Here is a 121,896-nt window from a genome sequence, read left to right as displayed (position 1 = left end):
TCTTTTGAAATGGCCGTGCGGCCACATACAGACACACACACACCGAAAAACTTCGTGGCTTGCGCTGTCGGCAACTTCGTTATTCACTTCAAACGACACGAACTTCGCGACTCTCCGGTTCGGCCAGACGATGCCATCAAACGAAAAGTAACGAAGCGCAGCGTCTGCCACTTGGTGTAATCAGTGCGTGCTGCTAAGTAAATTAGTTTAGTATGATTTTAGTGCGCAACGTTGACGGACGCGACGCTACGCGAAGCTAAGCCAAGACAAGCCAAGCGCATTTACAACAATAACGATAAACGACAATATCGCGCTCGTTGCCCACTTGTGTGTGTTCCGTACACATAATTGTGTTAGTGATTGTGTTAAGCGCGTAACGGTACTTGCATTCAATTTCAGATGTGCGTGCGAAACATTTAGACAGTGCACGCCTTAAAGTATGCAACACCAAGTAAAATGTAAGAAAATGTTGAAGAAAAAAATAAATGTTATTAAATAAATGATGTTAGTAAATAAAAAATATTAAATATTGCTAAGGAGAAGTTGAGAAATGTATTTTGTATTTTAATGATTTTTTAATACTCAAATCTTGCTAAAGCTACACTTTTACTTTAAATACTAAAGCAGCATTCTTTGCTCCTGATCTTTTCGACACTGTTTACTTTTCCAACTGCCAGACATGATTGCATTTTCTGAGCGCCCAGCGAAGCGTGCTTCATTATGGAAAAAAAAGATGATGAAGCAAAAAGCTAGAGACAATAACGAATAGAATATAGAAAAAACAAGTAAGAAAACTCTAGTCGAGAGTGCTCGACTAGATACTACCCTGAACCCAACAAATAAAAATGCCCATTTAGTATGGCTGAAATTTCAATTTCGATGTATTTAAAAATATAAATAAAATACCAAACTCATTTAATAAAATATAAAAATATTTTGAAACAATTAAAAAAAATTAACATCAGTTGCATCGATCGGGATTCGAACCGCGACTTCTCGATCGAGCGTCATGCATCTAACACACTAGGCCACCCCACTCATGCCATTGGCGCTGGCAAAACTCAAATACATTCACTGCTGCTGCGCCATCTACGAAAACTAAACGAAACTAATAGCTGATTTGATTCAACGAATGTTTCTAGAAGAAGTTTGAATGTATGTGTGCACACGCATACGATGCTGTTGTAGCTGCTGCACGTGCGTTTGTTAATTGGCCAAATATTTGATTATTTTTTATTAATTTTTGACTGAACGGAATGTAATGAAACTTTCAGCATATGATCTACATATTATATTGAATATTTGAGAAATTTAAAAAAAAGAAAAATCATTCACAATTAACTATAGTGGCACCTGATTTGAACTTGAATGTTTTTACTCGATAAAAACATAACGGGATGATTTATCGAATTATAAAAGCAAACTCGACGTCCGCGCTGTATATACGGTCATTTAAAAAAAAAAATCAAGTCTCTAGCTCTTATATCTTCGGAAATCGACGCGTTCAAACATACGGACAGACGGACAGACGGACGGACGGACAGACGGACAGACGGACAGACAGACAGACGGACAGGGCCAAATCGACTCAGCTCGTCGCCCTGATCAAGAATATATATACTTTGTGGGGTCTGCCACGCCTCCTTCTGCCTGTTACATACATTTCAACAAAACCATTATACCCTGATTTCCCATTTTCAATGGGTTCAGGGTATAAAAACGAGCATAATTTAATTGCGTTTCTATTCACCGAATGCCTTTGATAAAAACATGAATATGTTTAAATATATATGTTTTATTTATTTATTTATGTTTGTTTTGATACAATTGAGTGTAAAAGTAATATTACTTTTATATGTGATAGAAAATGAAATGTTTATTGAAAATGAAGGCATATTGAAAAACGGGAGACATTTTACGATTTAACTACAGAAATAAATTGAAAGCATACAGTTTCCAATCAAAATAGGCCAAGTTTGGGCCGTATATGTCATTTGTTTTTATTAAATTATACATATATATTTATAAGATCTGGGAGATCAGACAATATGTCTACGGAAGTGCCGATGTACTGTTGCGCTCTGCTCGGGGCTCCCGAATCGGGCAAGACGAGCTTTGCCAAGCGCCACCTAACGGGCGAGTTTGTCAAGAGCTACAGTGCCAATAAGATATATCAGACTTATTTGCTGGAATTCCACACAAGTCAGGGGGATATACGCTACACTCTTTGGAATTCCAATCAAATCGATGATTTCGACTGTCTGCATATACAGTGCGCCATCATTATGACGGATTTCAGCTGTACCCGTACATTCCAGCGTGTGCCCGTACTGCAAACAGCTATACATATACGCTATGGCAACATTCCAGTCGCCCTGTGCGCAAATAAAATGGATCTGGCCCGGAGTAACGGAATAGCATATCGCCTGATCCCGGATCAACCGAAACAGTTTGAATATTTTGAAATGTCCGTGAAGAAGAATGTGAACTGTGAGCAGCCCTTTCTATGGCTGAGTCGTCGGCTGCTCGGAAATGATCAATTGGAGTTCGTTGCCAAGCCGGCCGTCCAGCCCCCCGACATACCCCCGGCACACTGGAAGGCGGCCTTCAAGGGCCTCGCGTTGAACCAGTTGCCGCCCATTGGGGATGACGAATGGTAGTCCTCGGTGCTCCCTGCTGACTAGTGCTGCATGCTCGTGTTCTCTCACCTCACATACAAACGTACAATATATATATTTCTTTTAGTGCAACAATATAATTTAGGAGATACCTTCATTTAACACCTGTGCACACCTTTATTTTACGGTGGTTTTACTACGGTGATATATCTATTGTACTTTGAGGGTAATTTGGTGTGCTCCTACGAAGCCCATTCTGGGAATTAAATATTGGATTAGAATGGGATAAGTTTAGAGTGTTTCGCTGTTAATTTGATGTAATTGAACGGTTGACTAAAGACTGCCGATAGATACAGACGGATTACCTTGAACATCTATAGAGACTTCCTCAGTACGGATATATTATTTTATATATTATATATTATTATTTTATATATTTATGTATTATTTTATATATTATCTATACAAGAAGGATTTGCCATCATTTTTAAAAATGTTCTCTGCTTTACTTTTTGTTCTCAATTTTAGACTTTAAAATGAATATATTGCTCCGCCTTTATTATTTTATCCCTTATCAAGAATCCAGGCTGTTTTTTATTTTTATCATCGAGCATTGATCATCTCAAGAATTAACCAAGCAGCTGTCATTAATCCCCTTCCAACTATGAAATATATGGTCTTCGATATTCCGTTCTATTTATTTAATAATTTCCCAGAAATAATCATAGAAATTTCGTCGAATCATTTTTCAGTGTTTGTTGGACCTTGGCAGACAATTGAACTTGTTTCAAGTTTAATTTGAAATTGAACAAATTGTTCGATAAATATAATTAGAAATCAAATATACAATATATTAAATTATATAAAATTTATTCATTAAAATAGCATCAAATGGTTCAATAAATAATAATTAATTATTAATATATTGAATATTTGAACTAATTCTAAATTTTTGAAAATTGTGTAAGGAATATTAAAAATTAAATATTAACTATAGTTAATATTAAATTATTTAAATAACTGCTTCATCTTCACGCAGTATTTTGGGAATCCAAAAAGTTTACATAAATATAGCTAAGATAATTAATTGTTAATTGCACAACCAATGTGAAAATGTATATATTTGTATGTTTTTGAAAAAATAAAGCAAAGCATTCCGCCAATTGCCAGGTACAGTGCTGACCAGTTGAATATTACAGTTCGTTGGAATTTATAAAATTATAAAGAATTAAAATAGATTTTCTTCTTCTAAATTTTTAAAATATTTAAATGCCTTTGCTGCATCGATCTCTGGCAATAATACATGCTTGTTAATTTCATTAGAAACTATTTAAACTGCATTAAATATGGAACGTTAATTATGGGCAGCACTGTAAACAAGGCTAATGAAAAGCCGAAGCGTTTTTGCCAAAACTAACAAATAGCAGCAGTTTGTTTTAACCATATTGCACACACTCACACACATACACATACGTGCCACTGCCAGCGCCACAGGCAGCAGCGCGATGCACACGCACTTGCAATAAAACCAACATGAAATTTGGATGCATCCACTGAACGCCTCTCTCTTGTGGCACGGCCATTCAATAACCAAGCCAAAATATACGCGTCCCAGTGGCATCTGCAAAGGGGCGCAATCATTTGGCTGGTTTAGCTGCGTAGCTTGGGGAGAAAACAAAAGAGAGAGAACCTTAATGTTTATTTAATTTATTTCGAATATTTATCAAAATATTTACTCAGCATTTATACAATTTTTTCAAAATCATCAAATAAAGCCCTTAAAAAAACCCATAAACTAAGCTGAAAGGAGAAAAGAATTTTTCATATACTGAATTGCCTGCAGCTGAAGGTTTTTTAACTGAATATATTAAATACTAGATTATTAAATGAAAGCAAATAAAGCGGGATTCGATCCCATACAGAAATTATTATTTTTTTTTTTTTTATATATATTTTCAGCTGAGATTTTCCCCTATAAGAACTAAAACTTTTATTGTTATATTTAGTTGTATACCATTAAAAGTTTCAGTTATAGCTAGTATAATATTAATTTAATTAATTATGTAATAAATTTATAAATTCTTTTTAAAATACTTTTAATGAAATTATACAGTTTATAAATAATAAATTTTAGGTTTTCATTTAAAAAATTAAAATACATGTTTCAATCTAAAGAATTAACAATGATTTAAAAAATACCATTTTATATTTTTTATTATTTAAAATATTTTGTATTATTATTTGCTTAAAATGCCATTAATAGTATATAATACAATACTAAAACGAATGTTTTTTGATATTTTGTTTTTATATATATATATTTTTTTTATAATTAGTTTCGTAAAAAATATATAAATTTATATGTGTATATAAAATTCTGCTGTGTTAGTAAACTTTACTCTATATTATACGAAACTATTTCCTTCATTTACAATTTGACTAAAAATTATTTGAAAATATTTAGAAGAATATTCCTTATTGGTCAGCAGCGCAAATGTTAAAAAAAAAATATTAAAAAAAAAAACATTAAAACTTATATTCAATTATTTATTTTTTTTGTTCTAATATTTATTTATTTATTATATTAAAAACTAATTTATTGCACTATTTTAATTTAATATTGTTAAAACTCATTTATTTTTAAATTTTTTTTTTTTTTAATATTTTCTTTATTATTAAATATTAAAGTCAAATATAAATTTGGCTAAATTTATTGAAATTTAAATATAATAGAAATAGTTGCAAAACGTTAAACCACATCAAACTCTTGTGCACGCCACTGGACCACGCACACACATACACACGCAGAGAGAGTGAGAGGGAGAGAGAGAGAGAGAGCAAAAAGCCTTGGGCGTCTGTGCCTCGATGTGCGTATGCTGCAAATATGTATTTTATGCTCTTTATGTGGCTCGGCCGGCATTTTGGGTCCGGGCGCTGCTGTCCGCTAATTAGGCAATATGCACTCGATTGTGTTATAATCATTAAAACCGGAAAATGCATGGTTTTCACGCACACACACACACAGAGAGGCACACTCGCTTAGGTTTGGGGCTATTTCAGAAATATTTCACCTAAATAAAGACGATCGCTATTCGAGCAGCAATTAAAAACCGCCAACAATTTTGGTAGCTTTGCAATGGGAATTCGGCTATTGCTCATTTCCGAAATTTTTGGAGTTTTATTAAAAATTTGCATGTTACGCATGCTGAAAATAGCAGCTAACGTTTGTTGAATACTTTGTCTTGGCTAACTTTATAAGGCTAGGAACAAAAATAATAAACTCTTAATTCAATCAAATAAAATATTTTAATGATTACTTATTGAAATGTTTAGAATACTTGTATAAATTTTATTCTTATTATTATTATTATTATTCTTATATTTTGTTTTTCTGCATTTTAATTGTTTAAGTAATGTCATAAAAAAAAAGTTTTTGCTTAAACTAAATTCATTGGAGGAAATTAATAAAGAATTTATCTTTTTAACTTAACTATTAATAATTTTAGTTAAATCACAATAACACAAAAAATAATAAATTAATTAAATATTTAAAAATTTATTATTTATTACTTTTGAAAAACTCGCAAAAAATAAACTCTTTTATTAAAAAAATAGAAGAAATAAAATTGAATTAATATTTTTTTTTTTTTTTTTAATTTACATCATATTGATTATTTCAATAGATATAATTTATATATTTGCATCTTTTCAATTTGAAATAAATTCAAAACATAGACGATATTTTCGAGAGATATTTTTTTTATTACGCAAATTTTTTTTTTTTTTTTTATCTATATATATTTTTTGCTAAAATCCAAAAATATCCCTCTCAGAGCTATTTTTTTGTTTCTCCTTAATGAGAATAAATGTATGTATATATATTCATAAATTTATTCACTCTGAGTTCGTTCCATAAGCTGTGCTGTAGCTTCAAAATTAATGGATGTGATGTTTTATGTTTTATGAAAGTGTTTATAATAATCATTATGAAGATGATTGAAAAACAATCAATATAATATATGATAATTTTATTCCTTGGTGACGGAAGTGAAAAGAGAATTTGAAAGTTTTGTTGTTGTCCATAGGATCGGCAGCTTTTTCATCAGTCAACATTTTCGATTTGGAATATTTTGCATAGTCATAGTTGTTTTTTCAAAGTGATTGAAACATTGCTATTTCAAATCAAATCAATGTCCAATTAATGCTAATCTCCACAAAAATGGAAAATTTATCAAAAATCTCTGCTACTTTATGCACTACTCTTTCTCTTTACTTAAAATCTTTACTAAATTGCCAATGACTGATAAAAATTTAATAGAATTTAATTTACAGTTTAAAATTTAAAGTACAAATGTCTGCTTATACACAAAAATTACAAATATTTATATATTTTGTACATATCTGTAATATAAATTTTGAGTATATATTTTGGACATTTATCAACTTCATCATTATCAAATATATTTCTTTTGAAAGTTTTACATTTTATTAAAGTTTCATAAGCTCAGTTTCATTTGGTTTTTATACTTGTTATACTTGGCAACTAGTGCGATGGCAGATTCGCTCAAGTTATTCAGTTTTTGATTCAATTTAATATGTGTCTGGCATTTGCGAAAGTATTTCTGGTCCGTCACGTAGGCGAACTTAAAGTCAAAACTTTCGAGATGGCGAACCAAAGGCAAGGGAAAACCAACAGGAAGCGGATGTGAGCGAAAGCAAACACGTGTTGGCAAAATCTTTGCTGCAACAATGTAAACACTCGCCCACTCAAATACACACACACACACACACACACACCGAGACACACGCACACACAGAACGTCACACATACACTCCCCCTCACACAGACATACACTCAGCCTCATTGCATATGTAAACCGGCTTGTAAGCTGGCCAATTTTTTATGTATTTATGCATTTCTTGCAGCAACATTTTCACCCACTTTCTTCTGCTCTTGCTCCCGCTCCTGATCCTGCGTCGGCTTCTTCTTGGTTTCCCTGCTTTTTCTGCGTATTAAAGTTGTCGGTTGAGCCAATGCAACAACAATAACGCCCACCTACCCATAGTAGGTTAATCAAATGCAAGGCAAGAAAAAGAAATTGCAATGCGCGCATCGGCGGAAGGAGGGCAACGGGAATCGGGGGCCGCAGGCGAGTGGAGGGGCCATTGGCATGCGGCATGGGTCCGGCCCGACGGCTAGTTAGTGTGCGCGGGTGTCAGACCTCGTTGGCGTCGCTTTGTGCGTCTGTGTGCGTGTTATATTAAAACATTTTCCAGCCGAGAGGAGACCCACAGCAGCAGCAACAGCAACGGCAGCAACAGCAACAGCAACAGCAGCTGTAGCAATAGCAACTGCAACAGCAACTGCCACAGCGTCAGCAACAGCAGCAGCAGCTGAGTGCAAAGGAAATCTGACAGCTGACGCAAGGACGTGGCCAGGACGACGTGCAGATATGCAGAAGGACACGAATCCGTACACGGATCCCCGATCCCGGTCTTGATTCATCTCAGCTCGATATGCAGCGAACGAACTGCCGTCACATCACGAAATTACCAAACACATTCAGCTCGACTACAACAAATTAGCCAGTCAAGTGCATCGGGCTTTAATCAGTCAGGGATATGCCAGAATATGGAATGCAGTTTACATGCAATCAGAGCGATGTTGCCAATAGAGCCAATCGAACTAATATAATCCTCTTTGACTTATGATACTAAGGCTAGCTAAACTAGCAGGAGGAGTAGGAGGAATCATTGCAGGTTAAATCATATAACTGTATAGTTATAGATGTATAGACAAGCCCATCGATTTGTGCCATAATGCGTAACGTTCTTAAAAGTTAATTTTATTTTTATTTATTTATTTTTATTATTATTATTATTATTTTTTTTTATATGGTTCACTTCATTTCTAATCAAATTTCTGCATTCTTAAGACTTCTGCACATATAAGACTTGGTATTAAAAATTCCATATATACGTAAATATTATTTTATTATTAATATTAATTTATTATTATAATATTAATATTATTATAATATAGTCAACCTATGGTTTTTACCCTAGCTTCTTATCTATCGAATAACAAACAAAAATTGCTATAAACAAATTACAATAGACACATTTAACTGATAATCTTTCGAAATATATAAAAATGGAACAATCCAAATTATATCATTTTTATGTAGAATCCATTTCAGTTGCTTTAATTCATTCTGATTCCAAGCACATGATGAGAGGAGGAATTCCATTTAATTTGCTCCACATCGACTCCGACACCTGCAAACTTCAAGTTGGGGACAGATTTAAACTTTCGAAACGACACATTGATTTCGTAAACAATTATTGAAGTTTACAAGTTGTGAGTGAAAACGAAGCGGCAGCTGTCGCGAAAGGTTTCGCTTTAGACAGCGATTTCCGCTGGGTGTCAACTGTTTCGCTTCCTTCTCATTTCAGTTTTGTTTTTTTTTTTGGCAACAGCAAAATATTTAAGTTGCCAGACAATTTTGATGGCCAGCTGGAATTTGGGCATAATTTCTGACGCTTTATGCACATAATGAGCGACAGCGCTGCAGAGGAGAGTCTGAAATACCTGAACGATGCCAGCAGGTGACATAAAACAAGCCCTTTATGCGACAAGCAGCTGCTGCCTGCAGTTGCCGACACGCAAAGGTAGCCCAAATATATACGTATATATATTACGTTGAGGAATGCGAGTGGGAATGGGATATCGCGTGAGTCGTGTGAAATATAGTTAGAAAACAAAGCGATGTTGGAGTGGGGTGGCATTGGCTCTGGCCATAGGGATAAGAGTCAGAGTACGGACAAGTTTCGTGGTGGGAGGGGGGTAGATATAATCATTTGTTATTTTGTTGCCCAGCTAAATAAGCGAAAGGCATGCAGGATTAGCGGCTCGAAATGACAGTTGGAATCATTTAACGAAACGATCCGCGCGCGCTGTTGCCGCATTTCAGTGTTTGTCATTTAACGATTGACAGTTGTTGATAAAAGGCCAAATGAAATGGAAACGTTGAGAACAAAGCAAGGCAAAGCAAAGCAAAGCAAGGCAAAGTGAATGCAAACAATAAGCAAACAAACAGTTGAGACAACGGCCACAACACTAAACCCAACACTAAACACCTCCGGCTGCCAGTGTTGACAGTCGCCATGAAAATGTTAATGATGCGCCGGCCCTAAAAAGGTGTCAACTGCCTTAGCCAGAGTTGCCCAAAGAAGTTGTTGCACTTTCTCACACAAACTCTCTCTCTCTATCTCTCTCTCACTGCTTCGCTACCTCGTTTGCCTTGCCTCCCCATCTCTTTGTAGCTCTGTGAGCTATTTATCATTATGACATTGTTTGGCTTTTCGAGCTGATTTGCCTTGGGAGCGCCATCTGCGTCGCCTCAGGTCTCCAAGCTGTTAATCAAAGCGAGCACAAAAGTTGCCAGCAACATTCAGCTGGGGAATATTTTTGATTCAAATATGAGTGAAGCTCTTTGCACTCGGTTTATCTTGAGAGCAAGAGGAGCAGCAAGAGAAGCGGCAGGAGCAGCAGGAAGTCTGCTTAGTTCTTTGCGACTTTTGAATCGATAGAAAATATTTTAATTGCTGCAGTTGAGTTGCCTAAGCAACCCAAGGGCGCAGTTGCATCACTAAGCAGCTCAGATTTCATTTATATTTTACCCCATTCAGTATTATCTAACTCAAGCTGAAGGAAATTGCTGGCCAGAGCTCAATATTTAAGTTTATTTAAATTTGACATGAATTCTAATTTCTATTAAAAAAATAGGTAAATTATATAAAAAATGTGTATATTAGCTGGGAATACAAAAATAAATAAATAATAAAAATAATAAATAAATTATAAAAATAAAATTAAAATAAATAAAAATATAAATAAAATCCATTCTTAACAGAAATTCAATTTAACCTTATCTTTTATGTTAAATATTTTTGATAAACTCTTATATATATAAATTTTATTCATACATATACTTGAAATTAAATTTAATAAAAATCATCTATAATAGTAGTTCGATTTAATTATGAGCTTTTTAATTAAATTAAATCTCTAATTAAATCTCTCTCTCTCTCTCTATGTATATGTATATATGAATAAAATATTATATAATATACTACGTATTTATTAAAGAATAACTATTATTATTTAACTAAATTTGCTTTATAAATATATACATATGTATGTATATAAATTTAGTAAATAAATTTTTCAATACAATTTTCATATGATTCTGATATATAATTATTATGTAAGTATATACATGAATATATTTTTACATGAATACATTATTATTAATATATTTATATATTATAAAAAAAAATTAATTCTGATTTTTTTTATTTATATGAATATAGTATAAATATATATATATAATATTATTTCCCTGCCTATGAATTTGAATAAAATATATTTATTATAAAATAATTAAATTTTTTATTTTTTATAGACACATATGGATGTAATATAATTATTTTACATATCTTTATTGCAAATGATTTTATTATTTTATAATGCTAATTTTATCTGTTAAGCATAGGAAATATTTTTTGTAAATATTTTACATATAATTATATTTTTTTTTATTATTCTTATTTACTTTAAAGAAGTATTTTTAATTAATATTTGAAAATACTTCTGTGAGCTCAAGTGAGAAATATTAACTATGTATATTTATCATAAATACCTTAATACCTTTAGATTCCTAATAAATGAATACAATAAGTTTAAAAAATTAAATTCAACTCATAATATTATTATGTAATACATCGAAGGCTTTTATAACATATCAATAAATGTAAATATAAAATATATAACATATATATATATATATATATATATATATATATATATATATTATTTTGGCGCTTATCAGAGTGCACAAAGAATCTGCCAGATCTGGTTCGCCTCGCCTATGCCCGCCTCGCCTGATTCATAATCATTTCACATTTACTCAATTACGTTCATAAATGTCAGATTGGGGCCACGTTGGGTAGCGCTGGGTATGCCTGGTTCTATGGGCCGCAACCCGACAACCGGTTAAGCCAATTTATTAAATAAAAAACCATTTGTCACATTTTATTCAAGTTTTCAACGCCTTTTTGGCGTTGCGTGGCCCGTTGCTATCTTTATGACATTTTCGGCGCTCAATGGCGGCTGAAAAGCCCCTAAAAAGCCATAAAGCCAGCGACGACCTGGCCGAAAACGGTCACAAAAGGGCGCTGCGGTTCAAACAGGCTGGACAAAAGGTCATCCCAGCATTTCGCTTCATTAATTTCACCTGGTCAACTGATAAAAAAAAAAAAAAAAAAAAAAAAAAAAAAAAAAAAAAAACAGCCGTCGTTGATCATAATAAATATAATATGTAATAACCAGATAATAACAATACCAACGAGCCCTTCAAATTTAGTTACTTTTTGTGGGCTTTTCTTTTTTAAATTAAATATATATTATATATACTTTATTTTCTTTATACTATATTTTGACCAATTTTTTGACCTCGCCTCGTTGTCAGAACTTGAAAGCATTCGAAAGACTCGCTGAGACAATGCCGCATGCTCACCGCAATTAGTTGATTGCTGAGCGGGCTCAACTCCATCAAAGATTGTAAGTGCTTTCAATTTCATAGCCAAGCAGACTCGGTCTCGCTCTCAGCATATTTCCCTCTTACACACTCTCTTTCTCTCTCTCTCTCTCTTTCATTTAGTTGGGGCGCTCTCAACGGAAATTAAACTTGTCCAAAAGTTTAAATGCCTTTCAGCCGCTTCCCGTTGTGTTTTGCTTGACTTTTGTTCTCAAGTTGTCGTTGCCACGCCCCCGCTCTGGCCGCCCCCCGGCTGGCTGGCTGGTTGGCTGGCCATGTCTCCCACTTTATGTACATTTATTGTATGTACCCACTCGACGAGTTTTCTAATTTGCGCGCGGCAAGCAATTAAAGGCTGCATCCGTTTTGATGCTGTAAGGCATCCTTTCTACTCTCTCCCCTCTCTCTCCCCATTATCCCTCCCTCCCATCTTCGCTTTATACTATTAAGCGCAGCATCCAGCTCACTCTAGCTGCTTATGCTACAAATTAAGCATGTCAAGTTACTCATACGCCTCGTTATCACATCCAGCCTCTCTCAAGCGCAGCTAATGAGCAATGAATTACCACCTTGACTGTGCTGCAAGCGCGCATTATGCGGATCTTTTGACTGTCAGTGGCATAACTGTAAGGGCTTAGTATGGCCTTTGCATAGACAAAAGGACAAAATACAAGTCTGTAAACTTTATTTATACATATATAATATACATGAATTATGCATTAGGGTGTAGTTTAAATGTTTATCAGCTGGAAAAGTGTCTTATTTGGAAATAGTCGAAATATTTATATTATTATTATTCATAATAGTGGGCTACAAGCAAATCTAGTTGATGTGACTTAGCTGGGCAGTTCTAGTGGCAATCTGAATAATTTCAGTAATTGTAATTTAGATATATGTATAAGTGTTTTTCACTTACACTCTGAGAAATCAAAACAGTTAACTTTTATTGGCTAGCTATGCAGATGAGTTAAAAAATAATAAATTTAGTTATAAATGCAATTTAGTGTAATGTGATGATATACAAATGTCAATGAATATGCTTATTTTAATTCTTTATAATTTACTTTATTTATTTCAAATAAATAAATAAAATTTAAATAAATTAAATTATTTTAATAGTAAATAATACTTTTATATAGTATCAGTGACAGAAGTAGTTGAGCCTGCTGCCTGGACTCTGTCCACTGTGCCCGCCCGCATTTGCCATTGCTGGCCATTGCTAGGCGACGGAACAACTTAATCTCCCTTGGGCTGCCTTTCACCTTGAAATTGAGTTTATAAGGCTTTAAAGACTGTTTAAAGAACTTATTGGTTCATTCATCAGCAGACTCTTATTCGCCTTGATACCCCTGCTAAGCTGTAGCCATGCGAGAACTCGTTGCTTGCTCTCGCTAAGAGAGCCAAAGCAAGTGAAGCCAGCGTACACATTTTGTGTGTGTGTGTTTACCCAATGCATTGCAATGGCCTGTAGCTGTGACTTGAGAAAGTGGGAGAGAGAGAGAGAGAGTAGCAGTTATCTTATGTAGTAGTAGTAGTAGTAGAATCAGAACCTCTAAACTAAAACCAAACATTCTTGTGTGCAAACTGTGTGTGTTTTTTGTTGGTGCTTAAACTTTTTTATACAAATATTTATTGTATTATTTGTGCTTAGCGTCCTTTTGTGTATTTTAAATCCTGCACATTTTGCAGTCTTTAGGGCAAAATAAAAAATAATAAAAAAAAGAGGAAAGAATTCCATACAAATTTGCATTAAAAAATAAAAATATAATTTTTAAAAAATCAATATATAATTTCAATGAACGACAACTTAACTTAAGTAGACGGACTGTAAAAAAATTAAAATATTAATTGTAATCTGCAAATAAGCAAATTAGCAGGTATTCATATAGTCAGCATTAGGAGAGTTAAATAGATTTAAATATTCAATCAGATGTGAGATATTGATAAACATCAAATTTAACAATGATAAAGTTAAAAAAATAAAAATAAAAAATTAAAATGATCCAATACACTCATTTTATTTTCGTGAATGAGTAGATTTATATATTAATTTATTTCCATAAGTAAAGTAAGTAAAAATACATTTTGAATGTGTATGAATATTTTGAAGAATACATATATATATATGTATATATAGCTTGAAAAATATTTCTCGTAAGTGAAATCGTGTGCAATTGTTGTCTACGGCTTGGACACTTACAGCTGAAAGGAAGTAAATATCTGCGAGACTTTTAAATACAATAAGCCCCATCTCTCTCATACAGTGCTTCTATCTCTTTCCCTCTTTCCCCCATATCAGTGATAAGCGATGCTCTTGCAACCATAATTAAGCCACAAAGTTGGCAACTATTAATGCCGGCTATGCATGCTGTTAGCACATAATTTATAACCACTCAGACAAAGGGTAAACAGAGAGAGAGAGAGAGAGAGAGAGAGGTAGAGTCGAGACAGACACTGAGAGGGAGTGAGGCAAATTGTTAAACGCTGCGTTATGCAAATGAATAAATAATGAAATATTTAATAATGCCATGATGAAAACTTATACCAAAAGCAAAAAAGAGAAAAAATATATATATATGTTATAATGGTAATAATAAATGTGCGCATTAAAAAAGATGTTTATTAAAACATGTCATGCATTTTGATACAATAATTTTAACATGTATTTATTTTTGTATTTCTTTTTTTTTTTTTTTTTTTTTTTTTTTTTGCTATTTGCAGTTGTGGACATCGTCGTAGTCCATGGGGAGGCGAGTGCAGCCAGCGCTGCAATGGAAAATGCATTTTGCCACTCAGCCGAGGGCTGAACAAATTGTTGCGCGTAAATATTTAAGAGACGCAATGAATTGCCATTGAAACAAAGATAAAGAGCGCATTTTCGCACACAGATAAAGAATATGCGTGGCGCCCCTACGCTGCCCCGCCCCATTCCGCAGAAAGAACAAACTACTATGCAACTGCAACTAGCGCGCGCGTAAACATTGACAAAAGCAAACCAAACAGCATTCCAACAAAGTATAAAAAATAATAATAGCGCAAATATTAAACAGTCAAGGAGAAGCAAGAGCGAGTGAGAGAACAGAAGGAAAGAAATAAAAACGAATGCATAAACAAATAAAAATGAAAATTAAAATATTTCCGCTGACAGCGGATGCAACAGCAGCAGCAGCAACAGCAGCAACAGCAATGAAACAGCAACGGAAACATAAAATGCCGGAAATATGCTCATGGCTAATTGTTGCCGCTGCCGCCGTCTCGGCCAGTTGGTTGACCCTTTCGCGGTCTCTGGTCGCCGCACAGGACGCCCACGATGTGGACAGCGAGATGCATCAGCATCATTTGGATCTGTTGCACCATCAGCAGCAGCAGCAGCATTCCGATTTCATTATCGGCGAGTCCGAGGAGCGGGATCACATAGCCCATCATCTGGGTAAGTGCAAACAGACAGATAATACACGGATATATATTCAAGAGAAAACCAATATGATTGAAATGATGCGCAAATATTATTGATACAGATTGGGGGAAAATATTTACTTAAATTGTTTGCTTTGTTTCATGTGCTTAATATGAATACTTAATAATGAACAATTCAATGAATCAGAGTAATATAATAATAGTTAGATTGTGCAAATATTTACTTAGCTTGTTAAATAAGCTTAATAGTATATAAACTGTTAACAGTTAATCAGCTTGTGGGAAATGAATAATATTATAAAAATTTATTAAAAAAAAAAAAAAAAATACTAAAATTTAAATATAAACATAATAACTATTATAATAGAATAAAATAAATTAAATATAAAATAAAAATAAAATAATTAAATAAAAATAATTAATTATTATGCATTATTTAAAAATCCTTAAAAAAATGAAGCAATCCACGAATAAATATAAAATATAATAGATATTTAGTATTATTATTATTTACTTAAATAAAAATAAATACTTATATATAGAGTTTGCCTTCAATAAGAAAAATATTACAATAACATTAAAATATATAATTAAAATATATAAATATATAAATCGAATTTAATAGTTAAAAAAAAAAAATACAATTTAAGTTTTTATTATTCATTTTTGTGGCTATATATTTACAAAAATATTTTTTATATAACTTTACATTATATAATCTGCTTAATATGCTTAACTGAAACGAACCAATAAAATTCTATTTCAGCCCAAATCTTCATGGGAAAATACACAATTTTATAATTTTGTTCTACAAAATTTTATAATTTTATAATTAGTAATTAGTAATATTATACAATAATTTAATTTTATTTTTATATTATATTATATATTACAAAATAATTTAAACAAAAGCTTTTGGTTGTCTTTGTGGTATATTTAAAAGATACTTAAATCTATCAAAGAAGATATAAAACTTGCACTGAAAATATTTTCATTACAGTAAATCTTTTAAATATATAATATAAATTGAAAATCTATAAAATAAGAAAGCAATTTCAACAGCTTTGTGGATTATGTTACTTAGTACCTGCCCGACTGGGATAGAGCTGCGAATCGAAGTTTTAAGCTTGAGCACAATAATAAGAGCTACTCGTGCAAGTCCTTTGACAAATTAAAGTGTCCAGAGGAGAAACTCTCTTATGGTAGTCGAGATGAATTCCAGCCACGTCACTTTGTTCGATTTTTGTAGCTGACAGCGAGTCCCAGAGGGTGAGGAAGGGTGAGGGAGAGAGTGCGGGAGGGAAAACCCCTAAATGGGATAGCCGGGGCTGTTAGCACGCTCTATTTGCGTTTGCTTTTGCTTAGCACAAGGTCAACTTGGCGTGTGGCTGCCAAGTGCCAACAAACTTTTGAGTGTCGCCCGGCCGTAGCCACTCCGTGTCACTTGAGCGGAATTATGTGAGTGACAAGCCGGAGCTGAGGACGGCCGCCTCTCCCCGCCGAACGCCAGTTTGGCTCATTTCACACGCCGGCGCCGGTTGCGGGCGAGGGCGTGCTCTTCGGTCGCCTGGCTTTAGTGGCCGTTTAAGTTGGCCCTAAGACCTAAGCCGTTCACAGAATAATTAAAGTGACCCACAGTACCCACAGTACCCAGGGTACCCACAGCACCCAGCCCCTGCCCGCCCACATGGCGTATGCGTATTCTCCCTCACATTCGCATTCGCATTCGAATTGCGGCTGCCTGACATAAACTGTGGTCTGTCTCTGCCCCAAATGTCTAAGCACATACACACACGCACACACACACACACGCACACAGTACAGAGCCGTGTTTTGTGGCCACTTAAGTTTTCTTTGTGCCTGACTTGTGGGCTGCTATTGCTCTGCTGTGGGTGCTCAACAAGTGGGCAACAGTTGACATTGTCCAACAATGTTTCTCCCTCTCTCATACACAAATGTACATATAGGCTTGTATGTGTGTGTGTGTGTTTTGTTAAATATGAAAGCACATCTGCTTAGGCCGCTGGCTTCTGGCTGGACACAAAAAGTGATTGACACTCTGATTGATGGCGCTTTGGGTCGTCGAGCACTTTCCTTCGGTTTTTTCTCTCTCTTTTTGGGCTTATGACTTGACAATGTTGAGCAAGTTTTTCATTGTGCATTGCACTGAATTTAAAGCATGCTCTTTATGATTAAACACACTCATGTGTGCTCAGAGGGGTTTTTTTTTTTTTTTTTTTTTTTAAGCATTATCAACAAGTTTACGACAAATTTGCCAAATTTATGAGGCTATGAAAAGGGTTATTTCATTTGGATTAGGCGATTTCTGTGCAGGATATATAAAGTATTTTGTTGTATTATGATATAAAATATTAAATTTCACTATTTTCTATTAATTTAATTTTTTTATTATTTGGTTTGATAAATCTTGATCCTGAGTTTATATTTTAAAGTTCTTTTTGCTGGGACCTTCTTAAGGTATTTTTGTGTTTTATTTCTTCAATATTATTTTCACCAGACAGACTTAATGAAAGTGCTAACATAGAGAGAGAGAGAGGGAGAGAGGGAGAGAGAGAGAGAGAGAGAGGAATATAGAAGGAGATAGAGAGAAATAGGATGAGAAAGGGATTAAAAAGGAATAAAGGAGAGTTACTGGAAAGAGCGCGTGAGAGGCAGAGGAGTAAAGATAAAGAAAGTGGATCAGAGAAACAAAGACAAAAAAAAAACAAAAAAAAAAATATGAAATGAAATTAAACAAGCAATATTATTATTATATTATTTGTTATACATATATTATATTTATTTTATTATTAAAATTATTAAATTTTATTGTAACATACATATATATAATATTTTTATAATATAAATAATAATATATTTATTAATTAATTATTTTTACTTTAATTATATTTATTTTGTAGCATTATTATTTAATATAATTTTTTATTTTTAATCTGAGTGAAAACTGCAAGCAATTTGACAACTTTAAAATATTTTATTTATATTTTTTTAATACTATAAACAATGCCTATTATATTATAGTTCTACTATTTAATATATTTATCATTTTTAGAAGAGTGTAGAAACAAAATATAAAAATATGTATTGTAAATATATGTATTAAGATTTATATCATAAGAATATATAATATATATACATATATAGGTTTTATCGAACTACTCATTCGATGAAATCTTACAATCGTAAATGTTATAATTATAGTCGACTGCTATATATGGGCTATATAATGAGATTTTAATTTAGATTTAATTAATTTGACGTTATATAATGCATAATACAAGCAATATGAAGAAGAAAATACAAAAAATAAGAAATAAACATAAACTCTATTTTCATTGAACTTTTGACTTTCAATTCAAAAGCGCTTCGAAGCGAAAATCTAATAGTTAATAGTTATTGCAATTAAAAGTTGCGCTAGGAATAAATAAATATTGAAATTGGGAACTCGCACAATTCAATAAAAATTTATGTACAAACTGTGAAACTTTTGGCATTTAGCTATCAAAAACTTTATGCCGCTGATTATAGACCTGCGTGTGTGTCTATGTGTGTGTCAGAGATAGTTGCAGATAGTTTTGCTTTGCTCATCTCTTAATAGGATTTTAATCACGTAGTCTAAACTTTAGCGCTATATCAATTTTGTCCGTCTTCGCTGGCACGTTTGGCTCTGTCAGATGAAATTTCTGCAGCTCGGTCTCTGATTGCGCTTAACTGTTCTCGCGATGTGCATTTCGTGATGTTTGTGTGCCAGCCACGCCCAATTCCCTGCACAGTTAAACATCGACCCAGCCCCCATCCTTTGGCGTCGCAATTGTTTGACAATTTTTCAACAATTTCACCCAGTTCGCAAAAAATTGGATAGCCGAAAAAAAAGAACGTCGAAACTCTTGCCATTCACAGCTTTCCATTGCTATTCATGTATGTATGTGTGTGAGTGTTTGTGGTTGTTTGTGTTGTTGTGTGCATCTTTCACACGCTTTTGCGTTGCTGCTAAAAGTATGCAACACTTTTTGCGCTTTGCATTGTTTAGCGCTTCGTCTGGCCAACGGGGCGGATGAGCAACATAAAAAAGAAAAAGAGAGAGGGAGAGGGAGAAAAAAGAAAAAGCCGAGAGCAAAGCACCGACCGAGGCAGAAGCCAACTACAATCACGGCTGCTGTTAGCCTTTGAGGCGTTTTGTTGCTTTATTGTGTGGAGTGTGCGTGCTCGTGTTGTTGTCAAAGCTGTTGTTGTTGGTGCTGTTGTTGTTGTCGCAGCAGTCGCAGTAGTTGCTGTAATTTGTATTTCATTTTGCATACTTGTGTCGTGACAGTAGTTGCAGGGTATATATGCAGCCGACAGAGAGTTGAAACTGCTGGCATTTTTGTATACCCTAGCAAAACATTGATGTTCACGACGATGTCGTTATCGAAAGCTAAACATCGATGCCCAGTATTTATCGAAAACTGAACATAGTGTTTGATGAAGTGATGATACAGTTGAGTCCCGATAATTCGAAATGGCAAGGGAATCAATTTTTTTTATTTTTTTTTATTTGCACAGAATTTTAAATTATTGAGAACAAATTTTTTCAAGGGGATAGAATTTTTCCGATTAATCGCGATTTAGGATCTAGCGGGTTATAAATGATCGCGACTCGACTGTATTTTCATTACAACGTTGATATTGCTGTGCTCAACATCGATAGTCATCGAAAAGCGATCAGTATAGAGGATGCATATGCATTGCCAGCGGGAAATTAGGTATAATGGAAATGTATGTAACAAGCTGAAGCAAGCATGGTAGATTCCAAGTATATATATATGTCGAAGCAAGTAGTATTAATATGTTGGCGAGCACTATAATTGCGCTTACTACCTACTCGCATATTTTTCCTTTTCTGTATGCCTTCGCACTTATGCGTGTAGTTGTAGTGTCGGTGTGTAATGAGGTTGTATGTGTGTGGTTGTAGTTTTCGGCTATTTTCCAAGAATGGATTTCATCATATTGCATCAGCCAATATTTGTATTTTGTCGCTTAAGAAGTACCGTTTTAGCGAGGCGACAGCGTTGTGTCGCTGTCGCCGAGTGAGGTTCGATGGTAGGCACAAAGAATAATTGAGAGACACAAGTTAGTTGCGTCCAGAATTCAAGTGCGGTCGAAACTCGCTGCGCGAAACGATGACTGATAAAAATACTGTTCCGACATCAGAAGTGGGATCTGGCTCGCGACTCAGTATGAGAAATGAAACAATAAAATTAAAATTTGTTAATTTGATTAACTTGTAAAAGCCGGCATCTGACGAGCAATTTGAATTGGTGCAACTTCACAACAATTAATAGCGCATGTTCGTGCATGTTCATGTGGCTTGCGGTGTGTTTTTTTCTTGCTTGGCAATGAGTAAGCGAGACATAGAGTGAAAAGTGGCACAAAAATTACAAAAGACAAAAAAATAAAAAAGTGCGTAGAGCAGTGGAGCGCCGCCGCCATGTGTAATGTGCGGATGCTTGCATGCGGCAAATGAGATTCCAGGAGGTTCCCGAATGTTCATTGAGAGAAAAGCTAAGTACAAAATTTGTTTGTAATTCATTTAATACGTTGAAGGCCAGTCGTCAGGCCCAAAAAAAAAAAAAAAAAAAAAAAAAAAAAAAAAATTATATCTCGAGTTTCTTTGTTGAGTTTCATTTTGGTGTCATTGGTGTCATTAGTGTCATTTTGCCAACTACAATTACTGTCGGTGCTGCTATACAGCATTTTCATTATTATTATTGGACGGACACAAATATTGTCGTTTTTATTGATTGTTAATTAGGCATCAAGAACTAAACGTAACATATTTTACAGGACAGAAAGATGGTGTGCTAATTTATAGATGTTTTCATTTGATTTGCAGTACATAGAGGGAAGAAGAATGGGTAATGTTGACTTATTTTCTAGAAATCTCTCATGCATTAGTAAGTATCATATGGCTGAACAGCGCAGAGATTCTGACGGAATTCATTTTGTGAATAAGTTGCAATTCTTTGGCCGAGGCTCGATCCTTGCTTTGATTCCCAGGGGTTAAATGTTGATGTCAATCAGCTTTTTGTATTTCACTTGTAATTTATTTTGGTAAATGAGTAAAGATAGTCTTAAAGGGTGAGGACAGTTGAGAAGAAAGAAATGAAGGCGTTGAAAGAGACGTCAGTAGTGAGTAGGAAGAGTAGTGGAACGTAACATGTGAGACACACTGTGGACATCAGACACTATACCTCAGAGTCTTAATGATAAACATGTCATTGGTTTGCTAGCGCTGTTAGGAACATGAGTTAATGTGTTACCCTATCGACTCGCTGGTAGTCACTGACAGTAGGATTTTAGGTAAGCTGTTGTCCTGAAGATCTAAGTAATCTTCATGTAAGAGTAGTCAGCTAGTAAAATGCCTTTGCTATAATTATTTTATGTTGGAAACTCTGTCAATGGAATGACTTAGTTTGCCTTGTTCATTTATACTTTGTACTCACGAGGACGTGTAAATGTCAGAATGGCCGTAGTGAGACTTGTTTCAAAAAAATAAATAAACAAACAATAAAAAAAAAAAAAAAAGGTTTTTAAAGCAAATGTACAAGTTAAAAGTATTATGCTCTTTTGTTTTGAAAGATCTCTCTGTGTTTTTAAAAAATTAAGAAAGCTTTCGAACAAAGTTAAATTTAAAGTTTAGAGGACAGTTGTAAGCATCTGAATTGTTAGAAAATTAATAATAGGAACAAATAGTTAAATAATAGAAAATACAATCATACTCATGATGATATGAGGAAGTTGCCAGATGGAGTGGAAGTATGTCGTTGAATCCGGAATGTTGTGATGATCATATGAATGATATTGAAAGTGAAACTGTTGGAAGAGATAGTAATGTTCTGAGAAACTGTTGGAAGAAACAGTAATGTATTGAGAAACTGTTGCAAGAGACAGTAAGGTATTGAGAAACTGTTGAAAAAGACAGTGAGAATAAAAAGGTTGAGAATGTTGAAGTCACTAAAGAAAGTGAAGGAGAGTGAAGTCACTAAAGAGAGTGAAGAGTACGGCTGGCCAAAGAAAATGGCAGAGTACTGGATTATATAATAATGCAAGCACAAGTGCAAAACGTACTGATGTAGTTTTGATCATGGCGTGTGGGGCATTTGATTATATAATGTTGATTATATAATAATGCAAGCACAAGTGCAAAACGTACTGATGTAGTTTTGATCATGGCGTGTGGGGCATTTGATTATATAATGTTGAATGAAATGGAGTAAATAATGCTTAAAGAAGAATGCTAACAAAACTACTCATCAAAGAAATATAAATGGTGATAATGAATGGAGATTATAATTGTGTTAAGGTGTTTTGGTAATACATGGAGGCTGATGCTTTGTATGAATTGTATGGAAGTGTATTGTTGTAATGATGGGTTGATACGAGTTGACAGGTTACATGAAGGGAGGATCGATTTTGTAAGGAATGATGTATATCGTTTGGTTAAAAAAGGAAATATGAAGAAACAAGAAAAGAAAAGAAAGACTTAAATGTTATTATTTCACACACGAGGGCGTGTTAGAGTCAGGATGGCCGTGTCGAAGCAAGTAGTATTAATATGTTGGCGAGCACTATAATTGCGCTTACTACCTACTCGCATATTTTCCCTTTTCTGTATGCCTTCGCACTTATGCGTGTAGTTGTAGTGTCGGTGTGTAATGAGGTTGTATGTGTGTGGTTGTAGTTTTCGGCTATTTTCCAAGAATGGATTTCATCATATTGCATCAGCCAATATTTGTATTTTGTCGCTTAAGAAGTACCGTTTTAGCGAGGCGACAGCGTTGTGTCGCTGTCGCCGAGTGAGGTTCGATGGTAGGCACAAAGAATAATTGAGAGACACAAGTTAGTTGCGTCCAGAATTCAAGTGCGGTCGAAACTCGCTGCGCGAAACGATGACTGATAAAAATACTGTTCCGACATATATATGTTTTTAATCAGGTCGACGATCTGAGTCGATTAAAACCTGTCCATCTGTCCGACTGTCTAACCTTATGAACACCGAAATGTCGCAACTTAAATTTTTCACTAATATTCTTGTGTACCTTTTGAAGTACAAGTTAATAATTAATTTTTTTCGATAATAGTCGTTAGTTTCCCTTCGTTTTAGGGCGTAATGTGAGTATAGTTAGAGCTAGAGAGTTTTTAACAATACATTGATATATGAAGATATTAATCTGATCTCTAACTGCATACAGTTGGAGTTTATATACGTAATATGTGTATCGATAATAATCGATAGACTTAGCTTTTTTAAGCATATGCAGTATGGGGAATTTAATCCTCTCTTCAACTGTATTCAGCTTGCGTTCATATATTTTATATGTATATTTTCTTTTCAATTTTTATCAAATAAATTATATTCTAGTCTGTATTTGTTATTCATATCTTTTGCCATTGTATTGTATTTTCTTGCTTTATAGGGCATTTAAGTGTCGGCTATTTCCTATGCTGCTCTTTTGCATCTTGTTGCGCTTTTTGGTTCTTGCCTCTTGGCGATGTTTGTTTTTCAGCATCATTTTACGTTAGCTTCGTTTGTTTGTACCTTGTTTGAAGTCGCCTTTGTAGTTCTCCGTTACAGAGACAGAAGTAGATAGAGAGAGAGAGAGAGAGACAGAAAAAGAGAGATAGAGAGAGAGAAATTTAATTTAGCTCGAGACCTAGCACTTTGCATTTGACCTATGCCCTGGACAGCTGGCAAAAGGCAAATGGCAACTGGCAGCTCGCAGCTGGCAGCGGGTGCCACAAATTTCGGTTTTGGTAATGGAAACTCTAGCATTGGTAAATAACCGAAAAATAAATGCGACAGGCAACCACACATATACACATACGCACATACACGCAACTCAATTGGCAAGAGTCTTATGGGCCGCACTTTGACTTCCGGCTGAATGCGATATGTATTGGCAACAGCTTCAGCTGCACTGAATTCGAATTTCAGCATTAAATTTGACTCGGCTAATTTGGAAACTCGCCTTTGGCCATTTGGTTGAGCGGAGTCTTGGGATTCTTTTCGTACACGCAACAAAGTTGAGAGTTAAGTTTGCCCCCCTTCACTCGCCCCCCCCCCCCAACTATCTCTCACACTCCAACAATCTCTGCTCACGTACGCAACTCGAAGTTTTATAATCATCAGCCAAGTTTGCTGACCAAGTTGCATGCGCAAAGTTGGCCAAAATGCACCTTGAGGTGTGCAGCCAATGCTTAAACTGCCAAAGAAACCAAAATTCCCTACAGATCAAATGAAAAAGATTCGCTAGAGTTGATGGATATGAACGAAGTCAATTATAAACTAAAATCCATTATTACATTATGAAGGTAAAGGGGGAAAGTAAAGCTGATACTATTTCCGACAGTTAGCGAGTAATGTTAACGATAACTAACAGTAGTTAAAGTTTTATTGAAAAGCATCTGACGAGATGGCTTGTATAAGCTATAAATAACTTTTAGCTCTTCAATCAATAATCAAGATACAACTATATAAATCAAACTACATAGTATTACTATTTTGTAGGCTATCAAGAAAATAGGTTAGTTCAGAAGGTATAGTACTAAGATTAAGTATCGATAGACTTAACTGACCAGAGTGCCATCGATAATTAAACGAGCAAAGGAGTAAAGGCGAGAAAACAATTTTAAGTAGAGTCTAATGAAGGCTAAAAGCATAGCTATTTTAACATCTAAAGCGAATATTAACATAAAGCCTACTACGGTATATATATTAGTAGGTGTGTAGCAGTCCAGACATGGGTGTTGGTCTAGCGCTTGTCTACAGAATGGAAATGGAACAGTCTTAAGTATGTTCAAATAGTTTAAAGTCCGATAAAGCTGCAAGTTTTTAAGCAGACTTACATGTTTTAACAGACTTAAGACAGCGCAGTCGCCTTAACATAACTGTTAATTTTTTTTTCACGCACCGTTAAAAGACTATCAGTCAATCGTGCTCTGTTGGCGAACTTAACCGAAAATATAAAATTCCAGAGCGCTCGCTCTGGGCAAAAGCTCTTTTTTTTAAGGTTCTGTTGAGCGGCTTGAGTTGAACTATTCGTGCGACGCTATTTTGACGAATATCGTTTGGAGAGAGATAAGATTGACGCTCGCACAATGAGACTTAATAATGCAGCTCAAATAGTCTATGCAAACGGTTTTCACATTCACACACACATGCACACTCACTGAGTGTTGACTGTGAGTGAAATACACTTATTTGCTGCTATCGAGTCTGTTAGTCCCTGACTAAAACTAACCTAAACTAAACTAAACTAAGAGATCGGTCAAATTTGTTTTTTATCCTTGACATTTATTTACTACTAATGTTATTATATTCACATACACATATATATTACATATGCATATTCGATTATTTTACAACTTAAGTATTTAAATTACCACCTGCAAGTTTATTTTTAAGTCCTTCTGACAAAAATTTGTTGTGGAAAACTCACCTTTTTTTTTACTTCTATGTAAAAAGGTTGAAGGTTTCTTTACATTGAAGGACACTCATTGGGTAAACTTAAACATTTGTAAATATATTATTAACTCCCTCTAAAAAAAAAAGGATCCTTTCATTTGCCTTCCAAAAATAATGATACCCCTTTTCATTTATTTCATTTATTTGTGCTTTATATTTTATAAACGAGTGTCAAGAATGTATTTACCGCCTCCAGAAAATGTGTCTCTTACTCCTGTTTATTTATTTTTTTTCTGTACATTTTAAGGACTTTGAAAATTGATTTAGTACGAAAGACAATTTGTTTCAACTAATTACGAAACCTCCAGTTTCTATAAATCGATAAATAAAAGAATGGAAGCCAAACAAAGAAGCACAAAGGAAATAATATTAGCCACGCAGGGGCGAGGCGTGACAGCAGGAAAATGCATAAAACACATCTCAAATATCATTTGGAGTGAGTTGAAGCAGGAAATTCCCAGAAGCGTTTTACTTGATTAAAAAGAATAATATAAAAATTAAGCTGCCGCTGTCTATGCAATTCTTCTCATGCGATGAAAGCTTTTAAGAATGACAGATATAGTAGAGACATAGGACAGTAGAGGTTTCTCTTTATTTATTTATATCTACAAAATCTTTTTTTTTTAAATTAATTTAGATTTTTTTTTTCTATAATCTACAGACGGCGTTCTATGTAATTTTCTTTCGTTATTTCTGTAAAATAAGAATATTTTAAAAATATTTTCGTAACGCATATAAGAGGAAGAAAAAACTTTGAGCTTTATATCAATGTAATTCTCCAATTATCGTTATTTATTTTATTTTATTTATTTATTTTTTTTTTTCATTTTATACAATTTTTTTATGTTTCTATCCGACGCCTCTCTATGGAATTCTCACATATTTGATATATATATTTTATATATTATACAACTCAGGGCTCTTTTATATATGCTATCTCTTATCACGCTTCTAGCTTCTCTAGCTTACATATTTATTGTTTTGCTGTGCAATTGTTGATTTCTAAGCAGTGCTGTCATAATTTTTCGAGTAAATAGAGCCAGATTTGCAAAAAAAAAGAAGCTAAAAGAAGCTAAATTTAAGAAAAATTAAGCCAAAATAAAAGCTAAGCTTAAAAACATAATTTTCTTAGTTAAATTAATTTATTTTTATTCATTTGTTTTAAATTGATATTCAATGACTTGACAATGATTCTTTTAAACATAATAATAAAATTAAAAATTATTTTAAATTCACGTTAATGTTAAATTTGATTACTCCTGCAGCTCATTTATGAGTTCATCCAAACTCACTGCCTCTTCGTCTGGATAATAAGCTCGATTGCTTACTGCTTGCATCCATTTAGGAGGCAATGTGTACTCGTAGCAGCATTTGTTGTTACGACTTAGTCCGTATCTAAAATTGAAAAAAAAAAAAATTAGTATTATTTTCAATATATTTTCTTTTGTTAAATAAAAAACATACCTTACGCTTAAAATAGAGTTAAGAGTATCTAAATTCATTCCATTTCTTAATTTAGATTTAACTAAATTGACTTGGCTGAAGACCCGCTCTACATCTGCGTTTGACCATGGCAATGACAGAATCTGTACCGCAACGCTTGCCAATTCATAAAACCGTTGGTTTCCGGCTGAGTCACGGTACGCTAGTACTTCCAGCCAAAATGCCAGCGTATTTTCTGTGTTTTGCCAAGAACACAGTCGTACATCAGCATATTGTCTTTCAATATCAGCAATTTTTGAAATTTTAAAAAATTCGAGAACGGCAACGATATTGGGCTGCTTAAAATTCAAAACATTTTCCACAGCGAATACATCGCTTTGTCTTAGTATCTCAAAATTATCGGGCAGCCTGAAAAATAAGCAAAATTGATTATTTGTTATGCATTTTAAACATAATTAATTAGACCTACCTTTGCTTCAACTGCTTTACAAGCTCAATTACAAAATTCGCGCAGCACTCCCTAATGACTGATTCTGCAGGCATGTCCATTTTAATATTTTTAATCAGTTTTTCAAATTCATAGCCAAGATATAGGTCTTTGGCTACAAATTCTTCAAAATCGTTTTCAAATAATATGTCGATTTTTTGTTCTTCTGGAATAATTTTCTTTTGCAGAGACCTTATTGCTAGTATCAAGTCATTCAGCAATTTTGATGAGTCTGTATTTTGACTCTGGAAGCATTTATTAACATGTTGCATTTCTTGCAAAACTGGTTTCAAAAACTGAAGATATAACAGATTTTGCACGTCCTTAAATAATTCGCTGAGGTGTTGAGCTTGTAAACATTTTTCTTGCGTACCAGCAATACCAAAATGAAGTGTTAGCTCATGCCACTGCTCCAAAATTCGAGTTACTGCCAATTCAATTGAGAGCCATCGTGTATCCGACACTCGTGGAATTTTAAGGGGAGCCTTTTAGAAAACAAATTGATATGTAAATAAACTATTTTCCCAAGAAAACACACAGTAACTTAGACCACAAATAATTACACGATAACAATAACTGCAGCGATTTAAAAGTGATAATACAAATGGGGAATCAAGAACTACAGACAAACACGACGGGGTTTTTATATTTAGATATACCTTCTCATCATTTATACATTGATAAATTTTTTTATAAGCAATTTGACGGCTTGCGCTTTTAGCGAACCAATTATATGTCCCATATACGAGGTATTCCAGTCCCTCTGGGAAACATTGCTTGCAGGCATGGTTCACTGCTAGCTGCACGGAGTGGCAGACACATTTAATTAAAAGGAGTGAAGGCGCTACCTTCTTCATCTCCGTATATACACTTTGATTTGAGCCAATCATGACATTGGCATTGTCTGTGCCGATGCCTACCAAATTGGCTAAATCCAAATTCCAGTTTCTAAGTTCTTTTTTAATGCCATCAACAATTGACAACGAATCTCCACTTTCTAATGAAATTAAGCTGAGAAACGTTGATACCATCACTGCACGCTTAACCGAAACGTATTTAATAACGACACCTAAACAACATCAACGTACAAATTATAAATATACATGCATACAAATTAGAAAATATTCAAACTTTTAAAAAGAGGGCAGGTGATTAAAAAAAGAATTTTTATTTACCGAGCAGCTTAGTGCAACTTATATCAGTTGATTCATCCAGAATTAGACTAAATTTAGCACTTCCAATGTCATCTCTAAGATCCTCTCGAAAATGAGGAGCCAACGCATTTTTTATAATATATGTACATTTCGTACGGTGCAGCTTTATGCGAGACGCAGTAATACTGTCACAAAATTTTTTTTGGCAGAGACTGCCCAGGTGGTTTATTGGAGCAACTGAACTGTGCTTTGCCACAAAGAGGCAAAGTGCTACCTCTTGCTCCGTGGTTTTCGATGGAGTTTGCCTAAAATCAATTTTTTCTTTTTGTGTAAATCCACTTAGTGCACCTTTGTGTTTTTTTGTTGAGGCGTGGGCACGCAAGTCGCAAAGCTTTGCAGTAAGACCGCACTTGCAGTAGCTGCAGTACGCCCTGGTGGAATCTGTTAGGTCTTTCCGTAGCCAATCTTTAAACTCGTCAGCCTGTAGCCACACATCGCGAACACTTTGCTTGTATACCTTCGACATTTCTCAACTAATGTTCTCAACGCAGTAAAACTTAAAACACAAACGCTGTTACTCAAACCACGAAAAGATATCGATAGATTGTATGATACAAAATCATGTATCGATACTTGTATTCATGATTTTTAGTGTTGAGAAAGATAAAAAGCAAAATAAATCGTGAAAATTAAATAAAGCTAAAATAGAGCTAAATTAATTTTTTTAAAGCCAGAATTCCCGCAACCCGCCGTTTTCAAATTTTTCCCGCATTGGGACTTCAAATAAAGCCAGATCTGACGGGAATAAAGCTAAAATGACACCCCTGTTTCTAAGATATTCAGCACCTCCCTCTGCGCTTCTCATGTTATTCAATGGCCAAAAAGTTAACTTCCGCCGTTTCAAACCAGACAAAACTTTCACTGCGGAATGTAAAATGGCGAAGCGGGCATAATTCAGGCTCATTTTAAGCAGCTGTCGTAGGGCGGGCCAATCGCTATCATTAGCCAAGTAAACAAACAGAGCAAAGTAACAACAAAACTCAAGACAAATTGTCGACAAATTTGAGCAACTTTTAGGCAATTGTTGACACCGTTAAGGCTCGCCTCTATATCCGCGCGCTAAGCAGCAGTGTCTCTCTGTCTCTCCGTCCGTCCGTCTGGCTAATAAATCATTGAGACTTGACACGAAAATTGGCTTAAATGCGTTAGCATTATGGCCAAAATCAACAGTCCAGACTAGAGCAGCCCTAAGCTGAGCCTGTGGGAGTGAGTGAGATCTGCGGATGTCTGTCGCAGCAGGTGCGTCGCTTCTCAAAGCTGGCGCCACAGGATGTGCGTAAATTAATATGCTCGTGTACTTAGAAAAAGAAAAAAAAAAAAAAAAAAAAAACAGTAAAGAAGAAGAGCGAAAGAAGTAGAAGCAGATAGCAGAAGGAAATTCACAGCTTCACAGTTTTTCCCAGGAATTCTTTATTGTTTTTGTTGCATATTTTCTGCCCAGCGTCGTATATATTCATTTGTGTTTCAGCTCACTTACTCTCTCTCACCCTGTCTCTCTCTCTCTCTCTCTCTCTCTCTCTCTCTCTCTCTCTCTCTTAAAGTTTTTGGTAAATTCAATGGGCTACGAATGAGAATTTAAAGCATCTTTCTTGGCGCATTGCCGCGGGAAAAATAGCATAATAAATAAATCTACTTTGAATTAGCGCCATTTACTTTACATTTATTTTTGCCGCCGTGCAATTTATGACGCCCAACTTTTCGAAGATACTTTTTTATTTTTATTTTTATTTTTATTTTTATTATTTACTGTTCGCGCTTTGTTGTTGTTGCCACAATTTCGGCGCGTGCTTTTTGGCTAATGAAGTTTTGAGGTTTCGGCCCACTGAGCCTGTCCCCGAAAGGTGAGTGCAATCAAGTGGTAAACAGAAATAGCTCAATTTGAAATATGTTCATATGCTTTTGTGGGCTTAATGATAGGGAAATGACAGATGAGCAGCGGGGAGGAGGAGCAGCAGTAGCAGCTCGCCGAACACACCGACATGAGGCAAATTGTTATTGAACTTGTAACCTAAAAGCATTTGCTTTTAATTATTTATGAATCTCAATTTTCTTACTCAAATTGAGTAACAATTCGTGTATCCGTTTCATAAAATCTTTCAGGTGTTTATGTATCAAGGACTAAGATTGAGGGGCGTGAATGAGCGTAATGCTTTTAAATTTAAAATTAATTTCTGTATATTGCTCTGTAGCTCTCTTTATAATATTTATGTGTAAAGAGAGATCGATTAGATCAAACGATACAAAGAGAGAGAGAGAGAGAGAACTGAAGTTCTCTTTGTTATTTTAAGTAATGCAAATTAAGGCATTACTCTCTTATATGCTCTCTTTGCTGGAGAAATACGTAGTATTTTAATAGTGTTCTTCAGTTTTATTAAACTTTCCATTTTTTTTTTTTTTTTTTTTTTTTAGGAAGTACCAGAGCATCACAGGTTTAGCTTATGTACAAAACTTAAACATATATTAAGAGTAAATTAATTACTATTTGAGGAGAGCAGGTTTTTGAACGGACGTCTTCTTAACCTACTAATGGATCAAGAATTTGACAGCTTTTATACGTAGCATGTCTTCTATAAAAAAAAAACAAAAAAAAAAAACTTTCATGGGAAGAGCGTCAATTGCTGCTGTATAATGAGCTGTTTGACTTTCTCATAAATATTCCAATATGCGAGCATCAATCACTCCTACATATATACTCCGTAGTTTATACATGCCAAATGAGATCAAACTAGGAGGTGTGCTAATATTGACAAGCTACCCAAGCTCCCACTCCCAGACGTAATTGCTAAGCAGGTCAAGCCCACGATTGAGTGTTAGTGTCTGTGTCTTTTAACAGTGGATCAAGCCTATAACATGCGACGAAGAGTGAACGAATGTAATATTATAATATTATAACAAAGTCGGGCAAGCTTAAATGCCGATAAGCCACTTGCACTCTCACTCTCAACATCAATAACAGAGCAACTGCATAAAGAGAACAAGAGTGTAAATGACAGCTACCGCAAAATCATTAGCACTAAAATGAGATCAAACTAGCGAGAGTATAACATAGTGTTAAACTGTTAACAGCAGTTGCTCTGCAGCTCCAAGAGCGAGATGGACTATATATGGTGGTCAAAAGTCAAAAAGTTACTCACACTGTTACACTCTCTCAATTTCAAGAACATTCGCTCTCTTGTTATGCCGATCTACCACTACACTCACTCAACAGCAAATGCATAGGCAAGTTGGAGTTTACCAAAATGTAGCTCAATTAGCTCTGATCTTCTGTCGTTTTATTAGCATACGCATAGTCAGTTGCTTTTGAGCTTTCCCTGTGATCGGACTTGTTACGCGTTAACCACTTTTCGTTGCGTAAGTAATACTCACAAAGAGTTAGTTGCATAAATATATATGTCATTCACTTATATTTGCAAGTGTGGCGTGTATATATTTTAATATTATCCACTTTCGAATGCCGTTGATTTTCTTATTGCTCTTTTTTGTGCTGCTTAGCTTATTTTTTCATCTTCGCATTTTACGTCTGGCACAGCCAAAAAAAAAGTGTTTGATGTTTGTGGCGGCAATTGCCTGGGGTGCAAATACATCTTGACGGGCTTATGAGCTGTTATAAGGAGCAGAGAAAGGAAAATTCACATCAAATGTGAAAAAATATTTCTGTGATAACGTTAAAATATTATTCATTTCCATATATATAATAGAATATTTGTATTTTGCCACTCATTGTCGAAGAGAAGTAAGAGAGTAAGAGAAGAGTAAATTGATTTGCCGCTTACTTAATTTTGTTGTATGTCTGCGTATTTGCCTCACTTACTTATATGTATATATATATATGTATATACAAATATATACATATGTGTATATAGTAAGTGAGGCAAATCAGTAAAAGCTTTGCATTCAGCTTAGAACTTAAAATTTATCTTTACTGCTATGCAAAAATATATTTAAAAAATATAAAAAATATGTAAATAAATAATAAAACCATGGAAAGATAAATCACAGACTATTTTAGTTTAATATAGAAAGCTATAAAATGTTTAAGTTTTAATATATTTAAAAATATATAACGAGAACTTTTTAGTTATTTTTTATTTCAAATATAATTTACGTTGCCTTAATTTAGTTCCAGCCTATATTATCTACATAGTGCTTACAAATATAGATTATGAAATCAACAATAAATTTAAAATATTTTATTGAAGAATATTTCCACCAAAAACAATTGTAAATATTTTATACATATTTCCAGTTTTATTAATTTCCTTCAAATTTCTTCCAGCTAAATTCATTATTGCCGCAGCTGTTTAATTTTTTGTAGCTGGTAAACTTTGAATAAATGCATATATATTTCGAATGCGCTTTAATATATTACTTTATAGTCTAAGCACAACATTGACTTGCTCACCGTTTTTTTTAGTTGTATAAATTTAATGTAATTCGACTTTTGAAAGGCACAGAAACTACCAGCAAAAGTTTACTTTGCTACATTTATATACCAAACTCGCTCTGTCCCTTTCTCGCTCACTCTTGCTTTATCTCCTTCGTCCGTCTCGCTCTGTGGGTGCCACATGCCTCGTCTATCCAAAGCGATTGCTATTGATTTTTAGCGGCATTTACTTAGCCACCTTGGCACATATTTCGCCTAGTTTTTCGGCACGATGACAGCCAGCAAAAAAAAAAAAAAAAAAAAAAAAGGAAGTAGTAGAAAAAAAAAAAAAAAAAAAAAAATTATTTATTTATAAGCGCAAAGACCTTGGACTCTAAACGATGCGTGCAGACACACTGTCAATAGAGCAAATGAATTGGAATTTGCCTAAAAAAAGAAATTGTCATAAAAATATATATATTTAATGAAAAGGCAAGGACACAAATAATGCGAAATGCGCAATGAATGAATGAAGGAAAAGCCAGTGAAATGAAGCAAATTTTCAATTAATTTTCACGCTCAACAATTTGGCACTCTTGGCGTTTTAATAAACGCCAAACACATGCTAACTGCGAGTTGTTGTTGCAGTTATAGTTGTAATTGTTGTTGTTGCAGCGAAGCTGGCGAAATGACTTTGTGCAAATGTCACAGCTGGCTGACAAAAGGCAAATACAGTTTGTGGCTCTTGCCGCAACGCACAAAACTACGCAATAAATTCGATTTCAGTGCAGAGTTAGGGGTGGCGGAGGCGGCAGGGTTGGAGTAGAGGATAAGGCCTTTCAGATTCGGGCTGCCAAACATCAAAGGCAACGGCTGCAGCAGCAACAACAACAACAATTCGCGTCGCTGCCTCAACTCCAGCCGGTTTGTAATATTTTGTATCGCATAGTTGCACCGGCCACACATACATATACATATATACATATGTATGCCTGTGTGTGTGTGTGTGCCAAAAATGTTGCAAGTGAATTGTACGTGCCACCTCACAGAGCGACTCGCTGCTCCTTGCAGCAACTTTTCTTCAAAAAGTTTCCATTTTCTTTGTGTTTTCTTTCGTACGCTCACATTCTGCGCTCTGCTTGGCATGACGTGATTTAGCAGCCGAGCAGAGTCGACGTGACCGTGAAATGGGGCAGCAGCTCATCAAATAAATATAGATCCACCCTAGAGTAGTTGCCAGAGACATAGCCACTTCAGATGCTGAATAGACATCTCTGACAGTCCTGAGCTCAGACTGGAGAGATTATGTAGAGGTAGTGGTAGATTCGGCAGGACCTGCCCAGAATTTAGTGGCCGCAAATTTGGTCAAAAGTTAGAAAGTGGCTCATTGAATACAATTATTTTGAAAAGCTTTTTGAAACTGTAAATTCTCTGCAAAATTTGAAATTTTATGTCCGTAATATATTATGATATACGCAGCTCATCCGCAGGATAACTATCTTTTTACCTTCTCACCTTGTCTATCATTTGACTTTTACTTCTCCAACAAATTTTCTATTGGTCTCTCTTTTATTTATTATATGCAAAGCTTCAAATGAAACAGAGAATCCCCCTTACAGGGTATATTTGACCTTCACTGCTACAGTCAATTTTCGATTAATTTCAATGAGAGGCCCACTTACAGGGTATACTCTGGTTGTACCAGTTTTTACTTTGAATTTCCAATTACTTTACCACATATTTATCAACTATTAATTATTGCATACAAACTCTTTGAGCCAGGGACGTTAATGGATATCTGTTAGTCATGAATTCAGCCTCTATTATTCTCATTTAATAACTCTATGTAAAATTATTTAAAAGTCATTAATCATATAATTATATTATTAGAACAGGATATTTCATGGTCGTATATGCATTCACTTATCTAACAATTATGATTTAGAAACACAAAAATATATATAAAGTCAATGCAAAAAGTTTCGTACAGGGTATTTGCTAGTCAGGCATTCACCTGTAGTATGTTGTATGTTAAATAAACATATTCCCAACATAAGTAAGGGTATCATACTTATAGCAACACTTTGTTGCTTTGTTTATATTATAACAGCTATACATAAGGGCCGTAATATGATCGGTCACTTATGTATGTATGGACTGGCCTGCAGCGTGGGATCTGCAACGTAAGCATTGTTACGTTCTCGTCCACGCCGTAGCCTTCTGCATGTACATACAAACATATATACATATATACATACAAACATACAAACATATATATCCCGTTCTGCCGCTGCTTTTAGAGACAGAACTCTATATGTAAACTCGATGTATTAGGCTAAGACTTTTAATAAATAACTTTTAATAAATAAAATACGCTTCGTGCATTTATCATTTTACCATATTACAAACCATTATTAATTAATACGTATTTTGATTATTTATAATATTGATTATCAGTAATTATTGAAGTCATTTGATTATTGTATATGCATTGACAAAACACAGGTATAGGCTATCATCTATGTTAAATTTTATAAATATTATTTACTCAATAACAAACAATTTATTAAAATTTTATGCTTAAATATAAAGCACTTGCTGAGATGCCCCCGTACAGGGTGTCTGTCAGTCGCACATACCCACCTGCTATCAACCATCAAATCCGTTTTGCAATTATCAATAAATCTTATTCAATCGACATAATCGTGATGTTGTATATCCAGTTAATATCGATAAATTTCCCTTACCTTATGTATACAATTAGCTTTGTTCAATGTACAGTTAGCGTAATGCCATTACAGTAATAATAATGGCTAATAAAAACACTAATCATTTAACGCAAATCCAAATTCAAATCCAATTGGCAGCGCGTGAGCGTAAATCCATTTGCACATTTCGCCATTTCGCAGCATTTACTAAATATTTGATGAGGCATCGTTGCCAGTACCTGTTAGCTGCCACGCCCCTCTGGAGCCTCCCCCTATGGGACTGGCAGCTGCTGCACAAAAGTCAAATTGTGCAGTTGGTGCAGAACTTCATTTTGCGGTTACTGAAAATTACAGCAAGCTGCTCGTAAAGAAGGCGCCGAGCCAAATGCGCTAAAATATTGGAAAAATGTACGAAACGAACAGCCACGCCCACTACCTAACTATGTGGCTGGCTGTGTGCATGTGTGTGTGTGTGTATGGGTTGTTTTTTGGCGGTTGCTGTGCAACCTGTTTATCCGCGCATATTGATGGCTTAAACCACAATGCTTAAACCACAAATTGAATTTCCGCCAGAGCAAAGCGAGCTCAAATTAACTACGTAATATCTGTAAAATGTGAAATGTAAAACGTAACTCTTTAACACTCACTCACTTACTTATACTCTATCTATCTCACTCTCTCTTTCTCTCTCTCTCTCTCTGTCTGTTTCTCTCTTAAAGCGGAAATGCAAAATCATGAGGAGCTGCTGGAAGATATACGCGAGGACACCGTTGTCAACGTGATACCCGAGAAAGGTAAGATAACATTCCTGCAATCCACATTCCTCTTGGCAAGCTCAGTCCTCCTCCCCAACACTCCCCTCATGTCAGACTGCCAATTCAATTGCAGTTATTTCAATTTCCCTATATGTAAACGATGGCAGGAAATTGATTCGAGTATTTGCTTAAGTTAGTGTAACATTTTCAGGAATTTTACAAGAAATATAAAAAAATAAAAATAAAATCATAATAATAATAAAAATAAAAATAAAGAAATAAATGTAAGGCTCAATATTTTCGAATATCCAAATTAATTGTTAAATATATATAAATAAACATATTAAATATGTGAAACTAATTTGAATTCAGATTTAGAGATATGCACATATATGCTATATATATTATTTAAATATGAATTAAATTATATTTATGTATTAATATTTATTAAATTGTATAATATATAAAAACATACATACAATATATATACATCAGATATTAGAAATCTTAAAGCATTCAGTTTTGATAATACGTCAATTACATATGTATATACAGTAACAGAAACTAAATAAACTAGAATGGAAACTGTTACCAGAAAAAATGTTAATAAGCTAAAAAATGCTAAGTACTCTCATTACTTTTTTCTACAAGTCACTGTCTCTTAGGCACATACACTTTTTTTTTATTATTCTACGGAATTACCCAAAACTTATTCTTCATCTTGATTCGTTAAACGCATCCGCCAGCCTCCACGTCAACATTTTTACTATAATTTTCTTGTTAAATCATCAATAATTATTTTAACAAGCTAAGAGGTCCCAGAACTTTGTTATTAATTTATATTTTATATTAATTATTTTCAATTATTTTTCTCTGTATCTCTTTCAGTTTTCTCGTTAGAGCATACACTATTCGGTATACTTAAGCTCATCCTGCAGTCGCGTGTTTTGCGTTTCTTGCGCCAAGCATCACGTGCTCACTTCCCATTTCTGGCCTTCACTTTCCATTCACCGTTAGGCGGCATTAAGTCCGACGCGATTCGGTGTCTGTCTTCAGTTGCTGCGCTGCCGCTGCCGCTGCTGCTGCTGCTGCTGCCGCTGCTGCCGCTGCTGCTGCTGTTGTCGCAGCATTTTTTCTCGCTTTTAAATTTTATTTATTGTAAATTGTATTTGAAACGTGCTGAGGTTCCATTTCTGCCTAAACACCCCAGCCCCAGCCTCAGCCCCAGTTCCAGTTCAAGCGCTAAACTTCGACTGAAAAAAAAAAAGAAATGCTGAAGCTTAATCTGTCCTTGGTTGGTAAATGTATTTGTGTATGTGTGTTGCGTGTGTGTATGTGTGTGTGTCGTGCAACTTAATAGAGTTGTTTAGCATTTAAATAGCGCCATTTGCCGCCTGTTCCTTTTGTTGTTGTTGTTGTTCCTGTGCTTATTAAGTTGAAATGCCGAGCCAAGCTGAGTCAAGTCGAGTCGAGTCGAGTCGCGTTGAGTTGACTTAATAAAGTGAGCTTAAAGTTGAACGAGAGTGTGCGAGCGGAAATGCGCCTAGTTGGCTTATAAATGCCTTGAGAATGCGGCCTAAAATCCACTCAGCGATAAGCCAAAGTGGTTGCATAATTGTGTTTTATAACAAACGAAAATAATAATAATATGAGCTGTGTGTGAGGCGAGTAGCTAAAAGAAAACGAAACAGGAAGATTAGCATTAAATATTATTTAACATTTGAAATAAATTGTTTCTTATAGATTAACAGAAGCAAGCAAGCATCTGTACAAAGAATGGAGTAATGAACACAAATCACAATTTTTATTTTTATTTTTATTGTTTTTTTTTTTTGATTATATTATTATTCTTATTTGAATTTTTACATTCACATATATAGGTAAAGTATATATTTATTCTAATTTAAAAAATATAAATATTAAAGCTATATATATGAACAATTAAAAAATATTTTATTATAATTTTTATTTTTTTATTCTAATGCATACACACATATACTTATTAATATCTCTTTATATATATATGCGTATATGATTTTTTTATGTTTTTAAACAAATTCTTATTGAACTGTCTATTACCATTAAAATAATATATATACATATATATGCAAAAGTATGAGAGCTTAATGCCGTTTAATATAGATTACAACTAAATTTATAACTATTTATTATATTTACACTTAATTGACTTTAAATTTAAATGTGTTATAGTTAATTATTTATTTATTAAAAGCTCAATTAGCTTCAGCAAATTGACTAAAATCTACTTTGCTGAGCTTGTCCCATATTTCAATTAGCTCAAACTAATTAATATTGTTATTAATGAATGTATATCAATATATATATTATAAAGCATTTCATTCACAGAATTTAAAGCAAAGCTTGATAAGCAGTCTTCTCTGCTTTATGAAATTTTCGTATTCATGTTGAAATATTGAAGTATTTGGCTGAATAATAAAATTCTTGCAATGATAAATATCTAAACATTCATTAAATGAATAGAATTAAATTTAACTTAAATTATTTTTTGAAATATGAATGCTCATGAATAAATATTTTGCTGAATACGTCAAATGCGTGCAGTGTTACCCAAGTGTTTATTAATTAACTGAATACAAAATTAATTTAACACAAATTATATTCGAATAGTTTTTGAGCAAACAGAATTTTAATATTATTTTAATTTTATGGCAGTTTTCATTTTTGGGAAATTCTAATTTTTCTGCTGTGCATATAACTTACTTACTTGACTTTATTAAATCCATTTTCAGTTAAATATATTCTTTTTATTAATGTTTTATATTCAAAAAAAAAAAAAAAAAATATTTATAAATACATGTATATACATGTATTTTCTTCCGTAATATTGTAATAATTGGAAGGAAGAGCATAAAATTGGTATGCCTCATTTATTATTTATTCATTCTTATGCTAATCAATAAATATCTTTTTTATTTTCATTGATCATCAAATCGAAACAATTTGTATACATACATATAATTTTTATTACATTACCTTTACATTACTTTAATCCAGCTTAATCCCAGCACGTTATTATCGACATAATGTGCTCTTCTGACAGACAAGATTACAATTACCAATATTCAAAAAAAAAAAAAATAAATAAAAATAAATAAATAAGACCAGGCCTCGCAAAGCTTAACCCAAATGCTTTGCTATTTACTTCGAAGGACTTAGCAGTTAAGCCACTTCACAATACACACACATATACACCTACACATAAACTGAGTTTACTCATAGGATGAACACAAAGAACCACAACAAATAGGCGCACCCTTGGGTTAGCTTAAAAACGATTTGCTTTATTCGCATATATCATAAGCATTATGTTAAGCACAGAGGGGCAGAGTGAAGAGTGTGAGGAGAGGGGGACGTGTGCATGAGGATGTGCAATAAATCCACTCAACGCACAAGACATATGCACATTAAATCCTAATTTCATGTGCCCATAAATCCACTAAACAATCACACCCAAAGCTGCCCGGAATGATGTGCCAGAGCAAAATATGTAACGAATTTGGCGAATTTGCACATATTTACACACGAACGCGCCGAAAAGTATGCCATAAAAATACACGCAACGGGTGGGAGTGAACGAGAGGGAGAGCAAGAGCGAGAGAGTGGAGAAGCCAGAGGCAGAGACTGAGGCGACCGGGCTGGCACATATCAATATAAACGAAGCCAAATCAAATGAGTTGGCAAAAGGCAACAACAGAAAACCCAAAACGAAAGAGGAGAAGGAAGACACACACACTGAGTTTGAGTGCAAGCGAGACAGTGATATAATAAGCCAGTTGGGACAGAAACACACACACACACACACACATATTCGCAGGACAGTCTGTGGCAAATTTTTATTGACGCGACAGTAGCTGGATATTCAAGCCTTATTAACAGTCACCGTGTAGAGCGCAGCCATTCGTGGCACTTGCTGTGTCCCCCCTTTTGTGCCATTATTATTATCTAGTGGAGCATACTTGAGCGCAACGATTAGCAAACAGAATAGCCGAAGCTTGAATGCTCTTGCTCCTTTGTGACTACAATGGCTTTACAAACATTTCGCCTACTTTCAATGGCGACAAGTTTATAAAACCGATTTCGAGGCTGCTTTTTTATCAGCTCTTTAACTGTCGAGTCACAATTTTGATGGAGATTGGTTTGAAGCCTTTGTCGCATTAGTACATTAAAAAGTTACGCAATGCTTTTAGAGAGTTTCGCACAGTGTTGCTTAACATATTTGCAAAATGTTAAAATTGTGGCAGGGCAGCTCTACATTCTTACTTTCTCAGTAAATGATCTCTTGCATTAACAGCCTATTAACAGTGGTAGTTAATTTAGAATTGTATATGGAATTTATTTTTGTTATTCTTTTTCTTTTTTTCTATTGTTTTAAGAAATGTTTCTTTATGTTATTTAGTTAACCTTGTGTCTAATTTAAATCTAAAGAAGGCTAGCTAATGTTTAGCCCTCTGAAATGCAACTATCTCGCGAGCAGGTTAACATAGTTGGCTGATTAAGGCTTATGCCATTAATGTAAATTATTTTATAAAGAAAAAGTCTGATTGGTTTTTCATGTAACATTTATATTCATTTTTGCTCTAATTATTTTCAGTTTCAATACAATTGTATCTTATAAAATCTTTTCAAATTATATAATTATGTTTATTTAAATTACAATTTTATATAAAATATTTTCAATTTTTTCCTTCGCTACCTTTATATGACAATGGAAGTACCTGAATCACAGATTAGTGTATACTAAATGATGCTGAACGTGATATTTAGACAGAGATTAGTCGGCAATCCGCAACATGACAAGACGCAAAACACATATACAAACAGACAAACAACTTAACAACACATAAAGTTGCTGTTGCTGCTTGTGTTGCTTGTGTTGCTGGCATTGCTGTTGTTCTCAGTGTCGGGCACACTTTCATACTTTTGCACTGTTTACCCCTTGCAAGTGAGATTTAAAGCCACATCAATACACAAAAAAAAATAAAAATAAAAATAATAAAAAAATGGAAAACCAAAATTCTCACACTGCTCGCCTCGTCTCGTCTCATTTCGTCTCATCTCCAACGACTGTGATGTGGCTCTCTCTTTGCTTATCACATTGTTTACGCATTTTGAGTACAAGATTGTTATGTGTTGATTTGCTTTAACTGACGCGTGCCCCGCATATAAGAAAACATTCCCCAGCCGACGCGACGGCTCCTTTGCGCTTCCTTTGTTTTTTTGTTTGTCGTTCTTGTTTTCATAACATTCACGGGGGCGTATACGTAACGCCAACATTGTTGAGGTCCTCTTGGCATGTCAACGACACGAAAACACACACAAAAACCAGCCGACAATTGAGTAAGTAGTGTGTGTGTGTGTGTGTGTGTGTGGGCTCACGTTTAAAGGCTGTCACTCAAAACCACAAATCTGTTGCATACTTGCGGGCGCGCCTTTAAAGTCAACCCGCGCATTTGAGCGCTTCGCTGGGCATTTGAGCACTGAAGCATTGATTGACTGCGCAAAAGCTAAAAGTAGACTGAGAACTGAATGTTTTCTAGGAAGAGCCCGCAAAAAAAAAAAAAAAAAATATATATATATATATATATATATATATATAGATATTGGCCTTATCACTTGTTATCCACAAAATGTTATTGTGTCGTTTGTTTATTATTATTATTTTATTTATTTTTTGTATAGGTTGTCAAGCTGAATTTTATTGCGTACTGATCAACTTATTTGCATAATATTAGTATTAATATATATATACTTGTAAATGTAAATATTCTCGGTTTGCTTGGGAACATTTATAAATATATATTTTTCCAATTAAATATCGATATGTGTATATGTATCATTAAGAATATTTGCTGATAAGAATTCACATTTTGTGAAGCCAAATTACCTGGTGGATCATTTATTTGCTCGTCGTCTGTGTGCAGACTCTGATTGATCATTTATAGGAGTACCCTATTCTGCAGAAAATCGTTAGTTGGCTCAATAGATTTACAGTTGAAAGAGGTTTTTATTATGTAAAAAGATTGCGATCTGTCTATCTGCACATGTCTCTTACGTTCCCCCAGCTCATCAGCTTTATCATGCTAAATTTGCTCTCATTTAAAAGCATATAGGATAACACATCACACTTTTCTTCTTTATCACATTTATAAGTATTATAGCCATACATAATTACATGTTGTTTATATATTTAAATTCATCTACTTATTATGTTATATTTAATATTATTATTTTCATATTTCAATTCAGTAAAATAAACTAGAATAAAATTCAGATAGTAAATATAGCAGTTTAAGGTATAAATGCGCTATAGAGTTTACGATAAAAGCTGCAATAAAACTATATTTAAAATTATTATTATATTTAAAATTTATATATATATATATATATATATATATATATATATCAGTCGTTTTTTTTTATATATTTATATAACGTTAAGGCATTAAATTAAATATTTCATGGCGTATTTTATGTTTTTCAGCAAAATTAGGTTTTCAGTTGACAAACATATCCTTGGCTTTAGCCATGCCATAGATATAGTCCTGATGAACCAATATGCTCATGTTCGTGCAATATGCGCGGCAAAATTATTAAATGATTATGTATGATTTTTCTTTCAGCTGCCTCATGCCCCTTTTCTAGCAATGGTTCCTAGTTGACTCATATATATCTTTGGTTTTCCTATACCTCTGATATAGTCCTAAAGAACCTAAAAGGTCTAAATCATTGCGAAATGCGCATTGAAATGGCCCAATTATGTTTGATATCATTTTCAGCTGGGTTTCCTGGGATATTTTTTATATATAAGGTTTGAATTTCCGTGAATCATAACCGAAAAGTAATTGATATGGTTGCTTAACAGAGCGCTGTATATGTACATTACAGAGAAAAAATCACTCCGCATAGCCTCACGTAGCCGTTAAGACTCAATTTTGAACGTAAATAAAACGTAAGTACCAGGCGAACAGAAATAGGTAGTAGGGCCAAAAATGTTAGTTAACAGTGCACTGTTAATGAACTGTTAACTTAACATTACATTAACATAATCCTGTTAATTTAACAGAGGACTAACAGAATTCTGTTAACTTAACAGTGGTCTAACAGAATTCTGTTAACTTAACATTTTCCTGTTAATGCACTGTTAATTAACATTTTTCACCCTGCTAATCATTTCTGTTCGCCTGGTAATTCTGCTGCATTTTTAGTCAAAATTTGTCATTTTCCATCGGCCAAAACGGGCGCCCCCTAAAGTATGCATCGAATTTGTTTAAAGCGTTTATTTTTGACCGTTGATATTTAAACAAAAATTCCCTGTAAAGTATATCCTTGTGAAATAAATAAATGAGGTTCTTTAGTTTATTCCATTTTTATTTTATTGCACATAATTTCCGCTATATCTAACAACATTTTGGATTATTTATATAAACATTACAATTATTTGGATGCGTTTAATTTATTATATCTAATTGGATATATCTATATACATATTTATGAATTATATTGCGTATGATCGAGGGGTAATATGCTGTTTCAGCCTTGTGGTTTTCTGACATTGGGGTTCCACCTGAAAATACACATTTAAATAAAGTGATAAATAGATTTTAGCTTAATGTGGAATTGCATCAGTCGTTAGTGTCCGACATACATAGAATGAGCTCTGTATTGTTGTTCTTCAGTAGACGTTTGTAAATTTTAATGATCATTTTATCATTTGATCATTTATTTTGTTTATTTATTTATTTTGTTTATATATTTATATCGCTCTTAACATAAATATTACAAATTTTATGGGAAATATAAAAAACTATATTAAATAAATATAATAATATAATATATAATAAAATATAATAATATAAATTCAAGCACTTCTCTTCAATACGAATTGGTAGTTGGTAGATAATGTAGGTGCATACATAGGCTGTATCTTTCTATCTATAGCTTTCGCTCTCCCACTTTCTGTTTTTCTGTGTTTCTCTCTCTCTCACTCTCTCATTTGCTGTTTGTGTGTGTCTCTGCTACTCTCTGTCTCTCCCTCTCTCTCATTGCCGCTCTTTCTCACAGTAACTCGTTAACGCTGTCCCTCTCTCTCTCTCCGTCTTTTCTCTAGTTCTGTTTAGTTTGGATCTATTATATTTATAAAATTATATATATTTCAATTTTTTCTGAAGTGTGCACTTATAATATTAGCAGATTTTAGTTATTTACATATTAACAGAGTTTTTTTATTATATATATATGAATTGCTAGTTAATTAATTATCGAATCACTCTCACAGTTAAATTAGTTGCTGTTAGTCGCATTATCGAAGAATCGAGGCTCTTAGCTTGAGTGTTCAGATTAAGTTAAGCTCCCCTATTCTAAGATAAGTTGAACTCAATGATTTCATCACAATTGGAAAATCATCATCATATATCAATATTTATGGACTTTCGGTTGAATCTAATGAAAGGTATATACAGAGGTTTCAAAACTCGAATACGGGAAACACTCTGATATGTACCTTGTTTTAGATTAGACCGATTCAGTGCGCACTCCAATTGCCAAAGTTAACCCGATTCCCTTCATTTCTCATTTCAATTTGCAGATTTGCCCAAGTTTGGAGAACTCCTGCAGAACGTCACCGTGCCAGTTGGTCGTGAGGCTGTGCTTCAGTGTGTCGTTGACAATTTGCAAACGTATAAGGTAAGTCGACTCCTCGAATGGGCGTTTAGTGGGCGTGACCCATGATAGTTTGGCAATCCGTTACCAATTAGATGAGCCCGCTGCTCGGCTAGGTGTTGCTCCTAATGGAAATTTGCCGGCGAAGCTGTCATTTCAAACAGTTTACACTTCATCAAATAAAACGTGGCATAGTTTCGCTTTGCGTGTGTGTAGGTGGGTGTCTCTCTGCCTCACTCTCTCTGTCTCTCTCTCTCTCTGCCTCTCTCTCTTTCCCACTTTGTGTGCGTGTCGTCTCGTTAAACGCATAATGCGTGCGCCATTTGCGTTGACCCTTTTTCGTAAGGGTTTTCCGTTCAGTTCCAGTTACTTTTCACTTCCCGGCAAACGAAGCACGTTTCAAGCCCCTTGGGCGTCACTTTGATTTCGTGACCGACCCCGGCAAAGGCCACCAGAAAAAAAGCAGAGGAGCACAAAATGTTGCTCAATGAATTGCCGAAAAACGAAAATAGCAAACGGCTGGCCACAAATTTTTGTTAGTCAGTTCTTAGGCCCATTCCCAATGAAGGTGGCAAATGGACCTGGCCAAGGGACACGCAACGAATTGATAATCTTATGGGCTGGCCTGCCGCCCGATGATGATGATATCGTAGGCCAGCCGCCCATTCTCTAATGGTGAATGTGATGCTTATTATGTTGGCAATTCGAAATAATGTTGTTTGCCATTGTTCCTAGTTTATCGTCCATCGTCCGTTGTCCACTGTGTGTTGCTGCATTTAAGCGTACAAATTGAAAGCTAGTGAATTGATGTCTTTCATAACAGAGTGCTATATGCAAAAAGACAACAATATCTCTACCTTATAACTTGAGCGCTCTACGAGTACGACAAAACGACCGTAAACGCCATAGACCGGAATACATTTAAATGAAAACTCCTAAGTTGTTCGGTTGTCTATGCCCAACTTTAAGTGCTCCAGACTGTATAGTAATTATATGTAAACTATGCAATAAGGAATACTCAAAGCATGACTTAGTCAATTTTCAATCTTCACTTTTTTCAATTTAAAATGGCACAACTTAAAGCTAAAACACTTATTACATCAGAGCCCCACATTTCTTATTAGCCAAAGCGTTGGCCGCCTTTCGGCGACATTTTTGGTGTCTTTGGGCTAATAAATGAGCTTGGGCCACGCTAGCGGGGCATTAACTTTGCACCTAGAGCAAGTCGAGCGTTTTAGTTTCATAATTTTGCACTCACGTATATATCCATTTATATGTATATATATATGTGTATTTATTTCTCTTTGTGTAGATTGCGTGGCTACGTGTCGATACACAGACGATTTTAACGATACAAAATCACGTCATAACCAAAAATCATCGCATGAGCATTACTCACGCCGAGAAACGTGCTTGGATACTGCGTATACGTGATGTCAAGGAGTCCGACAAAGGATGGTACTAAACTAAATTTACACCACTATAAAACTCTATATATATATATATATATATATATATGTATATCTATTTCATATCCTTATATGCTAGTTATAAATTATAGATAAAAACGAGCACGGAACCATTTAAAGTGCACAGAACCATTTAAAATGTGTTTAAAGCAGAAATTAAAAATTAAAAATCTCAAAAAAAATCTTAACATAAATCTTTATCCAATTTTTGGTTTTAAAAAATTAGTAACTAATTTAATATTTGTTTTTAGATCTTGTATGTATCTGTTATGTATTGGACTGTTATGGATGGATCGATTAGACAGATTAGCACATATTATTGTATATTTATTATTTAATTTTAATATACTATGCTTAAGGTCTCTAAGATCTGTTGTTGTATTTGCACAAATTTAATAAAATTTTACATAATTTTATAAGAAAAAAAGTGATTAACTTAATAAATTTTTATTATTTTTAAACTTGTTTTATTAGTTACTAAAAAGCATAATATTTAATTACTAAATATAGGGGAGCATTCAATGCAGTTAACTACATAGAAATAATGTTGATTTTTTTTTTTTTTTTTTTTTTAATGAAAATTGCAAAAATGAAAATTACACAATTGTTTCATATTCAGGCATGCTTCTAAAATTTTTATATTCAAATGGGATTCTCTAAAATATTTTTTTTTTTTTTTTTTTTTTTATTTTTATATTTTATTCTGTGTTTGATATATAATTATGTTGTATTCATTTTATTATTGTAATTCAATACATATACATACATTTATATATGTAAATATATATAAATTTGTTTGTTTTGCCATATTTTCTAAAATTTAAATTAAACACAACACAACTTTCTTTAATATTTTTATATTATTCTTTCTCCAGATTTTCTAAAATTTAAATTATATTTTAAATTTTTTAGCAAACTTGCTTTCTTACACTCTCATTTTATTTTCTTTGAATATTTTCTAAAAATAAACACATTCTTTTTTAAAGCAGTTCATTATATTTGAGATACGCCTTTATTTGATCTAACATGAATTTCTCTATGTTTTATATTGTTTTTGATTTACTTTTCGGTTTTTTTTTCCCCCATATATTAAACTGCTGCCATTTGCGCTATGCAGTTCGTAGTTTTTATTTACACAGCGCTTTACGATCATGTTTATTTCATATTTATGTTCGCATTTTGCCATAAAACGCTTTCACGCATGCCTTCTTATCGGAGCTCGCTTCGAGTCGAGACATGGAAACAGCGAAATTGACTCACATGAAAACTCCTTTACAACCCGCAGGTATATGTGCCAAATAAACACGGATCCGATGAAGAGTCAAGTCGGCTATTTGGATGTTGTCGGTGAGTAAACAAAATGCCTTAGAGGCGTATAATCTACAGCAGCTAGTTGAGTAGCTGAACGGCCAGTTCGTACTCTACTTTCAGTAAGAAGCAAACAACAACAACAACAATGCTCACTCACCCAGCACAATTACACGTACATTAACGTTTAGGGGCGAGTATGAGGCAGAATTGAATTGTTATTTGTCTGGGCGTTCAATCGATCAATTGATGCCCACAATTTGTGATACTTTTTTTTTTGTTTCTTTTTAGTTTTTTTGTTTTTGTTCCACAAATTGCGCTAATTGCTCAGCCAAGTGGCGAGTGGAGTCGTTTAGGTGTTCCAATCGAGAGTCGGAAAAGTTGTGCACAACTTTCAACAACCTCACGATTGAGTCTAATTGCTGCGCTTCAAAGGGGCGAACGCTTTGCAAACTATTGGCTAATTGAGTTAGCCGGCTCTTTAAGCCGAGCACAAGGGCGTTTTTTTAAAGCCGCCTTACTTTTCACTTAGCCACCACATTAGTTAGCTGCCCACCCTCCCTCACCTGTGCGCCCGATTGAGACAATGAACAGTCGGAAGGCACCTGGCCCAGACCAAAGTGAAAGGTAATGAAACAATTTACATGCTACGTGCTTCCTCGCGCTCTCTATATTAATGCATACATATACACATATATATGTATATGTTCATTTCCATGTCCGTTTCTATGTCCATGCCCGTGTCTGTGTCCGTGTCCATGTCTGGGCATGTGCCCACGTTAATTATTCAGCTGGCGTACAAAAACCTCAGAGGAGACAAGCTCAGCGTCGGATCCCAGACAGATTTTAAATGAATATGCCGCCCCCAAGGCATGGTTAGGTCTCTGGTTGGGTCTCTCTGGCTTGCTTTGCTTGCCGTTTCGTGCCGGGACTCGCCCCACTCATTTTCAGCCCAAAAACCGCGGCATTTTACTACGGTCGTAAGTAACCACTTTGGTTGATTGTGTTTTCATTGATGTCGAAACACATTATGTGCTGCCTACACAGCGCGAAATTTGTCAGTTCACATAGCAACAGTTACAAATTGTGTCAGCATTTTGCCAGTTTGCTTTTTTTTTTTTTTTTTGTTCAGTGTCACAACCGCTTCACACCCAAATGAACAAAAGTTGGTAAGCAAAACGAGTGGAGCAGCGGCTTTAAAGCAATTCAGCGCTGCCACAGAGAAAGTGTGCGACTTTATGTAGCATACTTTTCAGCGCTCTGTTGAGCTTTCTCTGAACTCAATTGGGGAATTGAACTATAAAGTACAGATATTGCGGCACGTAATAATAGCTTAATTATTAACGTATTTATGCATTTTAGAAATATTTCTAAGCGCATTGTAATGCTGAAAGGGTCTAGTATTTCAAGGATTTATTTGATTAAGTTTGGCGCCCTGTTTTACACATATATTATATTAATACATTAAAAAATAATAATTTAAAGAAAATAAATACAAATGAATAATTAGTAAGAATAAAATTTATAAAAAAAATAAAATAAATAAATAATCATATATAAGTTAATATTAATTAATATTAATATTTAAATAAATAAATAGTAAGAATAAAATTTATAAAAAAAAATAAAATAAATAAATAATCATAATTAAGTTAATGTTAATTAATATTAATATTAAGTAATTTTTAATAAACTTAAACACTTAAAATATTAATAAAACTCTGATAAAATATAATCCATAACTTTAGCAGAACCGTAAAGTTTACAAATAATATATACATATATACAAGAAATATATACAGTTTAATTTGCTATTTGTCACATACATTTTTAAACATATACAGTACCGAGCAAAAATGAGTGAATGTTACAGAACTTTGACTTTCATCACGCATAAAAATTAAACCATACCAGCAAATCAACAAATTTTTTTGTGTGTTTGTTTATTAGTGTATTCTTAACAAATACAAAAAAGTTGCAAGGCTAAATTAGCAAAATTCAAAAAATTAGAAATAAAAAACCGAAAAAATCCACATAAACTCAATTTTGCACGTTTAAAAAAAAACTACTAAAAACTAAAAAAAAACTAAACATTTTTAATATTTAGTCCAAAACCCTTATTAGCAATAATTTTGTTGACTTTTTTTGGCATGCTCTCAGCCAAACTTTGAATCATTTCTTTCGGAAATTGGCTCCACTCCGCTTCTACGCGCTCCCATAAGCTGTCAATGTTCGTTGGGGCTGCATCATACTGTCCCAGCCGTCTTTTCACTATTGAACACAGATTTTCAATAGGATTGAAGTCGGGATAGGATTTATATATAGACTCTATATGTATGGAGCGAAAATTAGCTTAAAATTCTGCTTTCCTATCCATTCCTAAATAATCTTTACAGTATGTTTTGGATCGCCATCTTGTTGAAAACCCTTTCTCTGTGGGGACACGCACATTTATCAGTGAATTTGGGAAGGTGGGTTTGAAGAATATTCATATAATCCTTCCTCTATGTAGAGGATCAACGTTCTACCAAGAGAAGCATCCCCAAACCATAATGCTGCCGCAGCCATGTTTGACGATTTCCTTTACATGATGTCGTTGAATGCGTTCTCCAGGTCTGCACCAGCAATATTGCTTTCCATATGATTGGAAACGGTTAAATTTTAATTCATCTGACCAAACAACTCGTTTCCAATCATAAATGCTCCAGTTTTTGTGATCCCTTGCAAATTTCAAACGCGCCTTCATATTCTTTTCGGACAATGCAGGTTTGTTTTTTAACGAATGATACATATCCGAAGCCACGAATTTCTCTTCTAGCAGTCCATTTGCTAACATTTTTATTAATTGCTAGAGAAACACCCTTTGGTGCTAGCAGCTTGTTTTTCTTAATTTTCGACATCATTAGGCGAGCGTCAGAGCCCGAGAACAGTTTTTTGCAACCTTTGACTTGAGTTTTCGGAGTCAAATTTCGGCTGATTCAAAGCTTTTCGGCAATAATAAGCGAAGGAAATCCCTTCCCGGTCAGGCACACACCACTATTTTCAATGTCGACTGAAATTTTCCACATTTTAAAATTATATTTCACCAATTATTTTAAATTTGTTGCGAAAAGAAAATGTGCTTCAAATCGCTTTACAAATAAGAATATTAAAAGGACTAAGATAACGGTAAATCTACATGCTCAATCTACGACTATGAAGAATACCCAAGGAGCTAAGTTATGGGGAAATCTGGATGATTTCGGCTGAGAAGAGAAGTAGAAGAGCCAAAGTATAGGCAATTCATGAAACGTGCAAAATTGAGTTTATGTGGATTTTTTTGCTTTTTTATTTTTCATTAATTGAGTTTAGCTGATTTAGTGTTGAAACTTTTTCTATTTGTTAAGAACAAACTAATAAACAAGTATAAAAAACAAAATCTTAATTTGCTTGTATGGTTTAATTTTTATGCGTGATGAAAGTCAAAGTTGTGAAACATTCACTCATTTTTGCTCGGTACTGTATGTATATATTGTTTACAATTTCTCCAGAATGCTTAATAAGTGTTTAACAATATAAATACTAAAATAATGAAATATACTATAAAAACATATATAATTGTAGAAAATAGATATTCCAGAAATATAAATAAATACATAATGGTATTAAAAACTAAAATTTATAAAATAAATAAAATTAATTAGTGTAAGCACATTTAGACTTCAAATATATATTGTATTTTACCTAGTTCATTTTTAACTTTTTCACAATAATAATGTTTTCCTCTGAGGAGCACTTGCGAGTAATTGGGAGTGTGTATATAAATCTACAAACATAATATTACCAATTATATTACGGATTAGATTATCTTCACGTCGGATAAAAATTCAAAAATTCAATAAGACAGTTCAAATTAAATGCAAACTTTTTACTCAATTAAAAGTGAAAATAATATTGCATTAGCTCAAAAAAATATTCTTCATATCTCTCTTCCTAAACAAATGAATTCCAAACAGCTAAAATTGTTCAATTTACGCAAACTATTAGCTAAAGCAAACATCGTTAGAAAATGTTTGTCTAGTGAAATATTTCATATATATATATATATTTATTATTGGACCCGTTCGCGATGCAAATCAAATAAAATGTATAGCTAAAAGAATCGAATGAAAAATATGGAAGCAAGCCACAGAGGCATAAACCATATGGCTTTGTTCGGGCAATGCCTTTAACAGCATAAGCAAAACATCAATTGGCAAAATATATTGTTTCGAATAAATAATTCAATGGCTCGCTGGCTTGCATACAAAAACAATCAGCGGCACAAACAACTAGTTAGGCGACAAAAACAAAAGCACTACAACTTTAACAATTAAACACGAGCAAAAACAAAAACAAACTAAAAAAAAAATAGATATATATATATTCTCAAACAAAATGAAAAGCAAAATGTGTCCACAATTTTTTATGAACGTGAAATTTGTTGTCCATTTTCGGTCAGCTTTGATGTATGACAGTGGAGGAGGCGATGGCCATTGCTTGATTGCGCCCCCCTTGAACAGCGACTGTGTTTGTCTGTGTGTCTGTGTTTATTTGTCCGTCTGTCTGTCTGTCTGCCTGTCTGTGTATCAGAGGAGGAGCGCAGCCAAGTGGACGAACTCAAGTGGAAAAGCTGTGAAAGTGTCAAAACGACGTTGGGCGGACACATCGAACCAGGATTTGTTGACTCAGTGCATTGCGTAAAATGTTTGAAAAATGGCATTTTAATGCATCGAATTTACAACTGACAGCAGCAAAAATATCTCCAGAAGCTGTCTCCAGCATCTCTAATTTCCATAGCACGTCCAGCTCGAGGGAGATCTCTGCTCAGCTTAAGCGAAGAGAGTTAAGAGTTAAGTAAAATTGTGCTGCAGCTGCATGAATAACTTTACGAATCATTAGTCAGTATAGCTCCACAGATGTCATGAATGCTTTGATATTCATTTAGTTAAGGTCCGTGTCATTCACAATTGAAAGGTGAATCGTAGCTATAGAGAGCTCATAAATGTTTTCATATTAACTTAGGCTAGTCTCTTGAAATGTGAATCACGATGTGATTTAATGTAAGGGACTAAGGGTATCTGGGAAAAGGTCATATTAATTTAGTTAGTCTCTTCAGTAATTCACAATTTAAAGGTGAATCACTGTGTGATAGAATATTAGAGACTGAGCGTAGCTACGGACAGAACTCATGAATGCTTTCATATTCATTTAATTGAAGTTAGTCTCTTCAGACATTCACTTCAACATAACGTAAGAAACTAAGTCAGTGTTGCTACGTAGCAATATTGCTTCATTTAACAAACATTTAAGTGATTTCGGCTATGAAATCACTTAATACGAACGTAATGCTCATTACTAATTAGTCTTTATTATAACTGAATATACGATAGGTTAAAACTAATTTAGATGCACTTAATCTTAACGATGCGATACAGATCTTATGGTTGAGGATCCATAGTACATTAGAGCGAGTAATGAAATAAAGTACATTTTTAAATATAATATGTATATATATATTAGGAAATATTCACAACGTCGAAATGACGACGGAAACATAATTAATTGATTTTTAGAGTAAAAGAATATTCACTCCTATTAGATAATAGCTATGTAACGCATCTTTTTGGCGAGGTCGTATAAATAGTACAGATCATATATAGACATTGACCATCAACAAGATCAGCCCGCTCAGGCGCAAGCGTTTTTCAGATTCAGCACATATAAATAGAGCAAATTCATAGATAGTTAAAAATTAACAATATCTCTTACGTTTTGAGAATCCTTTTTTTTTTTTTTTCAATATTAATTTTTATTTTGCTTATCGAAATTAATGTTATTTGCTTTATTGTATTTGTATATTTATTTTGCATAGTATAAAAAATGATTTCTTACTATTAATATAATATAGAAAGAAAAAGACAAAGCCTCAAATACAATTAGGCACTCAGATATGGATGTGGCAGATATTTTCATTTATAAAATATATTAAGATTAATGCCTAATCCCAATATATATAAATATATAGTATAATTTTGTTGTCAGTGCCTAAGGCAAGAGCCCAATTTGAGCGCAGTTGGAATTAATTTTTATCTTTCATCACATTTCGCTTCATTTCATAAATTATCACCCACTGAGCCACAGCGGCGATAAAAACGTTTTGCCCCACACCTTTGGGGCGGCTCTTTGTGTTTGAGGGGAGGAACAGGGCCAGAGACCAATACGGCCAAGTCAACAGGCGCTGTGCGGCCTACTCAACTTGTTCAACATGACGTATACGTAATGCGTGAGTGAATGCGGGTGTGCGCGTGTGGATTGAGAAAGCAAAAAGTACATTTTGTAAAACATGCCCATCATTGTTTACACGAGGACTTTCAAGTTTCGATGTGTAGACGACATGCGTCATAGCTGAGTAGAAGCTGCCTCCCTCTCTGACTCGCCCTCGCCCTCTCTTTCTCTTTACTCAGCTTTCCCTTTGGATTGGCTAATGGTGTAATATAGATTTGGCAAATTACTGCTGTTGAAAACTGCTCTTAAGTGCTCCAGTTATAAAATGCACATTTCGTACGGCTGCCTCATTAAGTGGCCAGCAAACAGTCTCCTGCCATGCCCATTCCCCCTGCCCATTGCTTGCCGCTGTCGTTCACTTCTCTTTTTGGCAAGTGAAAAATTGTCAAGCGTGAAATTATAATTAATTGCCAAGTAACACCAGAGACTGGCACGCACAACAGACGAGAGGTCCGGGTCCGGGTCTGTGTCCGAACCATGCCTGGATCCGTGTCCCAGTCCCTGGTCCTGTCGCTCTGTCTCTCTATTTCTCTCTCTCTCTCTCTCTCTCGCTGGCTGCAGCTTTCGCTGCATGTAAATGTCAAAAATGGGAACAAGCGACGTGTCCTTGTAGGATATGCATGAGTCCCTCATTCACTTTGTGCAGCGCCCAAAACTTGTTGAAGATGTCGCAGCTGCACAAGACTTTAATTGCACAAATGACTGTTTATTTAAGTTTTGACCATAGCACAACATTTTGTGGCATCAAGTAGAAAGTAAATTAAGTAAATCTCAATATACAATTAATATGATTTACCTTGTGGAAATCTCTATAAAATCTACTTCAGCTGCTGTTGTAGTATGACAGCCAAGGCTGATATTATAAACATATGTACAATATTACATTACAAACTTCTGGATTGAAGTATACCAAAAGTAAGCGTCAATAACTCAGTGAAGTTGTGAAAAACTGCAAAATGATATTATAATATTCAAAAATTATTTAAAAATATCTTATATTTACTTGAAGATTTATTGCAATTCAGTAAAAATATTCAACATTTTATGTTTTTACACGTTAAAACTATGCAACTCTAAAGTTGCGTAAATTTACCTGTAAAAATATTTACATATATTTTATATTTATTTAATGTGTTATTGTTTATTTAGCAAAATACTCCACGTTTTTGGTACCTACACATTAAACCTATGCAAAATTTATAATAATCAATTATGGCCCCGAAACAGTTAGACAGAGTAGCGACAATTTGTTAAAAGCCTGATGAAATAAAGCCACTCAACAAAAATTCTTTATTGCATTTTCTCTCACTCACATGTCACCAACAACAATAACGACAACAACAACTGTAAACCAACCAAATAACCAACCGACGAACAATGTCAACAACAACAACAACAATGAACAAACACTGCTGCTGCCAACTGCTGACACCTGGCGAACAATTCATGGACTCCATTGCATCGCTGCACGGCCCACGCGGCGTATGAATAATATGTCGCTTGTAACTGTTGCCATAACCATCTGTGTGTGTGTGTGTGTGTGCACACACAGTGCCACCAGACATACTGGACTATCCCACCAGCACGGACATGGTCATACGCGAGGGGTCAAACGTAACCCTCAAGTGCGCCGCGACCGGGTCACCAACGCCAACGATAACCTGGCGACGCGAAGGTGGCGAGCTGATACCACTACCCAATGGAGCTGAGGGTAAGTACCACAACCTCTCCCGCTCTCCCTCCCTCGCTCTCTCTCTCTCTCTCTCTCTCTCTTTCTGTGAGTGTCTGCATTTGCACGCTGCATGCATGACAAATGGACTCTGGCGAAAGATTCTGCGGGTCACCATGTAAATTATTTGCCCCAATGTCGAAGTCAAACAAAGACGCGTGTTTTCTTCGCATTAAGTTGCATGAGCTGCGTTTTAAGGCGACTTCCCCCGCCCCAATCAAAGAAACGTGAGTGCAGCCAACTGCAGCACGACTCAATTATAACTAACGCCTGGCCATAATTACTGGGCCATTCGTGACTGCATTCATGGCAGACGGCTGTAAGAATTAAGCTGCGAGCTCGAATTTATGGATGGGGAGTATTTTATTGCAAGGGCAAACCAACACGATTGAAGACCTAAGCATTGCTCTGCTAACACAAGACAATTGATAAATTTTACTCAGCTAAAAAAAAAAAAAAATAAAAATAATAAATTATTTTTGTAACTTTATGAGTTAGATTTAGGACCTGACAATTTCAGGGATATTCCAGTTTATATTATAATATATAATACATTATTAAATATAATATATAAATTCATTCAGTTATTATATATATTATATATTTGTTTGTATCAATATTTAGTTTTTAATTATTTTGTTTTTAATAATAATAATAATTATTATTATTATAATTATTTATTCAAAATTATAAAACAATTACTGAAGATTAATTTATAAAATTTTATGTTTATGTAATTTTAATATGAAAAAAAAAAATAATTTTAAATTAATTTAGTTTTACTTTTTGTATGCTCATTTTATCTGATTTTATTTCTTAATAAATGGTAAATGAAATTTTTGAATTTAGGTACATATGAATTTTTAATGAAAATCTAACTTTTTAATATCTTAATTTTATAAAAGAAAGAAACCTTTAGAAAATCTATATTTTATATGACAAAAATATTATAAATATTTTATATATATATATAAAAAAAGAAAGAAAGAAAGAAAGAAAATAAAATTAAAATATAAAAATATATATATTTTTTATTTTATTTTTTTTAATATAAGAAAGTTTTTTTATTTTTATTTTATTTTCTTTTATTTGTTTTTAGTGTACGATAATGATTTCTTTATTTTATATCTTAAATTAATATCGATATTCTGTTTCAACTAACTTGTAATTTGAACTTTAAGCATATGCAGAATTTTTGATATTTTACGTTATGAAAGTTTTAAATTTTTATATATTTCTATTTTTAAAGAAAAAAATTTAATCTTTGATATATTTTGGCATCATTGAATGGCTTTTAGTACCTGGAGTCAACTGTCTGACTCTGAAAATGCAGACATTTTAAATAATATTTTAAAAATTGTATTATTTCTGTGGACCTACATACTATTTTGCACAACAAATCATTATTTAGCAGGATATTTTTATTCTATATTTGTACTATTTACAAAAATTAAAGAAACTTAGCTCAGCAACATTTTAAATAGACTGCAGCCACAGAGTTTTGATTAGTTCTGCATTGATCAGACTGAATGATAGACTCCAGAGTAGCCAGAAAATAGTCAAGTTTGCTATTTGATGCTTATCAAACCACATGCAGTTGATCACATACTCGATTGAGTGCATTAAGGCTGGCCAACAATGTGCCGGCGATAATGTTTGCTAGCGTATGACAGGTGCCTGAGTCGCAACGTGCAATGAGCCATTCCAATTCACATGCCCAACCGCACACACACACACACACACACACACACAGCTACTGTGTGGTGGTGGCAAATGAAACATTCATTACAGCCACTTGGCCAAATCGATAAATCGGTCAGCAAGCAACCATTTTGACTTGAACCCATAAAATGCCAATGTGCAGCAGAAGGCAACCGAACAATTTTGAGGCCGAGCCAGCTAGGAAATATATTTAGGTGAGAGAGCTCGAGCCAATCACACAAGACAGAGACTTGGCTCTATGAAAATTTGTAATTGGAATGCATATTGGCTAAAAATGGCATCTACACCGAACTGATTGTAAAAAAAAAGAACAGTACGAAAATGCACCAATGTATTGGGTGTTGGCATTGTGAAACTCTTAGCTGAAAATACATATTTATTGTATATCTACATTCTGAACTTACCACATAAAACTAACTAAGTGCATACATTTTTATATGTCATGCATTTGAGTAAATGTTTGAGTTCAATGTTTATAAAGTGCAATCGAAACGAATTTTTTATAAATATATACAATACATATTGTATATATATACAATAAAAAAAAAAGGAATAATAATAATAATATTTAATATGAAATTGAATGAATGATTGCATTGTTTGCTAAGTATTTAATATCGCAATTAATTAATTTATAATGCTTTTATCTCTCTCTATCGCTCTCTCCCACTCTTTGCTCTATGTTTCTCCATCCACAGCTATCGCATACAATGGCTCGTTTCTGACCATCGCCAAAGTGAATCGCTTGAATATGGGCGCCTATCTCTGCATTGCCTCCAATGGCATACCGCCAACAGTTAGCAAACGCGTCATGCTCATTGTGCACTGTAAGTATTTGGGAAATGGGGGAAATGGGGAAACGGGAAAAGTGGGCATGGATATGGAAAATAAGTGTTGCCTTCGGCTGGGGTGCATATCAATTTTGCATATTTAAATATTTATAGTTTTGCGCCAGAGCGCCGCATGGCATCTCTCTGTAGCTGCTCTCCGTGTGACGGTGGCGTATGAGCAATGTGCTGCAGACTCTAGCACAGACAGTGCTCACAAGCACACACACACACAAGCACCACTTCAAATCTTGCCATAGAAAATATGCTGTGCATTTTAATATTGCCTGAGAGTAGCACAAACAACTCTGCTGCCCTCTACCTCACCCCCTCCCCTTCTCCTCACCCTCTACGACACTCGGTCTCTCGCCCTTTGGCGCTTTGTCTGTCCGTCCGTCTGTCTGGCTGCATACTTTTAGGTGCCATGCATAAAGTAAATAATTAAGTGTGCCCCAGCTAGTTAGCATTTTTAGCGCTCCTTTGCTCTGCTCTGCTCTGCACTGCAGCCGGTCCGCCCCTCCCCCTTTATTGCCTTTCACTATCAACTCCACTGCTAATTAAATAAAAATTTTAGTTGCTCAACAATTTGCGGAGCAACTTTACTCGCTCGAAAATGCTCTGGATACTCGCGTAAATTCCAAATGCTGTCAGACTTGAGGTAAACCATTTAAGCCCCAATGGTAAAAAGCAACTTAACGTATTCGGGCATAAACAAACGTTGAGCTGGCCCTATCTCTCTCTCTCCCTCTCTCGCTTTCTGTCTACCTCTTTTCTAATAAAAATTAAAAAGCAATTAGTTGGATAAATAAAAGAGGGCAAACCGCAACAAATCGCATTGGCAAACAATAACAAATGGAATTTTATATGAATGCGAATACCTTTGACTCATGCCCACATGCCACAATGTTAACTGGCTATGTATGAGTGTGTGTGTGTGTGTGTGTATAAATATATATAAACAATATATAAAGCATTTTAGTTCTATTGCATTCGTGTGAGCCACATTGTTGAGCTGCCATTACAATTACATTCCGCTTTTACACGTAACTATTTGCTACTCTCTCTCTCTCTCACTCTGTCACTGCCTCTCTCTCTCGCTCTCTCTTTTTCACTCACTGACTCTTCAACTTTTTCCATTTATAGTTCCGCCAATGATTTGGATACAAAATCAATTAGTTGGCGCCGCTTTGGCACAGAACATTTCTCTCGAATGCCAATCGGAGGCTTATCCCAAGTCCATCAATTATTGGATGAAGAATGATACAATTATTGTGCCTGGTAAGTGCGTATTTATATGAAAATACATACTATATAGACACTAACACGGACCTTCAACTAGTTACACAGTTTAACAACAATGATTGTTTTTTACAAAATTTATTGTTAAATAATTGAAATATAGACTAAATATACACTACTACTGCAGACGCTATAGTTAAATGAAAATTATTTTTTATAAAATTTTTTAGGAATAATTTGTTTTATATTTACTTACAATTTTTTTTTTTTTTTTTTTTTTTTAAATCATATAAATGCAACATTCCAACATAATTCGATATTGACATTATTTAGTCATGTTGCTACTCTAACAAGTAATTTCATCTTATTACATCACGAAAATAGAAAATTTTTTAGTCGTTCTCTTTAGTTCTTCCATTTGTTTATTCCATTTTTCCATAGATATATTTAATAATTCACGTATTAAACAGATTTAAACGTAACTAAAAAACATAACGAAAATAATTGAACAAATCTATTTTTATGTGTTGTGCTGGCGTTCTTCGGCTCCTTCTACGACTAACTGATCGACATATCGAATCTTTAGACCAGTGCTGCGACCTATCGATAACTTACAGAGGTGCAGAACAAATATTTAAATTCGAAATGATTTTATTCACAAGTCAGCATAAGCATCAAGTTAAATGTTTTTCGTAAGGACTTCAACATGCTCAAACAGAATCAAAGCCTGATATTAATCTATCAAATCAGACTCGGAATATGCGAAACAAGACTTTATCAGGATAATTTAAGGTTCTATAAAATCAAGGATTCTTTGTAAATCTTTGTAAATCCTATAAGGCATACGGAAAAGTCGACTCTTTTGCTTTTGTAATTACTCTGAAAATGCAGCAATACATCCCATGCAGGTGTCCGCTATCAATTGAAGTGTGTTTTTGTTTTTGTTGCATTCTGCTATGGCTGCACTTAAAACTCTATTAAACTAAAGAACTATGCCCACTTTCGCATAATCCAACGAAATGTAATTAATTTGACGCAGCGTCTGCTGGTGCGCTGGCAACTACACGATGATTGCTCTCCGACCCTTAGGCACAATTTCAACTTAATTTCCTGCGGCCATTATGAGAGCTGACCATCCATGCAGCCATCCATCCATTCACTCAAACGCCCACTCATCCTGTACGGCAAATGAACTGCATGGCGCAGAAAAAAAAGCGAGAAACGAATAAAAAGCCAACGACGGTCGCACACTCCAAACCGCAACCTGCACTTGCTCAACTTCTGTCTCCTGCTACTACAGCTGCTCCTGCTGCTGTTCCTGCTGCTGCTCCTGCTCCTGCCCACTGACCACGGCCCCTTATCAGTGAGAGCTCTGTGAAAAAGTCACACAGACATTCAAAAACAACGTTCTTTACTCTCTCTCTCTTATTCATTCTCTCTCTCTCTCTCCCTCTCTGCCTCGGTCTTTTTTTTCGTGTTGTTTTCTGGCTACCCTGTGACACAAAATGGAAAAAGTGATTGAAAATGACCTCAAGTCAAAAGCAGTTTCAGTAGCCAGCAACTGTCGTCCAGCTCTGAGTTTTTAATGGAGTTTCTTTTTTTCGTTCATTCCTTTTTTGACTTTCTTTTTCAAAGTGCGTTGGATTTCACAAGGACATAAAAGGGTTGCTTTCAGAACTCCTTTAAGTGCCAGCTTTAAGCTGATTACGAACTGAACTTGAAAATTTGACTCGGAATTGTTTTCAACAGCCAGATCAATGAACATAATTTGTGAACATTTTATTAAACTGAAACTCTTTGAAATTTATAAGAATAAGCAAATATTAAATATGTAATAAATATTTAATTGCCAATGCATAACAAATTAAAAAAAAAGTAAAAAAAAAAAAATCAGATTTGATCACTACTGAAAATGGCAGCAACATTTGCTAAACAATTTTCTGTAATATTGAAAAAGCCGAATTTTATTTTATGCAAACAAAAATAATAAATTAAATAATTACAAAAAAGAATATAATTTTAGTATATATTATATTTATAGTATTTATATTTTTTCTAATTTATAAAAATTTAATTTCTAAGAACGCCATTTAAATTTATTTATTTATTTTCTTTTAGTTATTTTTTATTATATATAATATTAAATTCAGTTTAGTCAGATTCGCATGCCAAGCAAAAAGTCAGCCTCCTTTGCCCTCATCTGCTTTTTACACTAAACTAAAAATATATTCTTCTAATCTTTGCTCAAATCACATTTCGTCAATCTTTAGCATTTAAATGCTTTTCAGGCAAGAGACCGAAACCAATTTGGTTTTAATCAACAACAACAACAACAAACAACAACGTAAACTCAAATCTCGAGTCTCAGTTTCAAGCCATTTGGCAGCATTTTAGTAAACTAATCAGTTGCTTAGCTGCCATGCATAACAATTGCCTGTGGTCGACTTCACAGTTAGTTAGTCGGTGGCCCCACATGCTAGACCAGGTGGAAGGGGCAGGCTTAGTTCCGACTAAACGAAATCTAACCGACATCAAACGTAAATCAAAACCAAGCAAAGCAACTAACTCCATGGGGTTGGAGGGGAGGAGGAGGAGTAGGAAACGCTTCGAATGCCAGCTTGGTTTTTGTATAAATTAAAATGAACGATTTGGAGGGTGGCGAACCCCCCGCAAAGAGCTGGTTATCCAAGATGACAACAAGTTGAGCTAAAATTGGGGTTTTCCTCAAATCTATTTTGGCTTCTTTTAAGCCAAATTACTTTAGCCAGGACAAGTCCAGGACAAAGGACAAACACACCCACACACACACATACATATGTACGTACGTTAGCATGTCACTTTAACAGGCTCTGCTGACTGACTGACTGCAGGTCGGGCCAAATGGGTTAAATTTCATTGCGGTTATATACGAGCTTGCTACGCCGCCCACACACACACAAACACCAACAAACAAGCACATACACATACATATACCCACTCATCACGATGTACATGAAGCAATTACTAAACGTATTTATCACTCATTCTGTATCTCCATCTCTCTATCTCTCTCCCTCTCCCTATCTCTCTCTCTCTCTCTCTCTCTCTCTCTCTTTCTCTCTCTCTATGGCAGGTGAACGCTTTGTGCCAGAAACCTTCGAGTCGGGCTATAAAATAACAATGCGTCTGACCATCTACGACGTTGACATTTCCGACTTTGGTGCCTATCGCTGTGTGGCCAAGAATTCGCTGGGCGACACAGATGGTGCGATCAAATTGTATCGTAAGTATTTCACACAAGAACAACAACAACAACAACAACAAGAACTTCAGCAACTCTAACAGCAATAACATTTACATCCATTGCCATAACTATAAACGTAAATGTTAATGTAACGGCTTCAACAGTGTCTCACATAAGTCACACAGCAGCCAAGGGCGATTCGCCTCAAACTATTTAGACTCGTTTATGGCATTTAATTAATTTCGGGTCAATACGAATAAAAGCAAACATAATAATAATGTTCATAAAAATGGCAGAATAAAGTTTAGTTACCTTTGACCTAGGTCAAGTGGCTGAACTGGGGCGTGGCCCAGCATTGGCAGTGATTGATTTATGAGCCGGTGCTCTCGATGAAGTTAGCTCCATGGCTGCATAAATAAATATGTTTGATGCGATGACGATAATGGACGTGCTACAGATTTATCATTTATGCCATATAATTTGCCAACTGAGCAGGGTGAACCGGTTATTTGTTGGCAAGTGATTGAGCAGTCGATGCTCAAATATTCTCAGACATTCCATAGAGATGCCCCACCCTGAGTTCCGTGTCAATTCCATTAATATGTGTTCGATCTACTTCTTCAGATATTCCGCAAACAACAACAATTACAACGATGGCGCCCACTGTATCGATCAACACTGTACCTGTCTTTAACGTCAAGTACAACAAGGGTATGCACCATGAAATCGATAATGCTAATCGATAAATATCGAAAGTGTCTTACAGAATGTTAGCTAAATTCATTTAAATTTATATATATATATATATATATATATATATATATATATATATATATATTAAATTTTTATATATTATTATAATATTATACATATATATATGTATAGCTCAATCTTGGTAAATGTAATATACCAAGAAATTATACTCCATATTTTTTTTTTACCTGTCCAAGTTTAGCATCTAACATATAAATTAATATTAAATAGTATCAAAAATAAAATGAAAATTGATTTCATAAAAATCTTTGAAGCAATAAAAATTAAAAGTATTAATTTAATAATGTGTAATACAATATAATATAGTATATGTATTAACAAAATTGTTTTCCTTTATACATATAAAATTATGAATTATGAATGAAGAAATCTTTTAATTCGTATTTAATTTGTGTTTTATTAATTATTATTATTAATTGTTATTTATATATACAAATTTTGTCTGTCCTAATTGGGTGCTTAATAAATATTAAATTATTTTACAACTTTCATAAGGCCAAGCCACTTATTCGATATTTATCGTCCTACTACAATCTATAAGCTCTGCACTCACTAACGCCATTCAATTCGCAGAGCAACGCTACAGCAGCAACAGCAATTCGAACAGCAATAATCCCTACAACTACAACAACAGTCCACAGAACAGCAACAGCAAGTCGCAGCGCAACAAGGGCAAATCCTTGGATCAGGCGCCATCGACACTGAACAATGTGTACATGGGCGCCACGTCGAGCTTGTGGAACTCACAGGATCATCACTCGCCGGGCACAAGCCGTGGCAGAGATCATCACCAGCACCAGCAGCAGCAGCAGCAGCATCAGCAACACCAGCAGCAGCAGCATCTGGGTGAGTAGGGATTGGTTAGGGCAAGGATAAAAATCCTTGACATCTGCGAGCTACTTAACGCATCGAAGGATACTTCAAGTTGTTTCCTACCCTTGGGCCCATATTTTTATTGGCTAAATGTGTGTGAGTGGGTGCGTCTGTGTGTGTGTCTGTGTGTGGGTGTCTGCTAGAGCTTCTCATGACACAGCATACTATAAATATTTGGCCATTTATTTTATGTTTATGACAAATCATAACGACTTCAGCCGGGCTTAAGGGCTCTGTCCTGCCGTCGACACTTGTTAGATACAGATACTTTGGCTCGAGTCATGAAAAATATATGTGTATGTGCATGTATATCCTTTGCCAAAGCATACGCCAGCCCCACACCCTCCCCCTCTCTCACTCTGTCTATGGTCTATCCCTCTGTTCTTTTGCCAATGAAAATATGACTTTCTAGCATGCAATTCTGTTGCCCGAAGCGAAAAACTGCTGCCCCTGCTGCCCCTGCTGCCCCAGCTGCCCAGTTCGGCGCGCAGCGCTTGCCAAAGTTTCTGGTATCTGGTGTAATGCGCTGCTAATGTGGCTCATCATAATGTACAATCATCATAAATAATAAGGGACACAAATCTCGATATTTGTGCTAAGCACATAATATCCCTGAGGTGTTCGAGCCGCAGCAGCAGCAGCTCTTGTGATTGATTAGGAATGTGAAATGCTTTGTGCCTTGAAAACTGAATAATTCACAATGCTTTACAAATGTGTGTACATAAAAAGTTTATTGTTACACGCAAACTTTTATTTTCTTTATTAATAAAAACTAGTTTAATTTAAATGCTTACACATTTTTTTTAGTTGCAAATAATTATTTTAAAATCAATTTCTTATTTTGAAATTGGAAAATAGATTTTCGCTCTGTAATTTATTTATTTATTTTTTTTTTAATTTTTTTTTTTATTTAAAGGCAAAAAAATATTTTTTTTTTTTCATGTCTAATTATTTAACCTTTATCATAATATACTTTTTTTTTTAATGAAAAATAAAAACAATGAATTCAAGAATTATTTATTAATTAATTATAAGACAATTTGATAAAAAATTAAAAGAATTAAAAAATAAAAATACTTTAAACTAGTTTTTATTAATAAAGAAAATAAAAGTTTGTGTGGAACAATTATAAATAAATTTATTTAATAATTATAATTAAATTTATTTAATAAATACATAATTTTGAATACTGAAATATAGGAAATATATTTTAAGTAAATTAAATTAAAATTTTCAAAATGTTGTTTTTTTTTCTATGCAGTGACAAATTGACTTAAATTTAGAGAGATACTTTAAAAGTATAAAAATTATTCGAATTTGAATTGAAATCAAACTACTCAAATGCTGCACAACAGATCCAACAAATTTATTAATTTCATTATAGCTTTATCCTTATTGTGTTATAAAACTTTGGTAAATATTTTCAGTTTGTTTTACGCATAGATCAAACTTTTCATTAAAGTTGCGCCACATTTGAATGCTTGGCAAACATTCTGCTGCAGTTGCCTCTCAGTTGCATTATGTAAAAGTCAGAGTGTCGCCTCGCTGGTTGCTTACAGTGCCTGCCAATCAATAAACATAAAATTTTACACAGCTCCCGAATCGAGCCATCGCTGGCCTGGCCTGCTTACAATCGACGACAATATCCATATCCGGCTGGCGGCTCGATGGGCGGCAGGAGGGCGTGGCAAACGCATAAAACTTTACAGGCGCCTTGTTGTAGTGGAAAATTTGTGCATACGCGTTTCGACTAAAATAAAATGCACTTGATAGAGCGCAAGAAGCAGCAGCAGCACCAAAATCAAATCGAACAAATTGAATATGAGAGAACGAGCAGGAGGAGGAGAAGGAGGAGGAGTAGCAGAGTACGATAGATAGAGCAGCTGGACGGGGACGAGCTATAAAAATTGCAGACAAATTGCACATAAGGCGTCAAGGCGAATAAGAAGAAGAAGTAGAAGAAGAATGTAGCTAAACCCCAACATCTACAGTCCCATCAAAGGGCTATGCTCCGCCGACTCCTGCCCGTCGTCAGCTGAGACGAAGACAACGACGACCCGCATCATGCCTCGCCTTTGGCTACAGCCATTTTTGGCAAACGACAGCGAAAATGTTGCGTTTACGCCAGAGGCAAAAGGGCAATCTAGGGTGTGGGCGGGCGGTCGGGCGGTCGGGCGGTCGCGGGTGGCAGAGCCTGAGGGCCATAGCCGTCGCTGTTACGCCTGGTAATGGCGGGCTGGGTGCTGCAATGACGACAACTTTCAAGCCTGGCATGCAATGTCGTAAGCGCTGCGTTTACAGTTAGATTTATTACCTGCTAGATGTTGCACATATCGCGACAAAGGGAGAGGGAGAAAGAAAGACAGAGAGAGAGAGAGAGAGACAGAGAGATGAGTGAGAGAGGGAGCATGTGAATGGCAATGGGCGTGCGCTTATCACTGCTGAGCTTTGCATATGTTGCGACTTTGTTTTTCTTTTATATTCGGAGAGTCTGCGAAACTTGAATACGTCTAAGTCTGTACAGCAACTGAGAGATGGCGTATAAGAATAGAATACATAGATACTTAACAGTTTGCATAATTCAATCTATAAACCAAATTTCCATTTTTTATTCAATTTATGCAGAGTTAAATTGTATAATAGTAGAATATTTGTCAATTTTAATAATTTGAATTTTAAATGATGCAAAATAAAACGGGTTAGCTTTAATGATATGCTAAAAATAACTTTAAAAAAAGTAAATAAATTAATAAATAAATAAAACATACATTTTATTATATGAAATCTATTATTTTATATAAGTAAAATACAAATGAATTTCTACACAATATGTTTATATAATTGATAACCCTCAGTGCACCTTGAGCACCATCCGCTATCATCCTAATACTTTTCATATACACACCCAGACTTTACTTTCTATTCATATATGGCAAAGAGTGATATTTTTATTTTAAAATATATTTTTTTGTACTGTTAAACGAATTTTATTACCATTTATCCTTATATTGAAAAAGTTTGCAAATAAAACATAAATAAAAAAAAAAAATAATAAAATGAAAATAAATATCTTCTGTTTATCATATATTCATCATATATACATATTTCACTTCCACCTAATTTTTAAATTTTATTAAATGATTATTATTGATATTTATTACAATTATTTAAGTTTAAACCTAAATACATGAAGAAACAAAATTATTAATTTCTCAACAAATTTTACAATAAAATATAAAATGTTTTAAATTTATGTTTGTGATCTAACTAAATGAGTGTTTAATTGATTTCATTCATATAATGCAATTTTTAAAAATATCTCATGCAAGCAATTCGATTCAGGTTAAGCAATGAGTAAATATGAAATCAATATTGCCACAGAAATTGAAGGACTGCATCGAGCAGGTTGCAATCAGAAATGAAACGCTGCAATTGCATTTCGGGGCGCGCACTTAAACAGTCATTAAAATGTTGCAATCAACCACAAAAGCTGCTGCTGCTGCTGCTGTTGATGTTGTTGTTGTTGTTGCTGTCGCCTTTCATTTTTAATTTGCTCGGCCAACGGGCAACAATATGACACAAATTACAAGGAAATGCAATAAAAACAAAAATGAGCGCAACACCCGCCGGAAATGCGACTGCTCACATGCAGCCGACTTCAGCTCCAACTCCAGCTGCAACTGCGACTGGAACTGCTACTGCTATAAGGGGCTTCATGATGATTACTGACATTCAGCGGGCCGCAATAATTTGCTTATAATTTGCCGAGCGAGAAGTGAAAAATGATAAAGTAAATGAAATGCAGCAGACAGCAGCAGCAGCAGCAGCAGCAACGGCAGCAACGGTAGCAGCAATTGCAGCTGGGGCATGTGGCAAGCCATTGGAAATCGCATCGCGTGCTTCCAGCATTTCATATATTTGTATTCTTTTGCTTTTCGTGCATTTTTATTATAGTTTCAAGCCGCCAAGTGCGCAACTGTTTCTGCCACATGGCGTTAAATGCATTGCCGCACAAATGAAAACCCAAATGTAACGCATACCCGTAACGCCCCGTTCGCCATTCAAGTGAGTCTCAAGTGCCGGCGGCAGCTCTCCCGGCACTGCTCGCCTTGTTATTTTTTCTCTCCGTTGTTTTTGCTTCGCTTTTCTGCATTAAGTGCAACAGGCGCAACAATTGAGGTGTGAAATTCGTCTGTGTGTCTGTGTGTGTGTGTGTGCAACACTTGCCGAAAGGGTGTCAATTTAAAGAGCGCTAATGGAGCGCGTCAAAGAAGAGCTCCGGGGCCCCAAACTCCCGCTAGCGCAATCTCTTGTAAATTCCCAATGAAATATGAAATATTCAATTTAAATACACATATACACATATATGTATATATTTCAGCCTTAACAGCCCAAGCTGCCTTGACTATCCGCACGCATCTATAATATGGGCACGGCCGAGGGCTGCTCGAGCACTTGTTTTCTATTAGCTGCAGCCGGGCCTCATTGGGCCCGATTGCACCCGAGGGCATGCACAGAATTATGCAGAAATTACTTAAAGCTTAGGTTCAAGTAGTCGCCACGCCACACAGCAGCCTATAAAAGCTCAGCGAGATAAAGCGTTTACACCCGTCAGCGTTTTGGTTCTGCTTCTTTATAGTGAAGCGCTTTAAAGACACCGTTGGGACCTACTCATACACACACACACACACAGACAGACAGACCCATGCGCATAAACACATGCTCAGGCGTCAATAAAAATCAGCCAGACATTCACACACACATGCCCCCACCCCTCCCCACAAACACACACACACACAGATCGAGCGACCGGCACGGACATTAAGGACGCAGCGACAGGAGCAGGACAAACACGTTGCAGGACCAGGGCAAAACTCGTTCTTTCACACATGGAAATGTTTGCAGACGCCAGCAAAACAAACCCAGCCAGCCCCAGGCCCGGCCCGGCCGGCGGGTGGGCGGCGGCAGGAAAAGCTGCTTATAGAAAAATAAAAGCCAAAAGACATACAAATAAATTTTTCGACCCGGTGCAAAGCAATTTGCGCACTTCCGTTTAAAAAAATAACACACAAAAAAATAAAAAATAAATAAAAATAAAAAGGGTTCCTCGTTAAAAACAAAACGAACCAAACTACGTTTAGGAAGCACAGAAAATCCAGCGAAAATAGAAAGAAATTCCACTCGATGCGTTATTTTTCACTCCAATGACAAACTTTTCTCAATGAAGTTCGACTTGCCAGGGCAAAGCAAAAGAATTAGAAAGCAGTTGATTTACTTGATCACATATGAAAGCAGTGGGCGTGGTCTAAGCAAGCATGGACTTTAAAATAAGTTAAGCAAATATTATAAGAGGATATAGAACTTTATGGTTATAATTCTATCACATATTATATATTATATATAAATATATATATATATATATTCCTTTTTAATCATATTTTATAAGAACTTCATTTATAATTTTAAAATAAAATAAATAAAATAAATGCTTAGCTCCTGAGTCCAAGATAACAATAATTGTTGAATTATTACTAGCCGATACATAAAAATTACATTAAATTATTTAATAATAGTATCATATGTATGAATATGAATTTTTTTTTTTTTTTTTTTTTTTTCCTTTCAGCGTTGAAAAAGAAATAAACAAAAAGAGCATCAGCAGAGCGAACAAATGAAAATAATCAAAATTACCCACCTAATTAAATATAGAATATTAAATAATAAAATAATACAAATAGTATTTTAGTTACGAATTGAATTCTATTTGTTATATAATTATAAAAGATAATTGATCGAACTGAACATCGTCATGAAACATTCAATATTCTACATATATTACATATAAACATTTAGCCAACCATATTTACATTTTATCCGTACCTCCTACAAAATAAATAGTTACCAACCTAATTTATACAATTTACAAATATATTATAATTAAATAACAATTCAAATACACTTAAATTCCGATTGAATGTTTAAATAAGATTAACCCTCCTTAATTATGCATAGATAAATTTAGGCTTATTGTCATTGAATCTAGAGTTATTTACTCTGAAACTTGTCGCCCGCCCATAGCCAAAGTCGAGCTGCAACCGAGTGTGTGAAGCCAGAGTGCTCCAGCCACAAGCCACAGTTGTACAGCTCAACCGCAGAGCTCGAAAGCGAAGCGCCTAATGACCAATTGCAGCCTACAGCAGGACAAATGAAAAAAAAAAAAAAAAAAAAACTGAGAAAACAATACAAAAATTCGTGGGCAATTCCAGCGCCTAGTGCGCTCTTCCTCACTTCTCACTTCCCACTTGCCGCTTCCTGCTGCCGTCACATTTGTAACTGCAGCACACAAACAAATGTCCAATGAAACAGATTGCCAGGCAAACAAACAACCAGCCGAAAAAAAACCGGAAAAACAAGAAAAAATTGGAAGACAAATAAAAAAGGCAGAAAAACTAAAACAGATATGTAAAGAAAAAAAAAATAAGGGCTGCACGATAAATTGATGGGAAAAACAATACAGAGCTCTCGCCCCCGCCCGCAATGAGTGTCCCTGCGGCAAACACTCGTGTGAGTGTGTACCCACACACGGATACACTGCTCTTCTTCTTCTTCATTTTGTTTGGAGTGGAGTGCATGTCCTGGCGCGCAAGGGTTTAACGCACTTAAGCAATAAAAATCGAAACAATTTTTGGCGCTGCCAAAGTGAAATTGAAACAAAATGCCGCCAGAGGAAATACTTTCGATTTTTGGCCAAAATGCCAGAAAAAAAGCAACAAACAATTGGGGGCAAAAAGAGAGCTGTATAAGTGCGAATGTTATAAATAAGTGGAACAGTTGAGCAGTACGAACGAAAGTTGTGTCCTTTTATATGCAATACGTTTCGCAAACGGAACGCCTTGACAAACAGTTTGGTCTACCATGTCTCCCACTCACTCTCTCTCTCTCTCTCTCTCTGCGTGTGTGTGTGTTTGTGTACAAATGACTGGGCTATAAACGCATCCTGTCTATTGTTTATGCTCGCTGGCGTGTGGCAAGCGCATAATTGAAAAAGGACATTCGATTGGCTGGCCCAACTGCCGGCGGCCAGAGTTATGAAAGGACACATCATAAAAGCCATGCACGTAAAATAAAGGAATATGGCTTTTGATTAAGTAACACGCCAGAGCCAGACAATAATATCTATATACATATATATATATATATATATATATATATATATATATATCTCTCTATCCGTCTATCTCTGTGCATCTAAAGTGCTTCCAATCAATTGAATTATTTATATTTATCTGTCCTCTCTCTTTCTGTGCTCCCTTGCAGTGCCCGATCATGGCGCCACCTATCGGTCGGACGGCAAGAATACGCCCTTGAAGCACGACGCCAAATCGCTGACCGACGAAATGGATCGCATGCAGGACCTCAAAAGCTCAGCCGCTGTGCACATACACAACATATTACACTCGTTGATTATCGTTGTCTACCTGGGGGCGTGGCAGGCCTAAGAACTTAACCGAGAAATTAAGTAGTAATCTGTACAAAATAATAAAACAGTTCGTAGATCTAAGCTAAATCAGTTGTAAGCAATTAATTCGAGAGAGATTCGATCGAGAGCTAAATGTAAAAAGTTGTTGTTGCTTAGCGCGTAAGTTGAAAAGGGTTTTTGTACACACACACACACACACCCAGGCACACATAGACACCCACATAATGCAGACAGGCTTATAAACATACAACGGAACTACAAAGTATTAGCATGTAAAATTGAAGCGATTCGCAAATTTGAAAAAAAAAGGACATCCTAGAGCTTAGGATTGACGTGTGTTGTATTAGGCAGAGCAGCTAATGAACTACAACTAAAAACAAAAAACAAGAAACAAAAAAAGAACAACTCTAAGCTACATTTAAATCTAGGCTTAAGTCAAATGGTCGAGTGGAGAGCATCCAACCTTCGTATGAATCGTTGCGAAAGTGAAGGCAAAAAACAAAACAAAAAAATAAAAGAAAAAGGACAAGGAAAACCATTTACTTTAGACTCATTTGGGCTTCTCTTTCGTGCACCGCTACATGTTTATAAATAATTATAAATCTATATATAAATACATATATATATGCATATATATAAATATATTGTAATTGATTTCTTTGATTTAACAACATGGAAATAAAATGCCGTCTTCAATTATTTCAACTTTGAGCTCTGACTTATATATTTATCTTTACTTTTTTTTTTAAATGGGCAAATTCAATCTAAAGTTTATTTTCACAGCAGTTGCATTTGCAATAAGATGGTCAACTGGCTTATGAACTTTCCCAATTTGATGTCCAGTTAGCCACATGAAATCCCCAGCTCACATTCGCCTGAGTTCATAGAAAATACTTTGCTTACACTATATATGTATAAAAAACATATCAATGTCATAGCTGCAAGTCGAAGCACAAACAATTTTTATTTTGGGGCTTAGAACTCTGCTTGACATTCAGCAAATTGTCAAACAGAGCTTAAGCCAATACAAACAAATTCTATTCGTGTTTCGCTTTGCAGCCTTGAAGATCAACTATCTTTCTTTTTCTTTCTATATTTATATAGCAATTGAAAATGTGAAGAAGTAAGTCGAGCAGATGCGTGTGGACCAAGAGGACACGTAAGTTAGACTCCTGACAGAGTCGAACTTACCCCAAGTAAAAATGCATTTTGAGCAGTGCTTTAAGCATCTCCTAGTCAAACACTGTCAAACACTTTACAGCATTCTCTCGTATATAATATCCAGGCGATGTATGAAGTGAAGAAACTACTGCTTAGCTTATTAGCAGTATTTTGCCTTATAAATAGTGCTATCTATACCAAAGTCTGCCCGATATTGGTTTGGCATCTAAGAAAGTATGCTCAAATTCAGGTGAAAGCCAAAATTTACATTTATGTTTATGAGCAAATAAATGAAACTCTTCCTACATTTTGCATTCCTCTTCACATGTTTTCGCAGTCATTATGTAATTCATAAAGAATTTTATATGGAATACTTCAGCAGCAAAGCTTATCATCATGCATATTTATTTAAATTGTTGTTGAAATATTTTAATTGAAAATAGTGTGGCCCTTGTGTGGTCACTTATAAATATAAATACCATATATAAATATTAAAATATATGTATGTGTATATAATATATCTTAGGCTTTATATATATAATACATATGTGTCATCTAAATTTCATTATGCCAAAAATATGATCTATATATTAATGAATAATATTTTTAATGTTTGCTTTCAAATTGCCCTTGCCTTTTTTTTTCAATTTGTTATAAACACAAAAAGTTCTTCTAGCAACATGAAAATTAATTAGAAAACCCCTTTTTAGTTCTAAATTCAATGCATTAAAGCTTAGTTTAAAAAAAAATACGTGTATACAAATTTCTCAAATGATAATTACTTTATTTCTCCTAGCAACCTTGCTTTAAAGAAATTGTTCAAATGCTATACAGGTTTGCTATAGGATATATGATAAAAGACATCTGAGCCGCAATGCCTCGGGGCCACAATCAAATTAAATCAAAAGCGAGCTCAAGAATCGATTTAAGTAATTGATATGTGAAAAGCTCAGCCCACTCCCTTTCAATTTATGTGACTTCCGCCAAAGACCACGCCTCTATCTTTTTTTGTTCAGCTTCAACAACAAAGTGCGCTTAACCACACAATTTGTGCTCAACTGCTGATGCTGATGCTGCTCCACAGCAGATTCTCTAGCCCTCTTAAAAGTTACGTTTACCATCAATTTTTTACGCCATCGCCCCACATGGCAAAAATATTTCATTACAAAGTCAGCACTAGGCAGCAAAAACAAAACATAAAATAATAAAATAAAAAATAAAAAAACTTCTGCGTATCGCCAGCGAGTTTATTAATTTAATTCAAAAAGCGCAGAGCAACTGAAAAATTAAAAAAAAAAAAAAAAAAAAAAACAAAGCAAAGAGCAAAATAAAAAGATAGTAAAACAAAATACATAATTATTAAAATAAATTAAATGTCTGCTGTTGCCCTCATAAACTCACGAGCAGCCAATTAAAAGCACGTCGGACGTGGCTAGTTTTTTGCTCAAGGGCTTCACAGAGTCCATATTCGAAATGGGCCATGAAAAGCGTATGTGCCGACAGATGCCCTATAAAGGAATTGTCTTTAGCTGATGCTTAAAATATGAGTTGGGGTGTATATATTTTCTGTGATAATCATTTATTTATGATCATTTTTATAAAAATGATTAAAATTAAATAATCAATTAATTTTTTAATAAAAAAATAATTTAAATAAATTGTATATTGATCATTGTTCAATCATTTATATTGTTTATGCACTTATTTGTTCAATCAACTTGTAAATCAATTACATTTTTCTTTTATATGTAGAGGAGTGGAAAAAAACAAAGTCGGCCTAGGGCGGTTATTTATTATTTGAAGAAACATGCAAAGTTATAATGAATATTGATTTGGTGCCAAAAGCATAAGAAAATTAAAAAATAATAATCGAGTCTCACACTACTGCATACAAACTTTATATAGACCCAAGTTTCAGTTGATCTGCTGGCTGTACAATATATAAAATAAATTTGATGAATAAAATTAAGTATAGAAAATCTAGATACAAAAAAATTAAATTTTTGCCAGTATTGTGTTACATTACTCCAAATAAACAGAGAAAATAAGCGAGAGAGAGAGAGAGAGAGAGAGAGAGAGAGATAAAGAGAGATTTAGAGACAAAAAGGTAGATAGAAATATTAAAGAAAAGGGATTAGATAAATAGTAAAACTATAAGGCTAGGGCAGACAACAAAAAGAATTTAAATGGAGAAAAAAACTGGGAAAAAAATTAAATAAACAGAGGAAAATATGTAGAAAAAAGGGAGAGAGAATAAAAGAAGAATAGAAGTAATGAAGAATAAAGTAATGAAGCCAAATGGTGATGTAAGTAAAGAATAAAACAAAACAAAAAGTTCAATAAGAGAAAAGTGATGAAGAGAAGAGAAGCCAAGAAAGTAGGCAACCAAAGTGTAGATGAAGGATGAGAGAAACTAACAGAAGAGTTGAAATGGAATTGGAACGGAAAAAGTACAAAATAAAGGAGATAAAATCACAAAAGAAAATATTAAATAAATGATAATTGAAAACAAATGATATCAAATAAGATGCGAAAAAATGAGAAAATAATAATATAAAATGTTAGATATATAAAAATAAATGATAAGAGTGGAAAGCTAGGAGAAGAGATGCAGCACAGAGTAAGAGTACGCTGAATAATAATTAGGATTTGAAGAAAATATATGAGAAAAAAAATTCCAGAGATGGGAAATGAAACAAATCGGAAAGTTAAGAAATAAGAGGAGCAAGTGAAACAAGATAATAAAAGTGAAAAGAAATAAAATTAAAAAAAAAAGAAGTAGAATAACGAATAAGGTTCAAAGAAAATGGAAACATAAGTTCAGTAAAAGAACTTCTGCTTGAGCAATTCACTCCGCCCACATCTGCAACTGCTCCAGCATCGCCCATGCAGACAAGCCAGAAACGTAATATACCCATTTGGCATTGCTATGCTTTGGTCTTTTAAAAATCGCTACCGCGGCAATTTGGTTGCATTTTCACACGCGTTGCGCCGCAAATGGCAAAAAATTGGCATGTGTGTGCGGGGTGTGTATGTGTGTGTGTAGGTGTGGGGTTATGCAATCACCCGTGCCGTTTTCCTCCGTTTACCCTTTTTAGCCTGCTCTGCACTGTAGTCCGCACACAAAAGGCAAGTTAATAAGAGCATGTGCCGCATGTCCAGAATGGCGAGCGAAATCCACGCAACCTAACCAAACGGCAAGACCACATAGACATACACACACGCACACTCATACACTTGCACACTCGCACACACAATTGAGTTGATGCTGGCAGCCTCAAAGGACTAAAGCGCTGAACACCGGCTGAGCACCGGCTTCGATTCGCCCTCAACGGTAGGCAACACTTTTTTTAAACTGCATTTCGTTCTACCTTACGGCAAAAATTCACAATTAATTCTCAATTTATTGAGGTGTGAGCTTACAGTGCCATCTATTGGACTGTTTATTGAACGATTTTAATGCATCATATGCCACATGACACGGTTGCTGGGTGCATGTGTGTGTGTGCGTGTGTATTATTCAATCGTGTAATTGATAAAGTCAATTTGCTACGAAATTAAATATATATCTCTATTTCTGCATATATGTATGTGTGTTTGTGTGTCTGTGTGTGTGTTTGTGTTCATGGCGATTATTTACAGCAGCTGTCATTGATCAGTTTAATGATATGTGAAATTCAAACTATTTTAATTAATTCTTTGACTGGCTTTTACACATTTCACATAGGCAAATTTCACTTGTCTGCCCTGACACATGTATGTCAGATATGTCTAAGCAGACTATTAATAGTATATCTTGTATGCATATTTAAGTTAATTATAAACAGGTAAGTTAGTGTTCTTTGAATATAAAAATATTATTTATTACATTAAATTTATGTGCCATAATTAAATCTTGAATTTCCTTTTCGCTTTGTATATTACTTATACATATTTAATAATATGTCTTACTAGTTTTGAATATTCCTAGTCCCTATACTTATATCGTTATCTTATATTAATATGTGCACCAACAAAAAAATACCTCACCACGTGGTGAGTTTCTGCTTATACAATTGCAAAAGCTTCAGCAGCAATCCTAAAGCTTTCTAGGGGAAGTATATGATGACAGCTTTTATAAGTGGACGCAACAACCATGAAAAGCTTTTACAGTAAAAGCTTCTGTGATAATGCTAAGAACAACAGTAAGCGGGAATGTTAAATATTTCTACAGATTACAGTTTGGATACGGTAAATGAAAAAATATTCAAAGTTTAAGACTTACACTAAGAAATTTGGCTAACGGAATAAAAAGGAAAAGATTTTTAGCTGAATAAAGGATTTTATTTATAAGGTTTATTATTAGATATATATATATATTCATCATATTCGGTTTAATAATAATAATAATTAAATTCATTTTGAATATTATATTACTATTTATTTATTACAGAAATGCAGAGCTGCGCTGCATTAAATGTAACTCTCTCGCAGCAGATAGGAAATGCGACTGATCTGGCACTGCAGAAGACTCGCATTTTAAAGCTAACAGAATCTCTCTCTGTTCCGCTGCTCAGAGCTTGAGCTTGTTTGCTCTTATCATTCACTGGGCGATTAGAGCGATGCATCGCAACGCCTCAGCGTTGCGTGAAAACATATATTTGCTTTAAGATAATGCAAATGATCTTAAGAACCTAGCGGTTATCTAGCGACTACAAACTCTATCAACTTTGTAGCTAAAGTATCAAATGTTTGTGTTTCTATTCAAATTGAAATCTAAAATTATTTGGCTTATATATACTTATGAATCAGAGAGGGAATACGCACTTACGTGTGCATTAGAAATATTGCAGAGTCATTGTAGTTTTGCAACGTCACTGCTGTTATTGATGAATTTTCAGCGAGCAACAAATCTGAATGGTTATCAACCAGAAGCTAGCGAAGATTAAATGCTTTTTCTGCAGATGAAATATATAAATTAAAAATAAAATAAAAAGTAGGACTGAATAATGCAATTATTTAAATCAAATAAAATATTTTTTATAATATATTGAACCTGAGTTATATATATATATATTAAATAAAATAAAAACGCATAAATAAATATTGCATTTAATTAAACCAAAAAAATTAATAAAAAATTTATTTCGCAAATTTTTTGACTATATATAAAATACTCTATTTATAAGTATAGAAATAATTGAAACAAAAAATGAAAGTTATCTTAAAAGCTTAATTTTTAACTTAGTCTTATGAAAATCTTTTATAGCAATGCAAATATATCAAAAATATATTCACTATATTTTATAGTAACTGATCGATCTTCCAGACATACGCCAGATCGATCTATCTCAGGCATACCAATAAATAGGATAAAATATTGTACAGTTCACATTGAAACAAATCAAACAAAAGCAGAATGACTCACTGTATGCTCTATAAAAGGCACTGTCATTTAGTAAAACAAATGATAATAGCTCTGTCTGCGCTTATCAACGCCTATAAGTAGAGTCAAGAGTAGAGTTGAGCTAGTTAGTCTTTGGTCTGTCGCAGCATCAGCAGCTCCATTTCTAATTCTAGTTCCATTCTCAATATGGGATTCGTATTAATCGTATTCTCGTTGGTGCTCACCTGGCTGTTCGGCTACCTGAGGCATTGCTACACGTACTGGGAGCAGCGTGGCGTGCCACAGGTGCGCACCCACTTTTTGTTTGGCAACTTCTTCAAGCTAAAGTCCATACACCACAGCGAGCTACTGCAGGAGGCCTACGATGCCTTCAAGGGCAAATCGAAGGTGGCTGGCACGTATGTCTACACAAGCCCCATGGCCGTGGTCACGGATCTGGATCTGGTGAAGACCATACTCATCAAGGACTTCAACAAGTTCGTGGACCGCATGAATACGCCATTCAATTTGGAAAAGAATCCGCTGTCAGGTCATCTGTTCAATCTGCACGGCGAGCAGTGGCGTGCGCTGAGAACGAAGCTCTCGCCCACCTTTACGAGCGGAAAGATTAAGTACATGTTCAGCACAATCACGAGCGTTGCTCAGCAGCTGGACGAGACCTGCCGGCAGGAGGTGGCCGAGAGCGCGGGCAACGGCAACATCCTGGAGCTGCACGATCTGCTGGGGCGCTACACAGTCGATGTGATTGGCAACTGCGCCTTCGGCATCGAGTGCAACAGTCTGAAGAATCCGAAGGCCGAGTTCAGAGAGGTGGCACGTCAGCTCTTCACTGGCCACAATCGCAGTGTTCGCTGGAGTCTGTTCAAGCGGACCTATGCGAAATTTCTGGAAAAAATGCCTATCAGGCCTCGACATCCGCACGAGGACTTCGTCAGCTTCTTTCTGCGCCTCGTACGCGACACAGTCGAGGTGCGAGAGCGTGAGAATATCAAACGGAACGACTTCATGGATCTGCTGCTCGGTCTGCGCAAGACGGAGGAGAAGGACGGCCTGACCGTGGATCAGCTGGCCGCCCAGGTTTTCGTCTTCTTTGTCGCCGGCTTCGAGACGAGCTCCAGCAACATGAGCTACGCCCTCTACGAGCTGGCCAAAAACCCAGACATCCAATCCCAACTGAGAGCCGAAATCCAAAGCGTTCTCCAAAAGCACGGCAAACTCACCTACGAAGCAATGATGGAGATGTCATACCTGGACCAAGTTGTTAACGGTGAGTGCTTAGATTAAGGTCGAATCCATATCTAGCTGATGAGCAAAGTTCCCTATCTGGCCATAAAACTCAAATATGATACGCTGTGTCTGCGGCGATATTTCATACAATGTGCAGTGCCTAACGCTGCTTAATTCGCCTGAAAACAGTTGGAGTAAGTGAAAGCACTTGAAATAATGTTTATACAGAGTAAACAAAAGAAATGAAGGCCATACGTTCATACGTTTAGGCTATAACAGATTTTAATGCACTCAGATTTTAATCCACAAAGCAATTAAAGTGAATTATGATAGAGACTGTCTAATAAATATATCACTCTAAGCAGACTTTAGAGATTGTGGGACTGAATTCACTTATTTAAAGCGATATTGACAAATCTAGATATTGGTTAAAATAAACTATCAAAGTATATATGGCAGTGGGGGTATTTTATAATATGTATAACAGTGTATAACAGTTGTCAACTATATTTCAATTCACTGCTCGCTTCCATTTCAAGTTATTCTCGGTGTTTCGTTGGCTGCTGAGAACTTTCAAATAATCTTCAGAGACTGAGTTTTTTATGTTAAATATATAACAGTTCTTAACACCTAAATACGTCTGTCTGTTGCCTGTTAGTACCGATTTCAGATTCTGATAATAGAGAAGAAATAAAAGGGGATCATGAAACTCTTTTCTAATTCGTCGTTAGCTGAAACAAAAATACGAATATAATATCTCTTTTCAACAATTTTGTTGTCTACCATTAATAGCTAATTAATTAGTTCCACATATAAAGGGATAATATGCAAATGCTTCATCAAATAGGAATGGAGCATTTTTAATCTAAATACCTCTAAGTTATAAAATATCAATTCTCTTTCAAATCTTGCTTTGCTTTTATTAGGGCACTTGAGCAACAATCTATTGATTTTTTTTAGTCCTAGAAGTATATATATATATACATGAATATATATATATATGTATTTGAGCCTCTGAGTACTTGCTCAACTTCTTTTAGAAATTCTTTAAACTCTGAACACAGTAATCATCTCTGGACTCATTTGGTACTTCCAGCCTCTCGGGCGGTAATGGATTTTCGATGACTTGACAATAGTTTAAAAGTATATTTACTCTATATTTATACTCATAAGCAAGCTCTTGCCATAGGCTCGCCCACTCACCTTATCTGAGTGCCTATCTGATTTTTTATCTGATTGCTCTATGCGCACCTGTTCAGGCAAGATAATCAAAGCTCCCATTCACTTCTGTTTATATCTACTTCAAAAGCTTTTGTCTAGTCTGTTTAGGCCTTTATTACATTCTCTTTATAGTGGGTTGATTATCTCAATTCACTTTCACTTTCACCTAATATTATCTTATGTATTCTCTTGCTTTAATACTCTTTTCTCCTCCCGCTTTTAGAGACTCTCCGCAAATACCCGGCTCTGGCGTCTCTGACCCGCGTTCCCTCCGAGGACTACAAAGTGCCCGGCGATGAGGCGAATATAGTGCTGGAGCGTGGCCTGAGCGTGCATATACCGGTGTGTGCTATACACTACGATCCGGAGTACTATCCGGAGCCGCACGAGTTCCGCCCGGAACGCTTCGAGCCGGCCGCCCTGCAGCAGCGCCATCCCATGGCCTTCCTTGGCTTCGGCGATGGTCCGCGCAATTGCATTGGCCTGCGCTTCGGACGCATGCAGGTCAAGGTGGGGCTCATCACGCTGCTCAGCTCCTACCGCTTCCTGCTGCCCGCCGATGGCTCCGGCAAGCTGACCATCGGCAGCAAGAACTTTTTGCTAATACCCGACCAGGGTATCAGACTGCGTGTGGAGCCGCTTGCTGTCTAGCCGCTTAATGTTACAAGTCGCGACGAGTCTCAATAGGGCGATTATCAATAAACAGTAATTAAAACCAAGGCAAGAATAACAGTAGACCAAACAACTGCTGCATAAACAAATTCTGCGAAACTGAGAACTGCTGTCGCCTGCTGTTGCATAGTTGGCAAATTTCAATCAAAGCTGGTGCGTTCGGCGGTTTGAAAGGCGATTGAAAGGCAAACCAAAATTTATAGACGCCGCAGAGCTCAGTTGTCGTCCACAGACTGCTCAGTCGACGTCAGCCGACACCGACGACACCTCCGGCCACTAAATCACACAAATGACACCTAAACACAGACACACAGAGTGAGAGTGTGGGTGGGACAGGGAGTGAGGGGGGAGTAAAGCTACGTGAGCTGATCAACAAGCAGGACGGCGCCTCACTTGATGCACTGCTTATACCTGCAGCTATTGGTTGCAGAGGTGTGCGTGTGTGCATGTGTGTGTGTGTGTGTGTGTGCCGTCCACATAAATCCAAACATTTACAATATTTTGCTAATTAGCAGAATATGTGTGAATAATGAATGCACTTCATATGCTACAGCTGAACAAAGAGATGGAGGCAGACTCAAGCAGCGAGAGAGGAAGGAGAGTGGGTGTTAAGGGGAGTGGTAGTGGGTGGTGCCATGGCATCGCATGCATGGATGCTATGGTAGGTGTCATATTTAATTTATGACTGCATCCGTGTGCCAGCAGCGGCCAATGCAGGCAGCATGCAGAGCAGCCTCTGCACATTTGCTCATTTTGGCGATTAGTTAAGGAAGCAGAGTGTCAATTGCGAGCATATGAAAGAGAGAGAAGGACGGAGAGAGAGAGAGACAGAGAGAGAGCGAGTCTCTTAGCTACTGTTGCACAATTTCAGACAAGTAAAATAATGTGCGTGGCATTAATCAAAGGCAGGCAAAGGCAAAAGGTTTGATTGCGGATATGTGTGTTAGGAAGGATTTTGATTGATTTAGAGGCAGAGAATGAGACAGAGAAGGAAAGAGAGAGAGAGAGAATGAGAAAACAGAGAGAGGTAGAGTAAAATAGTGAATGACTTGTGGACGGATGACGGTTAGTTGGTGATTGATATTTGGTGACTGATATTGAAGACTGATGATTGATCGCTAATGGTCGATGATTGATCGGTGATGACTAACGACTGATGATTAATGACTAATAACTGATAACTGATGACATGGTTGGTAATGATTGATGATTAATATGCTGATGATTGATCGGTGATGACTGATGATTGATGACTGGTGTTTGACGACATGGTTCATGGTTGATAATTTATGACTGATGAATGATTGCTATGTGATAGCTAATAACTGATGATTGCTGATTGATGATTAGCAATTGATGAATGGTGATTGATATATGATGACTGATGACGGATGGATCATAACACATGACTGATGATTAATATCTAATGACTGATGATTGATGATTCAAAATTGATGACTGATGACTTACAACTGATGACAGATGATTGATAGCTGATGATGGATGACTGATAGATATATAGCTGACGACTAATAGTTTATATGATTATGATGATGATTAAAGAGATGACTGAGAGCATTCTGACGTCTGGTAACGAATGCTTGATGACAGATGGATATTTAAACAGATGGCAAATGACAAAATTTACTGGCAGAGTAACTAATTGTCTGACTAACCGTCATTTCATGACTTATCATACGGACTAAAAATAGTTAGTTCATTAGCGAATGAGAGTTTCGAAAATGAGAGAAATATGCATTGCAATAATCTAAACTGATTTTTAATCATCATATATTATATAAGACACACTAAATTCGAAAAATCATTTAAACATTACGTTATATGGATAGAATGCTTGAAGACAGCACAGCATATAGCTATTGCCACTTGTAAGGAAAAATTGCCAATTTAGAAAGGATATTTTACCAATTGAATTTCTTTTATCACATAATTGTCTATGCACTTACCGATTTTAATTGATTGCACTGAAAATTTTAGTCGGCTGATTTTCGTATTGTATTATTGTTAATATTTTATATTTTGTTATTCAATTAATTTATGATTGACCGCAACAGATTTAATAGTGATTTACATAAATTGAAGGACACCTTGAAAATGCATATGAGCAAGTCAAGAAAGAACTTCAGATCATTACCAATGCACTTGAAAATCCTTGCCGTGAGATGGAGACACAGGCAAAACAGAATTATTGCGAAATAAAACAACTCCATCTGGAAGGGAACCGATTCGCGACGCGACTGCTGAGCAACTGATCAACGTTTGGCTGGCGCTGGCTTTATGGATAACAAGTCATGACTAATTGGCGATCGAACGGATAATTGCTGAGCGATGGATTTCAGCAAGAGTGTGTGAGAGAGAGAGGGATGGCGCTACTCTTTAGCTGCAGAGTAGTTGACGATTTGAAATACATACAATATGCACATATATAAATGTATACATACAAATAAATATGTATAGCTGTGTGTGTTGTTCAGCATTGTTCGAGTCTGCGTTTTTGCTCTTTTCTCAAAACTGGACTTCTTTATAAACATATTTTACTCTTAAGCTTTCTAATTTATTATCACTAGGTGCCTCTCTCTTATCGCACTTGTTGCTCTCTAAGTTATTTCACACGCTTCAGCGTACAAATGGTTTAACTATTTTATGATGAATTGTGAACAAAATATAATCACAGCAAGAGAGTCGAAGGCCCCAGCAGCCAGCACTCTATAATTTAAGCTAGCTATATATACATAATAATAATAATAATTTTATGATTTTTATTTTATTTTTGAAATTTCATTCGAATTGTTTGATTTTTTTCTATTTATTTATTTATTTATTTATTTATTTTTGTAAATTAAAATTATCAGTTTTTAATATTTTATTCCTATTGCAGAAAATGTATATTTGAATTATATTTGAATTATGATTTGTTGTTACAAATTGCTCCTATTTTATTCCTATATCCAATGTCAAAATGAAAATTTTATTAAAAAAATCATTTCACATCGAAATTAATATTTCTAAAATACTTCATGCTCTCTAAATGAGTTAAGTTAATAAATGAAGAGATAAATTTTATGTTTGCACAGATATTTATAATTATGTGTATATAATATACACTTTATATTTATATATGTAAAATTCTGCTAAATTAAATTATTCTAATTTATTTGAAAAACAAAAAACAAAAATAATAATACTTATTCCGAGCTCAACTATAAAATGCTTTAGCAATAAATACTTAAAAGGAATATAAAAAATTTGAAATAAAATAGATATAAAATACAACAGTTACATTACCAGCTACAACTCTCTCAAAAGATAAATGAATACAATTTTGCTGCACTCTCGATTGAAGCATTTGAGTCGTGTTAATGTAGTTCGCTTGACTGACACTATTTGATGGAAATATCTTGTTTTATGCACTTTTAATTGCCAATTTCCGGCTTATGGGCGAAATGCCATCAAGGCTGTGCCAATAATTCAGGCTAACTTTGTCTATTAAATGCCGCGCATCGTAAAAATGCAAAAGCGAGAATTTAGTTATAATTTATTGAAGTTCCTCGTTGGCTTCCATGGCCCAGCTCTGTCGTGGCCCATCCTTGCGATCAGCCTTTGCATGTTCATCCGCAATTACACAGGGGCTGGGAACGAGGGGGTGCTGGATTGAGGGGGGTGGGGGTCGGTGCTGCTGCAGCTGTTGTCGTCGCATCCAACACACAAAACGCGGAAGCGAGTGAAAAGCAATTATCAGGTGTCAAAATTTATATTAGTCTACGCCGAAAACGGGACCAAAAAAAGGAAAATATGAAACGAAAAGGAGAAGCAAGGCAATGGAGGAGAAGTTGCCAAGGAAGCGAAAGAAACTTGAAAAACAAGTTGGAAGCCGGCGTCGATGTCCTGTGAACCCTTTGGCGCCTCAGGACTTTTCAGGCGAAAAATGATTTGTGGCGCAAGTGCATTGGCACGCAATGCCAAGCCAGGACTCGAGCAGCTCCTGGCGAGCGTGGAGCGGAGAGGACAACAAGGACGCGGAGTGTGGGAACGCGCGCTCGGATATCCTTTTCAACATTTTCGCTTCATAACAATCATTTTTACGCTGCAGACATTTTTTTGTTTTTTGCTCTTTTGCTTTTTTAGTTTCGGTTTCTGTGTTTTGTTTTCCATTATTTATTGGCCATGTGCGTGTGCTGTGTGAAAATGATAGGCTAACCAAGCCGCGCAGGTGGGCGTGCGGGGGCCGGTTTGATTAGCCACCTGCCCGACCCGACCCCACCTGACGCCACCCAGATCCTTCAGCGAACTAGAGCTGATATATGCGCGCAATTAAGCTGCAAATGAGACGGGCTCGAGGGCGACTCTAGAAACTTCAGGCCAAGCAGAGCCTGACACAATCTGGTACCGTTATTGAAAAGTGCCAGCCAGGTGTAGCAAAGTGTGCGAATGTATGGGTGTGTGTGTGTGTGTGCCTAACGCTTAAAGTTTGTTTTTCAGTTTTGATATTTGCGGCTGCCTGCAGCTGGGCATAAAATTAATTAAAAGCGTCAAATAAAAAATATAGCATGCTTTTTGGTGGCTTAATGATTATATTTCCAATAATAATTTACCTGGCCTAGTTTCAAAATATTAAATAGACTTCACGTTGATTGCGCGTGAGTAGAAAACTAGATATTAATTAACTTGTTGAAAGATAAGGGAATTTAATGTATTTTTTTTTTTTTTAATTTTTGAACATCTTTACGAGTATTATATTTACGAGTATATATATTTGAGAATTAATTTAATTAAAGTTTTATTTTTTTTATTAATATGTCTCATGACGGCATATATGTATATATTTTGGGTATTGGCTTACATTCAATTAATAAGTTTATATTCCAGTCTGACTGTTGATTCAAAAGGATCGATATTTTATAAATAAAACATATATATTACAAATTTCGTGAACAACCCGACCAACAAACAATTCAAGCCTAAACAGTGATATAATATGATCCATCATTTATTAATGACACCAAAAAGCTAATTCCAATTTTACAGCTATATATAATCGGTGATATTTTTGAACCATGACAAAATAGAGTGTTAATGAAAACTTTAAAATAAATTTTAATGTGTTTAAGTATAGTTATTATATGAAAATAATAGAAAAGCTTACGACAAATTTCAATAATAGAAATTAACACCAATGATAGACCTGTATTTAAATTTCATTAATAGGAGCATTTAATAATAAAACTATTTAGTCTATTTATTTATTCAAAACAAAAAATAAGAAAAACAACATCGCGTTATTTTTAAAATAAAAAATAAAATAAAATAAAAAAATTAATAAATGAGAAGAAATTCAATAAGATTTGCAGCCGTTTTTTGCTGTTTTTTTGCAGCTGTGCCGCATGCCAATGCCATGACCAATGACAATCAATTTCTGCTTAACACGCACTCGCCAGCAGCAACAACGGCAAACATCAAATGCACACACATTCAGAGCTCACATTGTAAGTATTTTACTCACAGACACACACACACACACAGAGTCGAAATTCATTCATAAATTCGCAAATGCCGCTCCAAAGTAAAATATGCAGAGCGAATTTCCCACAAGAGCGGCATTCAATTCAATTCGCATTCAATGCGAGCTTCGTGAGCATTTCAATCGTGGTGAATTTCAACAGCAACCCCCCATTGGATAATGCGCCTCACTCACACACTCGCTCCCACTCACACGCACGCAGCGAGCATTACAAATAAACCAAGAGTTAGAAAAAAAGGAAAACGTGAAGCGAGCGCCCTGCCAACAAAAAGCCAAATAAAATGTAGCCAGCAACAACAAAAATCACAGTTGTCTGATTCGCTCGCGACGCAACTGCCACCGGTAAAAGCCACCCTCCCCCCACACACGCCTCAGCCAGCCGAACAACACCCAAGCTGCTCGAGCCTCGAGTGCCGCCATACAGCGCAACCACGACGACAGCACGACGACGAGGACACAAACGATTTGCTGCCTCCCATTCACATGTCTTCGGCTCGCTGCCGCGCTGCTTCGTGCTTGACTCGTGTCGACTGTCAGTTTCAGTCTGACGACGACGTTCGTAGCGAGCGGTTGTGTTGCAGTCGAGTGTGTCCCGGCGCGAGGAACTAAACCGGAAATTCTCGAGTATTTCACGTTCGCAACAGTTTGTTGCATTGACAAAAACATGTCGAAAGATAAATGTGAATTATAACTGTTACGGTTGCAATGTGAACTGATAACGCTTGAGATTAAATCAAAAATAATAAAACGCGAACTCAATGAAAACATAAAAAATTTATGAGAATGTTCTTCAATTGCTGGCATAATTAATAAGTAATTAACAACAAGTTGCATAAATGCATTGCAACGGGGAACGAACGTAGCATACAACAACAAGTACTAATAGGAACAACAATCAAGTTTTGAGCACGCTAGCGTTTCGCTCGCGTGTTTAGACGCGCATCAGCTGCAGACGCGCGCGTTTTTTGCCGCTTGTTGGCAATTTAGTGGAGGCGAATGCTTTGCTGCGTGTTTACTGTAATTATATTTAAAAACTAGAAAGAAAGCAAGAAAGATGAAAAACTAAAGCCATGTTATTTATGTCCGTACTTACAGTTGGCCTAGCCACACCCACCCAAACACACACGCCACACACACACACACACATTCGCAGCCCAAGTAGCTGGAGACGGTCAGTAGTCACAATAGTCGCGCTCTTGTTGCTGTTTCGTGGCTGAACGCGTGTTTTTGATGTGTATATGAAATATGAAATTTGCCTATAAATGTGTCTGGCACTCTGGCCATGTTTATTGCCTGCCCCGGCACACACACTAGAGCTGACGCCTGTGTCATGTGCTGCATAGTTTTAGGCGTGCACAATTGCAATTGCATATTTCATGTTGGCTGCAATTTAAAGTTCATTGATATCCATAAACCGCACTCGCTAACGAAGCCGGCAAATGGCTAACGACATATCTCCAACAAAACATCACAGCCACACACACACACACACACACACACACGCAGACAGAGACAGAGCGAGAGGGGGCGAGAGAGAGAGAGAGAGAGAGACACTCTAATGTATTATACATGCTGCCACATTATTACAACATTTGTTGCAAAATATGTTTGGCATAGATTTTTTCGTTCGTTCGTTCGATTGGCCATTCCCTCTCGAACTTTGGGCCATGGGTCTCTGGCACTTTTTGTGTCATTTGCATTTTACATAAAACTTTGTCTGCATTCGATTGTTGTGTTTTTGTTGCTGCCAGTTGCTATCGAGTTGATTGCGATCGCATTTGATTTTCGAGGGTGTCGGCTGCAGCTCAGGTGTGAGGCCGTGCTGCAAAGGAAATGCGATTTCCCAAACACACAATACATTCGCCCCATTCGGGCCAACATGTGCAAATGCATAATTCAATTACAGCGAACCAACAAAACTCATTTCACTCAGCTCTGGCGCGTTGCATGGGCTGTTTACAAATAGATGTTATTTAGATTTATCGAAATTTTCATGGAAGATGTGAGTCGAAATGCTTGGAAAAATAAAATTAATCTGACGTTTGGGCTTATAGCTTTAGAGCGTGTAAATTCCATTCCAAGTATTGAATATATCTCGAAACCCTTAAAAATTGTAAAAACAATACATTCATTAGTGCTCATACTGAATATGATGTTGCTGCAATGAAAAACTGATTATGCTATTTTATATATATTTTTTATATATATTATATTTTTAAATATATTAAATATTTTTGTATATTTTATAATTGCGCTATATTTTTATATTTAATTTAATTTTAATTTTAATTTGTTATTTAGTAACTAATATTTTATAAATATGTTATATTATAATTTATATATATATATTTTTTAAAATTTTATATATGCATATACTTATATTAATATTTTATATCAATACTACATATATTAAATTATTTTTTGTATTTCGATTGGCGTTAATTTTCGATTTACTACTAATATAAGCAATAATAATAATATATAATAAATTTATATAAGGCCGACATTCTTTTCAAGTGGAAAATATGAAAGGCTAGTTAAAGTTTCATGCAATATACGCTACAAAGCTGTAAGACAATGAGCCCAAATATTACTAATTAATTAATTAAAAAATTAAGTTTAATTTTTTAAACAGGCACTATTATAATTATTCTGTAAACTCATTTGTGGGCCAAAATCTGATTGCTTTTATTATAAATATCCAAATTTTTTAAATTAAAATATAATATTTTATTTTTTGCATATCTTCATATTAACATTGTGCATGTGAGTTACTCAGGTTCTGGTTCTTCTCTCTTTCTCTATGCTTAATAGAAGAACAATTTTGCCATATTTGAAACGCGCTTTTAATTCAACCCATTATCCCAATAAATATTAGAGACTGAATTTAAGTTCTGCCAAAAAATACTTTGGCCTCTAGCACCTAAGATAGGAACAGCCTAGACAGTCTCCAGACTCTAATATAAATATGATATGATTCGAGTCTTGACTTAAGATATAGTATCTTGTGATATTTACAAGCTCAAAGTCATCTTCCCTGCGTTCCCCTATGTCCATTCTCTTTCATGGGCCTAATACTATATTGCATTAATTTGTTTATATAATAATTTTTCTAAAATATGGCAGGAGACTCATTTGCATAGAAATTCTAAAAACAGATTTAGTGATTTGAGCACGAATTAGTTTAGTCAGTAATGAACAGTAAACTGTGAGCCATTTGCTAAGCTAATGATTGTGAAGGACTAAACGACTCTCAGCTTGATGAATACGAATTATGTTTGCATGACTAAGTAATCAAATGAGCGTAGGGATTTTGCTGTTACATAAATCCCAGTGTGCACAAGTTGTTAACTTTAGATAAGGCCCATGCTGTTTTCGACTACATTCCATGATTCCATGAATTGTAATCAATTAAGTTTTGTTCTGCAATGGAATTTATAAACAGATTACCTTAAATTCAGAGCTGTAAATTGAACGAGAATTTCCAATTTTGATTCATAATATTTGCCTTGTGAGATACACTAAATACAAGTGACAGCCATTTGAGTAGAGGAAGCAGCAAATCATGCAACCAGATAGCAGACAACAACACACACACTCATGCACATATCGCATATATACATATGCATATCAACTGGCTCCAGCTCCATTACAGCGGCTGTTATACATTGAGACCCACGACAAGTCCGAGTTCGAGTTCGAATCCGAGTCCGAGTCCACGTCCTCAGTCGATATCAGTAAAAATTCGCTCCAGTATTTAGACAGAATGGCAAAAAGAAAGCTGCCCGACCTTCTTGCCCTGCTCGGTTCCTTCAGCTCCACCTTCGTCTCTTTAGTACTGAACGGACTCTTTGGCATGATGTGGCACAAAGTGCAGGCAACTCCCTTGGCTTATTATGCCACTTGCTGTCGTTGTTGTTGTTGTTGGCGTTGTTAATAACAAGCGATAATAATCAACTTCCGTGCTGAAGGCGCTTGTGTATGCGCGAGCGACAGAAGGAGAAAGACAGAAAGGGTAGACAGAGAGGGAGTGAGAGAGAAAGAGGAAGTGAGCAAAAAACGTTGCATACCTCAAGGCGCCAGCGGGCAGTAGAACATTTATTCCGAGCACACATACAGAGAGTGGGAGAGAGAGAGAGTGAGAGAGAGAGGGAGTGAGAGCAATGTATGCAAATTTTGATGAAAATGATTTTTGAAAAATGTCGAAGTTGCATCGCGATAAAAACGAAATATATCACGTGCTAATTAATGTGTGTACGAGTGTGTGTGTGTGCGTGTCTGTGTTTGTTGCAAATTGAAAATGTATGCAATAAGTTGTACTCAATTGAATATTTGGGGCATTCGCTTGAGGCAAGAGTGCGTGTGCGGTTCGTTTGCCCCATTTATGGAGCAGTTGGTATTTTTGTTCTTCTCTTTTTTTTTTTTTTTTTTTTTTGCTGCTGCTGCATAGCCTCAAGCGCGTTAATGCAAACACGCCTCAATATGACCTTGGGTGCTTTGTGTGCTAAATGACAACATCAGCAGTGGCAGCAACAACTACAACAGCAACAATAGCAACAAAAACAGCAACAGTTTCATCATTTTCTCTGGCAGTCACAATACTTGAACACACACAATTTGCACATCATTTAGCAGCTGATTATACAAATTGTACGGCATATAGCTGAGCTCTGCACGGCCGGTCTCTCGACTTTGCATGCTCGAAGCAATAAGCATAATATACGAGCGGCCGACCCACGGCCAGTGCGATATACAAAATTCCATGAGTAGCGCTTATTATGAGCCATAAATTTTGACCAAACAGAAAAATATTTGAATAAGCCAGAGAGCTGCGCGTGGTTTGGCCAGTCTGCTCATATAAAAAATAAAGACTGAATTTATTTTTGCCAAAATTGAAGCGTACAACTGACTTTTGCGGATTTTCTTTAAGCAAGCTAAGCTAGATATTTAGCTTTAAATATCGACAGTAATTTTATTTTATATGTAATTTTTTTAAATATTTATATTGTTTTTAAATTTCATAATTTTGTTTATAAGTAGTTATGAATTTGTATATAATTTATAGGGAAATATTTACAAATAAAACCAAAACTTAAATTAAAATAAATAAAAATATTGTCAAGAGGATTCATTAATTATTGAATTAGGTATTTTATTATTATTATTTATTTATATAATTAATTCTATATATTTTTTTAATTAGTTTAGTTTTGAGACAGCTGTGCACAGCCCATTCGTCCATTATAATTGAGATATTATTATTATGCATATTATAAATGTTACGGTTATTAAATATTTTTTCAAACTTAATTAGATACTTAAATATATCGTTGTAAGAATATTCTAAATTTCATAATGTAACTTTGAAAAATACATAGACTCTCACCGGATCTATCCTTGCAAAGGACTCTTGACTCTTTTCGCAAAATGTATTTCATTTGAGGCTTCCTGTTGCAAACATTCTATTAGTTGCCACAGAAGCAAACATATTTTATCAACGCAATTCAAAGTTTTCAAATTTTAAATTTTAATTTTTTAAGTTTATCTGGGGATCAGAACTTAAGCCACAATAACCGAAGGGACGCTATAAGCGGAGTCGTTATAGCCATATTATACTGTAATTCCTGCATAAGCTACTTTATATGTCTTCGAAAGTATTCAGTTGCTGTCGTTCTGTTGCCTTAATTCAATATGTTCATCAGATTCACTAGATATCTACACCAATCGTTTACAGCTAATTAGTTAATTATAAGACACTTTCATTATATCTACAGATAATTATAGGGTTTTACTACAGTCCATTCACTCGCTATCTATAGATAGAACCATTGCATGTGAAACGGCTTCAAAGCAGGAGCCGAAAAAACCCTTGGCTGGCATTAAAGTCAACTTTCTACTCGTAGGCCGCAACCGACAGAAACAATTTTAAAATGACATTTCATTAAAATTCTTAGTGTTGTCGTATATAACATACTTTTTTTTCCAGTCTTTGTTTTGTATTGATTTTCACCTGCAATTGAAAGCAAAGTTTCTCCTGCGTGTGCTTGTCCTTCGTTCACACTGCATGTCCTGAGGCCCGAGGACTCTGCTGACTGTCCTGAAAACTCGACTACTGAAGCTAAGGCAAGCCAAGGCAACGGCCAAGAGACCATACTAAAACTGTCTACTAAATAGGCCTAGCAATATTATTAATAATTTAGAGCTTGCGGCCCATGTCAGTTTAGTTGCATGGACAGGTGAGCTGGCTGGCAGGTGAGACAGCCGGGGTAGCCGTAGCCAGACTGATGCCTGGCTCATGCTAATACCCTCGCTATTAGCTGGAAGTATTGGCCATGTAAATCCCATTTGCCGAAGCCCTAGCAGGGCTCCGTGTGTCGCCTGCGATTCTGTTTGTTCAGCTAATTGGCATTGCGGCTCTCTTTTCCATTTTATTTTTTTCATTCATGTAACTGGAAATTAAACTTAATTCGAGGCAAATTGTCAATGTGCAAAGGAAAGGAAGAGCCGGTTCGAGCTGTTGCATAATACATTTCTCTGATTGAACATTGACATGCCATAAATTTAAATTAGAATTCAAAGCCAACTTTTATTCCACATTGAAATGTCATATTTATTTATTTGCTCACATAGATTTCTGTTTCGGACATTTGTTAGCTTGTTAAAAATGTTGCCCAAATAGAGAAATCAGTGAGTTTTTGTTTCACATTAGACTTCTGTCTAAATGCATCGTTGATTGAGTGACTTATCATCGCACAGACACTTGTCTTAAGCTATTCAACTGGAATTGCTTCTATGATATACGAGTTGAATAGAATTTGCAACTTAATACTATAACCTGATAAATTTATAATAAATTGAATCTTCAACAATCTGTCAGATTTTTGTTTCTGTGCAGTTAAAAGTTGTTAAATTCATATTTTTTAGAGACACAATTTTATATGTGACTAATAGGCTTTAGTATATACTAAACTGTTCTTATATTTGACTCTTCTGAAGGTTGTGTCCGTGCTAAGCTAAAATAACAAATTAAGTTATTTCTATCACGTTTTTATAGGATATTATGTATTATTTTATATTTAATATGATATGAATTTATATTAATTATATTTACATTACTTATATACATATATTTATTTTAATAATAATAAATCAAATATATGTATTTTATATCAATTATATTATTTATTATATATTATTTTATATGATATGAATTTATATTTACTATATTTACATTATTTATATATATATTTATTTTAATAATAATAAATCAAATAAAATATATATATTTTTAGTGGAAGTTTAATTGAACAAAAAATCATTTCTTAAGCCTATTTAAAAATCTGAAATATATTTCAGCTCCGCAAAGATTTTCTATGCACAGATCAGCTGCCATATCTACTCTTTCCTTTTTGTAAGCCCATATTAAAGATGGAATTATTGATTCTCACATAATGTAGTCCAATATGGATTTCAATATAGTTAACAGACAAATCACATTTCTTGCAGCTCTCTCTATATTGTATATGTTCAACTCTAAACAGCTAAAGATCAACTGCTCACTCTCAGACTCTCAGACTCTCTCTCTCTCTCTCTCTCTCTCTCTCTCTCTCTCTCATTCAGTTCAATTCAGATCAATCGAGTGGAGATGACATCAAATGGCAATGCCATCAAAACTTCTACTGAATATTATAATGCTATCTAAGGTATCTCGGAAAATTGAACGTGATTAAGTGCTATACTCCCATGCAACGGCATCCAATTACAGCTGCATTGCGTCAGGGCTATATCTATATGGCTAACATGTCACATGCACTCAGCTGCCTGACTAAGACTAGGTAATAGACACGGCGAAGGCAACTATAAAGCGCAACTATTTCCAGGCTCAGACGAACGGCGACTTCTATATAGAGTGCTGCACGATTTTATGCTTTATTTACGATCCATACGATGCAGTTAGGCAGCCCACACACACACACACACACACATTTGGACTATGCAGCACAAACGAAACATTTCATTTCCGTTCCATAAACAGTTTGGGCCCCATGGCTAAGGCAGAGGCCAAATGGAATGAAATGAGCAGAGGCAACAGGAATAAGCGGGAGGCCATCGAGGTCGAGCAACATGCAACACCTTCGCCAGATAGTTGCACGGGACGGAGTTAATTTCAAACAGCTGCTCGCCTATACAATTTACAGAGCCCGAACACGCAAAACTCTTTACTGCTGGCAGCTTCAAGTCCTCGACCAGAGCTGATAGTCGGCATATATTATAGTTAGGAGTTGGCAGGAGAATAACCGGGAATCGGAATACGAAAGGCGGAAGGCAGGCAACGGGTACCAATGGGCGCTTTAAACTTGAAACTTTTTAATTTAGCGCATTTTCGACGGCATTATTACGATTGTTTGCCCAGCCAGCAGACCAGTTTGGCCCAGCCTAGCCCGGCTCTGGTCTGCTTGGCCTTTGCCAGTGCCAGTGCCTGTGCCTGTGCCTGTGCCTTTGTTTTGGCGAGTTTCGATTCTATTTTCAAGCACTTGCTGTTGAACTTTTCGCTGTTTGCACGCATAAATAACAACAGCAAAACCGAAACTTTATGCCAATAGAGGCGCGCTAATGACTGCCAATTATCAGGTCGGAAATGTTTATAGAGAGCAGCCTAACAGCCTAGCCGGATGCCTAGGTCACTGAGCCTTACTCAACCCCCCCCTCGCCGGCCACTGCCAGAGTTCAAGTTTACAGTTTCGCATTCCGTTCAGTTACAGCTCTGACTAAACATGTGAGCTTTGCCTCAATTTTAAATAAAATCGAGTAACACGCACAACTACGAAATGCTCATCAAATACATCAAGAGACGTGCACCGGCCAATGCCTGGGCGCATGCCATAAATACCTTGGTGCTTCTCTCGCTTTTGTGCCAGATATGCGATACGCAGAGAGTCGACGTGCCAGCCGAAGTAATTGGTAAGTAAATTAAAAAAATGAAACAAAATATTATTGGGTTGAAACATTAAAATGCATATCAGAAATATTCAAAACTAAACTAAAAACTTTTTGAATATTTTTTATATGAAACATGAAAAAATGTTATCATAGCAATTCATGCTAAAATGCAAATCATAATAATCAAATAAGAATAATAATATTATATTAAACAATAAAAGATACATTTGTAAAACAGTATTTTATACATATATTTTATATGCAACATAAAAGTTTAAATATTTTATTAATTGATCAATTTAAGCATTTAGTATTTTATTTTATATGGAGACATGCCATTTATTTATTAGCTATTTTATTTATTATTATTATTATTATTATTATTTTCTTTTCATTTTGATTGCCTCTTCTTATTGCACTAATAATATGGATCTTTCGACTCTAGGGCAATTCTATCTACAAACACTTATACATTTTTCATTAGTAATAAAATCTGCATTCTAAAACTGAAGTAAAACACTTCTTCGTATTTTATTTATTTTCTTAACAAAATTTACCTACGAATCCCTTTCTCAATTACACCACCCGTTACTGGAAATAAATTCACTCAATAAGTAAATCAATTGACTAATTAATTCAATTAATGTAAGCCAGCCTTTTTATATGAAATATATGTAGGTAAATGTTCGTTAAAAAATATATAAATGTTTTCTAAATAACATAAAATAACAATAATATAAGATTAACAACTATTAATTAATTAATACACATATAAAATAATAGTAAATTGATGCACAGAAAATAAAAAAATAAAAAGAATTCACAGTTTAACACCATTCAATAGTTAAACAATGCAATATAATCCTCCAATAGAATGCGACAATTAATACCGCAATAAATATCTGAAATTCATACACTCAAATTAAAGTATACAAAATCCAAATAGGTGATATCAAAACAAAATGATATGATTCACATTAAATTGGCTTTGTTGGGCGTGTTCAATTGTCGTCTGTGTATTATTTTTTTCGATTTGCCAATTAACATAGATTCGTTGAGATTATTAATATGACAAAATGAATCCTCTGCTTTATTACAGTTGATCCCAAGTTCAGCTATCCCATTGCAAATGTGACAGCGCCGGTGGGACGTGACGCCTTCCTCACATGCGTCGTGCAGGACCTGGGACCGTATAAGGTACGAAACAGCTCCATCAAATCACAGATAACCCCCAATGCATACATATATATATATTTGGTATATATACCAATTCATAGCGCCCTCGGCATCTGCCCTCTCAGCTCAATTACACACTCAATAAGCAGCCACAGAAACCCAACCGTTCGCATTAATATTCATTAGCATTTTAGCTACAGCCAGACGGTCGTCGTATAATCTCAAAGACCAAATCTCAACACTCGGACTCTGACACCGACTCCGACACGGACACGGACTCGGACGCGAACAACCCAATTGAAGGGAATGGAAATGAAAGTGAAAATACAAAAGCAAAAAGAAAGAAAAACAAAACAAAACATAAATACAAATATGCAGAGCTTAGCAATAACAAAGCGAAAATCACATAAAAAGTAATTGAAATATGAATGCGAATGTGTTAAGCAGCGGAGCGGGGAGGCAGTCCAACTCGAGCACTGCTCTAAGGGGGGCTCAAGGCAATGATGGTTGTTTAGGGGTTCGACTCATGCTTCATCATTTCACCTGTCTCGCTCTCCATATCTGTGCCTCACTCTCTATGGCAGGGAATTGTGTGATGTCTCAAAAGCCAAAGGTAAAGCAGCACTGAAGCGCAAAGCTTTGTTCTATCAGCAACAACAACAATGTATAGCTCCCCTAATCCGACATCAATACCTCCATCCACATGCACAATTAAGCGTTATGCTGCTTAAAGATAATTGAGCAGGCACTTGGGTATAATTACTTATTATATGCTGACAGCATTTCGGTTATTTTCCAGAACCAAAAGTTAAATTTCATGCTGAATAATTTATTAGCCGTCGATATATACGTATATTATATCCATATATATCTATGTCAACTGAAATTGAAGTCGAAATTAACTAATATAACTTGACGTGTTAACATGTTCGCTCAGCTGAGCCCTCAAATTGTTTTCCGACTTCCGACACATTTACACATGCAAGCCCCTGTCTGTCTGTGTGTGTGTGCGTGTGTCTCTGAAAGGGTTATGGAATTTCTGGGAACCTGTGAACCTGACTGCCTATTAAATGCCCAATGTGTATATACCAAGGCTCAGATTGCATGCTGCGTGCTTTATCGCATAATAATTTACCCGCGTAATTGTACAATTACAAGAGTATGGGTGTGCATGTGTGTGTGTATGTGTGCGTGACAAGCTCAAGCAGCTAGCTAATATGACTCTTAAATATTTTGATATAATTCTTGGAATAGAATTTCATATAATTGTGGTTCAGTGCATGCCCATGATTTAATAGTACTAGAGGAACGTAAATTAGACAATTAATTGACGGTATACAACGTATTTTTAAATGCAATCAATTTAAATATATATTTAGAGTATAATAAAATGGGAGTACAAATAATACATAGAAAGGGGTATTTTTAGAGTGTTTATAAAAAGATATATAATATTTTAAGAAAGGAAGAATAACGGATTTAACAGTAATTTCAAAACTATCTAAATAGATTTTTAAAATCAAAGTAAAGCAACTTAACTAATTAAATTTGATTTTTTTTTTTTTTCGAAAAAAAAGAGAATTTGTTTATTTTATTTTTTAATTTGAGTTTATTAATTTAATATTATTTTAAAATTTTAATATAAGCTTAAATTAATGAGATATATCCTAAGACATTTGTAAAGCCCTGTAAGAGGAAATTCCTTTTTGTAAGCCGTCAAACCTAATTTGAGTGAGATTCGGCTCGAATCGAAATGCAAAAGAAAATAAAATCTTTTAAAATAAATGAAGTTTATTTTTATTTATATATTAACTTTATTTAATGTAATAAATTCTTGCAGCTTTCCATATAATTTCAAGAATTTAGACTTAACCTTAACCTTAACCTTCTTAACAACTATAAATTTAACAAAGAAAAAAAAACCAATGTTTAAATTACTTATACAATTAATATTTGTATTTCTTCTACTCTCGCAACAAATTGTAATATATAAAAAACAATAGTGAAATACTTTAAATAAATATGTTTATTTAACGCTATAGTTAAAATCAGTTTTAATGTATAATTTTTATTTAATTTCATTTAAGAAATAATAATTAAATCCATTAATAATATAAATTAAATTGTTAATTAATTAAATGTTATCTAAATATACAAATAAACATTTCTGAATATGATATTCCGTTTTATAAGCATTCCCTTCAAAAACCTGCTCTATGTCAATTCATGTCATATATTATGTCCACTCCCATATATGGCATATATGAAATATAATATCTTTGCATATAGACCAAACTTACCTCAAGCATTTTCTCCTTCACATACATAAGTAATATTTAACTGTCTGTTAAACGCCCACTTAAATAAAGCAATTATGTTGTTCTTCCCACACAGGTGGCATGGCTACGTGTCGATACGCAAACGATTTTGACGATACAGAATCATGTAATAACAAAAAATCAACGGATTGGCATTGCCAACTCGGAGCACAAGACTTGGACGATGCGCATCAGGGACATCAAGGAGTCCGACAGGGGCTGGTAGGTGTCGAATGGGCAGCCGAATTAAGCAGCTTAATAATTTGTATGCGATATTTATAGGTATATGTGCCAAATAAATACGGATCCGATGAAAAGCCAAATGGGCTACCTGGACGTTGTTGGTAAGTGAGCAGAGAAAGAAGTTTCCAGAAAAGAATGCAGAAAATGCAAAAAAAAAAAAGGAAACACTTTTGCCTTTTCCATTTCGTTTGGCAAACAATCATACGCCTCGTTGCCAGGGCGGCGCGCTATTGTTCGCACTCGGTTTTCAACGAATAAAAACTACGATAAAAATATAAATAAATATATATATATATATATATGTGTATAAGTATATATTCATATATACGAGTGCAGCAACGGTGCCAACAAAACGTTTCTGCTAGAGCGAAGCGGAGTGAGCTGCATGGTTTATGAAATTTCGCTGGCTAATACCAACGTGCGCCCGACCCGCCCCCCCTTACACGGTTTCTGGCTCAGCTCCCCTGCTTAAACATGTTTAACCGTCCACTGAACCGCACAAATTGTTGATTTTGAATTAAAACGGCGCCCGGTCCGAATGCGAAGCCAAGAAATGCGTCCGGCCTACGAAACGGCAGCTGCTGCCAGCTGGTTGTCCATTTGTGGTCTTCAAATGCATCCCCTCTTCCACATCCACATCCACGCCCACGCCCACGCCCTCTACACGTCCCACCTAGAACTAGCCACTCTGCAGCGAACTGGCTAAATACCTTTCGCTGGCAAATCTAAATCAACGCGCTAAATATTTTAGAGCCGCCGCGAAGCCCCGGGACTTGCGCTCTGCGCCCAACACGAAAAACTATAATCAACTGTGTGTATTTGCAGTGGATAATCAGCGCACCACAGCAACAGGAAAAGGAACGAGCACCGTTCCATAGGGGTCAGCGGCGGCGCGGGCGACTGTGGGTGCTGATGATTTTCGTGACCAAGTGCAGTTAAACAGCCGATGACAAACGGACGGACGGCAGCGGTCGCACTGCTTGCCAGCGACGTCCGTTTGAATGCCGTTTCCCAAACACACACATACATATATACGCATTCGTACACTCATACACACACACATACACACCCAGCCACACTCGCTGTCATACAAAAGCCATTCGACTCTCTGGTTGGAATTTTAAGCTGATGAACGCGCTGCAGCTCACAAATTTGTTCACACAATCATTTTTGCTTATTAAACAAACATTAAAAATGACAATTGACAATCAAGCAGGAGCATGGCAATCGGGCGTTAACGACTGCATAATACTCATTCATTGCCCAAATGCTTTCAAATTCATTTTCCGATTTGCCAAAATTTGTATAAATATATTTATACATAAATTATTTGTCTGCAAATCAGTTAAAGATGTCAATAGTAATTTAATCGTTTCATATTTATTGTATTCAATTGATTTTTATTTGTCAGCTCGTATATAAATGTATTCCTAAAATAAAAGATCAATATAATAATAATAAAAAAATAAAATTGGCATTCATTGATTAGGCATACTTGACTCATTTGGTCCTGGAATAGTTCATATTTGTTCATTGAGCCTGAAAAGTGAAAAAAAAATTATTTTATGTTCATTGAATTTTTTTTATTACACAGAACTATCATTAATTTTATTTAAATATTTTACTACAATTATTATATCTTCCCCAAACTGTGGAGCATAAAAATATAAAATAACAAATATAAATATAAATTATAAAATATAAAATATAAAATATAAATTATAAAATACAAAATACAAAATATAAAATGTAATATATATTTATAAGTAAATGTTGGCTCCTTGATTTTTTAAGAGAACTTATAAAAATTTTTTGTTAAACATTAATTAATTTTATGAATATACACTTTTGTATAGTTTATAGCACTTCAAACATTGCACATTATTTCGTACTTTTTCCCCACTCCACTCTCAGCCATATTCAATAAGTTCAGTTGAAATTCGTACAAATTGGGTTTCGCTACCAGCATTAATTAATATGTTAAATATGTTATATTATTTTCAACTTTCTGGTGCTTCAAGCATTGCATATTCCTTTGTATATTCTCCATTCGATTCTCAGTCAGTTGAGTTGTTACCCCTTGTATATGCATTGCAATTCTCTGTCCGTGCGACTGTTGCGCTACGTTGCTCAAAGCCAGTCCTATTGAATTTTGATCCCTGGTCATTCAAGCCCTTGCTCTACTCCTTGCTCTACCTCTAACCTTGGCCACTTAATGACCGTTCAGTGGTTAGCGCAGTTCCGAGCGCACAGTTGGATGCGTCAGAGTTTTATACTCTCTCCCAGTCACTCTCTCTCTCTCTCTCTCTCTCTCTTTCTGTCTCTCTCTGACTCTCTCGGTCTCCCCATATAACAAGCTGTTTGTCAACACCAGCACATTTTTTGGTCATTTACTGACCACATAATTGCGGCATATTATATCCCTATACAACAGGCGCCTATTCCCCCTGCACCCACTGCATGCCCTGCGCAGCCCTGTCCAGCCCTGCCTTCATTGTTCATTTCGCTTGCTCCAAACCGCCCCGCCCCTTGATATTTCAACGGCATTATTACGTTTTCCTGGTTCATAGGTTTTCCGCTGAGGTCGCAAACATTGCCCGCTGTGGTCGTGGTCATATTACGTGTATATATAATTTTTTTTCTGTTCTTTTTGTGCTGTTTTTCTACCTTTTTTTTTTGTGTGTGTGAAAAGTTTGTCCTTTTGAACAAAGGCGCAGACAAGGATGCATTTGTGCCGTGGCAAGGATATCTTTGGGGACGCATGAATATGAATCAGATTGCCAGCTGAGTGAAAAATGAGTGCAAATTATTTAAATGCAATTTAAAGAAAACATTTTTAAATACAATACGAATGCAGCTCATATTATATATGTTCCTCTCTCTCACTCTCTCTCTTTTCATGTATTATGTAATGGCATTCTTCTTCTTTTTTTTAAATATTTGTTATAAACATTATCTGCAACGTCGACCGTCTGGCGGCCTCGATTGGAATGCCAAACCCGATTGCTGCTGCTGCTGCTGCTGCTGCTGCTGCAGTACCGCCGGATATCCTAGATTATCCTACAAGCACGGACATGGTCGTACGGGAGGGCAGTAACGTGACGCTCAAATGCGCTGCTACCGGTTCACCAGAGCCGACAATTACATGGCGACGTGAAAGTGGAGTGCCCATTGAGCTGGCCAACGGCGAGGAGGGTAAGTCAGCAATGGGGCAAAGTTTTTGGGTTTGGAGTATCGCCATGGTCATATGCATGCATGACTCTCTCTCTCTCCCCCCGTCTCTCTCTACACACACACACAGTTGTATAATTATATATATATATGTGTGTGTGTGTGTGTGTGGGTGTATGTGTGAGTGGTAAGTACATTCTGCTGTTGCGCTGCCATCGCCATCGACTGCCGACTGCCGAATGCCGGCTGTGCTGCATGAGGTTCGCCCGCCAACATTTTGGAGTACTTTTACACAAAAAGGTAGCCAACGGCTGGGTTATGGCCCAGCAGACAAGTGCACAGCAGGCAGGCACTGGCGACGTGGCTACGTGGCCAAAGCACCTGAGCACCTGTTCCCAGCCAGTTTGCAAACCAGCATATTTTCGCGAGTGTCGATGTGTTGGTGTCGACGCGTAGCCGGCCACCAGCTTATGCCGATGATGACGTTTGATGGCTGCACTGACAGAATTAGCGAGTGGCCAGCGGGTCGAACCTACACATGTCCTAACCATTCCCATTCTAATTGGCCTTGAATGGGTCTCGTGTTTCCAAATTTAAGAACTCAATTGTTTGCCGATGATTTGATTAGGCGTCATTTAGTTGTTATGCAGCCCACTAAACCTTATGATGGTAGCTTAACTATACTAAAATTAGTTTAAATTGACAATAATTTGGCAAATATACGAATAGTCTCTATGTATTTATAAAGAAGCTCTAGAGTACAATGTTTTTATATGAAACAATGATTCTATGAATCGCACATGGGATAAAAAAAATGAAACAAATTTAAACATTCCAAAAATAGAAAGGGATAATATTCTGAATCAAATATTCATGAAAAGCTGAACATGACTTTACGTAATGCATTCATAATCATTTTTTATGTATGTTCTCTGCAATTAACTTCATGTAAAAATGTTTATTTTTGGTGTGAATATATTCATTACTTTTAAATTCACTGATATGACAAGCCACTCATTAGCTTTTTTCTCTGGGCATGAATGCGTCTAGCTTCATAGCTCTGAATAAAAATATGAATACACTATGTTGATTATATTCACTACGTTTTTTATTGGTGAATACATATTTTTCCTTGTGTGAATACACTCATTATCGTCTGCACTTAACAATGTATTGTTGAATATACTCATAAATACACTCATGTATATACTCAAGTATTCTGTCATTAATATATACTATATATAATATATAATATATATGACTATTGCACATGTAATGTATATTACCAATAGTCATAATTTCACTAAAAAAAAATAAAAAATAATAATAATAATCCATGAATACATTTATTTCTGAATTCATTTGAATTCATTTGAACAGGAATGCAAAATTTAAAAAAAAAAAATTTTTTCCTAGATATTTTATATTCATGATGAGTGGTGACTGCGTTCTTATCAGATATAAATGTTTGACTATAGCATTTCTTAGCAAATACTTCTGAGTCCAAACGAACTCATTGAAATGCATCTCGTATTATTCTTGCAATATTCACAACACTCATTCTTAGGTCTCTTGTTATTCACAGACTATCAGACATGAATAAACATGTTTATCATTTGCATCTTGATGTTCCCTTCATCTGCTGTCGCACTGTCAATGCATTTCTGCTTGAATTAGCTGGCAAGCATTATCTAAGCTCTTAAGCTGCTAACTCATTAAGGCAAGCATATCATATGGGATTATTAATTTCGCTCAGTGTAGTCCATTGCATGAGCTATGCCACATAAACAGGTCGAGCCCCATCAAAGACCCACACGAAAGGCCGATATCAAAGGCTCCATAGCACAAAAAAAAGTGTAGAGCCACGGAATGTAAAAACAAAAAAGTTAAAAATAAAAAAAAAGCGGTCAAAAAATCAGCATTAATAGAACAAAAGTTGGCAAAATGACCTTTTCACCAGAGCTTAAATGTCTGCTACCCTATTGAGGGCTGTCCAGTTGTGCCATTGAAGTGCCCGCCATGCTTTTTATAATCTGCTCTAGATGATTGTGTGCTGATGTTTATTCATTATATATCTACATATAGAAGCTTAACGTGTACGTGTGGCTCAAAAAGGGTTGTTTGAATATTTAAAATTATGGTTTTAAAATTTGTAGAAATTCAATTAATTTTATATTTTATAAAAAAAATAAAAAAAAGTGGAGTAAAAATGTAGCGAATTTTTAAACAAGATGTCTAAATGATCTTCCGCTTTATATTTGTCGAAACAAGTGATTTTATAAGAGTATCAGAAAAGGATATACTTAATAGGTGTAAAAACAGATGAAAACATATTTCAGGATAAAGTATTCAAATTTAAACAATTATTAAAACCCATAAAGTAACAATATTAGCAGATCCCATTTTTAAAGGAATGTCAAGTGTAAAATATAAAGAAAAATAAATTATTTATTTCAAATATAATTTTTATTCGAGCTTGTCGTAAGTAAAATTAAAAAAATAAAATAAAATAAAATAAATATAAGTCATATTAAAAAAAAAAAGGAAATATAAGTAAAATTAAAAAATAAAACAAAATAAAATAAATGTTATTATTCAAGAAGAAATTTTAATGAAAAATTATCCCTGCCTTCAGCAGTTTATGAATTTTTAAGCGTATTTTGAGTGCGGTTTTCTGTTGAAAGCAATAACGAAGTTCTTTTTGTTTTCAAATTGCCTGCATCGTTAGCGGGGTAAAAGTTTCGTTTTTCATTTGAAATTTGATTATTTGGTTTGGTTGCTCAAATGAAATCGTGGCGCCCGACTGTAGTTTTTCCAATTTCGTATATTTTTATGCTGTTTTAGCGTGGCACGACTTTGCTGTTCATTTCAACAAAATTACACGTTTTTTCGTGGCTATTACGGTTAATGACCGCACAAAATGTGTGGCTAATAAGCAATGCGATGGCTCTATGCTCGCATTAAAGACGAACTCCGAAACGACTGCCGGTGACCTGTGACCTGAGTGAAATCAATAAATGAAATATCAGCTTATTAGCCGTAGGAGTATTTCCCGCTATCCGCTACCCACCTCATGCATAACTATATCAAGCGCAAACTAGCCAACACTTCCGCTTCCGTTGCACCCAAACACACACACACACACACACACACACACACAGACACAAAGATAGAGGGCATAACCATATCATCATCATGATGCACTTGCAGTCTGGGCTGCTACCGGCTTAGCCAACCAACTACTATGCAATTTATATAATAAAAACCGAGTTCGACTCTCAAAACAGGATATTTGCGTAAAGCTCACAGCCAGCCCATCTAATTCCCTCATGCCAGGCGTCGTCGTCCTTTGTGTAGGCCACTTCGCAATCGGGGTGCCCAGCATCATAAAAGTCGCTAAAAGTTTGCGCTTTTGTATGCAACTTTTGTTGTGCAAAATAAACTGAATGGCCAACTACTAGTTGGGCGTACCCCAAATGCATAAAAGAGCTTAGCAAAATGTAATAACTATCATTACATGGCTAAACAGTTTGTGTAGCTACATTCAGTAGACACATTTCCCGTTACAGCTGCTGTAATTGCATGGAAAGGATTATTTGCGACAAGACAAGTCTGACAGATAACTGTTGTTCAGCGTACTAAATGGAATCACTTTGGAATAGTATTTCGATTAATTAAAGTGTTTTAGAGAGCATATTAATTAGCATTATCAAATCATAAATTATATTATAATAATTGTAAAAAAATTATACTTATTTCATGTGTTATTATTATATTTTATTTTATGTTAAAATGTTATGTTATATTAAAAAAAAAAACAAAAAACAAAAAGCAACAAAAATATTTTTAAATAATTCGAAAAAATTAAAATTAAAATTACAAAAAAAAATGTATGGTATAATATGTATATACTGAGCAACAATTTATTCATTTAAGAGTCAAAAGTAAATTTAAAATAAACAGTAGGAAAATTATGACTATTATTAGTATATAATTTATTATTTATTAAGTCAAAATTTAATTATTTAAACTATTATATATCATATTAATAATAAATATTTGCTATTTTGATCGCATAATTTATTATTATTGATTTTTTCACTAATTTATTATTCTTGTATTTTATTATTTTATATTAATGTAACTGGAGCTTTATATAATTTGATTATGTGTTATTATACTATATATTTTTAAGACTTATTTAAATGAAATTATATATATAATTAATATATAATTAATTCAGCAAGTATGAAGTATTATAGGAATTTGTGATGAAAGTAGAATGAAATGTATTATTACGGTTGAGACTAAAGAAAAGGATCCAATGATTATGGCATTTAATACAATAATGTAAAATTCGCAAAAAGAGAATCGATAGAGAAAAAGAGCGAGAGAGAATAATAAAACAATCGAAAATATAATTAAATTACATAAAATTAATTATAATTTCGTTAATTTCGCTTATTTCCTATAAATAGTGGCCAGCATTGAAGGCACTGATCTGATCATACCTCAAGTGAAGCGTCAGCATATGGGCGCCTATCTATGCATTGCCTCGAATGGAGTGCCGCCCTCTGTAAGCAAGAGGATAACTCTCGTAGTGCATTGTAAGTACATAAATATACCAATTAATAATAGATGAATAATAGATTACAAAGCAAACGAATAGGTTGTTCATTATTTAAATTATATATTATCTCATTTCAGTTCCTCCCATGATCAGTGTGCAGAATCAATTAATAGGCGCCGTGGAAGGTAAAGGAGTTACACTGGAATGCCAATCGGAAGCCTATCCCAAGTCCATCAACTACTGGACACGTGAACGTGGAGAAATTGTGCCACCAGGTAAATGAATCACCTAGGATATAAACCAAAAATATAGTAAACTACCAATAATATTCCTGTTAGAGCTTTGCCACTTTTTATGGATTTGTAAAAACTAAAAATTACTAACTGATTTTGGTATAATATACCAATACAATTAAAGTCAACCAAGTGACGTGTATTTGAAATATCAAATATAGTTTTCAACGATATTTCAGCTGGAAACCAGCTGGCTGACATTTTACTGTCAAATATGCAAATGAAAATTATCATTAAGCAATTCATAATCCGCGACAAACGCATTACCAGGCGACAGCCCATTCATGTGTTTGTGTATATGTGTGCGTGTGTCTGCTATAGAGTCCCAATGGATAACGACCCTTAACAGGCTAATGCTAACCCAAACCGAATTACCAGCTAGCTGATGACCGTTGAGTGCAGAGCTCGCGCGAAAAAACTTTTTAATTAGCTGATTTAGTAATACGAGTGCGAATTACATTTGAAACCAACCCACACACATAGAGCCCGGATAGAGGATTCCCAGCCAAACCAGACCTAATGACGTTTGCCAGCCACACTTCAGCGGTTTCTCTGTCTGGGACATGTGTGTCTGTCCGCTGAAGCTGAGTGTCGGCCACTGCAGCATCGAGAAGAGCCATTAATGACTTGTACCTTGGATGCATTCTAAAACGGGTATATAGGCTTATGGCAATGTGTGATATGGGCAGAAGAAAGTAGTCGAGAAACCGTTTATATATATTTTTCTAAGTATTACAACTTCTAGATCTGTTTGTGTATCCAACCAAATCTTGGAGAGTAGAAATGAATTTCATATGAAACTCGACTTAGATATTTCTATAAATTTTTCTTAGCGTAAACTTACATTCATATACGTAGAACCCATTAAAAATGGGAATGTTGTTATTACAGTATTTAAATCATTGTTTCATATATATATTGAAGGATTGAATAAATTGCGAAACTAGATACTCGCTCAGGCTATATTAGTTAGTGACGTCCAAAGATTTGCTATCGTCAGGACTAGAACCAGGAAAAGACTTAGACGTCAATACTGTGAAGACAAACTGAGCCAACTGAGCCACCAACTGTGAAGACAAACTAAGCAGGCTCTTGGACTTGAAATCCATCAAATATACCCTTTAACCATCTGTGACATTTTCATCCTAAACCCTCTATTCTCTTAAGCTAGATTTTCGTTATTTTTTATTTTTCAGAGTCTTACAAAATATATTGATTTAATTTCTCTTTACGTTAAAGGCAAAGCCCTAAGCCGCTAATGTTTATTAAAAATTTATAAAAATATATGTATATATATAAATAAACATTAAAAAAAAAGAATATAAAATAAAATAAATAAATAAATAAATGTATTCTTCCTACTCATACAGTCCACAGTATCTGTCAGTCAGTCATTCCCCACCAGCTTATTCTCAATTGTTTCATTCAACATTTACCATTTTGCCATAAATGTAAATAAATAAATTTCATTTGCACTTTGTTTCTGGCCTATCTCTTAACTGCCAAGACCAACGCCCCCTTGACCCCCTTATCAGCTGCCACATGGCCATTCACTTCGGTTCATGCATTAATTTTCCAGTCCAGCTCTACTGTCAAAGCCAGTTTGCACACTTTACCTACTTTCGGGCAGTGCGAGTGACATGCTTTTAATTATTGCATTTCATAAATTTTCAATTATATATTAATTAGTTGATTATTTTTTCTGAATTATGCAAATGATTTTTGCAGGCGGCAAATATTCGGCAAATGTGACAGAAATCGCCGCCTATCGCAGCTCCATGAAACTGCACATCAATCCCCTCTCACAGGCCGAGTTCGGAGCGTATCGCTGTGTGGCCAAGAACTCGCTGGGCGATACAGATGGCACCATCAAGCTGTACAGTGAGTAGCAATCGAATGCCTTGTTTATAATGAAGTTACGTTAGAGACGCGTATGAATCTCCCACAGGAATTCCACCAAATGCCGTCAACTATGTGGAGAACTTTGAGGCGAGACACAAAGGTGAGTGAAAAGAGCTAGTCATGGGTCTGAGAGAGTGAGGAGAGAATGTTATAGAAATATAAAATATTAAAAAAAAAAAAAAAAAAATAGATTGGCGTTTAAATTCTCAATCATAGCAGACACAAGAGCTAGAAATTTGATTACAAAGTTGAGATGGGGCTGAAAGAACTTTCGATTAACGAGTTGAAGGTCGATTATATATTGAAGATGAATACATCAATATTAAAAAATTTTCTAAGGCATCAAAAGTTAAAAATTAGTTTAGCTTGAGCTCTAGGAATAGCTTTAAAAAATTGAAAAAAAAAAAAAAAAACATTATACAAGACTACAGATTTAATCCTCGATCATATATAGAACATAGATATATTAAGATTTAATTCTCGATAATATATAGAACATAAATACATTCCCAACTTAGACACAAGCTATAGTTGTAGCTCCTTAGTTTTCTAGAACCATACAACTCTAGCTCCACAGCTTTAACGGTTTCAACCCAGCCAGATCTCAACACAAGCACAAACCTCGCGGTCTTGTAGAAGCCAAAGCATAGCTGAGTTCAAGGGTGAAAGATGGCGCGTGAAAAGCGAGATTTAATAGCCACTCGGCATAAATTTAAGATGAGCGGCAAATATTTCACTTTGCATGGCTGGGATCACACACACACAAACACACACAAACAAACGTAGAAAAAGGAAAATAGAAACAAACCTGGTAGCTGGAAGCAAAAAAGCATAAATAATTCATTTGGCATGCAAATCCGTTTCAAATCGTCAACGCCACAGAAACAGGTGATGGGAGACTGTAACTGGATTTTTTTGAGGGACGGACTGGGGGTGGGGCCAGTAAGAAATGCAAATGGAAATTGGGAATGGAAAAGCAACAAAGTTTACCACAAGTCTACAAGTTTTATAAATATGCATTAAGTACAGATACTTTTGAAAGCCGTCATAAAAATGAACTAAAACGCAATTCCAATATTTCACTTCCCCCCTTACCCACCATAAAAAAAAACTAGGAAAAAAGCGCACGAAAAGCTCCGAAATGTATCATTCGTCCAGGGCGCAGGAGCACAGCGGCGAGGACACTGAGAATCCCGGTAAGCGAAAAGGTAAGCCAAGTCAATGTGCTCATCTCTTGGGCTGCCCTAGGTGTGGGTGTGGCTGTGGCTGTGGCTGTGGTTGTGGCTGTCTCTCTGTGTGTGTGTGGGTGTGTGTGCATCGCGGCGATTAGGGTTACGGGCCATATTTCAAGCATTTATGCTCCACTGGCCACGCCCACACTGGCAAACAATCCACGTGCCCCTGCCCTGCCCTTGCCCCTGCCAGCTGCGGCTTAACAGGCCACTTGAGACGGGACAAAATACCATAAAAAAAGGTAACTCTGGGACATTGTGAGCTGTTTAACAGATTTTCACACTAATTTGCAAGCCGCAAGACCAACAATAAAAAAAAAAATCGAAATCAGACCACCAAATTTAAGGCAGTGGGAAAAGGTTGTGCAAATAAGTGGAAAGAACTAGGAAGAGAGAGAGAGAGGGAGAGAAAATGCTGCACAGGTAAAACTTTTGCCCTGCATAATTGTATATCAATAAACACGCTCGGCTTGGCTTTCGGGCAATTTAATGATTTGTAAATACTTGGCCACAATCAAATAAATTCTATTGTGGGCCAACTGAAGGCAGTTAAATGTGGCTTAAGTGCTTCAAGTTTTTGGTGTATTTCTGCCTCCTGCACGTCATCAAGTCTACATTTCTATTTTGCTATTTTTATAGCCTAATTGAGCGATGTTGAATTGCAAAAGTTGAGAAGTTAAATTAAATGTGAATTCATTTTACGTTAAGGTGCGGCCCGGATATTTTTGGTGAAAAGCGAAGGCCAATTTCAGGGACTTTTCTTTTGGGTTTGTCAAGTCTGTCTGATTCTCTGATAAATGGATGTACTTGCTTCAGCTCAGTGGCAGCAAAGTGTTGGCATATGTCAGTTAACGAAGTCATGAAATCACAAAATCACCGCGCAGCTAATCACTTGAACGCAGCCAGCCAAAGCCCACAGAACATCACTCGACAAGCTTAGCCAATTTCCGCTGTTAACCCGGCAGGGCCATTAACGTTTCTCCACTCTTCCACATGAACCCCGCCCCACCCCGCTCGCTCCTGCGGTCGCCAGCCGATTTGAGTCTCAGTGCCGAGGGTATTGACAACATGTATGGAGCATCGGCAGCTGTGTCCCAACACCCCAGACACACTGGACAGACGCTGAGCTGGCTGTGCCCCGCGATGCTGTTGCTGCTGCGCTTGATGTGGCGGCAAGCGCTGACATTGACGAGGCAACTGCGAAAAAATCAACTGGCATTGTTGCCACAAACACTGACACATGTTTGACACAGACGCGAATCGCTAACACAGATTAGGCAACAGCAGCAGCAGCATTCGAAGCAGGATGAACTGGAGTTCAAGCTGAAGCTGAAGCTGGAGCTGAATTTGGATTTGGAGTTGCGATGATGCGGTGTCTGGCTTGATTGAGTTTGTCAATTGGCCAAAAGCTGGTGCCCTGATTTATGGCGCGTGGCTTGGTTAAAGTTAAAGCTGATATAAACATATATCATAAAAAAATAATAATACAAATAAGAGTTGTAGCTACTATATAGATATAAATACTAAGTCAATCAGGCTTCCTAACTCCCCATACGCGTGCATGTTTAAGCTGTTGAATTTTAGCATAAGTTTAGCTTAAATTGAGCAAAATGTAATATACACGAAACAAATAATGTATACATAATATATTGTAATAATACTAATATAGAATATGGCACATGTACATAAAGGTACAGCAAACAGATTGTCGAATTAAGAGTTCGTTTGTATTGTAAATTTATTAAGAGACTGTATGTGTGCAAAGTAAAATTTAAACGCGGCTAAATTGAATGCAAAACTCAAAGTATTCAAATAAACTAGCTTCTAAGCCAACTCTCGAAACGGGCTGAGCAGAATATCATATGCAATTAAATACAAATAATCAAGCGAAAAAAAACAACAAGTTGACATGAAATAAACAAAAAAACCATATATATATATATATATATATTAATATTATATATCTACTTAGTACTACAGCCCATTGAGAATAATATCAATAGTAGATATTTGGTTAATTTCATTAATTTATTCTCTTCAGCTTCCCGGCTCAAAATCCGTTCCACCTGAAAAATTAAAATTACAAAAATAAATAAAGAAAGAAAAATAAAAGCAAATATACCACATACATATCATTTATAGTTAATAAAAAAAAATTATATATATATATATATATATATATAACGCGTTAATTATTTGTTCGGCAAACAATATAATATTTCAATTATATTTACAGTCTTTAAAAAACAAATAACTGAGTTAATATTGTAATATACGTAGTATATTAAAGGCACAAGCGAAAATCTCTTTAAACGAAAAATTGCAGCACAGCTTAAATTAATTAAAATATAACCGCTATAAAAGTATATATTTATTACAGAAGAAAAAAAAGTGCTTTATAAAAAGCAAATAAAACGAGTTGAGCAAATTTATATATATTTAAATATCTATGTATGGTAAAGCTACTCCAATGTATATGTAAATTTAAGCAACACATGTAAATGGCAAATCGACAGGAATATTTATAAAATAAACAACAAGAAATAAACTTTAAAGAGTTAAGCGAAAAATGTGTGTGTTTTTCTTTTTTTATTTATTTATTTATTTTTATGTTTATTTTGTTTGGAATGTGCTTGCATTTCATACTAGCCCAAAATACTTAGTTATTTTGAACTACTTACAAAACGGATGGCAGCTGGCTTGATTTGCCCGCGCAGTCCATCAAAATGCCAACGCGGGCGCATAAATTTGAAATATGTATATTCCTAGCCTAGTGCTAAAAAATCAAATTAAAACAAGCAACAAATGCGAAATAAAACCAAAATTCTTTCATTAGGAACGCTTAAGTGCAGTGCAGCACGCAAAAACTAAACATAGCCAAATAAAAAAAAAATAAATAAATAAAAACTGGGCAAAAATGGAAAAAAAGTGGAAAAAAAAGCTCTTCAGGCTGGCAGCTAATAAAAACTCGAGCACTTTCGGTATGTGCGTGGGTGTGTTTGTGTGGGTGTGTGTGGGTATTACGAGTAGTTTTTATTACATTTGTTTCCAGGAATTTTCAAACATGCCAAAACAGCTGCAACCACAACCCACCTTAACCAACTGAGCGGGTTACGTTCAATGTTTTTGTTTACCCGGCGAAGCCAACGCGTTTCTACTGCATTTTCATGGAGTGTGTGAGTGTGTGTGTGTGTATGTGTAGAAAATCATGAGCCATGTATATTGTGTGCAAATATCTGTCAGTTATTTTTTCCCTTCACACACACACACAGACACAGGCGCGCACACATGTGAGTATATACACACATGTAATACATATAAATCTCAAGGTTAAAATGTTGTAAATATGCATCATAAACGCATGCATGGCTTACTAAAGCGATTTTCCAGCAGGGAATAATGGCAATCCGTATAGCTCGTACCCGACTGACCCGCATATAATGTACATTTTAATGATGGCAAACTACAGTGTGGCATTGGGCCTTGTTTCCTGATTGCAGAGCTCAGTAACTGCGAAAGCAACAGCAACCATAACAACAACAACAACAGAAGCAAAAAATTTCTCAAAGAGATCGATTTTTATTTTTGGTTAATGAAAAGTGCAGGTATCAAGCGATTTAAAAAGTGAAAAAGAACAAATTAAGCTCAGATATGTAATTACTAGGAACGAGCCCTGCATTTGAGCGCAGTCTACCAGTTTATTTGCATCACAATTTTATTTCGCATACGTGCTAAATTTATGCATTACATTACAGTTCGTATGACTAATACGATAAATAAACAAATTGTTGATTTTTCTGGGCGAAAGGAAATAGTTTTAAAATAAATAAATGTATATAATAAAAAATAATAATAATAATTTAAAAGTCATGAAATACAAATTTTAAAAATCTTATTTATTTATTATAAAACAAAAACAAAAATTAAATTTTACAAAAAATTACCGTCATTTTTTTCCTTTTTTATTTAGTTTAGTGGAATTTTATAAGGATTAATTTAAATAAAACAAGACTATATTATAGTATACGATTATTTTGGAATTTTAATCACACATAAATTAAATTTTTATTTAATTTTAGCTTTTAAATATTTTTTATTGTTCTGTTTTAACTGGGAAAACTTCGCTTTTTTATTTTATTATAATAATTAACTTATATATATAATTATATATATAATTAAGTTAGTTAAGTTATAAAATATAGTCGTGTGTAATATATTTGTATACTTTTTTTTTAAGTTTTGTTAATTTAACCAAAAAAAGAAAATTATATACATAAACTAATAAGATAAATATAATTAAACAATGTTTCTGACATTTCGAAATCATTTAACACTATTGGAAATTTATCAAATATACCATTTATTTCAGTAAATATCACACATACAACGCTAATAAAATACAATTAAGCATCAGCAACAACCATTTTCAATTAATAATAAACAAAATATCCTTGGGCTTATTGTTAGCCCGTGCGCTTCGCACTGGAATTTCAATTAACAGCTCTAGCCAACAATTATATAACAAATTTAGTGGACAGAACACAGGTTTTGAGATACGCTGCCAGCAGGTCGAAATGAAAGCAAAATTAACATAATTACAAGAAAAGAATGTGCCAAAAACGAAAAACAACAATGCAAAGCAAAGGCGAAATCATGGAATGGCAGCCACCTGGCGACAGCTGCCACTGCCTCTGCCTCTGCCTCTGCCACTGCCACTGCCGCTCTACATACACAATTAACATTACTTAAATACACATTAAGGTTAAAGACGCGGAATTTTTTCATGTTCTGGGGCTATTTTTTTCTTCTTATGCATCATTTTTTTTCTCGTTTCTTCAGTGAGTTTGTTTATCCGAATTTTCGTCCAGTAATATCCGAAGGGGCGAGAGCTATAAAAATTGCGTGACGCAGCAAACAAAAACATTTGAGCACAAAATACGAGAAAGAGGAAGAAAAAACTAAGAATAATGAAAATAAATGGCAAACCGAAGAAGTAATGCCCTTCTAAATATAGGTGTTTAGATTATTTATATTTATTATTATATATATTTTTTTTTAATTTCTTTATCACATATACATTACAAATTAATCATAAAACAATTATTTATTATTATATATTTTACATTATTTATCAAATTTTTAGTTGGGTCTGAAATATATTTTTTTATTTATCAAACTTTTAGTTGGGTCTGAAATATATTTTTTAAGAAAAGAGTCCATAGAGGATTAAATTTATAATATAATAAAAGTGCATAGGTACATAGTAGTGCATAGGCGTAATAAATAATAAAAATTTTAATATAAAATAAGTTGATTTTTCACCAACAACTAGCCATTAGGCGAGTTGATTTTGTTTTTTTTTTTTTTTTTTTTTTAGTATTATTATTTTTTTTATTATTATTATTTTAATGCTCTTCGCTTTGGTCTTCAAAAATTGTTTAAAATATTTCTCAAAATGAGGTCCAAATTGTAGCCATGATTTTGTAAATAAATAATGTATATTAATCATATTAAATTTAATAATTAATTCGTTAAAAATACAAAAACACCTGCAAAGCTGTAGCTATTTAAGCCATCAAAATATAAATATATTTGAAAACCACAAAGAGTCCTTTCTAACTTGTTATACCCTCTACAAGAGTATATATATGGGGAGGGAAAAAAAAACAATACAAAGTGAAAACTGCCAAAACTTGGAAACGAATCGAAAAGCGACGACAACGACAAAGTCGACGACGACGATGATGACGCGTTGCGACGTTTGCGGAAGGGCAATGAAAATAAACACAGTAATTAAGTTAATGAGCATTTTGAGATTTATTATTAATTTTCTGTGTGCGACGGCCCCAACAGCCCCCACAGTCCCCACAGTCTCCCGCACGAAGCGAATCATTTCGAATATTTCGTGGTTATTTATTATAATTGTTGGCGCTTCGTAATCGTTGTTGTTGTTTCTGATTTGCATTTAAAATGCGCAAATTCGCGTTAATTCTCATGAATTTTTTTTTCTGCCTTTGTTGCCCAATAATTGTTTTATATTTGCCAAAAAATACAGGATACACCGCCTTAATTGATATTTAAATGCTTGCAAATTGTTTTAAATGGTTGCCTTCTTGAGTCCTTATATTAGTTTGCGACCGAACTCCGCAAATTGTTTTTTAATTTATGACGGGCCATAAAAAAAAAAACAAATCTGTGTCGAGACACATTAACATTTTGTCATTGTCATTGCCGTGATTATGGCATCATATGAGCCCACAGGCTCGCTCTATGACTCCATGCCCTGCCTGGCCCCATGCCGCCCATTAGGTATTTATTCTCGGGTCGCAGTCGTGCTTACATTTTACGATATCACATTAAAGTTTATAACCCAGGAAAAGGGAGAATGAAAACAGGAACACGACACAACAAAATGCTAAAATGTAAATAAATCGCAATTGCTGGAGCAGACTCGGTAAACGCTTTGTGAGCTATGTCTGAACCATTTAAACTACATTTCGATAGATAGGCAGGTGTTGGGTAAGTGAATGATATCATATATTCGGTTTCATAAATTAGTCATCTTATATTAGTTATAAAATATTAGCATATTGATACTATATAGATATCAGGTCTCCAGAAAATGGAGAAATCTCTTTGCAGTAAGTCAAAGAAGAGACTTTAGTAGAACAAATGTGCAGCAGCAAAAATTCTTGGAGGAGAGTCTGGTATTTTTATAAAAAATATATTTATATGAGAACATTTTTTTACCTAAATCTAGAACATTTAAAAAAAATATTTTAGATATATATATAAAAAAAGACTTATTCTTACTATTCTTGCTTATGGATGCAGACGACAATAGCAGCGTTCGACCTTACAGATTAATGTTCAATAATGCTTGGCGCCAAGAAGGATAGCACATTAAGAGATGGAAGAGGTTAGTTAAAGTAAATTGCAAAATCAATCCGACACAAACAGAATACTGCGGCCTAATGCATTTCTGCTTAAGAAGCCACACTATCATCACAAACATCATAATCAAGTGATTATGTAAACATAATCTTCATGACTCACGAGATGTGGCCTCCCATCTCCAACAAATATACGCCAAGGTTTTCAGCCCCATTTTATCCCACTCAACCGAATCGGTATATTATGCTATATATTATGCTCTAATAATAATGATAATGATCATGATTGGGCAGGGAAAACGATTAACAAAACACGGCAGGTGTAAACAAATTTGAAAAAACTGACCAGAGAACAAACAAGGACGATACACTAATCACCTGTTCAGGCAGATGGATAGGATAGGGCCAGGTGCAATACACTTGCCATAAATTAGCTTCGAGCCCATATAATCAGGCGTAGACTTCGGCCTCTCATCGTGTAAACAAAACTACAATTAATCAAAGATTTCACTTGCGCGACCTGAACTTTATTACACGCAGCTTTGCTTAATTGCATAAATAAAACTCTGCCGTGTGTGAGGGTAGAAAAAAACAAAAACAAAAACAAAAAAATACAAGAAAATACGAAAACTTAATTAGGCCTCGGCCCAGCTGTAAACCGAGTTGGACCCCCCGCAGTTATATAGACTTAAGCTTAAACTCCCCGTGGAACTGGCAAATAAATAATAAAAGCACAAATTGACACACAAATGGGCTCTGCTCAAATGGGTAAATATAGAAAAAGTTCACAATGGACAGGCAGAGACTAGAAAACAAGGAAGTGCAACTAATTCGAACACAAGCGCCGCATAGACACCAAATGTTGTAGGAAAAAGCCATTAGGAGGCAAGGCTAAAGGTTATCGTATTGCCAGAGTGCCACAACTTGGGGTTGGGTATACGCATGTGTGTATGTGTGTGGGTGTGTGCGTGTGTGTGTGGATGTGTTTGAGTAGCCATACTCCTCTCGACGGTCACAAACGCAGGCTTCTATTAATAATCTGCACAGCGGGAAGGCTGAGTTGAAAATATCCACTTATATAAAAGGTCCGTGGTTTGTAATTAAAATGATTATAATTGCTATTGCCGGGATACGTACACTGTGCGAAGCTACTGTACTCAATACTTTTACATGAGCTTTTTTTGTACTAGCATAAATATATTTGAGAAAATTTTTGGGGATGGCTTTCTTGAGTCTTGAACTACCACGCGGTCCATCAAAATAAAAATATGATTTTATATATTAAATTAAATGAAGTTAAGTTAAAATTCGCAACATAGTATTGCTTTTATTTTTCTATAATATTTATCTGAATATATCTATTCAAAATGAAAAAATTTAATTTACAAATTTATTATAATTTATATATTTTATACATATATTGTGTATAAATTGTGTATCAATTATATAATAAAGTATAATAATATATTATAAGTCAAAAACATACTTCATAAATCATTTATAGATACTTAATATAAAGTAATATATTAAATACTTTCATTAATATATTAAATCATGTATTTATGTATAATGTTGTGCATTCATAATAAGAGAAAAAGAAAGTTAAAGAATCATGTAAAATAAATAGAGATCGCAAATAAGTGTTTCATTTACACTGAGACAAACAAAGAGAGCAACCGATTGCATCGGCCCCTCAAAGAGCTCGTTCGCGATCGGACAAAATCTGTTGATGGAGTAAAAATTCTTTTGTATGAGTTGCGTGAGTTGCGTTTGCTGAATATACCGATAGCGATGAGCTTAAAATATAATATAATATCATAGTATATTATTATGTCATATACAGTCGAGTCGAGTATATCGAAAATCGCGATAGATCGAAAAAATTCGATCCCCTTGAAAGAAATTCGTTCTCAATAATTTTAATTTAAATTAATTTTATTAAAAAAACTGATCCCTTTGTCATTTCGAATTTCACTGTATATTAATTCAATATACATATGAAACAAAAGCCTTAGCTGCAATATTTATTTTCTTTAATGTTTATCTCTTTATCTCATAAAGTTATGACATATTTACATTATTTACAGATGAGTTGGCAACTACATTTAAGCAGGCAAATCTGCACAGAAATTTACTAAATATATACCACACTTTTTAGCTTTAGAGAACATAGTAAAAGATGAATTTAATATAGTATATGAAGAATATTTATTTACCGTGCCCCTGTTAACCCTGAATAAAATCTGTAGTAAACCAATCATTCCCATAAAAGAAACAAACAAAAATAATGTTGTGTTTGTAACTGACGGTTTATTGAAACATCGGCGCTCAAATTGTAGTAAGCCATCCAATATAGCAGTAAACAAATATATATATATGCATATAGACACACACACATATATATATATATATACACAGACACGCTTATTTTCAATATTTTCTTTTTTTATGTTTTTCTCTCTGCGCTGGGTCCAACATCACCAAGGAAATGGCAAATATGTGTTTGTTGTTTTGATTGGCAGATGGTTGGACCTATTCAAGATGCGATCAGTTTTTTGTACTTTTTTTTGGGGGATTTCTTGAAATGCCGATGAAAACGACTATGGCACGAGCATTGAGCAATGGGGCTCAATTGCCGCGAGAGTCATTGGGATCGATATTGGAGACCCACTGCACGGGATTCATATATATATTCGATATGGTGCCGCGCAGTGTATCGAAGCCCTGATTGAGTGGCACCGGCTTGGGTCGCTTGCTCACCGACTTCATCCAGTTCTGCCAGGCGCCCTCGGATTTCTGCTTGCGCTGCTTCTCCAGCTGCTCCTTGCTCTGCTGCTTCTGGCGCTCACGCTCGCGATCGCGCTGCTGCTGCTGGGTCTTGACGCGATCCCACTCAGCCAGACGTTTTTTGGCCGCCTCTGGGGTCTCCTTGCGTTGCGCCCGATTATTTCCGCCGCTGCCGGAGGCCAGACTAGCGAAACTCGAGGTGCTCGAGTAGCTGCCGTAGCTGGCGGCGCTTTTAATGCTACCCGTGGCGGCCTTCTTCTGCTGCAGCTCCTTCTGGCGCACCCACTCCTGATAGCGCTCCTTGGCCAGGCGCTGACGCAGTGCGGTCTCAGCGTCGCGCCGCTCGCGCTCCTGCTTGGCCGCCTGCTGCTTCTCCTGCTTCT

The 121,896-nt window shown here is 35.1% G+C and overlaps 6 protein-coding genes and 1 long non-coding RNA gene across 11 annotated transcripts in view; 4 read left to right on the top strand and 3 right to left on the bottom strand.

The window, feature by feature from the left end:
- Positions 1–209: 209 nt before the first annotated feature.
- On the top strand, positions 210–73,493 carry LOC6576765 (cell adhesion molecule 2). 2 transcript variants are annotated; one of them, XM_044008565.1, is made up of 14 exons: positions 210–458; positions 14,942–15,650; positions 37,097–37,171; positions 38,021–38,047; positions 45,759–45,856; positions 47,145–47,290; positions 48,587–48,648; positions 56,468–56,626; positions 59,065–59,193; positions 60,337–60,471; positions 63,545–63,694; positions 64,280–64,366; positions 65,003–65,275; positions 72,620–73,493. In XM_044008565.1, the coding sequence occupies exons 2-14, from the start codon at positions 15,323–15,325 to the stop codon at positions 72,799–72,801; spliced, it is 1,851 nt and encodes a 616-aa protein (XP_043864500.1). In that variant the 5' UTR covers positions 210–458; positions 14,942–15,322; the 3' UTR covers positions 72,802–73,493. The 2 variants fall into 2 exon arrangements, with proteins under 2 accessions (XP_043864500.1, XP_032584269.1); XM_032728378.2 differs by lacking the exon at positions 38,021–38,047 and having other exon boundaries at positions 211–458.
- On the top strand, positions 2,049–2,660 carry LOC6576766 (GTP-binding nuclear protein GSP1/Ran). The gene has a single exon (XM_002002716.1). The coding sequence runs from the start codon at positions 2,049–2,051 to the stop codon at positions 2,658–2,660; it is 612 nt and encodes a 203-aa protein (XP_002002752.1).
- LOC116803809 lies at positions 26,082–30,180 on the bottom strand. Its single transcript, XM_044008566.1, has 3 exons — positions 28,075–30,180; positions 27,627–28,013; positions 26,082–27,557 (listed from the first exon to the last, which is right to left on the bottom strand). Exons 1-3 carry the CDS (start codon positions 28,362–28,364, stop codon positions 27,416–27,418), a joined length of 819 nt encoding a protein of 272 aa, XP_043864501.1. The 5' UTR covers positions 28,365–30,180; the 3' UTR covers positions 26,082–27,415.
- On the bottom strand, positions 44,525–84,795 carry LOC116803808. Its single transcript, XR_004363819.2, has 2 exons — positions 84,417–84,795; positions 44,525–44,738 (listed from the first exon to the last, which is right to left on the bottom strand). It is a non-coding gene; the product is annotated as an uncharacterized LOC116803808 (long non-coding RNA).
- Positions 79,463–82,496, top strand: LOC6576764 (probable cytochrome P450 6a14). Its single transcript, XM_032728379.2, has 2 exons — positions 79,463–80,596; positions 82,001–82,496. The coding sequence occupies exons 1-2, from the start codon at positions 79,516–79,518 to the stop codon at positions 82,426–82,428; spliced, it is 1,509 nt and encodes a 502-aa protein (XP_032584270.1). The 5' UTR covers positions 79,463–79,515; the 3' UTR covers positions 82,429–82,496.
- A 3,731-nt stretch (positions 84,796–88,526) lies between the features above and the next one.
- On the top strand, positions 88,527–113,961 carry LOC6576763 (limbic system-associated membrane protein). 4 transcript variants are annotated; one of them, XM_015165351.3, is made up of 12 exons: positions 88,527–88,801; positions 96,745–96,949; positions 98,028–98,125; positions 100,499–100,644; positions 100,705–100,766; positions 103,702–103,860; positions 108,315–108,443; positions 108,544–108,681; positions 110,428–110,580; positions 110,648–110,701; positions 111,717–111,797; positions 112,867–113,961. In XM_015165351.3, exons 2-12 carry the CDS (start codon positions 96,817–96,819, stop codon positions 113,079–113,081), a joined length of 1,368 nt encoding a protein of 455 aa, XP_015020837.1. In that variant the 5' UTR covers positions 88,527–88,801; positions 96,745–96,816; the 3' UTR covers positions 113,082–113,961. The 4 variants fall into 4 exon arrangements, with proteins under 4 accessions (XP_015020837.1, XP_015020842.1, XP_015020839.1 ...); XM_015165356.3 differs by having other exon boundaries at positions 88,528–88,801; positions 96,751–96,949; positions 111,717–111,809; positions 112,867–113,960; XM_015165353.3 differs by having other exon boundaries at positions 88,528–88,801; positions 111,717–111,809; positions 112,867–113,960.
- Positions 113,962–121,016: 7,055 nt separating this feature from the next.
- The window catches only part of LOC6576762, a 7,290-nt gene continuing 6,410 nt past the window's right edge, over positions 121,017–121,896 (bottom strand). Inside the window, exon 2 of the mRNA XM_002002712.4 lies at positions 121,017–121,896. This exon is cut by the window's right edge and continues 1,039 nt beyond it. Within this exon, the coding sequence (XP_002002748.1) occupies positions 121,355–121,896 (542 nt within the window). The 3' untranslated portion in view covers positions 121,017–121,354.

Source organism: Drosophila mojavensis, unplaced genomic scaffold (genome assembly GCF_018153725.1).
Source record: "Drosophila mojavensis isolate 15081-1352.22 unplaced genomic scaffold, ASM1815372v1 contig_36, whole genome shotgun sequence".
NCBI classification, from domain to species: domain Eukaryota; kingdom Metazoa; phylum Arthropoda; class Insecta; order Diptera; family Drosophilidae; genus Drosophila; species Drosophila mojavensis.
Note: the sequence above shows the minus strand (reverse complement) of the source record. Positions and strands in the feature narration are given on the sequence as shown.

Excerpts from the sequence above, each read along its gene's own strand:
- LOC6576765 (XM_044008565.1), top strand. The coding sequence starts at position 15,323 with ATGCATAAACAAATAAAAATGAAAATTAAAATATTTCCGCTGACAGCG. Across the intron at positions 45,857-47,144 it reads ACAATTTGCAAACGTATAAG|ATTGCGTGGCTACGTGTCGA; the intron begins GTAAGTCGACTC and ends CTCTTTGTGTAG. Across the intron at positions 47,291-48,586 it reads AAGGAGTCCGACAAAGGATG|GTATATGTGCCAAATAAACA; the intron begins GTACTAAACTAA and ends TACAACCCGCAG.
- LOC6576766 (XM_002002716.1), top strand. The coding sequence starts at position 2,049 with ATGTCTACGGAAGTGCCGATGTACTGTTGCGCTCTGCTCGGGGCTCCC.
- LOC6576763 (XM_015165356.3), top strand. The coding sequence starts at position 96,817 with ATGCTCATCAAATACATCAAGAGACGTGCACCGGCCAATGCCTGGGCG. Across the intron at positions 96,950-98,027 it reads CGTGCCAGCCGAAGTAATTG|TTGATCCCAAGTTCAGCTAT; the intron begins GTAAGTAAATTA and ends GCTTTATTACAG. Across the intron at positions 100,645-100,704 it reads AAGGAGTCCGACAGGGGCTG|GTATATGTGCCAAATAAATA; the intron begins GTAGGTGTCGAA and ends CGATATTTATAG.
- LOC116803809 (XM_044008566.1), bottom strand. The coding sequence starts at position 28,364 with ATGCAACATGTTAATAAATGCTTCCAGAGTCAAAATACAGACTCATCA. Across the intron at positions 28,014-28,074 it reads GTAAAGCAGTTGAAGCAAAG|GCTGCCCGATAATTTTGAGA; the intron begins GTAGGTCTAATT and ends CTTATTTTTCAG. Across the intron at positions 27,558-27,626 it reads AACTCTATTTTAAGCGTAAG|ATACGGACTAAGTCGTAACA; the intron begins GTATGTTTTTTA and ends TTTCAATTTTAG.
- LOC6576764 (XM_032728379.2), top strand. The coding sequence starts at position 79,516 with ATGGGATTCGTATTAATCGTATTCTCGTTGGTGCTCACCTGGCTGTTC. Across the intron at positions 80,597-82,000 it reads CCTGGACCAAGTTGTTAACG|AGACTCTCCGCAAATACCCG; the intron begins GTGAGTGCTTAG and ends TCCCGCTTTTAG.